Source organism: Centropristis striata, chromosome 23 (assembly GCF_030273125.1).
Source record: "Centropristis striata isolate RG_2023a ecotype Rhode Island chromosome 23, C.striata_1.0, whole genome shotgun sequence".
Taxonomy (NCBI): Eukaryota; Metazoa; Chordata; class Actinopteri; order Perciformes; family Serranidae; genus Centropristis; species Centropristis striata.
The window spans coordinates 24,570,175-24,692,070 of NC_081539.1; the positions used below are offsets into that span (position 1 = coordinate 24,570,175).

A 121,896-nucleotide genomic window follows, 5' to 3' on the forward strand; every position below is an offset into this window, starting at 1 on the left:
TGATGATGAACAGATGAGCCTGTCATCAGGTACAAAAGAGACAAAACAGCGCTGAGTCTTCCCTGTCGAGCCATTCCATCGCAGGTTTCCCAGTAACATCCTCTGGGAAGAATGGTTGTTGTTTGTGGTGTGCAAAACACACACATTAGAGAAAAAAGCACAAACCACGAGTAAACATTATTCCGATTTTTAAGTGTTTTCATGTGCCCAAAAATATCCTTTTTTCAGGAGCTGGAAGCCAAATGATATGTTTGCACTGCATCATTATGTTGCAATTCCTCACAGTGGTAGGTTGAATTGCACTCTCACACTCTTGGGGGATTTCTGTGTGCGTGTGTGTCCCATGTCCTCACTATGTCACACCTCTGCTCTCTCATTAAACCTCTCTGCTCTCCTCTGTCCCGTGGGAACACAATGGCAGCCTATTGTTCTAGACATGGCTTTTAAAATGGAAACAATTTGTTTTTTATACAGGCCGGGGCAGTGCGGCTCGGTTTCCCTGACTAGGCAGGCAGCTGTGTTTTCTGAATCTGACGGCTCGATTGTGTGTGTGTGTGTGTGTGTGTGTCCAAAAGCCTTGGCGTGCTGATGATTTAAAAACGATCAGGTTGAGAGGGCTCATTATTCCACGCTCTCCCAGTTCTATGTTAGGGAGTTGCGTATAAACAATGTCTGTTCCGATGTTTGTCTGTTAACACTTCTCCGCAGGATGATGGCTAGAATGAACACTGTCTCAGTCTGGTACTGTCTTCTCTGTATGCATCGCACCCAGCCTCTGTTTAGTGGTCGGAAGCCAATATCCCATCTTCCACTGACAGAGGTTCACCATCAAGATTTTTTTTTTTTTTCAACCTCTCTCTCCCTCTCTGTGTTTTTATCCACCTTTCCACTCGCATGAGGCTGCACCACAGCTTAATGCCAGGATTATACCTCCCTTCTGCCAACTCCCAGTCGTTCCCACCGTTGGACCAGCCACACCCTGCAGGACACTTCACAGCCTTTCAAATACATCACTGCACAGTGTCAAGACAGAGTGCAGAAATTATTTAGGTATAATAAGCCGTGTTTCCACTAGGGGGAAAAGTGGCCACCGGGAAAGTCTTAGGCTTAGGCCACACCCTCTCAAAAGTCCGCTGTCTCCATTACAAGTTAGCCCCCAGAGGGATTTAGAGACTCTGGAGGTGACGTATGGTTTTAGCCATCGCTAACTGTGCACAAAGTCAGCAGCTGAAAGCAGCATGGCTAATTATGCACAGAGTCTCCGCTGATCATAAACATAGTAATTGTGAATTAACGGCATCGCTAACTGTGCAACTGAGTGTCTGGTGCTTGTTGTAAACAAACAGATCACTAAGTGAACACCTCCAGTAGCAGCAGCACATACACACTGTACTGCTACAGAGCTAACTGTAGCTAACTGCCGCTAACGGAGGCTCTTCTTAGGCTGTTAAGAAGAGTAAGAAGGAGTCGCTGGATTTGTCTCCAGTCGCTTTCTTGAAAAATAGTCGCTAAGGGAGTCTGAAAAGTCGCTAAATTTAGCAACAAAGTCGCTAAGTTGGGAACACTGCTTTGCCGGCTTTTACAAATGGCGTGTGTTGTTGTGGCGTCAAGTGCTACGTCACATCCTGCTTAGTGATCTATCCAATCAGTAACCAGGCTGTTTTCAGGGGAGAAAAATAACCCTGCTCTTCCACAGGGACGAAAAAAGTCCAGACAAAAGCCGCTGCTCTTATTCAAATTAGGGGCATTTCGGCGAGTGAGACCCGCCTCATTCCGGGTATTGCCCAGTAGTGGAAACAGCCCTATATATAACATTTCTGCATTAAAATGTCTGCATATGCCCATTAATCAGCCTTTGTCAGTTGTTATCAGCCTCGTATGATTGAGCACCTTGTAGAATGTGCTGCTATCTGCCCCTTTAATTGCTAGTTGCAGTTTGGTTAGGTTTAGGCATCAAAATTATGTGTTTAGGTTTAGGAAAGCAATACTGTGGACAGTTTAGGGGGAAATGGTATGTGGTTAGGTGTAATAAAATCATGAAATGGTTTAAATAGCTCATGTTACTGAACCCAAACATGTCTGGACACTTACATGATACAAATATAACTTTATAGAAGTAACTTTTTCCCCTCACACATTTACTTTTTCATGGTACACAAGCCCCAGGCCTCTGGGTTTAAGGAGCAACTAACAGCCCCAGCCTACATCCTAGAACAGACACTGTTGCTCCTTATACTACGTCACTTCCTCCTTCGCTACTGTCACTGGATCCCAGCCCTACACAAGATAAATTATCTAACACTTTAAAATCTAAAGATTTTTTTTATCTTGGTAAGAAACAAATAATTTGCAGTGCACTCTGCTCGGGCCAGTTCATTACTGCTTGCAGCTTTAATTTATCTTGTTTTAAGAGATCATTTCTTATTTTAAGTGTTCAACATGCTTATTTCTAGATTTAATAATCTCAATTTAAGAAATATTGTCAAGTGAAATTATCTGTCCATGCAGCAAGATCATTTCCCTCAAATTTAGTGTTTTTATCTTGTTTTTAGACACACCTTTATGTGATATAAAGCTCTTATTTTGACCCAAGCATGCATTAGCCATGGGGTAGCATTTGTGCACAGTATGTATAGGGGTATGTGTAATCTAGTACACACATATCAACACATACTTATTTGCATAGACTTGTTAATGAAGTTGAATTTATTGTGTAACTAATCCTTACCCTTTGTGTAACCCTGACTTATCTGTGATTTACAGTAAGTCCTCATTCTAAAGTGTTTTTTCAACATACATCTATCGACTTAAATAGCTCAGGAACCTGCCTCTGACATTCCTGCCTCCCCTCAGAATACAAGTTCAAGCTCACAGCTTTAAAAAATGACATTTGAAAAAATGGCCAGTAACTTGTCTTTCTAGAAACAATGCCCCCTAGTACCAAGGGTGCCACAAGATTTGTTCATTTCTTTAGTGTCTCATTGCAACATTTACATTCATTATGTTTTTGTATCACATTTTCAAAACATGTGAAAACTGAAGAAATTAGCCACAAACACATATGTTAAATATGCCGGAATGAACAAGGAAACAACAAGAAGGAAACGTTATGCAAATGCAATATTTAAGTTAAGTATAAGAGATTTAGAGAGCTAAATAATACACAGCATGATGTCATGTGTGTTTTTGTCTTTGAAAAACGAAATTTACATTAAACAAAATGGAAGAAATATGAAATGTAATAAAAAATATAAAATAAAAAATAAAAATGTATTCAACTCAAGTCAAGTCAAGTTAAAATGTATTTCTATAGCGCATTTACAGACGGCTAAGCCGCACCAAAGTGCTTCACATAAAAGTGCATAAAGTGCAATAAAATACAGAATTGACAAAGGTAAAAGAAACAAAAAACTTGTTATACTTGTTACTTTGTCATTCATGGTTTATTTCAAGTTTGAAATTAATCTGCAAACCTGCACAGCAACATAGCATAAAACTAATGACTTCATTAAGAAATATACATCTAATTAAGAATACAATATTATAATTATAATTTTAATAAGTTTTCTCCCTTGAGAACCAGTTGGCAGTGAGGTCTGGAGCTTACTGGGACATTGCTGTTGAGTGGATATTCAAAGGAAAGCTGTCTATTTGACCTGACACCACTAGATATCAGGCCAGACGTATGACCAAAATATGAAATATGTGAATCCCCACAGTTTTATTGTTGCTTTAACTATACATACATAACCATTAGTCCTATTCCCCAAACAGCCCTTTAATAAAGTGAGGCCAGGTCAACTGTCCTCACTCTCCCAGATTCCCCTCTTCTTCCTATCACTGTGAGAAGAAATACAACAACATACCCTCGCATGCACACTGTAATTTCTTCCAACCACGATTTCTGAGTCTCTTAGTCACTGCCACCATGCTGTCTTTCTGCTCCCAACAGGCCACTGCTGGAGAAACTCAACTCTAGATCTGGATGGAACAAGTGCCTCCCCCCCCTCCCCCTCCTCTCATCCCTTCCACACTGATTCCTATAGCTCAACCTGAGCTCAATGAGTCTTGGCGAAAGCTGCAGTCTTGGAACAACATCCCCACCCCCCCTCCTCTCTCTGTCTTCCCTTTCTCCTTTCCTATGAAGCTGTGGAAAGAGCAAATCATAGCCAGTCTATCCACATTTGTGGATTCCTAAGATGAGGAGTCCTCATCCATCACCGTCTGGGAGGGGCTCATTGTCATCGTGCATTGTCTTTCCTGTTGCGTTGTGGTTCACAGTAAATTATGCCGCCGTTCATCAGTCAGCAAACATCACATCAGAGTCTTAAATCAGACACAACAGCCACCATCCCTCAACAACTCTGCTGTATAAATCATCACAGTTGGGTTCCTCTTTGGAGAGGAAACAAGAGAGACATTAACGGTAAAGGAAATCCATTTAAGTATCTTGTTAGTCAAGAATATGAAAACAGGCATGATCGAAATCTTTTTTTATCTTGAACAACCATCACATCTTTCTACCTCTCTACTTCAAGACAAGAAATCCAAACATTCTTTTTTTTCCACATTAAGATGACTTTTCTTCCATTCACCTGGACGATTCCAGAGCTCCTTAAGTGCCACTGAACTCTCCAGGATTCAATAACTGTCTGGCACTCACTGTGACCTAATTCTAAAAAGGCCCCGAGGATCCCAGCGACCGCCGTCAAACACTGCTGTTTTCATTGAACGCATTTCTAAGAAAACTGTGTGTTGAACAGCCCATGACTTAGAAATAAGTCATTTTAATGCTCTACAATAAAGATGACTGCTACTTTGTATGGCCATGAATCTCGAATTTAGATGTTGGTCGATGCAGAACGCAATAAACAGTAGCAACAGACAAAAAAATAAGAAATCAGGCCATTTTGGCAGTTTGAACCAGACTGTATAAAGATGGACAACATGTCTCCACTGCTTCCTACTGCCAAAACAAAGCCAAAATGTTGTCTGGAGCATTTGGAGTCAGACTCAATGTGGTAGAACTACAAAAACTTAACATTGTCAGCTAAATATAAGTATGTTGGCATTTTAATTGTGATAATTTTAGTTGGGCAACAACAGCATTTAGTCACTAGCATGGTTGTGGACAAATGGGATATTTGTAGATCTGAAAAGTGAAGCCAATGTGAAAGTACCTTAAATCTGCATTGTTTCAAATGGCCAGCAAAGGGGACTTCATTGGGGGCAAAAAGAAAGCCAATTGTATAGAAGTCTATGAGAAAATGACCATACTTCTCTCTTGTTTGATAACCTCAACATTTTCAAAATTAATGAATGGTCTCAATTGCTAGTTTCATCACTTCTCAATACAGCATGGTGGTAATTTATCATTCATGATGTCTGGTCCCATTCAGAGTAAAATAGATGATAAGCAGCTATGCTTTAGGGCATGTCTTTCTTGTAAAGTCACAACTCGTGTTTTCATCTTCAGAAGAAACTTTGACCCATTCACAGTGCTTCCTGTTCATGAATGTTAACATTTTGGTCGCCTGAAAATATCATGTTCAGCTTTCAGTTGTACTAGAACTAAATCTAATAAGTCCGCTGTTGATTTTGAATTCCAGATGCACCTTGCAACCAAGCTAGCGAGCTAGCACTCCTTATCCTCATCTGGTCACTTTTAGCTCCAAGAAACCAAGAAAGAATTGACGGCCAAAATACCAAACTGGAGGCAAAACCATAGTCCACAAATGTGGGTGATGTCACGGTGGTTACATCTACTTCGTTTACAGTAAATGCAGTAGATTCAGAAAAATACAGTTATAAATACATGCACTTTTGAAAGAAGCACAGAAAAATCAAATTATTGGAAAGTTACTGGTGGCCCTGGACTAGCTTGTGGCTATCTGTACTTTTCCACATCAATAGAAGAATTGGCAAGCATTGAGCACTCACCATCAGGCTACTGCACTCAGCTGTAACCAGAGTCCATAAAGGAGAGAACCTGAGTAAATGTACCAGTGTCAACCTCGTGTAAAATGTCTGACCGAGATCTCTCAGTCTCCGTCCGCAGAAACGCTGGAAGTTATTTGGCGTATAATGATCTATATGATATCGGACGGGGCGAAATCTGGTACGGAGCAAGAAGAAAAACATTGAGCCAGATTCCTGCCATTTAATATCCCATTAAAGGGTAATTTGGCATGAAACCCCTGGCATGTGTGATGGAATTCTACTGCTCCTTGTGTTCAATGAAATTCCCCACAGGCTCTGGACTGTAGGTGTGTGTGCATGTGGGTGTTTGTACTGGATGTGTGTGTGTGCATGTGCTTGTATGAGGCCTGTGAATGGTACATGAGTGTGTGCATGTGTGCGTATGTGTGTGTGTGTGTGTGTGAGTCCTTTCAAGCCTGCAGAAGTGTAGTTTTCCATTGGGGTAAATCTACACTCTCCATCTCCTGCCACGTCTGACTGCCCTCTGTAGTCACAGATAACACTGTGGGCTCAGGCTGCGGCCACAATGGCCAACTGGCCCATTAATGGACTTTTAGCCAATGGGATGATGGTTGCCAGGCACGCCACTTTTGCTTTGACCAATCCCAATCATTTTACAGGCAGGGATCCGTCGAAAGAATGTGCCAAGAGACACTGTTTGAGCTCTTTCTTTCAAGTTCAAATTCTTTTCCTCCCTACTGACTGAAAATTACTGGACGTTTTGTCTTTGTCAAAAGTGCGGGGGACAGAGCTTAAATCTGATTTATTCCGTCTTGTTTTTCTCCGTTTTACTGATAAAAGTACAGATTAATGTGAAATCTGCTACTCACGGAAACATTTTTCTCCTATTATAAAAACACAATAAAACTATTTGTAAAAGAGGAATGCGTTCACTACAAAAATATCTGGAATGTGCAGCCACAGGAGAAAAAACTACAGAGGAAATGATGCAAACCCGAGCTTAAAATTATTTCTCTCTCTGCCTCCCTCTTTCATTTGCTCTGTCTGCGTCGGCGAGATCAGATGTGGAATTAAAATTTCATTTTCTCGACTTTTCTTTGTTGCGTTTGTTCAACTGGGCGATGGGATCGGAGGGCCCCAGCAGGTGTTCGATCCCATGAGTCAACACCGCCTCGGAGAACTTTCCATGTGTGGATTCAAAAGCTTCTCTTGCATGTAACAGAGTAACACTTCTGTTAAAGTGCCAGAGCCCGAGAAATCCAAGAGGGACACGTCAGCGCCAAGAAATTATATTAACCATAGAGATAAAATAGTTACTCTCTATTAAAAACAGCAGGCCAGCCAGGTGAATTAATCCTTTTTTGGGATTTCTCTTATTAAAATGTGGTAGAGAGGGAGTTATAAGTCTCACTTGGTCTATCCATCTCTTTCTTTCTTTCCCCATCTGTGACTCCCAGCAGGTGCCTCGATGTGAAAAAGGCCTGATGTTCGTTCAGGTCACAGGGTTTCAAGTTTTTCGATCAGGAGGATTGTAACCGTCGCAGCCCTTGATGCATTTCATCCAAACCCCACACACACCCCCGCCCTCCTTCACGCTCACATAATATGAAACACATTTGTCCAGAAGAGGAGCTTTGAATGAAACACAATAAAATCTGCTCTTCCCCGCACAAAGCCCCCGTCCTCCGTCACTCCATCACCTACACCTTCACATCCACCCCTCCCCGTCCTGTCGGTGCTCAATAGAAAGTGAAAACAGCACTATTGGTTGCGAAGTCTGCCTGAACAAAGAGCCAGTGTTCTGAGCTGAAGAAGAACTTGGACAGATCTGACCTTGATTGTTCACAGCTTAGACGAGTTGCGAGCTGAAGCGTTGTGAAAGAGTTGTGTGATTAGCAAGGTCCTGACACTACATTCACAGTTAGACAATATGAGCTGCAATTACATCACTGTAAAACATTTAAAGCTGGTTTAACTTAAAAAACACACGTTTTCCTGCAAAAACAACAACTGTGTTACAAACAAGACACATAACAAGTTTCTAGTGGGGGAAGTATATTTACCAAGTATTGTCATTTGGAACTACTATACTGCCCTACAAAGCCTAACTGCATGCAGTAACTACATTTTTGGTTAAATGTCTGTTTTATCTTGCGACAAAGTTTTAGATTTCAATTTTGCTTTATTTCAGAGAAATAATGACATAAAAACCACAAAATCCAACTTAAAACCAAGCAGTAATTGCACTTACCACAGTCTGCTTTGGATATATATACTAATTTAAACATAAAAATAATAGAAATTATAAGTTTATTTGAAAGGGGAATTATTATCTAGATAGGGATGAAGTGATTAAGTCTAAAATGTGCAAATCTTTGAATAGAGTGCTGCTCTGAATTGCAGCAGTGCAGAATAAACAGATTAAGATGATAGATAAGAGATAAAATCTGCCAATAAACACATATTGAATATTTATAACATTGACGTCTGATGTCTGGTTTGCATTTAATTCTTCTCATCAAAATGCTCTATGAAAGTAAAAGTAGTTGTTATTGTGATTTTTTTTTTAAATATATATGCTTTACTTGAAAGAATAAAATGAAATTTAAAGAGTCAAAACTTTTGCTTGTTTTTGTTGTGTTAACAATAGTGAGTTATATTTGATTAGATCAGAGTTATGGAAGATTAAATGATCCATCCTCACTAACTACATCCTAGCCTTTCTTACTTTCAGGTGTACATAAACTACATGTTATGAAAGACAAAAATGTGATATTATCAGTTATGTTACTGGTATCCACAATGAGAAGCAGGTAATTATTGTGATCAGCTGAAAAAATCTCTGTCTTGCATCCTTAAATAAAACATATTAACATTACATTAATGATAATCGATACATTTGTTTTATTAAATGCTTATGTATTTTACAGTGATTATATCCATTTATACCTGTCTACATTATTCTTTCAAGTTGTGCCATATTTTTCTTTACCCTGAAGTTAGTTGAAAGATTTGCAGTCTAGCTTAAAATGAACTGCTCTGCAACAAAGATTCCCTAAATAAAAACATGTGTTGGTAATAAGGTCCGTAAGGCGGCATATTTTTAAGGATTTCCTTCCAATAGGTGTGAAAACCCAGAAGCAGAACATATTGTGCAAAAACACACATCTCAGCAAAAGGGGACAATAAAGCTGTAGCTTTGACTAAACCAAAGAAAAACTTCATCTGGCTTTATCTCTCAGGAATGTGTTTTTCATTCTGCAGAAAAATTAATGACAGAAATCGAGTAATATGAGGCCGAACACGAGAAGAGCAGTAAAGTAAACGACAAGTGACCTATATTAAGAGATTTGACTTTATTTACCATGACCTAACTTTTTTTTCTCTTTTACTTTTCTTTTTCACTTTGTCCAAAAAAAGAAATGTATGTTTTTACGTTTTTTTCTGCCGACACGCACTAGCACACAGCCCGTTTGCCTTGCCCCTGCTCTCTCAGCGGGACCTCATGGCAGGATCAAAGGAATGCCAAACAGTAGTCTGAAAGTGAGCATGTTCCACATGGCCTTGTTGTGTCTGGCCTGCTAAAGCCTGGTCAGAGGAGCTGGCTGGGGGGAATTCCTTCTCTGCTCGGCTGAAGCAAGTGACAGACAGCCAGTGTTCTTGTGTGAGAGTGTGAAGTGACAGTACATGTGCTGCTCTGCTGTGGATGTGAATGTGTGATATGTTGGACACACTGGGCCTCCCTTTAATCTAACACAACAGCTATTTTTAAAGTCTTCTCTGCATCTCCCTTTCAGCACACTGCAAAAAGGGGGTGTCTAAAAACAAGATAAAAACACTAAATCTGAGGGAAAACGCTTAAAATAAGGAATTAACTTTTAAAACAAGATAAATTACACTGTAAACAATTGTCTTGTAAATTAACAAGATTTAGTGTTTTTATCTTGTTTTTAGACACACCTTTTTTGCAGTGCAGCTTTTCCTTTCTCTCTAGAAGACCTTCCTTGCTCTGGGTAAAAAGACTCTGAGGCACCTGCAGGTCTGCGGACTGTTTCACTGTTTACTTTCTGAGGTGAGGTAGGGGAAAATGCCCCTTTTGCTTTTGCTCTTTGCTTCCTCTAAAGTCAGCCAAAGCTGAAAAGTTTTTTTCTATCTTGGTAAGAAACAAATAATTGTCAGTGCACTCTGCTCAGCTTTAATTTATCTTGTTTTAAGAGTTAATTTCTTATTTTAAGCATTCAACTTGCTTATTTCTAGATATAATAATCTTGATTTCAGAAATCACCAAGATCATTTCCCTCAGATTTAGTGTCTTTATCTTGTTTTAAGACACCCCTGTTTTGCAGTGTGGGCCTCCCTTTAATCTAATACAACAGTTATTTTTAAAGTCTTCTCTGCATCTCCCTTTCAGTAGTCATATTCGGCACCACCATATCAAATGTAGAGAGGTGGAAGGAAGCAGCAGGCAGAAGCAGTGTGATACAGACAGAGGTCGACAGTTGGAAATAATGGACCAGCTGCGGGAATTAAAACAAAATGTGCAGATGGAGGGGACGAAAAAAGAACAAAAGTGAAGGATGTCGTGTGTGCGAGGGAGACTCTTGAAGGGAAAGAATGCAAGAAATGTGGCTCCTTACCAGCCCGATAAACAAAGTTCGCCTCAGCCTCAGAGGAGGACGGTGAGAGCAGCTCGTCGTCGTACTCGTTGGAGCTGAAGGAGCCGGAGTGGTTCCTCTTGCGAGCGTCCATGACGGCGTTGGCCACCATGACGTGGCGCAGCGAGTCGTTCAGGTAGCGGTGCAGCAGGCTGCTCTTGTACTTGGGTGGAGACACGTAGTCCTCGGCCAGTGAGGCGGCCGAGCGCAGCCCCGCTCCCATGCTCATGCTCATACCCATACCCATTCCCATTCCCATACCCATGGCCATGCCCACCATGGAGGAGCCCTCCTTCTTGATCACACTCTGGTACATGGGCTTGTTGAGCTCCTCGGGGCCGCTCTGTGTCCTCTGAGGGTTGTCCCCGTCTGCACCATCAAGGGGAAAAAAAGGAATCATTTAGATGCAATAGAGAAACACATTTGCCAAAGCAAAGAGCATTTTTTAAAACAAATTTTACTCATTCACACTTTCTTTTCTTGCATGTATTTTCCTACTTTTATCCTTCTGTGCCTTTTTTTGTCCACATAATATTATATCAATATGTGTTTTCATAAAATGTACATGCTTAGTGAGCTATTCCTGAAATTCAAGATGTTTAAAAAACATTTGATTTGCATGTATATGTCAAGTGATGTGCAACTCTTTTAAGACAGGGATATTTTTGTTATTGATAACTGTATTTTCTTAATAGTTAAAAGCAGTTTGTATTGACAACAACTTTATTTATATTATCACCTATATATAAAGTACAAATTCCATTCAAATTGTAAAGTGTGCATTTGTCAATTGCACATTGATTAACTCTCCATAAGATCATAATAATGACATGTACAGTTTATCTATTATGGAAGCCAATGGGAGCCCATTCACCTCCATTGTATTTAAAACACAGCATGTGTATATAGTCCAAACTCTATAAAAGTTTTAAAATGCTCATTATTGCACTGATTAACTGTCCATAAGCTCATAATGATATGTACAGTTAATTAGTTAAGTAACACAATAAAGCAAATAGAGGCCATTGACACCCATTGTATTTGTAAAACAGCACCAATGCTGCATATGCTTTATATATTTTTAAAATGCTCATTATCGTGCACTGCCAGTACATTATGGTAAACCAGTTCTCAAATAACTATGAAGTCATCCAATCAGCATCTGTGCACATTGCAATCACACACATTTTCAAATGTGTCTCCAGTTTAAATCTAACTAACTTCTGTGCGTTGCATGTTCGTCCCCACTGACTCACAGTCTGGTTATTCTGAGCTAATCTTGAATCTAAATTCCAGGGCAGGGAGATTTCAACCTGGCGCTCCTGCCCTCCTGTTGGCACCGCCTCAAGAGCAGAAAGCCCAGCCGAGATTTAAGACGCATTACCAAACCATAACGGATGGTAGCCTATTTCCTCTCCATCAAGACCACATTGCCCCTCTATTCCCCTGCAGAAATAAATAATTTCCAGGGCGCACTGCGGACGAAGAGATTGAATTAAAGCAAGGGTCTCCACCTGATGAAAGAAACGGGGGGAGGAAGATAAAACACCGTGCTGAAAAACCAGATATCCTCTGGCAGGAGGGAAATCAGGGAGAAGTTCACTGGAGATACTGTCCCTGCCAAGACTGTAATTTTGTAATTTGGGCAGGTTGGACTTTTGATTCAGTCTGGGCCAAATTAAAATTATAGCTCCCACATATCAGAAACACATGGAGGTAGCAGGCTCTCCTTCTCCTGTGCAGTCTGAGGTAGATTTCAGCGAGTGCTTCAGCATCTCTGAAACCACACAAGTAATAATAAATCTAATCCCATAATAGTGTCCTCTTATCTTTAATCCTGCCACGTTTTTAAACACTTTAACACGGACATGACAGCGCGTCCGCACCGACCCCATGCACAAAACAACATTTTCTCTCCTGGAGTTGCTACAAAACAAGTTGGACCATTTCAGGACAGTAAGAGGAATGTACGCCAAATCAGTGGGGTCAGGTCTGGCCCCATAAATAGCCTCTGGAACAAAAGCATAGGCTTAAAAACATAATGGAGGGCTTTTTAGTGCATGGGTCAGAAGTGGGAGCAGGCTGCGGATAGCTTCATAACCATAATGTGACAGGGAGAAGAGTCAGGGAGATATACAGAGCCTCCGGTGGTACAGTGGCCTGTGGCGGACACAATGCAAACACCATGCACACATTCCTGTTCCAGCCACACGCTCAGCCTCTCCTCCTCAAAAATTTAATTAGAGATCACTGACACCACAGCGCTCTTCCTTTCTCTTCATTCTCTCACTGCATGAGCATGTATGTTTTATATTTTTTTTCTGTGTCCCGACCATGTTTTCAGTGCTGTCAGCGAGTAGAAAGAGGCAGTTGCTGTAAATACACGGAGCTACTCATTTTCAATTGTAGGCTGGGAGACAGAGGTTGGCTCAGCGGGGTGTCTTAATGACAGCGTGTCGCAGCCCGCCGGCCTCGGCGTCTCTCGGCTGGGTCGCACACTCGCCATTTATATACACCCAGAACATGGCTCTGCATAGCATCAGCTCGCTTTAGGTCCGGCCATTTGGCTTCCCTTCATGTCATAATGTTAGATTTGAAATTTAGGGGGCACATAAAGAATGATGTAAGGAGATTTTCCCGGTCACTGTGTACAAAGAGCATCAGGTTCACACCAGGGGATGTGTCCTTATAACTCAAGTCCATTTTCATGTGATATCATTAATCACTTTGATGGATGGAGCATTTACACGAATGGAAAGCATTTCCACCATGCTTCTGAAATGTGTAGCTACGTTAAATCCTGCCAATCAAACAAATGAAATGATTCTGGTTCAGATGGAGATGATTAAAAGATATATAGAGATATAACAGAACTAAAGAATTACCCCAAACTTTCAATAATAATTAACCCTTAGAGACCCACCATACATGCAAATTTGTCTTTTTTTAGGGAGGATCAGGGGGAGATAGCAGGTCAACAGTAGATGCAACATAGAAGTGGTTTACATCATCAGAAAGCTGGGAACCAGAAGATTAATTTGAGATGAAGCAACTTTTTCTTTGCCATAAATCTGCAATAAACATTGTGTTTTGGTGAGGTGCCAATCCAGATGTTAGAAGATTAGGATTTAAGTATACTGTATATGATGACTATTCCCGTGCTCAATTATGTCTCATAAGTTGTTTCAGCCATTTTTATGTTGATACCATTTGTTACAGAGGAATTTAGTTCTTTTTAAGCACTCAAGAACTGATAAAAACAATCAAACAGACATATCTCCAGCCGATATATCCAACATTTTGCATCAAAACTATCTAGATTGATAAATAACATGGCACGTAAGAGAAGAAAACATATATTTTTGGGTGAACTGTCCCTTTAATGCAGCGTTTGCTTTCATTTACCTTAAGTTTCAGCAGAAGAGGACTAAAGAATTACCTCAAACTTCCTAGCAAGCAACTTAAGAGGTCGAGGGTCAGTGAATAGATCAGGTGACTAACACTGTTGTTGTGATGTATTTTTAGAGGAAGTAATAAAAGGTCATGTGCATTGCTAAATTAACTATTAGGCCTCTATGAAAACTATTTTTCTCACATGCCTCAATGTTGAACAGAGAATCTGAAACAGATTCACTACTTGATGTATTGAAGTAAACATCTCATTTATTGTTTTTGTTGTATGCTCACGACTTCCAAACACATGTTTTTGCTAAAAACCTTCCTATTTGAAACACTTCCTGCATTGCCATGTCATGCTGTGAATCCAGACCAGTGGATGGATGTTTTGATATAGTTTTGTTGCCGTTAATCATTATCAGGTTCTTTGTTCACTGTGGAGGCATGCAGAAAACAATGAGAATCAAGGTAACATGAGGTAAGAAACTGATGAAAAATGCTCCCTTTAAAGGGCTAGTGCAATAATTTAAAAGACAGAAAGCTGGAGGACTCAAAAGATACTAGACGAATGGTCAAAATGTGTGCAGCAGGGTCTCAGATTTTTAAATTTAGACTGGATCAGGAGCACAAGAGCCCTCCTTGTCTCCTATAGCTCCAAAAAAATGTGCACTTAGTGAAACGACGCACTCGCCCTGTATTTTATAGTGAACCTGGGGCCTCTGAGCCAGTGAGGGTCTGGGGCCAGAGGGCAGTTAGTAGTCAAGCCGCGATACGGGCGGTGTGAGAATTCTCCTGATTTAATTTGGAAGCTGGAAGAGAGAAGAAAGTGCTGGCGTACCGTCTGAGCAGCTGTCCTCGCTGCTGACGCTCAGCCTCTCGGCGTTGCCCTGGACATATTTGTTGTAGAGTTTGATCCGGAGTGCCCAGCTCAGGTCTGGCTGCCTCACCGTGTTCTTCAGTCGCCTCCTGGCATTAGCAAACCAGTTGGAGACCTGAGAGAAAGAAAGAGAAATAGAAAGGAAGTTGGACGACACAGCAAATAGAAACATATGTTATTGTTTGGATTCCAAACACCTCCACATCCATAGCAAAACAAAGACTTGACTGTAAAAACCTCTGCTCTCTGCCTGCCATCAGTCTCATTCAGAAAAAGCGAGAGGCAAAAGACAGAACCAGAGTCGGGTTGCAGAACAGCTTTAAGAAACATCCCAGACGCTCCAGAGAGACACCCCAGCATGCATCTTTTCTGTATCAACGCCATGCAGAAACATTTAACACCCTCCAAACGCCCGACGGCCAGCGAACGCAACGTTTCATTAACAAATGTTCCGACCGAGATCTACGTCCCCGTGCTTATTCTGGAATCGCACTGCCGCCCTGCAATAATACATTTTTTCCAACACTGTCTTCAAGATGCAATAAAAGAGACACTTGAGCCGGCGCTCTTCCTTTCACTGGGAAGGGAGACCATTAGATGTTATACTAGAATAACTTTTCATGCTCAATAGACTTCAAGCGGCTTATGAAGGGGCTGGGACAGGGGCCTTATGCTAGAGTACTTATTTTTCTGATCCCCTCTTCCAGTATCGTGTTTCTCGTTAACTAAGACCATCCCACATCCCTTTGTCTCGAGCCCAGCGCTGTGGCACTCCAGGGGGAAAGGCGGCATCTAGTACATGTGGCTTGGCCTGGAGGGGAGGCGAGGTGAGGCGTGGGACGGCTCGCTAATGAGGACTGGAGGAAAGATGGCTGTCAATGGGGTGAGAGAAGAGAGAAGGGATGGCACGCCTGCTCAGATGACACCCAGAGAGATTAAAAAAAGGGGGAACCCAGCAGCCAAAGCAGGCTCCTTCATGCGTGGCCTGTCTGTACTGTGTGTACCGTAGAGGAGACGGCATGCAGGCATTTCAACATGATGGAGAGATGGAACCGGCGTCTGTTTAACTTTAAAGGCATAATTTACAACATTTAGATGGAAAAGAGGGGCTGTTTTGCTAAAACATGACAGATTTAGTTGTTTTAAACACCTGGTGCCAGGTGGGTGTTTCCAGGGGAAAATGCACAGGAAGTGATGCGTTCTACATTACTGGCAGCGATGGTTTGTTTGGACTAAACAGTGGAAGAACTGGGTAGTTCGTAGGCTCAGTGAATGGATGGGCAAAGACAAGAATGCCACTGTGGGCTACAACTAACAATTATTTTCATATTGAAGCATTTGTTGATGATTTTTTCCTGGAACCCATTAACTGTTTAATCTTTAAAAACACTCATCATGTTCTCAGAACTGAAGGTAATGTGTTTAAAATGCTTGTTTTGTCAGATCATTAGTCCAAAACCACAACATTTTTTCAGATTTTTATGCCATTTATGTTTGCATATTTGATATTTTTAGCATATTTTTCCATTTGAGAAACAGAATATTAACATTTTACTGGATAAATGATTTAAAGGGGATGTATCATGCTCATTTTCAGATTCAAAATTGTATTTTGGGTCCCTACAAGACCATGTTTAAATGCTTTAAAGTGAAAAAAAACAACACATTTTTTTTCTCATACTGTGAGTCTGAATACACCTATATTAACCCTTTCTGTCAAGTGTTCAAGCTCTCAATTCATAGAGAATTTCTGTAAGGTGATATCACAACTACGCTGTTATACTATATAGGTAGAAAGTGCTGCTACAGTTCTGTTACAATCATTCCCCGGCTGCAATGATGGTGTAGAGCTAGCCAATCAGAGCAGACTTGACTTTTTCGGGACGGGAGCTTAAAGAGACAGGTGCTGAAATGTTGCTTTTATCAAGTATATTCAGACAGACAATATGGGAAAAAAATAGTGTTTTTTGAACAATAAAGCATGTAAACATATTAGAAACCAAAATAACAAGCCTGATATGTCAATTAGTAGACTCACTGTCTCTGCAAAATAGATATAATTAACAGAAAATCAAAAGATGATAAAAACAATGCAATTAATGTACCTACAGAAGAAGAAGAACCTCCTTCATGTTGGAAAATGTGGTGAAAATAATTCCCTCCCTGTCATCACCCTCACCCACTGACCTCTGACACCACTGCTGGTATTTGGGTGTCAGCTTTGCGTGTGTGAGTGTGTGTGTGTTCGCAGCACAGCATCCCGGTGTCCAATACAAAGCATTCCTCTGCACTCTGCTCGCCCTCACCAAAACAAACAGCTCCATCAGGCTCCCAAAATGAGAACCAGATTAAGCATCGTGGCCGGCGGCCCGAAAAAGCCGCCGCAGACTTTGTGAGGCCGTATCAGTGACCTTGTCAGCCAGATGATACTGTACATACACAGCTGCAAGTGCCAGACACAAAACACACTCATATTCACCACTGGGTTTTCCTCTCAGTGGGCAGCTTGTCAGATGCTAAAGTCAGGTCGTCCACTGTACTCTTGTATTATCAGTAGAGGGTGCAATAGCATATAAGAAAGCTGCATTAATAACTACAGTACACTACACCTAGGGCTGGGCGATATGGACCAAAAGTCATATCCCAATATATATATTTTTTTATCACAAAGTGAGAGCAAATGTTCAGTCAAAGTTTAAAACGACATGTCACAAGTAGTTTTATTGAAACCGTTTATTTAAGTGAATATAAATACTGTATAACAACAGGAGTACCTTTTTAAGAAGATAATACACTTTTTCTGTCATTAATAAATCACACTGTCACAATCACTTCATGGAAAGAGGTAAAAAAAATATTTTATTCTAACTTTATGGGCGACTGTGTATCACTTTCTTTTTCAAATTCTAATTCCAATGTCTGAATAGTCTCAACAAATTAAGTTTCCCAATCTTTGAAAACCTTTATTATTGGTTAATATTGACCTGTAAAAAGGTATATCCATTGGTCTCAACGTATATGTTGTATATTGTTAATATGATATATATATAATGCAGAAAACAATGCATGGGTGAATTTGAGATGGTGCCATTGTGCTATTTATTTATTTTTTATTTGATTATTTGATTCTTTATTTATTATTATTCTTTATTATTTAATTCGTCTGCAATTGACTGATAATGAACACACGGTACTAACATCAACATATGCACATAACTACAACTGAACATACTGAACATACATCAGTGGTCCTAAAATGACAACAATATTAATATTTTATTTCTGGAACAATATATCATCCAACCATGCCTAATGCTAACTGAAGCATTTGGAAGAAAGTAGAAATAACATTAAGCAGCGCTGCACGAGAGCTGTAAAATAAACAGCTCAAGATGTGAAAACACTTTCTACTCACAGCCTTATCATTCCAAATGCAAGTTTCATATCCAGCTTCAGATCAGATTAGACTGAAACTCAAACACAGAATTCAAATGTTCCCTTATTGATCACTCACATGAATGTAAAAGAAATACTTCGCTTTTCTCCTCTTTCTGTATCAGCTTATAAGCAAGTGGTAAAGAGCAAAAAGTAGACTCACCTGCACCAGGGTCATTTGTGAGCCGAGGGCCAGCAGGATTTTCTCCGTCTTGGTGGGGTAGGGGTTGTCTCTGTGCTTGTAGAGCCACTGCTTGAGCGGCCGCGCCATGTCCTGCAGGGCCTGGCGCTTGTGTCGCACTTTCCCGCCGCTGGGACGACCCCTGTGGAGGAGCAGGCAGAACAATGTCAGATTATTACAAGATATTATAGAAGTGCACACAGAAAACCTAGAGCAGTGGTTCTCAACCTTTTTTCAGTGATGTTCCCCCTGTGAAATATTTTTTCAGCCAAGTACCCCCTAACCAGGGCAAAGCATTTTTGGTTGAAAAAAAAAAGCCTTAAAAACAGAGTTCTGTGCCATCAGAGTCTGATTTATTAAACTTATTTATTAAACTCATTTAAAAAACATTTTAAATGTTAATAATTCATGACTAAACTTATTGCAAATATTTCTCATCACTAAAATGTAGTGATTCAAACTAATGTAGTAAAAACAGTGAGCATATAACCATTTAAAACTATAACTGCTACGCTTCAACCACGACTCCATCTTTGAGTTTTCAAGTGATTGACAGGTGATGCCAGGTGGCATATGACAGGTTGGGTCCAACCATCCTGGTATGGGGGACACTCTGGGTTTTTAGGATCAGGAAATTGAATAGCCTGCTGAATATAAAATTAATTTTATGAACTTATACTCATATATTCCTAAAATATTTATTAAATAATTATTTTTAAAGGATTTCTGCATGGATGCTACTTTTTAAATGTATATTTAAAATCTCATGTACCCCCTGGAGTGCCTTCACGTACCCCCAGGGGTACGCATACCCCCATTTGAGAACCACTGGCCTAGATAATGCATGTATTTTGTGAATTGTTTGATCTTCTCTGTCCAGCATTTTTAATTTTTTTATAGATGACTTTTTAAATGTATAATCTGCCAACAAAAATAATCTGTTTTTTTACATGATTTGACATTCTGCATTGATCAGTAACATCATGTGTTCATTATATCAGGATTAAATGTTGGTAAACAGTCGAGATTTTAATTTCTCCTTTCACAAATTAAATAGAAATGTGGTTTGAAAGCCATAAAAGAGAAACAGGATTATGTTGTTTATCCAAGTGAACCAAACAATGTTGTGCAACTGCAAGTGGAGTCCAGCATGTTGTCTGAATTCGTTAGCCATGACACATAAAGTGAACACTCCATACAGTGTGCAATTTTCTCACCCAAAGCACTGCAATTAAACTGAGAGAGGTGGGATTAAAAGAGAGAGACATAGAGACAAAGCAAAAGAGAGAGAGTGAAGCAGAGAGAGAGAGAGATACACGGCCACTCGTAGTTTATTTTTCATTGCCCACAAACCGCCAACACGTTGCAATGAAACAAACAAAAACATTTCACTCAGGCGCACATTTTTTTTTGTTGCCAGATTGACATTTCACACTCAGGAGAAGTGGATCAAGAACAATGTAGCCGAGTCACAGCCAAGCCATCACACAAGGGACTGACTAAAAACTGAAATTATACTTCTGGTTTTCCTTTACAGAAAACACCATGACACATGTCCACAGGATGCTATAAAAACATCACAGCAGGAGTCTAAAATAAGAGATTAGATGTATATATAGTTCCAAATCAGAAACTCAGAGGTGAAAACAGCCTTTGGCAGCTCTTATACAGTGGTGGGACAAGGATTTTATATATATGGGATTTTTGAGATTGATACAGATTACTGACATAAACACTGACATGTCTGTGATTGGCAGATAACATCGTGTGAGAGATATATCGTTTAGGCTCTAGTTACAAGTACAAAACTATTGGCATGAAAATATATATCAAGTACCCAAATTAAAAATACTTGCAGAATGGTGCATTCAGAATCCTGCTGGTGTATAATATTGATGCATTACTTTAATGTTGTCGCTGTAAAAGGTGGGGCTAATTTCGATTAATGTATATACTGCTAGGTAATTTATCTTTGATAATATATCATCATTTATTAGTTGATTACATTTTTATTGTTTTGTAGTAATCTAAATTTGGAAAGAAAGTAGTAACTAGAGCCTGACAGATATATCAGTTGACTGATTCAATATTAGCCAATATTGGTTAATCAGTGGCATACTGGTATGGTGTTTGTTAGTTAATTAGTTAGTTATTTTAAATGTATTTTCTTTATTTAAATGCTCAGCAATTGACTGATCCTGAACATATCGGACTGATGTTTAATTAGCTATTAATTTAATTTCTGTTCATTTTTTTATTTTCTCAGTTTTCATTCCTAGAAGTGGTTGACAATGCAATGCAATGCATGTATAATTCTAACAATGTATAATAATGGTAAATATTATTTTATAAAGCAGCCAGCAGAGTCATATTCATGCATAGTCCACATTAAAAAAAGTCTATTTTCATTATGCTCATAAAAACTATCATCTGCAATCGATGAATTTTTCCCTCTTAAATCAGTCTCAAAAATTCCAAATCCCACAGTTGGCTGGGCTGTACTAGTAACTGAGGCTATCAAATAAATGTAGTGGAGTACAAAGTGCAATATTTGTCTCCAAAATATAATGGAGTAGAAGTATACATAGCATGAAATACTCAAGTAAAGTGCTTAAAAACTGTCCTTGAGTACAGTAACTGAGTAAATGTAGCTGAACTGCTCTTATAAGACTTCTGTGGTGATATTATACAAGATAAAACACCACAAAATACCATAAAATTACTATAAATACTTTATCGGTGCATACAGATCCCGAGAGTCCCTAAAGGTAAATTAACATTTTTCATTGAAGTCCCTCTAAAGCAGCCTGATGGTCTCCTGCTCTGTGGAGGACTCAGTCTCACCTTCCTCCAGGTTTTCTGAACCTGTAGATGTCAGTATGGTGCTGTGCTCCGCTGCTTCTCCCTTTATCTCACCAAAAAGCTCCACTGACTGCAGATGTAACATATTTCAGTCTAACCTCAAGTCTGCCTGAGGTTCATGTTCTACAAATATTTTCCTTGTAATCTAGATCAGTATGAACATCCGAAAGGACATTTTACTCCGTGTTCTGAACTTTGGTTCAAACACACACCTCTGTTTAATAATTTAAAGTTCCTCACGAGCACTGATGCTTCCCTTTAGGGTGACACCTTACAGTCGCATAAGTTCACTAATATTCTTTCTTATTATTGAGAGTTACTCCTTAAGAAAGCTTCTGAAGGTCACTGCTGCTATCACATGTACCCAATAAACATGCAAATAATTCAAACAGGATTACAAGATGTTTTCTTACACCTGCTCCCAGTCATGTAAGGAGAAAACAAAATAAAATATATGTTTAAAAAAACATTCAGTCCTTATGTGATTGACTAGACCACACAGAGAGTTGAAGGGCGAATTTATTTATTGGAAACAGACGGAGACCTCTATAAGACACGCTACCGAACACGGCTGACCTAGTTATTAATTTTAAGATTAGCTGTGAACATCAACACCTAAATTAGGAACAGATTGGGAAATATTAATTCCTTGATCCATCAGATCCTGTTGCATTAGAGCCACGTGAGAAAAGTTATGGCCTGCATTATTTAAAGTTGTGTTTGAGTCTTGAGATGTGAAGCATAAGCAGTAACAGTTTTAGACCTATAAAAGAGCTTCCATGTGGGAGTTTTATCCGAGCGTAAATGTCAGATTTTTGTGCGTAAATGCGCAAATTACGCACGTCTACAGAAACGGTTTTATCAATCCGAAATTGAATTAATAGTTATGTATTATAACTAAATCAAGCACATCACCGGTGTAGTTGTATAGGAATTTGACCCAAGAAGCCCTATCTGAGCTTGTCTTAACTTTGCGCACAAGTTGGAGAGACAACAGAACCGTCATTGTTGTCCACTCTCTAATTTATGCTGAGTGGAATAGAGGTATTCCTCATCCAGTTAATCCACATGTTAATAAAAGCCACACAAGCGTTAACAGAGAGCTCCACATACCCGCTCCGCCTGTGTCGGATGGCCTGGTTGTCTCTGATGGTCTGGTTGCTGGAGAGGAGGTCTGGATGTTGCCCGTCGATCACTTCTAGATAATTTCTGCTGCTCATTTCCACCTCTTTCGCCTTCTCCTCAAACAGGACCTGGCTGCTCAGCTTGTTAAACACGATGGTGTTCATCTTTGGCCAGATATTCCCCTCGATTTCTCTGATGCGCAAAAATTAAAAAGGAAAAAAAAAAAGAAATCTCCTCGGATTTGTCACAGTGTCCCCGTGTCTCTCCTGTGGAAAGAGTGTGGATATCTTATAAAAGCAATCTGCGGTGACTTAAAAATAAACTACCATGTAGTTTTAAACTCAAATATAACATTTAGTCGGTGCAAAAATCCTTTAATATGAGCAAAAATCATCTCCAGAAAAGCACCTAATATTTCTCCTGGAAAAAGCGCATTTCTAGGAGAAATTCTAATGTGACACCTTCACTCTGGTGTGTGTGATTAGGTTGCCCTCCACTATGTGCCTGCTCATGCAAATACAGTGAATAAACCAGCCTGCAGACTCTTCTTGAGCTGAGGCGGACCGTGCGTAACTGCGCTGTTGTGATGCGTCATTATAAGGTCGCTCTTTGTAAACATTTAGCTCTGATAATCTAATCCATAACAAAGGATTACTTTAAAGCCTAAAAAACTCTAAATAATTGCACTTAGTTAGGTGTGCACCTCAAAAGGGAGCAAAGAATAAAAAGTGAAGGTGCTTAAAATGATCCTCAGTGCAGACAGCAGGTCCATTATAGTAATAGAAGTAATTTACTTTTTACTCGTGCAATAAAAACCCCATTAACAAGATTGTTTATTCTCAGCTTGAAACTGTTTTTTTTTCCTAAGAACACGTGTCAAAATTCCACTCAATTCTATTTAATACAGTTTCACTTCATTTTCTCCAAAAAACTAGGGAGAACATATAATTTACTACAGTAAATCTACAGTACAGGCTCGGTGGTTTCGGTTGTAAAAACTTTATCCTTTTTTTTAATTTAATTTTATGTGTTTTAGAATTCCAGCTGAAGCATCCTAAATATTTCTGCCCTGCCTCTTCTGCACTGCGGTCTACAAACCCTGAATGGTTTATTTTGGTTGGTGCTCTCCCTTATTTAATGCAAAACAAACAGCCGTGCACGCTCCACAAATGTGTTTTTTCTTTACTTTTATTCTGTCATTTCTCTGTAGAGGCTGAATATTGGCTCTGTCACGGGCAAAGACGCACCGTGATGTGGTGCCTTCTGCACCCTGCTGCCACAGATGTACTCTACAGGACCAGGTAGTGATAAAATCAACAAAAACATAATAAAACTAGAATTAAAATCTACATTAAGTATTATATTTCGGAGTTTATACAATTTAAAGCCACGAAGCACTAATAACACAATAAAAAGCATGTAAACTCTGTCCATTCAAAGTTAGATAAACTGTCTTTTGATGCGTTTATTCCTCACTCCATCCCTCATTCCAAACCTTTAACATCCTGGGTGCCTTTATAAAGCTGAGCCTGCATAAGCATCAGTGTGTGTCGCTCAGTTACCTGTCCCGGGCCCCTCCTGCGTCTCTCTGCTGTGTAGAACAATAATCCTGTTTCCAGTCGCCCATTCCCTGCTCACATGTTCCCGTCCTGAGATCCTGAGCTCAAACCACACGGACCGCCGTCTCCTCCTCCGCTTTATCCAGCGGCCTGCGCCGCGCCGCCCGGGACTCTGAATATGTCACCCTGCTCATGTTTCCTAGTACACAGCCCGAGCCTGCGAACATACTGTGGATGGTTTAGGCCGGTTCTGGGGCCGAGGCCAGCAGCGGGGGGAGAGGGAGGGAGGCATCACGCTGCAAAAAGTTAGTCAAAAATGTTACTTTTCTTGAAACCAATGTATCCAGCTGACATGGGAAACTTCTCCTCCTCACAGAGCTGATGCTGGCTGCAGGGTTCTCTGGAAAAAAGATTACATTTTCTTAAAAATATATAATTTTCAAGTCAAGGAACCACATTCTTTTTTTGTACTCATTTTTTATTGGTTTTCACAGGTATATGTATGTATCAATACAAACAACAGAGAATATCTTCTGAAAGCATAACCTTTGAATTTACCCTCCCACCCCCACCCCTCTACATGGGCATCGAATAACAATTACAACAGTTCACAAACAATTACACAGACAAGACCATTAGTTTTTCTTTAGTAAAAAATCTTTACCTCTAGTAATTCCATTGCACCAGGTCTGCATCGTCCTTAGTTTGGCGCCATTTGTCCTTGCAGAGGAAAGTTCAAGAAAAAGAATGTCCAGAAACATATGCAGCCAGTGTTCAAGCGATAAATTGTGGGGAGGGAGCCAAACCTGTACAACCAAGGATTTAGAGGAAAGTCGTTCAATACTTAAACAAAGTGATTTGGTGGAAGTGACATTTTTTACAGCCCCTGCACTGTGCATGAAGACTGAGTTAAACCTATTACCAACTGTCTGCTGCAGGCAGACTTTACAGTGCAGTAAGCCTGTTTGGATGCTTGTAAAGACTGTATCATGTTCCTTCACTGCTAAATTACACCTTGGTTCTTAATTGTCCAGAGTTTAGTGTTTTAGTCTTATTTTAACCCCGTTGGTTTTTAGGAGACCTTAGGTGCACTGGTGAACTCAGGGAGCAGGGGGTGGGTGCCCAACATTTGAAAAACAACAACAACAACACATCAAAAGTGTGCTTTTCGATGCCCGTATGGTAGATAAAACATGATGAAGGGTATGTAGGGTGTAGGGTGCCCTTCCAGTGGGGAAAAACAATGCAGGGTACCCTTTCATCCATCTATAAAGCAAGAGGCATCTCTCTCTCTCTCTGTGTGTATGTGTGTGTGTGTGTGTGTGTGTCTAGGGCATATCTCTCTGACCGTTAGTCAGACTGACCTCAGATTTCGTATGTGTCTTGCACATGGCTCGAAGGTGTGCATCCTCAATTTTGAAGATTTTGAATTAATTTTTCAAAATATCATTATTTACGTAGGACGTGTTGCGACATTGCACTGTTTCTGATCGGACGCCTTTTAGGGGAGCTCCACCCCTTTGACTCTCGATTTCCACCCTGACTCATCTCATCTGTAAGTCTATTTAGCCTACCTATCTTTAGAGTTTTAAAGTGCGCTACAAGGTTCAATTTTCCAATAATATTCAAATAGTTTCCAGCGAATATCAATGTTCAATGAGTATCTGCTGGATGGTGTGGTACCTTATGAAAAGTAATGTTTTATGGAGTTGCAGACGTTGTTGTGGTCTGCATGTAATGTGCAAATTCTGCTATTCGCGATTAGCATGCTAAGCGGAGATTTAGCTTTCTTCACTTATTATGTTGCATCTCCCACTATACAAAATCATACTTCCTACAGGCACTGCACGAGTTAGACAAAAAAAATGTAACACGGTGCCCCCCAGGATGCCCTTACAGTAGAGAAAATGCAAAGAATTGGATGCAATTCCCCTTTCGGATGCCCTTCCAGTGAAGTAAATGTAATGCAGTGCCCTTAAGGGTACCCTTTCATTAGACAAAACATGATGAAGTGCTCTTTAGGATACTCATCCAGTAGAAAAAATGGGATTCACTGCCGTCCAGGGAACCTTCACAGTGGAGGACACGCAATGCAGATCCCTCTAGGATGCCCTTACAGATGAGAAAATGTGAAGAATTGGATGCAATTCCCCTTTCGGATGCCCTTCCAGTGAAGTAAATGTAATGCAGTGCCCTCTAGGGTGGCCTTAAACATGACGCAGGCTATCCAGCATGCTAAAAAAAACTTCCTGTGCACTGCTGCCTCAGACAGCTTGAGTCTGCCACTGCTAAGGAGTAACTTCCCTTGTATGCCATACCTGAATAAGGCTGCCCATCTTCTTTTTATAGAGCATCTTCTTCCACAAGCTTCCTGAAGTCAATATCAGTTCTCTTGCTGCAACTGTAATTATTCCATCAGAATCAAACCAAACACAATCCAAGCTGCTTTTAGAATCATTGAGAAAAAGAGAGATTCTTACTGTATATAGCCATGCCACTGCTGATTACTCCTGATGCACCCTCTCATTGACTTCCATTATAAAAGCTGTCACATTATGTGCTCATGAGTCATAGCTTCTGAGCTCCTCAGCTGTGTGTTCCTTTGGGGTTTATCCAAGGTAGTGATTCGAAGGACGTGACTAAGCAGCAAGAGCCATATGAAGGGTTAGGGATCCGTGTAATTATTGTTTATTTGTGCTTATTTTCATTTAACAGGGGAAGTTCACTTTTACTAACAGCTTGTGCAAACATGCTATGAATGACCCAGTCATGTAATCACTTTAATTAAGGTTGGGGACGGTTTATTTGCCCAGGTTATACACAATATGTAAGTTTTCCTTCTCGCCTGAAGTGAACTTCTGTTACCTCCCGTGACCTTGTGACTGTTATTTAAACCTCTGGGTCAGAACAAGCGTCCCTAGGGATGGGAAATATGGACGTGTCACTAGCATCTATTTAATCTTAATCCACCTCCAAAGCCTCTGCTTTGGCTCACTATATCTTTGTTGAGACTGCTGCCTGTTGTCCAGTGTGGGCGTCCAAATGGATTCAACAGGTAGGAGCACAGCATTAATCATGATGTCCTGGTTCATAGGCTTGGTGGCAGCCACTCTGCAGGCATTCCCTCTACACAGCTCTGTTTCATATCCAGCTGGAGTTCCTGAATTACACTGGCATCTGCTTTCTTTGTCCTCTAATCTTTGTAGCTCTTCTGGTCACTTGGAACTGACCAATAATGGTTTTTGAAGCCTGGCACCAATACCAATATACCAATATTTTTAGTCTGAAGTTGCAGACAGCTGAGACATTGCACAGATATTGGCAATTGTTGTGCTCAAAGGATACAGGAGCTGGGAAATTATTTCTTGTAATGGTTCACATGATACCTGACTCTCTCTTGTACCTGTTACAGGGAAGTGGACCTTTAACCCATACCTCAAACCCAACAGGAAGTCCGCCATCTTGGTTTGAATATCGCACTTTCATCGCTTTGGGCCATTTCCAGGTCACATACTTTAACGAACTCCTCCTACAGATTTTATCCAATTGACTTCAAACTTGGTCAGTACCATCACAAGGCCTTTGGGATCCAAAGTTGTATAAATCTTTACCGACAGTCACTCTATGTGGGCGTGGCATGGCGGCAAAATATGGCGTCTCGCCATAACACACGAGACTGTATAACTTGACCATACATTGTCCAATCTGTCCCAAATTTCACACACGTGATTAGGGTCCAGCCCGGAACACACCCACGTGTCAATATTGACACACAGTCATAGCGCCCCCTGCTGGCAACAGCAAGTAACATCTTTTACGCCTAGCCCCAGCAGTAGGTTTCACGTAGAAACACGAAATTTGGTACACACGTGTTTCATGTGGAGACGCACCAAAAAGCCTCTTGGACCCATACCTAAAACCCTACAGGAAGTCCGCCATCTTCATTTGAATATCGCACTTGTCATCGTTTTTGGCCATTTCCAGGTCACATACTTTAACGAACTCCTCCTACAGATTTTATCCAATTCTCTTCAAACTTGGTCAGCACCATCACAAAGCCTTTGGGATCAAAAGTTGTATAAATCTTTACCGACGGTCACACTATGTGGGCGTGGCATGGCGGCAAAATATGGCGTCTCGCCATGAAACACAAGACTGTATAACTTGACCATACATTGTCCAATCTGTCCCAAATTTCTCACACATGATGAGGGGCCAGCCCTGGACACACCCACGTGTCAATATTGACACACAGTCATAGCGCCCCCAGCTGGCTACAGCAAGTATTATGTTTTACACATACCCCGAGCACAGTGGTAGGAGACACGCCATTTGGGACGCATAGGGACTCCCCCGACGTGCCCTACCCCGACGTGCCCTCCTCCGACGGCTCCACTCTGCGAGGGCCCGTTCAGTACTGCTTGTTGTAAAGTTGAATCCATAAAAATACAAAAGGGTGAAACCTCCTTTATATCATTACAAATATAGCTTACAGTCTGATCTCTTGTTATAGGAGCACTTCACTAATTTAACACATAAAAGTCAGTTGCCTTGTTATAAAGACTAGCTACAATTCAGCTTGTGTTAACAGTCGTGTTATGTTGTCTGTGGCCCTAATGAGAATTTCCCTGTTTTAATTGACTGTTTTTTTACTGTTTTCAATTGTGTCTTGCTGTTTTTAATGTTTATGTAAAGCACTTTGTGTTGAATTGTGCTATACAAATAAACTTGCCTTGCCATGCCTAATGAGAATAATGATGACGTCATCGGGGTTATCTTATCTCAGACTTGAATCTATCGACTATCTTATTGCATTATAGGAGGAGAGGAATCCAGTGTTCTTGCATGTAACCCTGGTCACAGCAGCGTACATCCATGTACTGCTGGGTTTATGAACTCATTCCTGTGGCGGCCTATTAATATGTGGCTTAAGAAACTTGGTAAAGTGCAAGGCTAATTGGTAATCTGCTATAGCTGGGAAGCTAACACACCAGTAAGCCTGTCACTTACTTGAATCAGTTCAAATCAAAATGTAAATTCAGTTAGTCTGGTAGAATCTCTGCTAGAATAAGACAGCCTGATGGCTGTAGGAGAGAAGGATCTTTTGAATCTTTCCGTCCTGCAACGGAGAGAAAGGAGCCGTCCACTGCTGTTTTTTTTGGTCCATAAAGGTTTTGTGTAGTAGATGATCTGGGTATTTCAAGAGATCTGAGCTTCAAGAAGAAAAAGAGGTGGCTCTGCCCCTTTTTGTAGAGAGCGTCTGTGTTTAGGGACCAGTCCAACTTATTATCCAGGTATACACCTAGATACTTAGAACTTGGCACCACCTCCATGTCCACCCCACAGGTATTCACTGCCTGTGGAAATCTATGATCATTTCCTTAGTCTTTGAGGTGTTCAGTAGGAGATAGTTCTTGTGACTCCAGTCACTGAAGGCTTTTATCAGATCCCTATATTCAGATTCCTGTCCATTCCTGATACACGCCACAATAGCAGTGTCGTCCGAGTACTTCTGGATGTGGCAGGACTCAGAGTTGTATTTGAAGTCCGCTGTGTACAGTGTGAACACGAATGGAGCCAGAACAGTGCCTTGTGGAGCCCCTGTGCTGCTCATTAGCTAAACTTTAATTTAGCTCGTAGAGAGAGAGCATTTTCTCTGCACTTGGCTGTCAAAAATGATTACTATTGGTCAAAATGGTACATATTTTTATGTCAAAGTTTTACACAACACAAACAATTTGTGTGTATTTACCTTTTAAATGAACCTGATGATTGTGGTAATTAAATTGAAATGTAAATGCTGGTGTGACCAGGCCATAAAGTCAGGATATCTTGGCCTCTGCTCATTTTTAACATTGTTTTTTAATTCAACATCTGCTTTTTCTCAGTCTCTGTATTAGTCTTAGAGTACCTCTTCAATAAAGGTTTAATTTCCAACATATCCATATAGTGATTTTTGCCAGTATATAACATTCTGTATTCCAACATCTGGAGCTTTGTTTTCATACAATGCCGGGAAGGAAACCTCAGTTTAACGTCACCCTACCGCCTCCATCCAAGACAATTTTATTTAAATGCTACAGGCCTACGTCAGTGTAACTTTGGGAGTACGTAGCTCTGTTCTTACATCTAATGTCTTTACATGTTTTATACACATATGCCACTCAGTCTTGTATTGTTTTATTTCAGTTCTACTGGAGTTCATTTGTATGCTGGTTTGGTCTGGCCTGCCAGAGGGGCGGTTGTAGTGAAAGTTTTATTTCCTTGCACTCATAACATTTGTTTTCTCCTTAAACTTCCAATTTGACTCTGATCCCTTTACAGAAAACACACCACTTACGGAGCAAATCAAATGTTTCTGCTTTTTAATAAATAAAATATTGCAGTAAAAAGGCAGCAGAAGGTCAACACTGAACGGCGTCAAATGGAAGACTTGTGTCTCTTTTTTTGATAGTGGATGTAAAATGTAAAAGCAGACTGCCATTATACATCTAGATCCAGCAGGCAACACCCTGTTTTTGCCTTGGGGTACTTCATCATTCAATGTGTATTAAAGGATCTGGCTATGAAAGGTGGCTATTACTTGAAATCAGTGTTAGCTCAATGTCAACACCTTACGCCATTACAATCCAAATTATTTTTTAAAACCCCAGTCTCTGCACCCATAATCTGCCCCTCATTTAAGATGATGTTTTCACTCCAGACTTGGACTTAATTTCGGCGTGTAAACCAAGTTGGAATTACATACTGTAGCGCTCCGACTACTTGTAAAGCCACAGACATATTTGTTCAATAGTTTGCCAGCTTTGGTGGAAAATGTGACTGAGGAGAAAATTTGCAGGTTGTTTAAAATGACCCAATTACTGTTTTTAGAGGGGGTTTTAAACATTTGGGACACTAATCAGCCAGTTGAAATGCTGTGTGCTGTCTGTCCATGTCTACTGAAAGTAATCAAGAGTCAAAACCAAGTGCCATTAGAAGTCACTGGAAATGCTCCTTGAAATTACAGTGGGGAATAATTGCAACTTAGAACACCCAATCCTCTTCAAACCCTCCCATCCTTTGTTGTCTGTCTAACTATGGCTTTCCAGGAATACATAAATGGTACTACATGGGCCAGTGGCGGACTCAGGGGGGGGACCCGTGGTTTAAAAAGCGTGCTAAAGTGCCCTCTAGAGTGTTGAGGAAGTGCCTTATTAGGGGGAAATGCGAAAGAGGCGTTGCTTTCACGTGGCGTCGCTATAACGAACAGCTACATCGAGTGGTACTAAAATCTGCAATGGATAATGAAGCAAAAGTTCCGTTGCAATAGGGAGAAAAAGAATCCCAGTGAAGAAAAGGATCTGCAGTGATACAAACATGTCACATAAGGATAACAAAGATTCTATAATACAGTATCACCCTGCTGTGAAATATGTTATGTGAGCTTTTTTGCTCTCATTTAGCTCTCAAAGTGCACAAGATTGATGCATTTTACTTAAAAATGTACAAATTTTCTGCCCGGACCCCTAGATCAGGGATGGGCAACTGGAGGCCCGGGGCCCGCGTACGGCCCGCACACTCACTTGAGGGGCCCTCAGTACAACTACATGCATTTGAGCATGAAATCTTAAAAGTGCAGTGTAAAAATGCACAAAATTACTTCTTGCATTAATGTTGGTCTGCTGTTCTTGCAGTAAAAAAAAGAAATCACAGTAAGTGTTTATTTTTTATTTGCTTCAAACCTTTTGTATTCCTATTTATACTGTTAAACATGCATTTGAGCATGAAATATGTTAAGTTACTGCACTGTAAACATATTTAAAATTGCAGTTTCATCATATCTGGTTAAGTGCACAGTCCTATATGTGGCCCTGTGGTAGTGTTGATGAAAAATTGTGGCCCCCTCCAGCATTTAAGTTGCCCATCCCTGATCTAAATGGTTCGGTTTGATGGTTTTAGTTGTCAGTACCATATTATTCATTACCTTGATCTGGATCTTCCTTTAACTTAATGCTAATCATAGTCAAATATGAGGACTATTTCATCATACATGATGCATCAGAGCTTTTACTGGTGGGGCCCCATGTTGTGCAGAATGTGCCCTTTTTATTTTTCGCCTCTGCCCTTCAAACTGTCTGAGTCCGCCACTGACATGGGCACATACTACTTCACAGGGAGGAGATCCAGTTCAGTATCCAGTGTACATGGAGGTGATGGATACATCTGTCAGAGAACATGCTTTCATTGTGAACCGGACCCTCTGATTTTCTTGCACTGGCGATCCAAGTTGAATTAAGTCAGACAAAGCGTGCTCTTTGTGCACCGAAGCCTTGCCAGAACTACTCACTCATGCTAGAATAACAAAGAGGCATATTTGACGTGCTCGTTTATAATGCCAGTGTGAAAACTTCAGCGAAATGTTTCAGTTATTTGAGTGTCATCGTCTCTATAATTCTGGTCTACTATCTTTGGTTGAGTGTCCAGGTATTTCTCTTTGTGAGCAGACAGTTGCAGAGCTCTGAAGTATTTGGGAGTGCTTGGGCAGGCTGACAGACAGCAGTGAGCTAGACTGGAACACGGTGTTATTTATGCACCGCGCAGAGGGAAAGGACATTTATTAATGTCAGAGTTAAAGCAGGACTTTAAAAAACACTGGCGTTGCGGGGTCAAATTTAAGAGAACGCCACATAAAAAGGATAGAACACCACCCGAAGCTGAAAAATACATTTTGAACATTTGCCTAATTGGCCACTTTTACAAATATTACTCTTAATTCTGTGAAGAAACTCAAGCCGGCGGCATCTACCACAGTTTTGTACTTTGTGCTCATGTCTCAAAGTGCGCAATCAGTTACAGATTTAAATAGGATGTTCTATAATGCCTTGCTGATGATTTGTTGATTTGGTGCTATTCCCCTCAGTTGCATGTCTTCCCCTCAGGTCCAGAGTTGTGATAGCTTGATGAAAAGATTGTGATGAAAACTCTGGGATAATATAATTTTTGGTGGCTTGCCATACGGAGCTCTCAGGTTGGTTCATGATCCAGTGAGGGAAACCTGGCCGGGGCTTATGGTTCACAGCTGTGCAGCTGGAAGCGTGTGCCAACTCATCACTGTCTGCTGTGTGAGGAACTTGGCATTTTTGAGCATCTTTACTAGACATTATCCTTTGTCTGCAGATGACTATAACTGCCTGTTGGCTATCGGTGTCCTCTCCTTTCCAGGTTGATGTAAGTGCAAGAAGGAAAGGTCCAGAAAGGCTGCAGGTCATGCAGAAACTCCTGTGAACACAAAGCTGAAAAGTACTCTGAACATCATCACATGTCACATTACAAAGAAAGCTGCGGAGTGAGAAAGACAGTAAATCAGCATACATAAAATAACTGCAAACATGTTGCTTGGTAAAAGAAAAAAGAAAAAAAGAAGAAGATGCAGTTACCTTTTGAAGCCAATCAGTGTGATTTTATTAAAGCTCGAGTCATACCTTCCAAGTTTCATCAAATCAGCAGTGGTGTCTAAGATTTCACAATTTCCTCAATTTCAAGGTCAGGTACAGAACAAAAAGCTATGATCTGTTAATGTGGTTGACAGGCATATCCTGAACCTCAGGCCCCCCTCTCTCCGCCTTATACTGAAAACAACAGGCAGACATCAGATCCGGTGAGTAGAGACTGTTTCATTAGAAATGCTTAGATGTTGAGTGGCGTAACAGTTCAGGATGAGCCAGGATGACTAATCTAACAAGAGCCTCCTCCAATCTGCTCGGCCTCTTTTATTCAGGGGAGAAGAATGTCAGTTTAGGCCCCGTTTACATGAGGAGGCTTGCGGGTAAAAACAACAAAATATTTTATTGGAAGTGCCTTTCGTTTAGATGGTGACATCGTTTTTGGGTCTTAAAAACGCAAAAATCTGAAACCACCCTCCAGAGTGTAAAACTGAAATCCGCTCTGCCGTAGCGTGTCCGTCTACACTGACAAGACACAAAACTCTGCTCAGATCTGCTCACGTCACGTACGAGCTTACGTCACATACATGCTCCAGTACAGGCAAATAAACAAACATGTGGGATTATTTCCATGCGTCGGACCTTCAAGCTGCTCTGGCAGCTCTAATAAACTTACAGGAGTCTTTCCACCAAATATTGATCAGTATTACTGAACAGAGAAGGATCTGTAATTACCTCTATCACATTTAGGATGCACCAATTGGTCGGAGGCGAGCCAGGCGGCTTTGAACGAGACCTGGGAGATCTAGTGGATGGTGGAGAACTTTGTGGAAGGAGCAGCTGATGAAAATGCATGGCGTGAAAACTTCCACTTGTGCGACCGGCTAATGTGGCTGGCTAATGTCTTGTCATACATGCCGGCGAAAATCCTATTCCAATCACATTATCTGGGTGTCCTAATCGGAGTTGGAGAACTCCGACATCAGTATGACTAACATGTTTACATGCACTTCAGTTGTCCAGTTATAGTCAGATTAAGACAATAATTCGTTGTGACTGATTAATTTAGCTTGAAATGTCAATCATTAACTCACAGTCCTGAAAGTAAAAATCTTGAAGATTTTCATTAAAATTAATTGATAACTTGCTTCAGTTTAGACACATTCTAGATCACAACACATCTCTACAACCCTCTACAACCCTCCATGCAGCAGGCTGTTGTAAGGATGCAGCCACGACCTGATTGGCTCAAACATTACAGATTCTGAGTACAGAGCTCCTGTAGCTTCTCACCATGCTGGATGTTTTTCAAGGTATTGTACCGTGGTTGGAAGTGACAGCATTGTGACAACACTGCTCTGACTGTAGAATGAGAGTAAGTTGTTTCCAATAATTTTTACAACTTTCCAACAGAGATAAACACATCCACTTGAACAGAAATTGTGCTGAGGTGTGAAAGTAGCTAGGGTTTGAGACATTGAGATTTGAGTGACAGCCCTGCCATTTATGGGATGGTTGATGCTAGAATGGATGGTCCAGAGGGGTACTTCTTATCCCCTGACCAATAGTAACTAACTAACCATAACCACTTCTCCCTCTAAACCAGGGGTCGGCAACCTTTACTAAACCTTATTTTGAGCCTCTCAATGAAGATGTAACAGCCTACCAGTCTAAATCAGCCTACCAATATTACTAATAAGTAATAATGAGCATTTATTAATATGATTTTGTCAGAATGTAACAAGGAGCCAAGTGTAAATGAGGCTGGACACCAAAGAAATATCTCAGGAGATTTAGAATCGAAAGCTTGTCTAGCTAGAGAAACTCAAAACTCGACTTAAAGTTGGCAAAATGTAGATGTTAAAGTGCCGGGCTGTTGAAGTTTTAATATCGTTTATAGGGAAAACAGAAATAACTGTTCATGTCGTATGATTTTTTTTTAATCACAGCCACAGGGAGCCACTTCAGATACCTAGCCCTGCTCTAGACTTTCCTTTCTCGATTTTTGGAATTCCAGTATTTGTGTCTCAATTGTGGCCATTCAATGGGACATTTTAAGCACAAAAATATTCTTTGCCAGGACGTGAAATAACTCCAAAAGAAAAAAAAAATGTATTTGAGCAGACAAAAATCTACCCTGTTCTCAATAAATCATTCGCAAGTTTTGCTAGTACTCACAAGAGCAGCCAATAATAAACCCTGTGAGTCAGTTTTACTAAGTTGCTCTCTGAACTCCCCACAGAGTCTCTCTTACTCCGTCAAATCAGACACATCAACACTCACTGAGAGAAGTTGTTATTATGTGCTTATGCACAGCACCAGCAAACACACAAATGAGCACAGAAGGGATGTTTGTTTTGCAAGTCAATTATTCTTGGCAGTATAGTTTGTCTGAACAAAATATATTTTTTGTGCATGAAAAAAAAATCATTTTTTGAGCATGTAACACAGGAAAAGCACGAGCCTGATGCTTGTAATGACCAAAAGCCACAGCTGTCATGACCAATGACGATATTTTTAATATTTTTGAGACCTTTTTTGGAGACATTACTCTTGCAGCCTTGAAATCTGACCCAGACGCTGTGGTATTTGCCCACACATTTCTCTGTTTATTTATTGTCATACCAGCTTGTTATTTACACTTTATGGAAGGGAATGTCAGGATTCATTAGTGCAATGAAAGCCCTTTTTAAGAAAGTCTTTAAAAACCACTGAGAACTGCACAGGGATCACAGGACAGCTCTTTAACCTCCTGAGGAGTGTAAAATTGGGAGATTTTGAGAAAGAAGGAAACAGATGCAGAGAGGCAGCAAACAGCGTGTGAGCCCGACACGCGAGGCTCCCTCCAACAGACCTGGTGGTGTGAGCATGCTGTAATGATATAAAAGCTAATTTACAGATTGAGAACAGAAGCCGTGTTCACCCCCTCGTCCTCGCTGCTGCTCTCTGTTTGGATGGAGCTCTGAGAGGCCGTTGTGTATGCGCATGTTTTTAATGGCAACATCGCAAGCAAACCACGCTGCTGCTGCCGCTGCTGCGCAACAGTTTGTGATTTTATATTAAAAACGGTCCTTAGACACTGAAGGGGACGGAAAGCCACTTCTAATATTTGGAAGGAACTTTTACTGTTCATTAGTTTCTTTTATAAAATATTGCTGCAGAACGCTTGAGGAGATGTGGGATCTTTAAAAAACTTCAAAAGGGCTGTTCCATTTTAAAACAATTGGGCTAATATCACAATACACAGCACGTCTCTGAAGCCTGATTGTAAAAATATGCGATATATATATTTATTACTGTCCACCCAAAATGCAGACAGACAGTTTTCCCGACTGTAAAAAGGGCATTTCCACACATAAGTCTTGTGTAATGTGCAATAAAGCCTTCGAATGCGGTCGCATCCATCACCCTGACCTATGGGAAACCTCTGCTAGAGTCTGGACAGGGTGAAGGTCAGGCCGATGGTGAGACAAACAGTTGAGATCCAGGGGTGTGGCAGATCCCAGGGCCCACACTTTACCTCAAAACAGGAGCAACAACATCAGGGATATCCCTCCACTATTTCCATCCCTTCCTTGAAGTGATGAGAAGCATCAGATCTTGAATGGTGACCAGAAAGGCCAGAACCGGACGTAATTGCTGCCTGTGCTGAGGCGTGGAGGCATAACCTCTCATTTCTCATGAATAATGTCCCTGTGTTGGAAGGACAGCCAAAAAAAGTGGCAGTTTCTGTTCTCAAAGGGTTTGTGGCTTGACTAATACTCTCAACTGTGGCTTTATGACCAATGGGCTAGAGGGCCAGGCTCCTGAAACCAACTAACTACTTCCTCTCCTCGTCTAGGTCTAACATCAGGTTCAGAACGGATATTAAAGCTCTGGTTCTTTGGAACAAGTATTATAAATTATAAGAAGCCAATGTGCAGAGTTCTACAGAACAGTTTATTTTTTGTCAAATTAAGTTACTGTAGAAAAACAACAGTAACCCTGAATGACTAGAGCAGGGGTAGACAACCTGCGGCTCTGGAGCCACATGAGGCTCTTCAGGCTGTGTGCAGTGGCTCCATGTGGCTGGGACAAAAAAATTATACCATATGAAATGTCTTTTCAATTCTTTACATTTTAATTTTCATTGATTGTTGGTGTAGGCACAAAGCAATTTGTATTCTCCAATTATAAAGATGTGTTGCTTATATACGGCATTCAATTTTATGTTATTTTTACATTTTAGTCAACTAAAAAGTTCAGCATTGCTTAAGAAAGTCCTCAGCTCAGCATCGTAACCTCCAAATTTTCGGTTTCCCTTCGATTCCAAATCTCCTGAGATATTTCTTCAGTGTTCAGCCTCTCATTTGCACCTGGGTCCTGGCAGCATTCTGACAAAATCATACTAATAAATGCTCATTATGACCTATTAGTATTATGGGTAGGTTCATTTAGACTAAGTAGGCTGTTTCATTTTCATAGTAATGCTCAAAATAAGGTATGCAGCTCCATTAAGATATTTTTCTCTTTTTTTTGGCCAACAATGGCTCTTCGGTTAATAAAGGTTGCCGACCAACCTTCCTTATGTGACGAAAGTTAAATACCACACGTTAGTTTACTTGAGTACGATTTAGTTAAAATAACTCAATGTTGACTTTGGTTTCACACAGTGTCCTCATGCACGTTTCGTATAATTTCATTCAAAAAGTAATGCACAGGAATTTGTAGATATTCCACAAAATTTTGATTGGTGGTGAGGCAACATAATATTAAAAGCAACGTAGGTCTCCTGCTGGGTGTGTAGGAGGGGTCATGGATGGGTCAAATCAGCTCTAATAAGAAAATAACTCTTAAGATAAGATAAATTATGTGACACTTCTAAATTTAAAGTTTTTTTTATCTTGGTAAGAAACAAATTATCAGTGCACTCTGCTCGGGCCAGCTGCTTGCAGCTTTAATTTATCTTGTTTTAAGAGTTAATTTCTTATTTTAAGCTTACAACATGTTTATTTCTAGATTTAATCATCTTAATTTAAGAAATCTTGTCAAGTGAAATTATCTGTCCATGCAGCAAGATCATTTCACTCAGATTTAGTGTTTTTATCTTGTTTTTTTGCAGTGTGGGTGTTGTGTCAGCAACAGGTTAAAAATGATGATATCAAACAATCATACAAACCCCTTCATGAGAATATGTTGGTTTGTTTGACCCACTAATCCACCCCAGCCACCTTAATATGTGGACTTTTTGGTTCTTAATACTACGTCACCTGAATTCCTTCTTTGATCTTGTCAAATAACTGCGGACACTAGAGGTTGTTGCCTAACAATTAAAACAAATGGAGTGTAATAAGCTGCTTGTAAAATGACTTATGGGGTCGTTTTGTTAGGGGTCAATTTTTTAAGAGATGTTACTTGCCGTATAGTTTTACTTTAAAGAGAGCAAGTCTAGCTGCTGTTGATGCTGAACTATTCCTTTAAATATAAAAGGAGAACTAAACGGAAAAGAAGCTCAAATTAAGAGACATTACAGAGCTAAATATAAAAGCATGTTTAAAGAGAAACAGCATGAGAAAAGGAAACTTTAAGCAGCCGCACCAGAAGAAAACAATGTTTCCCTCTTTGTTTGTTGAAGTGACTAAATGTTTTTCCTTTAAACAGTATCAGTTTTGACACCGGGATGGTTGCAGAGGTTATAATGCTCGCGGCATGGAATTAAAGAGCCATTAATCATTGTGAGTTTATTTGCTCTGAACGGTTTGGAGTCGGTGGCTTCCTTCAGTTTAGATTTTTTGAAGGAAGTTGCTTCTTCAGAGTAATAAGTTCACTCATCTACTCTCCTCCATCCGTGCTCTTCCCCTGACCCCGCTAACAGCTGCTAGCGTTTAAACTTCAAAGAGTGATGAAGATTTTCAACCACATATTTTCAATGTTTTGCTAATTTTCTATTTTAGCACGTGGCTGATATTAATGATGAAAGTCCCATGAGATTTTGTGGCAGCCTCTGTGGTTGAGTGCGGAGCATCTAAGCTAACTGGGAGCAGGACAGTGGGATCAGAGAGACAGAGCGGCTGACAGACATGTGAGAGGACAGCAGTAGTGGAGGCCAGCAGCCTTTTACTCAAACCTGCTGTGCAAAAGACTGTCAAGCCTGACTTGGCCTGTTTATAATAAACAAGAACAGAAGACAAAAGAATCAGACGAGACCGGATTAGCTGAAATGAGGTGCACACACACGCCACTACTATTGCAGTGTACAGTACAGAAAAAGAAATAGCCTTTAACCCTTTGGAGTTTGGGGCTATTTTGTTTGTTTTTGACTCTTTTTCATTCTGCCTGTATATGCAACTTAAATAATGATTACCATGCCATGCTGGCATCATCTTTTTCAGCACAACCTCACCTGATTATTATTTTGTCATTTTGACAGAAAAAAAATACAAATACAAAAAACACACAGAGACACACATAAAAAACACAAGAAACACACAAAAACACACCAAAAAATTACAAAAAAACCATTGTGAACACAGAACACACACATAATATGAAGAATACGTAAGAATACACAGATAAAAAACCCACAAAAATACACCAAAAAATGACAAAAAAAACCTCACAGAACACACACATAAAAACCACAAAAAACACACACTAAAATTCCAAAAAATGACAAAAAACACACACAAAATTCCAAAAAAACACACAAAAAATAGACCAAAATCACACAAAAAACAGTAAACATAAAAGATTGCATTAAAAATGTTGAAACGCACACTAAAAAATCAGAAAAATCTCTGCAAAAAAAGGAAAATCATGTTACACTCGGTCATGGTGATTTTAACTATTGCTGAAAAAGAGTTGATGCACTAAATTGGACATGGAAACTTCTGGAAAAGCCAAAACTTGCTGACAGCAGGGCTCCATGCTGCTCCATTTTTACATCATGAAGAAGTTATGCTCCGGGGCTTTTGTGGACTCCAGAGGGTTAAAAAAATTATCCAAAAACAAAAATATTACAACTTGTAGGAAAAAACTGAGCAATTTGCTCCATTTTCCCAACTTGGTGTTGACTAAATGCCATGTAAGTGCTCTGGTACAGTGACGATTCCAACTGGCAAAATATCTACAACATTTTAGTTTTTACTGACAAAAATAATGAGCTTGTTTGTTCAGTATATTTTATTATTTATCATAAACATCCCTACAAATTCTGAACTTTCTGTAAATAAATTGTTAATAATGTGGAAAATCCTGATTCATTCTTCTACATAATATCTGTGTTGGAGACAGGACACATTATTGTCCTTCTAATTGTTATAGATATGTCTTATCCACTTATGATAGCAGTGCTTGAATTTATGTGTTCATATTATCATGTGGTATTTATAGAGAACATTATGCAGACTCCCCGTGGTCCATGCAAGTTATTGTGTTTGTCTGAATGTCTCATTGCGAGTACAGAAGTGTTCAGACTGTGTAAGAGGTTGAGCAACCCGAGCAGATGTGGATCTTGTTTAGATATTGTGGTCTCGTGTGGATTACTTAAGGAATGTTACTGCAGAGAACGCCGAGTGTTTCACGCTGAACAACGTATGGGGTATTTGGCGTAAGATCAAACACGAAGAAGAAGCGTTTATTTTTATCTCAGACAGAGAGAGAAGAGAGCTTCCTAAAATGTTTGTATGAACTCCTGATGAGGTAGCTGATGTAAACACCGAGCTCGGGTTAAAAGTTTGTCACTAGAACGGATGCAGCAGCGCAAATAAATACTCGCTCATCAATCAAGATAAAACATTTTATTTGAAAGCTTTCTCAGATCAGTTGATATTCAAAACACTTGTGGCGCTTATATTTGTAACACTTTTCTTAAACATTTTACTTTAAGCTATTTTCACACACATTTCAAACAAACTCCGAAGTTTGTGTCCGACAAGACAGAAGCTAAGGTAGATTTTTGTACATTACTGTTAATAAAATAACAGGGCCTTCCTATTAGCCAGGGCCAGCAGTCGGATGTTGCGCACACAGCCAGCAGCAGCTTCCTGGAGTGTCTCATCTTCAGAGCCCATGATGTAGATAAGGGGCTGTGGGAACACAAAGGACAGAGGTTACAGCCAGCAGCAGGAACAGAAACGTGAGGTCAATGCAGAAGTGCTTTAAACCTGTATTCTTTCTAATGACCAGCAGGGGGCGACTCCACTGGCTGCAAGAAGAAGTCAATTTCTATTAGTGGGGCTGCATAGCTAATCTATTGTTCATTTTGTGATAAAAGCACCAAATTTAGTACATATATAGCTTAATATATTTAGAAAAAGACTGGCTATTGGGCCATCGCATATTCGCAATCTGATGACCATGCATCCAGCTGTTACAAGTAGATAGGACCTGGGCCGCCTCCAAGCTACTGTTTACATGTTTTTAACACCACAAATATTAATTACATAAAAGTTCAAGTGAAAATATATTTTATGAAAGTGTAAAACAATAAAAAATCAAATGCAACTAAATGTTGAGATTGCCTCTGCATGTTACAGTAATAAATGGAACCTCTTGGCATTCTGATGTTCCACCCGCGTTACATTGGTCTCATCGGCCAGCCGGCGGGCTCACGGGGCTGTAACGGGCTTAATTTTCATATCATATATATTTTATGAAACGAGAAGGTCTAAGGAATCCATTACTAAAAAGCATGCCAGGATATCATATCCGGAAGTTGATATGATAAGGCTACAAAGTGAAAACAGTGGTTGAAGTGTATTAAGGCAACATTTACGTTATTTTGAAGATGCTTTAAGTTCTGATCCTTGCATGTGAGAGTGGCAATAGAGTGAACCATAGAGGTACAGGGTTTTTAAAAATAGGCATTACCATTTGGTTCCTTCTTATGGACTATTGAGATTTGAATGGAAATATCTTGGGATAAAAGATTCTAGCCTCTAGTATCTTCCAGCCTCACTCTGCACAGCTGCACCCTCTTTCAAATATGGCCGCTTCTGTCTCCAAAAAACAAGACAGCGACAGCCAAATGTCCTACTCAAGCTTTAAATTGGTAGTCCACAAACCAATGGGTGATGTCACGGTGGCTAAATCCACTCCTTTTACACAGTCTATGGTATTAATACACCTTAAATCCCACATCTAGTCCCCAAATAGGAAGCTTCTGTCATGTCAGGAGCAGTCACTGCATGGCCTACAAACACACACAGGCTTTTCTGTGACAATGTTAAGCTGCACGTGCCCTCTCTGTGTGTGAGCATGTGTGTATTCAGTGTGTGTGTCCCACTCTACCCTTCCAAACCATGCCTCAGCAAAGGGCTTACAGCTGCGAGCACACATGCTTCTGTAAGTTTGTTCAGATGAAAGTCATGCAGGGCAGGCTCGACATTAAAAACCTGAGCATGAACCACACCACTTGACAGCCTTTCCGCCGCTCCAAAGGTCAGATTATATCCGACTATTAGTGGCTTGTGTAATGGATCTCGTTAGATCTTATTGCAGAACAAGGTTTTGTGCTCTCCAGAAATCTCTAGCTTTAGAAGTTTATTTTTTGGTTACATAAAACTGAACATTTAAAGGATTTTCGTCTGTTCAAAGAGTTGCGTATCATGCAGAAATGAGCAAAAAGGAACACAGTGGATAGATGGAATACCACTGAGTGGCATGTGTTTTGGAAGGGGGAGCTTTTTCTTATTTTATCTGCAGCAAAATCACTACATTATGTTTGTGGGCGGCTGTGGGGTTGAGTCAAAATAAAAGTAAATGTAAGCATAAATACTCTGGTGCAATGGATGAATCTAAATCTGTTCAATGTGTGCTCCTTGGTAAAATCACAATGGTGTGCCACTGAGGTTTCCGAAGCCACACTTGTAATTATTTCGGATCGTCTTGTTTACATCCATAATGAACCAACGGCAACATTACATCCCTCAACTAAGCACTTAAGGACTCCCTGCTCCTAAACATAATGAAGCTTTGATAAATACAGTAACTGCTGAGACGTCTGAGGCACTTTTAAGCCCCATATATCAAGGTTTTATTCTCCACTGAATGAAAAAGGAAAGATTTCTTTTACAAAGATCACGCTGCAGCAGGCTTACAAGTGCTGTTTGGACACCATCGGGATTGTTTCCCTGGTTTCAGTGCAGCAATGTCACATCCCTGTTGAGGACAATATCTAGACTGTCGCTGACAAAGGACACGATCCAAGAACTAAGCCTTTAAAAACCTACATCCAGCCACTGATTGAGATTTAGTTTAAGGCAGCAGAATGATTCCAAAAGATTCTGGCTAATCTCCATTTTCTGAATTCCTCTCCTCTTGCCGTCCTTTTATTCAAAACTCTCCCATCCTGTTGAGTGCTGGCTCCACAAATCAACATAGGAAGTGATGGGATTCCTTTGTCTGATTCACATAAATGTAATGTCCCTCTCAGCTTGTACAATCATTTTCAGTCAAATTAGAGATACAAAATATGGATTTTTTTTTTCAGCCAGTGCAATAACCAATAGTCGCATGCTTTTCATGGCCGATTCTGATAAGAAAAATGATAATTACACTACAGGCCAAAAGTTTGTAAGCAAGATCAAATTTGTACAAAAAAGATCATAGTTTCATTGCTATACTTTGCAACAAAATAAACATGATTATTATATAAAGAGTCACTTATCAGAACACATTTAAACTATAATTTGCGGGTTTTTGGGTTTTTCTTGCTTAGACTTCTCCTCGTCTGGCTTTAACAACAGCATGGCATATATGAGGCATTTGTTTATATTTATAGGCAAACTCTCAAAAGCCAAAGAGCTGAAGTGAATAATGCAAACTGTTTGTTAATTTAATTTTTTATTTTTTTTTACTTTTCCACTGAAGTTGTGACTCTTGCAAATCTTCTCACCCCTAAAACTAAGCCCTTCTTTTCTTTTCTTAACATTTATTCAGCAATGGTCTGATAACATCAATGTATCCCTAAAGGTCAATTGAGGAAAATGGTTCAATTCAATGAAACTAGAGTAAATATATCCAAAAATCCAAAGAATTCATACTGTTTAAAAAAAAAAGTCATTGTGAACAGAAAATTGAAGATTTTTGACCTGTATTGTCCTTACAATTGAATTAAAAAAAAAATCATAACCTGTAGTTTATGCACACATGTTGTTAAGGACGGCTATAATGTAGTGTGAAAAGATGGATCATTTAATATACGGTCGCCCATAAAGTTGGAATAAAATATTTGTTTTACCTCTTTCCATGAGATGATTGTGGAAATGTGATATAATCTTGACAGATAAGTGTATATCTTCTCAAAACTGTATTCATCACTCTCTTCCAAACATATCACAATGACAATGGAACAACAATTAACAGAGGATTTTTGTCAGAAAACAAAATTTTCCATCTATAAGGACGACCTTGTATTCCACAGCTCTGACCGAACCAAATCTAAGTGACATCACTATTGTTAACACAACAAAAACAAAGAACAGCTCTGACTCTTCCTATGTCTCTAGAGAGACATGTTTGGCTCTCTCTATACACTTTATCTGTCAATAATAAATCACATTGTCACAATAATTTCATGGAAAGAGGTTAAAAATATTTTATTCCAACTTTATGGGCGACCGTGTATAAAGAAAATTGGATACAGCGTTGAAGGCAGGGCCCTGTCCATTTCTATGAAATTTGCTCAGTGGTGCATGAAGCCAAAAATGTTTGACTTGCATGCTCTTACATATCTACAGAGAAAACCCACTGGAGATTTCCACTGGCCAAGCCGGCTACTTCCAATTTAGCACAAGCTAATTTGAATTGGGAAAACTAATCTTACGGCTTTACTAGACTTATTGGACCAAATAAATCAAATTTTAAAAGTGAAACAAGTCATTTTGCAGCAGTTGTTATTACATTCTACAGTCTCTCTCCCAGGATAAGTCTATGGAGGCTTGCTCAGCATGCTGCACTTGTTCTACTTCTTTTGTGTATGTACTGGTAGATCACAAACCAACTTATGATGCATACTAAGGTGCATACTACTGTATTGGAGTGTGTCGATGCTGCACTTATCACTGACTGCAATTTGGGTTGGTATTTATCCACCATTTCATTCATTTTGTGTGTAGACTTTGCCCAAACTACCAGTTCAAGAGTGCTCAGAGCAAACCTGAGGCAGTTCCCTTTCAGTTACTCAGTAAAAAAATTCTGTAGATTTTACAGTGAAAAACTGCTAAATCATGACAGTAAAAGACTGTAAAATGATAAATGGGTTAATTCAGTTTCAGCAAAAATAAAACACTGTTAATATATATTACAGTTCTTAACCCATAAGAACCCATGGTGACACTCGTGTAACAAACACTTTCAATCTTCTAGAATCTCCCATATTCAGCTTTATGCTTCACCTTAACTCATTAAATCCCTAAGCGACGTATAGTCAACACCCTGGTGTGGTGGTCATGTGACTTTGACAAGAAGTGACTTCTCCAAAATGTGGCTGTGACTGGAAACAGAAATGTGAAAAAGTAGCTAATTTTTAAAAAGCTTATTTTTTGTTTAAACCAATTTAACAATTCTAATCCGTTAATAGGGTGTCCTGTATTGCATTTAACTTGTTCTGAGCAAATTTCCTGAACAAATTAAAGTCACAATGATATATGTTATGGAGATGCAAACAAAAAGGCACATGGTTATTTGTTTTTATTTATTATTGATTTATTATTATTATTATTATGCTACTTAAAAAACAAATCTGAAAAATAATTTATTGTTAAACAGCACTATTAATGTCACAATTTTGATAAATGTTGTGAAGATGCAAAGAAAAAAGCAAATTTGTGTCTCTGTAAGCAGAAAATGTGTCTATTTAAAAAAAAAAAAAGGAAATATATATATATATATTTATATATAATATATAAACATAATTACCATAAAAAAATCACAGATCTTTGACATTTAGGGGTAGTATTTTTTTTAAAACTTCATAAATGTGTTCTATGTGGTCCACTTGGTCTGTGATATATCCCCCATAACTTTCCTTTAAGGATAACTGGGTCTGGGTTCTTATGGGTTAAAATACATTACTCCACTGTAAAATACACTGGCACCATGTGTATAACAAAAATATACCATAATATATATACAAGCACCACTGTCATTTTTGCATTTTTCTTTAGTAAAAAATACTTTTTCTGATGTTAAATGTTTTAAACACCAACTAACAAATATATACTGTAATATTTAATGGTAAAATCTTTCATTTATGCCGCATTTATAAAGTATTTTCTTGTCAATTATATGGCAAAAGAGCGTTTCTTTTGATAGAAACCACAGCTGCCGGGGTTTTTTTACCGTAAAAACAACTTTTTCTTTTTTTTTTACAGTGTAATGTATCAGAGCAGAGCTGACCCTGACCCCTCTCCATGTTACATACTAACTTAAAACACAGCTCTGCACATTTGTGTGGTTAGAAAACAGCCAAGGAAGCTGAGAGAAGACATTCCCAGGATTGTCAGCACAAAGATAAACAGTAAAATAAAAACAGATGAAAGATGAGGTGAGCCAGCTTGTGTGTACAAGCACAAAGGGCTGTGAACCCACAGTTTATGTCCAGTCGAGAACTGAGGAACTAATATCCTTCCTCCTGATTATAATCACATCATTTTGTGGAAAAGGCACACAGCAGTCCAAGATGTCAGCTCCTCTCAATGCACCAGTGTGGAGGAGTATATGTGAAAGCCTGCCCCCGGGTTTTATATGATTTTTAAATAGCATCCAAAACACCTCCAAAAGCAAACTTACATCCACAGGCTCCAGAAAACATGCAGCTCACTAAACAAGTCTCTTTTGTGAAAAGAGAGGATGCCTGGGAAGTGCCAGAGGCAGCGTTTTTGCCAACCTCATAGCATGTTATTCAGACGTCGCCAAATAAGTTCTCCCGAAGCGCACAGCTAGGCTAAGATAAGCGTGTCTCTCTTTGCTGCCTTTCTCTCTAGCTTGCTCTTTCCCTCCCAGCTGGGATCTCCAGGAATATAATACTCCACTTGTTAGATATTGCCTGGCTGAGGTAATATGAACACTTGCCCCACGTTTGAAACTGAATCGTGAGTTTTTGAGGTTTTCTGCACTTCAGAGAGCTTCAGTGAGTCCTGACCTCCAAGAAGGGAGCTGGGGAACACGCTCCCCCCTGGCTGAGGGGGAGGGGGAGGCATGCAGCTTGGGAGGGCTCTACATATTGTTGCATGTGTACACACGCACACCTTATCGCACATGAAGGTGTCATGGTGTTAAGTGCGCTCTGTTGGAGCGCGTCGGCCTGCAGGAGTTCAGGTTTGAATTCCCCTGTGCCGGGTCTGACAGCCATTATGGCTCCATCAACCCCCCTCTATCCCAGCATTCCCATGTTTTAGACTCCACTGTGGAGGCAAACAGCACAAACAGACAGCAGTGTTTAGCTGGGCTGAGGGGAAGCTGGTGAGGGAAGTCAAGGTAAACAACATTCCCTGCAGCCTCCAGTGAGCCAGAGACTGCTAAGCTGCTTTTTCTGTGTCTCTAAAGAGGAAGAGGAAAAGAAGGGAGGGCTGCTTTCAAATCAATGACTTTAAGGGGAAAGCTTCGGTCTGGACCATAGAAATAGAACAAGGATAGAACGGACATTCCCATTCAAGTCAACATAGCAGAATGGTCACAGAGGCAGCTGATTTTACGTCCAGCTCCCTTTGAACTCAGGCCGTTGTATCGCCTAACTTCCAAGACTTGGAAGTCATCAAACATGAGCCAAACAGCAGGCTAGAGGATCCCAAATTATCTCAATATCATCTATCAAAATCTTTTTTTTCCACTTTCTTTATTGTACTCTAGGGTTGTCAAAAGTATCGATACTCAAAAAAGTATCGATACTAAAATGTAGTAGCCGGATACGATACTCATTTTCAAAAGTATCGAAGTTTACATAAATTTTGGTGACCGAAAAGTGTTATTTTCTCTCTTGAAGTCCCAGAATGAAGCAGAGAAAAGTCGACCTGCAACCAAACAGTAACACACACAGCCGAAAATATTGTTCTAATTGTTATTGTTTATTGTATTAATTTATTTTTTGCACTACCTCACACCTGAAGCTTGTTATCATAGTTGCAGTTTCTTTTTGCACAACTGTTTTTATTATAAATATATAACCTGTGGTTCTGTTCATTTTTTACATGTTGCATTTTATCGGTATCGAGTTGAAAATTTTAGTATTGTGACAACCCTACTGTACACATGTTCATATACAGAGCATTTGATACAGAGGTTGGAGAAATTCTAATTAGAATTTCCCTCGTTGTTATTTTTAATATTTGAATGATATTTACATTTTTAATTTAATTTAGCCTATTTATATTTACTATGTTACTAACACTGTATAGACCTGCTCATGCATTGCAGATGCCTCAATCAGCATGTGGTTGGTAGACTAATCGATGAGTGTTAGGGCTGGATGATATATCGATATAAAAGAGATATTGATATATTTTTAAAAGTGTTATGGAATTAGACCGTATAGTTGAAAAAAAGTCTTTATACATAAATACTGCCCTTACAAGGGTTTGTCATATTTAGTTTTTTTGTAATGTTCATTATTCTCTTCTCATATAAAAACATTTATTTTAGAAAAAGATTGGCCTATTTTATTTCATAGGCTATTTTTATTTGAGATTTTTTTTATTTAAATGTGCACTTTATGGAGCTTTGATTTTTTTTAAAAGGTACTCCTGTTGTTATACAGTATTTATGTTCACTTAAATAAACAGTTTTAATAAAACTACTTGTGACATGTCATACTTGACTTTGACTGACTGATATATATCGTATATCTATATTCATCTTAAATATATCGGGATATGACATTTGGTCCATATCGCCCAGCCCTAATTAGTGTAAGTTTAATCTTCCGTTCAGTCAGTTGTAAGAAACATCCCTACAAAAAACAAAAACTAGGTCCGTCTCTGTCTGAGAATCTGCTGACACACTTTAGGCCCCTACTGACATGTGCAACAATGGTCTTTTAGTTTTGTACCAGCCGACAGTGCAATGTCCCTTCTATTTTTATTCTATTTCTATGGTCTGAACCTTAGGTCTGTGCAACCTGAACAACATGGCCTGGCATTTCTGGTCCAGGCGTGAGGGAGAGAGGCTTAAGTCAAAGTGTCTCAGACATTACACTCCATGGATCTCAAAAACATGGTAGTCATAACAGAGCTGCAGCACACAGCGCCTGTATCATCTGTGCACCACACCCACAACCTGAAGTCATGTTACACGCAAACCAACACAAACTCTAGACGTAAACCTGTGATGCTCTGCTTGCTTTTTATTCCTTCCCTCACATTTGGTGTAATTTTGGCCCCCCCACAGCCTCACTGTGCCCTTTCAGTCTGGCCATGTACAAGAGAAAAAATATAACAATCACTAACCGTGCTGGGACAGGAGTTTGCTAAAGGCAACGAAAGTGCAAACGTTTTTCTCATTTACATGAACTAAAGCCTAAAATACATACCAGGACCTGGCAAAAGCTACATTCTTGAATACCTTTGGTTGAAAATTACCAGCAATTACCATCCGCATTTTGCAATTTTCATCAATTTACTTCACAAAGCCTTTCTTATGAAAGAGCCTCTTTAATACAAATAGCTGGCTGAAGCTGTCTACAAGGATTTATGGTCTGAGCAAACAATCCCCATTCCTTTTGGAAGCGATGTAAAGCGCTGGGGAAAGGCATGTTGATTTTGTACATGACACAAAATGAAGCACATCCGTATAAAACTGCGAGATACCAAGAGTGGATGTCAAATCAAACGGCGAGGGTGATTCATCAGTGAGGCGAGAATTCTCTTTTCCCTCGTGCGTATTTCCTGTGAGAGCAAGCACCTAAACTGCTTTCCTTGAACAAGTTCCGATCTAAGAGGGCGGCAGGAGAATATGTTGACTTAATTTAGGCAACAGAGGAACTTGTGAGTGACAGCAGGTGGTGTCCAAAACAAATCAAAGAGGTTAAATACTCAAAGTACTTTCACTAGGGAAGTTGAATGATTCTGGACAAAATCTGAAGGCTTTGAAAAGGGTAATTTTACACAATGGGGGACTTAACAATATGAAAATGTGAAACACTTTCCTGCAAATATGTTGCATCAAAATGATTACAGTACCAGTGGGTGATGTCACAATGCCGATGTCCACTATTTGTATTAGGGATGGGCAATGATTTTTGAATATTTGAATACACTGCAAAAAAAGGTGTGTCTAAAAACAAGATAAAAACACTAAATCTGAGGAAATGATCTTGCTGCATGGACAGATAATTTCACTTGACAAGATTTCTTAAATTAAGATTGTTAAATCTAGAAATAAGCATTTCTTTTTTATCTTGGTAAGAAACAAATAATTGTCAGTTCACTCTGCTCGGGCCAGTTCATCGCAGCTTGCAGCTTTAATTTATCTTGTTTTAAGAGTTAATTTCTTATTTTAAGCGTACAACATGCTTATTTCTAGATTTTATCATCTTTTTTAATTTAAGAAATCTTGTCAAGTGAAATTATCTGTCCATGCAGCAAGATCATTTCCCTCAGATTTAGTGTTTTTATCTTCTTTTTAGACACATCATTTTAGCAGTGTAGTCATTAACTCCAAAAAAATCGAATGGTTCCTGTGACGATGGTTTTGTCTTTTTAAAAAAAGCCATTGTTTTCCCTCGTTCTTCAATCTTGGAATAACTGGCGAATATCGAATAGCACTTTTGCTTGGAATGCCCATCCCTAATTTGTATACAGCCTAAGGTTATGACTACAGAGCCTCTGTATTGTTGACGCAGCTCCTAAAAAATCAACCTCGTTCCGAAAGAAAATGACATCGCTATCTCACAATTCACATTCTGTGTTAAAAACGGAAATAGTTGACACAATCGTGTCGTTTCAGCCATATCGTTTCACATTCATGTATGACATGTGCAATAGACTTTATTTTTACTGTAAAACATGTGCAATAAGCTTTTTCTCTGTGTGACATGTGCAATAGGTTTTTCCTTTGCCATGTGTTTCTGTTTACAGTCCCTTACTTTTGTGATTTGTGTGATGTCCTTTTTTTGTTCGTTTGTTTGTTTGATGGGCGCATGCCTTGTTTGGTTATTTATTTAATACTTATCTTTTTTGCACTGACGGGAGAGCTGTACCTCAATTTTGTTGTGCTAACATATTTTTTTAGACTACCGTGCAATGACAATAAAGACTCTATTCTCGAAAGTAACTCAAAACAATTTAAAAAATATATACTGATATGCAAATAAATTGGGACCAAAAAACAACCCTATGATATATAAAGGCCTTAAGACAGGTCACTAATGTGTTTTCCAGTGTGAAATACTTTCTTTTCAATGCTTGATTTCCCCTGCGAATCTTAAGGGACCGGTCCATACACCATTTAGTGTTCTAGAGAGGAAAGTTGCTTTCTAAACCAACTTTGGAGTCTGAGAGACCTTTGCTCATTCGAAATCGTATACTACACGTGGGTGAACATGTTTTGAAAGCTCCTCAGTGGTACAGAAAAGTTCTTTGAAATATGGTTGCAATAATAAAAGAAGCAGTCCAGAATTTTACACGGGGCTATAAATTAGACGCAGGGCGCTGTATCAATCCTCGATAAAGCCTCTCCAACCGATTCAGAACTATTGGGGATATTGTTTTAACACATTCTCTCTACCTGTATATCATGAGGCAGAACGTTACAGTGCACACTGAATCGAGGGATTGACAAGCTCTCATACTGTAATGTTTCCTCCGGGGTCAGGCAGGTAAGTATCGGCCTCCCTCCCAGACTGGCTGAGACTGAGGCCAGACTGAACAATGAGGCTGCCTGTGTTGTGTTTCCATGTCTGAGATTAAGAACAAATACAATGCTGGTGCAGTTACGTGGCCTTTGGTAATTAAGCTCTTTAAAAGTCCAAAAATACATTATGGAGTAGTGTTGCAACTCTTAACTGGTACATTAATAAGGGCAAACACAGAGACAGATTAAAAAGGGTGGTATGTCTTGCATTTGCACACACTCACGCCCATACACACACACACACACACACACACACACACACACACACACACACAGTCACACTAGAATTTCAAATATAGACACACACACACATTGAGAGCAAAAAAAGAGGGCATGTCCAGTTTTTGTCGTGGCTCAAACTACAAAAAGCATTCAGCTTAACGACTTTTGCAAATTGGACATAACTCTTTCGGAACACCCAATGTTCAGTCCAGCTACCAATTATGGCGAGTGTTGAACCACATACACTGTTACAGCAGATCAAGCTAAAGTACACCATTTAATGAACATGGGAAAAAAAGATCTGGCTGCAATGGCATAACCACTTCATAATTTATATCGCAGTTGTTATTTAGGGGGGAAAAAGGATTTAAACTCACTGCGGCCACAAAACGATTTCTCATGTGAAAGTCCTGCTATGTGTAACATGATTGAATTAGAAAATAAGATAGTAATGTTTTTCCAAAAATGCTGAAATATGGTTACATGATCATCTGTGACAAGACATCAATTACAGCGTAATCTTAACATAAAATCTCTACATCTCTGTCAGAGACAAACATAAACAGTCTCTGGAGCTGAGCATGGAAACAGCCCGACAGGCTCAAATGTTAGACAAAACAATGCTTGTTTCTTTTTGGACGAGCGCTACACAACTGCAATGATGAAGAAAGCTGGCGGATGTAGCTTTACAGAGTTGGAAAAAAAACAACATTGTTCTTTTTTAGCCTTGAACAGCTCTGACCCCACTCTTTGGCCTGGACCATATCACTGCTGCATTCTACCCTGATGTCCAGGAACAGCCCTTAGCAACAGTTACCCCCAGCTACAGCCCTTTGACTTGGGCTGTAATGGCATCTAGGGTCTACCGGAGAAATGGCACTGCGCACACACTGAGCTGTTTGCTTTTCTGAATTCCCATGACGGCTAGAAAGTGGAGTCATGTTTCCGCCGCCGAATAAAACCCACTTTGTTTCTGCTCCATCGGTCAAAGGCTCTGAAAATAGTCACAGCTTTTCAAAGTTTATTACTCAGTGTTTTTCACACATCGCTAAAACAAGGGTGATGGGAGGCCAAAGCACATTTTCCTCAATGTAATTATGCCAGATTTAGTCTCAAAAGCACCAAATAAACTAGAAAAATAACTACTTTGTAAATTAGCTACAAAAAGGCAGAAATAAGAAGTCATAAATCCAGCTTTAACAGCACTAAAACTGACCTTGACCACCCCTTTCTCATGCATGGTGATGCAATTGTTGGGGTCCTTGGACAGCTGGTACAGGGCCAGGGCTGTGCTCTGGTGAACCGCCTTGTCTTTTGACTTGAGGTAACGCACCAGGGGGGCCACGGCTCCAGCATCGCCAAAGGACGCCCTGTTGCTGCCCCACATGCAGCAGTGGCCGATGGCCTCAGCCAGGTGGCGACGGAGCCTGTCATCAGTCTGTGGAGAGGAGAACAGGATGCTATTGGTCCTCAGAGACCGGTCTTTACAATGTAGAGAATAACAAGCTGCACTACAGCTCTGCAAGAGACTCTTGGCAAAATCGAATGTTCTTCTCATTAGCTGGGTTTATGCTGCGTGCAGGAGGAAAAGGCCAACTAAAATCCATTGTAAAGACACTTATTTGTGTATTGACAGTAACTGCAGTGTTGTTGAATAGTAAAACCTTGTTGTTTGTCTCCAGCAGTGAGGTGTACTTACTGTGTTCGTCAACTTGGCCAGCAGTGGGACTACCCCGTGATCAGTAAGGACTGCCAGATTCTCCTTGTCTTTGGCTATTTTGGCGATGGCAGCGCAAATGCTTGCCAGCACCTCGTTGTTTGTTGACTTCAGCAAATTAACAATCAGTTCCAATCCACCGACAAGGGAGCGCACCATTTCCCCTGCATCCTATAGTCAAAGAGTCTGTTATTAGCTGGTGCTCTGTCAAAATGAACAAGGAGGATGATGAAGAGGAAGGCAGCGTAATGATGAGGAAAGAGGAGAGGGAGCAGGGGCATTTGAGCGAAGCAGACAAAACAAAAAGGACACAGAATAAGTACAAACAAAGTATTTTCATCAGGCAACAATCAAAGTCCCATCAGTGGAAACCAACTGGTAGAACGTCTTTATCTGTGTAAAACAGATGCTTTCAAAAACTAGAATTGCATTCTGAGAGTGCAGATCTCCACCAAGGCTAATATTGCATTAATGTAGGGCTTGGCAATATATCGATATAATTCCAATATCGTCATTTGAGACTTGATATTATCTTGATTTTTGATATTATGATATGATAATATTCATGGATGTACAAAAAGAACTGGATACAGCTTTGGAGGCATCAATCAAAGTACAATCAGTGCAAACCAATTGGTAGAACTATCTTTATCTGTGCAAAACAGATGCTTTCAAAAACTAGAATTGCATTCTGAGAGGGCAGACGTCCACCAGGCCAATGGTGCATTCACGTAGGACTAGGGCTGCAACTAACGTTTATTTAAATAATCGATTAATATGTCGATTATTTCGTTTTTTGGTCAATAAAATGTTGAAAAATATCAATCTGTGTTTCCCAAACCACAAGATGACGTCCTCAAATCTCGTTTTGTCCACAAACCAAAGAGATATTCAGTTTATTGTCATAAAGGAACAAAGAAACCAGAAATATTCACATTGAAGAAGCTGAAATTAGAGAATGTGGACTTACTGTCTTTAAAAAACTGCTCAAACGAATTATTCGATTATATAAATAGTTGACGGTTAATTTAATAATCGATTATTGTTCGATTGTTCAATGTGACCTAGTTTTTTTTGTTAAATGTCATATGATCTGATCAGGACGGCACGATCATAGACCCCAGAGGGTTAAAGCCCGGCTTTCTTCCTGGGGGCCAGGTGACATGGCATAATAGTTATCTTTGCCTTGTTTTACTACAGTACAAGTGATGTAATTTCCTAAATTTCCTGTTTTCACTCTTCAATTATTTGCCTTTTACCTCTTATCACTACCATGAGTAGATTTTCTACTCTGTAATCCTGCTGACAAACAGATAAACACCACAAGACTTCTGTGGCAGAGGTATAACAACACTGACTCTCTTAGTAGAACTGTGTTACAGATCTGGGCAAACAACCAATACGTTTGACATCTTTATCAACATCTCCTACTGTCACCCTAACTTGTCATAATGAAGACACACATAGAATTTAGAGCTTAGCGGCGACATTTAAAACTTCTGCCTCAGACCGACACACATTGTAGACTTAAGGCTTCATGGTTTTTGTTGATGGCACCAGCTGGTACCACAGGACTCCCAGCCACTTATGGGGCAATGCCTACCAAACCAACAGGCTGGTAGGGAGTGCTGAAAGAACCACAGCGGAAGAGCTGGCAGAGACACTGGCTTCAGTATGGCTTGGCACATCAGGCCGCTGTTTAAAATCAAAATTCACTATATCGCCAGCCCCGGGAGAATACATCAAGGTGGCCGAGTCTGTAATGTTCAGTGCTTTGAAAATAGAACAGAAATTTTCCCATAGGCATACAATTACGGATGACTACATGCAAATCACAAAGCACGCTTAATCTGAGTCCATTTCAACATCAATCTACATGTCCAGAGCTGATGCATGGCACAGCACTGTGGAGGACAGTAATGACAGCATTCATTATGTGCACTGTATAATTGTTCTTTAAATTTAGGGATTTCATCAAATTCAGCACTGACAAAAAGCAGTACATGATTTACAGTTTTAGCTCCTTCAGGAGAACTGGATGCACTGCTGTGTTCTCTAACAGGGAGCTCACAGCGGAGATCAGGCCAGGGTGCGGTGTATGGGCCCTGTGATGCCGTGCCAGAGGATGAGCCATGTGTGCAGTGCAGGGTAAGGAGGGGGGTGCCGGGGCCAGGAGCTGACCCCCCGACACACAGGAAGCCCTTCCTCAGGAATACTGATGACGGCTGGCCGGGAGTCCCTGCGACAGAGGAAGCTCTCTCAAGCCACCAGCTGCGATAGACTAGCCAGAATCTCTTTCATGGCCTGGACGGGCCCCCAGATCTGAAAACCGCAACATTATGAGGCTGCACACGGAAAGGCCTTTCTCGCTATCCTCTCGCTCCCCTCCTCTTACCCAGGATGAAATGAAATAGAAAACACATTATCTGCTGTGCGTGATCCCAAGCCGAGGGGAGCGAGCCAAGCGGAGTGGCAGAAGTGTGCCCTGACCCCTTCTCTGGAGCAATCAGGCTTCTACATGGCTATAATGTAGAGGAAAAATAAATCAAGCATCTAAATGTGCTTCTGCGTCCAGGCAAATTAATGATACACCCCATTACGTGTGACTGGGAGGGTTCTACTTCCTTGATTGGAGAAAAAGATAATTGAATGATTCACTACTAAGTCTTTACAGTACTTATATGAGAGTTTAAGTTGTGGAGCGGGGTCTGTCTGTGGAGGGGCAGCAGTACTGTATAGAGCATCGAGCAGATGCATTTATACCGCGGCTCTCTCATAAATCCACTATGGAATTGCTAACACAAACCACATGGGGTTTTTATCTAAATAACGACTGCAGCGAAGCAGCTGTATCAGGTTCCTCCACTCGATGGGCCGAGAGCACTATTTAGCTCTTGTCATTGCCCCTGTCCCAGAAAAATTACCCAAAAAGCATGTTCATGAATTTCCCTCAAAATTGGCACACTGACGTCCAGACAAACATTGTCAAACTTTGTTAGCGCTCAATAGTGGGTCCGCAGTCCCCCTCTCGCTACATATGGTTGCCATGCATCATTTTCGCTACACTTCTGGGCCAGAGAAATTCCAAGCAGAAAAAAATGGCTTCACCCCCAAGACACCTGTCTGGGCCCAATATATCTGTTTAAACTTAACCAGATTGTCCCACTGACAAGCTGTTTACCTTAATCACAGCGATAATCTAATAGAACAATATTACGTTTGTAGTTGGAAATGATACAAGTGCTCTGGGGATCAAAGACCTGTTAATGTGTAACTGAAATTAGAGTTGATTGACAACACTGATGTGTAAGACGACTAGGCTAAAGGCCTGTGACGATGGCATAAAGGAGCTCATCATGTTTTAAAAAAAATACTCCACTGATGACAGCATTATTCTCATATGACAGGCAAAAAAACATGCTCCAATGTAGGAAAACTGGAGCATTCTGCATGTCTGTCCCACTGACTTGTAACCACCCATGCACCAAGGTTATTATAGGTAACGAAAACTAACAAAATAACGAAAACTCGAATTGAAAAAACATTTTCGTTAACTGAAATAAAAATAAAAATGAGAGTTTTAAAAAAAAACGACAACAAACCGAAACTGTATTGTGTGGCTACAAAACTAACTAAAACTAACTAAACTTATAGTGAAAATATCCTTAGTTTTTGTCTTTGTCAACTTTTTTCATACATAATCCAGTGTTTCTATTTCTCCACCGCTGAGTGTGTATTCCTGCTTCCAGAAGAAGCACGAAATAAATTACCATAATGACACCATATTGGCTGTAAAGAGCAACTTCTCAGCTTTCAGAAAACATTGGAATTTTTCCGATAGCGCAAACTGTTTAGTTATTATGATAAAAATGTCGCCGGCGCAACACTCTTTAAACTTTGGATGTTGTGCTTTCACTGTTTTCAAGTGAAAGTCTTCAATTCAACCATGAAAATCACATTTTTTGGTTGATATGAAATGTATTTATTAAGCTCCAACTAAATAGCTGCTGGTTAGTGAACATGCAGGAACACATGGTAAATATGTTTACTGAGACTGTGATGTCTACATTCTAACCAAAATGCAAATCACCCAGAACTGTAAGAGTTAATAACCTTATTGGGGCTAAGATGGATAAACCAAAGGAAATAAAGGCAAACTGTATTATGAGCTCTTTGAATCTGGCACCCAACACATAATCCATTACAAAAAAACTAAAACTAATAAAAACTAAACTAAAACTAAGCATTTTCAAAAAATAAAAAATAAACTAAAACTAGCAAACTCACTCTAAAACTAATTAAAACTAACTGAATTTGAAAACAAAAATACACAACGAAATGAAACTAATGAAAAATCTAAAACTATTATAACCTTGCCATGGACACAAAAGTCTTATACATATTTTACATATGCAATAGTATTCCCAGATACATACAATAAGTGGAGTTTCCCTTAAAAAAAATGTGTATCTTGTTTATTCCATGCACAGTTATATCTAAGATTCTATAGGTAGTACTTGCGGCCATGTTGTGGATTTCTTTGCAAGGCATTTTTGCAGTGTTTTCATTAGAGAAGTGGGTTCACAGTCTGTCTGGTACCTTATGTTCTATGTGTGGATTGTTTGTCTCTGTAACTAGTAGCATGTTGAGGGAAGATTTTCAGCTGGGAAATCAGAAGCCATGCCACAGGATATTACTCAGTCTCTCTCCCTGCCTGCTTCCCAATTCACCATCCCCAGTGTGCCAAGGAGGCTTCTCTGCTTTATATTAGCCCGAGGTTCATGTAAGCCCCCTCTGACACAACTTTGCCCCTGCTAACCTCCCAGCAGCAGCAGGTTGGAGGGAGAGCTTAGCAGACAAGCATGGTGATATAAGCAGGCTTCTGTTTTTTGAGTGGGATAACCCTTAATTCTGAAACGACACGAACTCTGCAGACCTCTTTGATTTAAAGGCAATCTCTGTGCCTTTGGTGTGCTTCATTCGCACAGATGCAGGACAGAGGCTGAAGATAAATGTACTTCACTGTAGGCCCCGTTTACACGAGGACGCTTGCAGGTAAAAACGATAAAATATTTTATCGGAAGTGCCTTTTGTTTAGACGGTGACGGCGTTTTTGGGGCTTGTAGAACCTGATAATGTAATAAATTCCCGATAATGTAATAAAGTGCATTTCCCAATAATATAATACACTTTTTTACCAATAATGTAATAAAGTATAACATTAATGGGAGGTGATTACATTATCAGGTTAGCCTTCATTTCGCAAGTCCTGATAATGTAATAATTACAGTATTGTAATAATTTAACAGCAGACCACCCATTACTTGAGTTCAAGTGGTGATACTGTGTAGGCAACGCTAGCTCAAGAGCTCTAGCGCCACCAACAGGTCAAAATTAAATGTTTATTAACTTTTGACCCGTTCATCCGTTTTTCACAAACGAGGTATCCATGACACACGAATGCATTCAACAGCTTCTTGAAATCTAAAGGTGCTTGGTGTTATACTTTATTACGTTATTGGTAAAAAAGTGTATTACATTATTGGGAAATGCACTTTATTACATTATCGGGAAGTTATTACATTATCAGATTTTATTACATTTTCAATGGACTCAAGTGCAGATTTTTATTACATTATCGGGAAATTATTACATTATCAGGTTCTACAGGGCTTAAAAACGCAAAAATCTGAAACCACCCTCCAGAGTGTAAAACTGTAATCTGATCCGCCGTAGCGTGTCCGTCTACACTGCCAAGACGCAAAACTCTGCTCAGATCTGCTCACGTCACGTACGCGTTTATGTCACATACATGCTCCAGTACAGGGAAATAAACAAACATGTGGGATTATTTCCATGCGTTGGACCTTCAAGCTGCTCTGGCAGCTCTAATAAATACAGGAGTCTTTCCACCAAATGTACAGGATATGTACAGATAGTATAAACCCTGGATTCCACTGGATGCGTAACGGCTGCAGATCCGTCGTCGGAGCCGTTACGCACCCATTATAATCAATGTGTGAGATTCCACCGGCTCCAGATCCGCTGCGTAATGAGTCCGACAACGCATGGCCATCCGATAGCCCTCGCAACACTTGTGCAGAGCTTCTATTTTTGTCGGACGACGGAGCACGACGCATAAATTCAGCACAGAACAGATCGTTCGGGACAGGAAGTCGTGCACAGACACAAAATAAAACATCCGGTATATTTTCAAAATAAAATACTTCGGGTTCACGGCAGATCGTATTTCATAACTTGAAGACCTGAAATCAACAGGTTAGAGGTTTTCACTCGTCTTTTCACCCCACTGACACCGCTCACTCCGGTGCTTGTTGTAAACAAATAGAGATCACTAAGGGCCGACCGGCCGACCTCGTTAGCGCTCGTTAAGACGGAGTCGCTGGATTTGTCTCCAGTCATTAACGAGGAGATGTTGATTATCTTCCAGTTATATCAATTGATTAGGCGTGAATTTGCGAGATCTCGTGCGTCCTCGGGACTCTGCTGTCCGCAACAGCTCCGACACAGACAGATCCGGTGGGTGTTGACGGACTGCGTAGATACGCAGCCGTTGCGGACGGACCCCTTTCGGAGTCGTTACACATCCAGTGGAATCCCGGCGTTAGTGAACAGAGAAGGATCTGTAATTACCTCTATCACATTTAGAATGCACCAATTGGTCGGAGGCGAGCCAGACGGCTTTGGACCAAACGACAGTTCTGACCAATGCTTGTTAGTAATTGGAAGAAAACTATAAAGAGATTATGATGAGAAAATTGTGGCATTTGGATGCAATTTCAATCACTTTAGCTCAAATAAGAAATAAAGTAATAAGAAAAATAGCCCGTCTGCAATGAAGTACATTAGTAGTTGACGTCCCCTCTCTACCCATCACTTCCCTTAAAAAGTGTGAGGGGTTAATTATGAATCTGACGCCTACGTTCAGACCGTCATCATGTAAACGTAGCCATAGTTTACCTTTGCATTCTTAATGCACGGACAAAGGGCCCATGCAGCACTGGACTGAACATCTGCACTGGGGTTTTTCAATAAGGACCACACCAGGCGGACTCCATCAAGCTGGTCAATGATTCTGTAGAGAGAGAAAGAAAGTAGTGTGAGCAGGGAGGGAAAAAAAGAAAGTGCAACATTATGACCTCATTTGGATTTTTCATTAAGCATAATTTTCTGCTTGAAAGAATTTAAGAGTGTGACTTATTTGATCATGTTTATTCCTCAGATATCTGGCAGTATCATTCTGGCCAGCAGCAGACTCAACACAACTACAGCCAAGTAGGATCAAAGCATCGATCGATTTCAGCATCGGCTTTCCAGCACTTCAGTCCGTCTCAGTTCCTCTCCAGGCCTGAAACCCACCCACTGTCTGCTCACTTAAATCACTCTCCGTGGAAAAGCTCAGGGCCGGAGGTTAACGCACATACATCTGTGTATAGAGCTTCATACATGGACTTAAAAATAGAAACTGAGACAAACTTACACTTTATGTTGGTGACTTGTTTTTCAAGCAGAGCCAAAAAGAGGACCTCTTTCCAAATCAAACAGAGCCAGAGACAGGTCGCTCTATATTTCATAGAGTCTGAGTGAAGTTTACTTAGGCATGAACTGTATTTCATGTCGTATACATGACTGTAGTCAAAACTGCAGTCAGGGTCTGGGAACCTAAAGAATTACGCCACAGTGCACCCGTTGTCTGGTATAAATAACATGTAACGTGTTCCCCATGTGTGCTTCCACCAACAAGGCCGACATTGAATGCTGTCATAATTACTTAAACACTCCCTAATCACAGTATCTCCGTGACTGGCAACGAGCGAACACTCATCAGGGACGTCCCCTGCGCCATCTGTCTTCCGTTTGCACATAAATCAGTCTACAGGGATCATAACATCAGATTCCAGTCTGCAGGGCCTCTTAAATCCGGACCGAAAACAAAAGTGAAGCGTCATATCATCCGCCAAAACAGCTCCGTCTTCCCATGAAGCAGGTATGAAACAGATTAGCAATGAAGTCGCAGCTGACAGTGATGGATTAGAGGAGGAGACCACAAACCCTGGAGGCATTAAACAACGTGTGTTCACTCTTGTAGCTACACAGGATTCATTGGAGGAAGTGCTATGTCATTAACCGCACACTGCCTACTGGTTGAGAATGAAAACAAACATTTCATGGAAAACTTGAAAGTGATCTGTGCTTGTTTTGGGTTTGCAGTAGTTATGGATGACCTGCATTAGAATGATGATGAGAGAATGATTGCGCTGATCAACAGAAAGTTGTATTAGAGAAAAAAGTTTCTGTTGATAAAATGAAGTCATGTTAACTGACAAAACTGTTGTAGCTAGAGCTCAACCGATATAATATATTACATGGCGGCCGATATAGCGAAAGCTGGAATGATAATCAATCTTTTCTATGTGCACTGATCGGACTATACAAATGTAAGATTGCTGCTTTCCTAAACAAATAACTGTATTAAAAGTAGTTAATTTTCATTATTGTTTAATCTGTCGATTATTTAAACGATTAATCCATTAGTTGTTTGGTCAATAAAATGTTGAAAAATATCAATCAGTGTTTCTCAAACCAAAGAAGACGTCCTCAAATCTCTTGTCCACAAACCAAAACGATATTCAGTTTATTGTCATAAAGGAACAAAGAAAGAAATATTCACATTAAAGAAGCTGAAATCAGAGAATTTGGGCTTATTGTCTTTAAAAAACTGCTCAAACCAATTATTCGATTATCAAAATAGTTGACGATTAATTTAATAATCGATTATTGTTCGATTAATCGAATAATTGTTGCAGCTCTAATTAAAAATATTATTTTACATTACACATACAATGTATTGTATTATCAACCAATGGTAAATAAACATAATCTTTGTATGTTCAGTATGAGTCAATTGCTAACTATTTAAATAAAGAATAAATTAAAAAATTAAAGCATCTTTTTCTGCATTATAGGTTGCATAAAAAGGGGTTTGGGGTTTTCTATTGGTCAATTGACACATCAGTTGGCTCTAGTTGTAGCTAATTGTGTGGTATCATTCATACATCATAATCATATTTGTTAGCTAGCCAAACACCATCTAATCACTGGAAATCTGAAAAACTGTGTCAGGCTGGAGCAGGAAACAATCAAATATGAGTTAGGTTAACTGCTCAGCAAACTACTGTACACATACATGTCCTAAAATAAGCCATCACCACAAAACACACACACAACATACAAGCGGCTGTTGAAATAAGAACTTTCTGTTTACCTCTAAGTGTGAAGGCTGAAAAATGACACGCTCTGGCCTAAAAATACATAACGTGAGAAAACATTGGAGAACATGATGAACCAGCGTAAAACACTTCTCCTCTTGTGTGAAGTTTACCACAGTCAGTGGCTTTATTTTGACATGCTTCACTTTTTATTGAACCCCTTGGTTTTTTCCTCCAAACAATGTAATAGGCTCACATGGTAGCATTAACAGCTAACTAACAATGTAAACTCAGACATTAAGTTGTATTTGTGTCCAGTGCTAATTAAGAAGGGTCTTGTAGTCCATAACAGCCTTGTAAAAGCAATGAGACACAGATGGAAGTTCCACAATATTGTGCAGTATTGAGGGTGAGGTTAAATGAACAGAGAACAAAGACTGCTCACGACTGTGGTTCACTGTGTTTTCCCAGCCATGTAGTCTTGGACAGGGTAGGCCTTTAGGTATGTTCGTCTGACCAGCTCAAGTCCTGACTGTGACCACAAAGCTATAGTAAAGCACTGGGGATTACACCACAACCATATTTATCACAGCAGGTACAATAAACAAAGCTTTTAAAATCTATCATTAAGCTGGGGATGAAAGAGAAAAGTACCTGCATAATTACAAATTAAAAGAGCATAGATTTCTTTAAGCATCAGCCCATGACAGGTTAATGATACTGTGTTTGGATCTTGGAATTGGTGCTATTCCCTTCTCATAACATATGACATAAATACACAGCCAAGAATATGTGTTTGGAGGTGATTCAGTAATGACAGTGAGCAAGCCACTAATGACATTTTAAGAGACACCTCACACGGGGCTGTTTGCCTTGTGTAAACTGTACTCTAAATGTCAAAAACCATGTTAGCTGGTTGGATGCCCTGGAAGAGACGGAGACTTACGCCATGTTATCCAGATCTGTCGCACAGGCGCCCACTGCCTTGGTTACATTCACAAGCAGAGCCTAGAATGACACAAATACAGGGTACATGCATGAATCAATACACTGTAAGAGCATGTATCTAGGTGTATACCTGGATAATAAGTTGGACTGGTCCCTAAACACAGAGGCTCTCTACAAAAAGTGGCAGAGCTGCCTCTTTTTCTTCTTGAAGCTCAGATCTCTGGACATCTGTAGTAAGATGCTGCAGATGTTTTATCAGTCTGTGGTGGTAGTGTGTTGTTTTATGCTGCAGTCTGCTGGGGAGGCAGCATCAGACACAGAGATGAAGGCGGTTGGACAGACTGGTCTAAAGAGCTGGTTCTGTGGTTGGAGCCAGTTTGGACACACTGGAGGAGGTGGTGGAGAGATGACCTGTCAACATGTTTGAGGCCATCCTGAAATACCCAGATCATCTGCTATTCAAAACCTTTATGGACCAAAAAAACCTCCTCTCTGGCTCAGTTAGTCTGGTTAGAATGAGGCAGCCTGATGGCTGTAGGTGAGAAGGATCTTTTGAATCTCTCCGTCCTGCAACGGAGAGATTCAAAAGATCTGCAATTGAATTTACCCATGGGGATAAATAAAGTCATTTTGATTTGATTTGATTTGATTTGATTTGATTTGATATGATTTGAAATAGAAAATTCAACATACCTGGTTTGTTCCAGTGAGCAGGTTAACTAGCGACTTTATGCCTCCACACTGGCGAATGGTGGCCTTGTTGGCAGGTATCATTGCGAATTCTCCCAGGGCTCCCACTACATTTACTAGAACTTCTTCAGGCTGATCAGTCAGCAGGCCAACCAGTGTCTCCAGGGCTCTATACTCCTGAAACCTGTCAATGTTGGAGAAGAGGGGCAGGCTAAATAGAGATCAGTGAAAAGGAGAAGGCAAACAGTCTACAGCCGTGTTAGTGGTTCTGAGGCACAGTGGGGCTTTGAGCTAAATGCTAAAGTCAGCAGCTTACATGCTGATGTTAAGCAGTTGTGGTTACCAAGTTCACCAACTTAGTTTAGTGTGCTATTGTGCTGGCATTTGCTAATTATCAATAAACACATAGCACAGCTGGGGCTGATGTTTCTTCTGGTGGTTGGTCATAAACCAAAGTATTGCACAAACTGATGATGGAGCTTGGGAAAATGTTCATAGGTTAATACAAGTCATCAAAAGTGGGAAATTAATTCAAATTTCATGGCAATCCAACCAATCGCTGTGGAGGCAGTTCACTCAAAACCACAAATGTTGAAATGGTGGTGCTATATGAAAAGTCAAGGGATGACCTCATTTTTAGGAAAGATCACAATGAATGTCTCGACCACATGTAGTCAAAACTTTGAATGTGGTGCTTGATGAAAAGTCATTATGATTCTTCCTCTGGGGACCACAAATGTATGAACAACTATTATGGCAATCAATCAATCCAATAATTGTTTAAATATTTTAGTCTCGACCATAGACCGTATATAAAGATGGACAGCGTGACAACTCCCTACAAGTGAGACAATACATCTCGTTCTTCCTCTGGTGGCCTGCTGCCAAATAGGTGAGAAATCCTGCCCCTCTATAGGGCTGTTTCCACTACAGCCCAATACCCGGAATGAGGTGGGTCTCACTTGCCAAAATGCCCCTAATTTGAATATGAGCCATCCGGAGCGGACTTTTGTCGGGACTTTTTCGTCCCTGTAGAAGAGCAGGGCCTTTTTTCTCCCCTGAAAACAGCCTGGTCACTGATTGGATAGATCGATAAGCAGGATGTGAGGTAGTACTCTACATGACAACAACACACACCATTTGTAAAAGCCGTCGAAGGACTGTTGCCAACTTAGCGACTTTGTTGCTATATTTAGCGACTTTTCAGACCCCCCTAGCGACTATTTTTCAAGAAAGCGACCGGAGACAAATCCAGTGACTTTTTATGGTGTTATCTTCTTAACAAGCTGCGGGGCCAGCAGCTCATTAAGAAGAGTAAGAATGAGTCGAAGTAGCACAGTCCTCCTGCAGCATTCTCTCCCAGCTGCAGAACCGGAGGGGATTTTTACCCCTTAGTGTCCAGTCTGCAAATTGCTAATACAAACTGCTAAAACAGTCAGCTCCATAGCAGTACAGTGTGTATGTGCTGCTGCAGGAGGTGTTCACTTCGTGGTCTCTGTTTGTTTACAACAAGCACCAGACACTCTGTGCATAGTTAGCGATGCCGGTTAATTCACAATCACTACGTTTATGATCAGCGGAGATGCTGTGCATAATTAGCCATGCTGCTTTGTTTATGATCAGCTGCTGACGTTGTGCACAGTTAGCGACGGCGGCCACAGTTGAGTCTCCCATGTTTAATCTGTTGCATATGTGACATCAAGGTCGAAACTCTCACTAAGCGATAACGCGACGGTCGAAAACCATATGTCACCTCCGGTATCTCATATATCCCTCTGGGGGCTAACTTGTAATGGTGACATGCAGATTGAGCGGACTTTTGAGAGGGTGTGGCCTGAGACTCTCCCGGTGGCCACTTTTCCCCCTAGTCAAAACACGGCTATTGTTAGTTGATGAAACATGAGCCAAACTAAAATCTCGAAGTAGAGGTCTAATACATTTCTACCAAAGATGGTTTATTTCAATTTAGCTAATTATTACCACACTGATACATGTTTAAGTGTTTTTTGTTTTTTTTAAATTGGTGGGTGAAAGCATGATATTATAGCATTGAATAACTAACTAACATCAATCACTGCTGACTGCACAGACTCTGGTTGCAAATGCTTCAGTCAGGGTCTGAGTGAGCTGAGCTGATACTAGAAGGTGGAGTTAAAACACTGCAGACCACTGACTGGTCAGACAGAATTGTCACTGATGTAACCTGGCAAAATCCTGCACAAATCTGTGATTTTTTAAATAGCAAAGCCACCGTCATTAGCGGCCACAATTTTATATTCACCCAGATTTTACACGACAGCCCACAACGATACGCCATATAATTGACAAAGTGCAGGCAGTCCTCTGTTTGGTTGGCAAATAAAGGATTCATTGAGTATTGTAACAAAGATGAGCGGGTACAAAAGCACTCTGTACTATCTGCAGTGGAAAATGAAATAGAGAAAAGGACCCAAAAGCAAGCGAGTCGAGTTAAGCCCAACCATGCAGTTGGAAATGGGGCACAAGTGACAAGTAGCAACTACTGTGCCCTAAGCCACATGGGCATAGATCTCTTACTGTAACCCAGCAGGCAGTACAGGCAGTTTTCCCACGGCTTGCTCACAGTTGTCCCTTGTACGTATTTTGCATAACCAAAGCTTTGCTGCGGCTTGGAAACTCTCCCTCCCTCTTTTGCTGTGATTTTTCCTTGTTTGCCAATGCTATAGAGTGGTAAACTACAGTAAACATTTAAAGGGGATATAATGTGGTTGCAAAAAACCTCAACAAACCTCTGATGTACAGTTAACTTCTACGACTGTTTTTATTCACAGTTACGGTTGCTGGCATCACGGTCCGTAAGCTATTGTAGAGGGCCAAGGTCATTTGGTTTTGGTCAGGGTCCACCGACACACGGCCTATTCTTGCAAGTGAAAACACTGCTAATGAACATAGGAGCTGCCAAAGTTAACTTCAATGAAATTCACCATCAAGAAAAATAATGGTTTCCCTATGCCATCACTGAAGTGTCATCTGTAGTTGTCTGCAGTAGAATTATCTTGTAATCGCAGACATAACTTTTGATAAATGAACGGTAAAGCATGTCTATTTTTGTGAAGCCAATCCCAGCTGAAGTAATTACGTGATGGCAAGAGAAACATTACACAAGGCTGCCTGAAGCGGCTTCTACTGCAAACACAAGAGGAAGCTTATTAAAGCCTGTCAGAAGACACAGGAACCACAGTGGAGCTTCTGTGCAGCAGATTTCTATGATTGATTGTGTGACTTTTCCTTTTCTCATTCTTCTACGCTAGTCATTCAACTAAGTGTGGAAAGCTTGAATGCTGCCTTTTATACCAACTGGTGTTTTAAGGAAGGTCCAAAACTTTTCATGGACCCAAAGATGCTTCGCAGTGACCAAGAGAGAGGGAAAGTCACTCATTCTAACCAAGGTTATTATAGTTAACAAAAAACAAAATATCAAAAACTAGAATTGAAAAAACATTTTTGTTAACTGAAATAAAAATAAAAATGAGAGAAAAAAAGATAACTAATTCAAACTGTGTTGTGTGGTTACAAAACTAACTAAAATTAAAGTGAAAATGTCCTTCGTTTTTGTCTTTGTCAACTTTTTTTCATACATAAACCTTCCATTTCATCTATCTGGCTTTATGACTTAGTAAACTTATTGGGGCTGAGATGGATGAGAAAAACGAAATAAAGGAAACATTCATTGTGACTTTTTTGAATCTGGCATCCAACAACTACCCCATTACAAAAAACCCTAAAACTAATACTAAAACTAATAAAAACTAAACTAAAACTAAGCATTTTTTTAAAAAAAATGGAAACTAATTAAAGCAAACTCACTCTAAAAACTCATTAAAGCTAGCTGAATTTGAAAACAAAAAATCACAACGAAATTAAAACTAAAACTAATGAAAAATCCAAAACTATTATAACCTTGGTTCTAACTTGGATTGGACAGACAGATTGATCTATTTTATTTGAAAGGAAACAGGAGAGCAGTGAATAACTTGGGTGAGCAGAGAACTTTTCTGAGGTAATGAGACATTTGAAAGGGCAATTATGGTGTGCTCATCATAGGGCTGGAACAGAGGTAAGATGGTGGGGTAGTCAGTAATTGGAAGCGAACCCCACAATCTTGACCCCAAACATTACTGAGCTGGCAAATACAAGCTGAGACTTGGCAGTTGTGACTTTCCATTGCAAAGTTATTCCCTTACTCTTTTGTTAAGGCTTTTTAACAGCATTTTTGTGTGTCCATAACACCTCAGTATACAGGCTCAAGGGACCACATATCGATGTGTCCATAAATCTGCACAAAGTTATGTTTCCAAGCAGGACTTTTACAAAGGCATTTTCATGTAAGCTTGGCCCAGGTATAGCCCTCTCTGTTATATTGGAAGTCCTACAAAAAGCATACACTTATGTGGTCTTTAAACAAACACATTTAGGTTATGAATGTAATTATATTTCGGGGCATCAATCATCTCTCATTTTGATGCATCATTAATCAGGAAAATGGCTAACACATGCTGCTACTTGTCTTGAGTGGAGGTCCCCCGACCTCTATACTGTCCAGACCACGCAAATCATCAGTCACATAAAAGAAAATATCATGTTGTTTGCAATGGGCCACAAGGTCTGTTTCATTTGAACATGCACTTATTGAAAAAAGAGAAAAAAATCCACTCTGCCTTTCATTATTGCTGTAGCAAAAATATATTCTAAAATGATTTTCATTTCAGTACACCACTCAGCCTATGATTGATTCTGAAACGAGCGCATGCCCCTAAAACCCTGTTACCATTAGCAGCCTTTCCTTTTTGACAGTAATGACTCGGTCACTTCATTCCAAGCTTTTGCCTGACCTAGACATTTTAAGTGATTCAAATAAGCCCGAGGGTATGAAAAAAACAGATCCACTTACACATTCAAGTGCGCATTAAAAACATTTGCTGTGCATCATGCTGGTTTCCTCCTGAGGAGGAGGAGGCCAAATTTCACCTTAATTCACACCCAACGGCCCACATCGACCAAAAACAAAATAACACACACAGGAAAAGAAACCACAAAATGAGAACTCTATTCATATTATGGCACTTTCACCTTTGTGACATGTTAAATTTAGAGTGAAGGCAACCACAGTGTTTTTCAGTGTTTGTAAATGAAGTGTCACTAAATGTGGTTTACATGTGATTAATGGCATCATTATAATTATTTCTATTATTGTTATTATCAGTAGTAATATAAGTGTTTTACATAGCAACAGTGTGACAAGTCATTATGTATGGCAGAGAGCCTGTACTGGCAGTAAGTGTATTAAGCTGCCACATTACTCATGGCCAGCGTAGTTAACTTGTTTTATCATCTCGCCAAGCTGCAGTCAGTAGAGCTCCCAATCTGTGTCATTTAGCTGCTTTTTTTTCTAAGAAAAACTTATTAAAAAGCTGGATTTTGTACCATGAAAACTGAACTGTCTGTCAATAGAAAGAACTGTTCGGCAAAGGCCAAAATTTAGAACTCATTGTTTATTTAAGAAAGATTACAAATGTGAAAAATATGTTAAGTATAATTTGCCTAAAAGTCAGAGAACACTCTGTGCATAGTTATTTAGCAGTTAGATAATGCTGGGTTAACCTGCAGGAATGTTTAGTTTGTTGTTATAAAATCTATTTCCGGTAAAACATTACAGTATGTAAACATCTGACATTAGGCAGATATAAATATTCCACTATGCAATGTGGTTGTGATGATGACCTTCATAACAGACAATGGCATCATTTATTTATTTTAGGTTAGATTTGTTTGTCTTTTTCTGATTGGCACTGCTTTTTGTTTTATATTCTCAGTGCTTCATCTGTATGTGTGTGATTCTGAGGTTTTCTTTTGGTACTAAGATCTAACACTTTTTCACTATACACAAAAGGCCTATAATTCTGCTCACTTCTCCTTTGCTGAGATAATCCATCCACCTAAAAGGTGTGGCACATCAAGATGCTGATTAGACAGCATGATTAAGGGTGTTTCCACTTCAGCACAATACCCGGAATGAGGCAAATCCAGCGACTTGTTCTGGTGTTATTGGAGACTTTTGGAGACTCCTTCTTACTCTTCTTAACAAGCCGTGGGGTCGGTGGCTTATTAACAAGAGTAAGAACAAAGCGGCACAGTCCTCCTGCAGCAGTCTCTCCCAGTTGCAGCTGGAGCCGGAGGGGATGTTAACCTCTTAGCGCCCAGTCTGCAAATTGCTAATAGGCTAACAGTTAGCTCTGTAGCAGTACTGTGTGTGGGTGCTGCTGCTGCAGGAGGTGTTCACTTAGCGATCTCTGTTAGCACAGTTAGCGATGCCGTTTAATTCATGATCACTATGTTTATGATCAGCGGAGACGCTGTGCATAATTAGCCATGCTGCTTTGTTTATGATCAGCTGCTGACGTTGTGCACAGTTAGCGACGGCGGCAACAGTTGCGTCTCCCGTGTTTAATCGGTCGAGACGATCTAAAACCATACATCACCTCTCGTAAAGTCTCGTAAATCCCTCTAGGGGCCTTTAAGTATTGGAGACACGCGGAATGAACGGACTTTTTAGAGGGCGTGGCCTCAGACTTTCCCGGTGGCCACTCAATTATTACACGCTGCCATATACGCCAATCCAGAGCATCCCAAACATGCTCAATGGGTGACATGTCTGGTGAGTATGCAGGCCATGCAAGAACTGGAATGTTTTCAGCTTTCAGGAATTGCATACAGATCCTTGCAACTTAGGGCTGTGCATCGACATGAGGTGATGGTCGTGGATGAATGGCACAACAATGGGCCTCAGGATCTCATCACGGTATCTCTGTGCATTCAAAATGCCATCAATAAAATGTACCTGTGTTCATTATCTGTAATATATGCCAGCCCATACCATAAACCCAACGCCAACATGGGCCACAATATTCACAACGCTGACATCAGCAAACCTCTCACCCGCATGAGGCCATACATGCTGTCTGCCATCTGCCCGGTACAGTGAAAACTGAGACTCATCAGTGAAGAGAACACTTCTGACGACAGCATCAAGGATGAGCATTTGCCCTCTCAAGTCGCTTACGACTACGAACTGCAGTCAGGTCAAGACCCCAGTGGGGACCACAAGCATGGAGATGAGATTCTCTGAGATGGTGTCTGGCAGAAATTCTATGGTTACGCAAACCAATTTGTTGGGCTCGGCTGGTAGAGTGGGTTACCCACCGATCGGAGGGTTGGTGGTTCTATCCCTGACGGTGGCAGCCCACATGTCGAAGTATCCTTGAGCAAGATACTGAACCCCAAACCCTGATGCTGCGTTCATCGGTGTGAGAATGAATTCCCAATGGTGGCAGGTGGTACCGTTTAGGGTAGCCTTTGCCACCAGTATGAATGTGTGTGTGAACGGGGTAATGAGCGCAGTCTGTAGTGCAAAGCGCTTTAAGTTGTCGCAATGCGACTAGAAAAGCGCTATGTAAGTACAGGTCCATTAACCATTTACCAATTGCTGGGTGGCTGAGGAGGTCCTGAGGACAGTTGGATGTACTGCAAAATTATTGGAAAGGACTTTTGAGATGGCTTATGGTAGAGAAATGAACATTCAATTCATGGGCAACAGCTCTGGTGGACATTCCTGCAGTCAGCATGCCAATTGCAGGCCCACTCAAAGCTTCTGTGGCATTGTGTTGTGTGATAAAACTGAAGAATTTAGAGTGGCCATTTATTGTGACCAGCCCAATAAATGATGTGCTAGGTGTCAGGGTGATGGATTATCCCAGCAAAGGAGAAGTGTTTAGTCTTAGATCTTTGTTAGATCCATATAAAATTGGAGCAAATAGAAATGTGTTGTTGACAGTTTGAAATAAAGATTGATTATAAAACAAAGAAATCATGCAAGATCTATGTTCGCTGTGAAGAAAAAACAAAAAGTTCATCATGCTTTTTGTCAGAACAGAAGACAGAAGAGACAGTAGATTTGAAGTTATGCGTCTACAACCAACAAGGAGGTTCTCAGGTAGTGACGTGTTAATTACAGTTCAGTGTTTCTGAAAAATGTGTGATACTGTTTTTCACACAAAAGTATGTTGAAAAATAGTACACGTATTGAGTATGTAAAGCATAGTTAGCCATTTTGGACGCAGTGAATGTGTCTGAATAATTCGTAGTTAATGTAAATTACCAGACAAAAATATTTTTTTAGTATAGACTAATAGCCATGCCACTATATTTAATAATTCAATAATAAATTATATTTCCTTTGATGCTGTGGGTTAAACAGACAGCGATCTGTCCATCTTGCTTTAAAGGAATGTTATTGTCATGCTCCTGCTCCTGTAAAGGAATCCTCTCTTAACTCGATGTGGCAGCAGACACTCAGTTCCAGTTGGGAGGACTTAACTTAGACTTTAAATGTAGGATATCATTCTGTCAGTCATGATATATGAAGTGAAGAAAGATCCTTGTGAGTGCTACTGCTCTTTTTTCTTGTTATTTATAGAATTCCACTGTAATTTCAACGATGCGGCATTTCTGAGTCAGAAGAAAAGAATCTTCACATAATCTCACCTCAGTGAAAAGCCTCAAACTTCATAAAATATCATAAAAATGATTAAAGGACAATGTCTTATCAGTTTCTTGGCTAAACCGGAGATAATCGGTTCTGATTTGATTAATGTGTTGAGAAGGTATTGAATTACTGCATGTGGGCTATATATTATGTCCCCTGCCTCACAGTGAATAAGAAAATAAATACAGCTAAATCATTCATTCAAGGGAGCGCTAGTAAAAATGTTTGGGGCTGCCAGGGCACGGTCTCCGGGCATTATTTATTTTAGAGGGAAAATTACTGACTTAAAAATCATCTGACACTGAAGTACAAGTCAAAAACCATTCCAGAAATGTCACTGCTGAAGGAACCAGACTAAATGACATTTAAATAAACCTCTGCCTTACATGACAAATGATTAAAGGCTCTGTCAGCCTGCGTCTTCTGACATTAGAAAATCACAGTCTCGGGGCTGATTCTTTCAGTCTGCCTGCATTTGGTTCAATACTAACAGGACTAACACATTACTGAAGTCTATAAAATCAGCACATTGACTTGAGCCTTTGTTAACAGTGGGAAAGACTGAATTCTAGCAGCAAATAGTCACATAAAAGATCAGAGCTAATAGAAACCGTACAAAAACTTTACATTTTACGCAAAGTAATCACTTCAACCAGAAACAATGGTTAAGAAAAGGCAGATATGACAGCATATGAGTGGAAAAAGTGACACAGCTAGTCATAAATGCATAAGAGCCTCCCATAAAAGTAACATATGTGCTGATGGCATGACGGCCATAATGCACGCAAGTCAGATGAACTCCTTATTGGTTCTGTTTTCACATACTGTAACCCTGCTGTTAACCACATCATCTCAGGAAACATATTTTCCAGGTTATGGGCACATGTGGGTGAAACGTCTAATTACTATTAATCCCCTTTTACACTGAAGCTCATTAGATTGTTGTTTTTATGAACGATGATTAATTTATCAAAGTCAAACTAGTCTGTGACAACTAATTACAAACACATAGTTATACATCCCAAAAGATATGGCTACAATGCATTTCTGTATCTCTGGTATGTTAAGTGTGTGTGTTAATGTGCGTGTTAATGAGAGGTAATAAGGTGAAACCCTGAGTCCTGGGCATACTTAGCCACATTCTCCATACTGATGGAACACTTCCAGATGGCTCCGGTGGCTGCAGCCAGGAGCTGCTTGTTGTTGGCCTTGCTCAACAGTGAAACCAGCGGCTGCAGACCTTTGTACTTACGGACCAGATCACGAGTCAGTTTGTCCTCTGCACACTGCAAGGCAAAACAGAGGGTCAACATGATAATAGATGAAGATGTCTAGAGACAAAGTCTAAGAAAAACGGTTTTACTCTGTCTCCTTTTCTCTTACTCTGTTCATTTTTTCATAGACCATCCATCAACAGTTACCTTAAAGATTGCACTGGCACAGTGCATCTGTAGCTCATCATTGTCACTGCTTAGGTTTTTGACCAAATCCTTGATCATGCCTTCAGTCTGAATGGCAACCCTGTAGCTTTCCTGTAGTGAAACAACAATTAACAGTCCATATGAACAACATTAATCTATAATGTCACATGACATATGACAAAATTAGTTTATGATTTATTTTTATTTTCATACAGTAATGTATGGTGATGTTGTATGTTGTATTGTTGAATGTGTGTGTGTGTGTGTGTGTGTGTATATATATATATATATATATATATATGCATGTACGTATTATAATCCAATGGATTAACTCTACTCTACAACTTCATAACTTAGTTATATCACTGGCGCATGAAGTATTTTCCTGAAAATCTCAGAATGATTCATTTTCATGCTCTTCTTTGAGTTTGATCTACAGACTTTTTTATGGCTTATTATTCAACTTTTGTTGAACGGCTCATGTATTTATTTATTTTGTGCTTTGTTTGTGTTGATTTTTTGTGTTGCCATAACTGTGCTTATATTATATTGACATGTTGAGGACCCCCACAAAAACAAGATGGTGCATCTCAAGGGGTTATTCAAAATAATGAATTTTGAGAAGAAAACAAACAAACAAATGTACTAGTACTATTTTTAATGGTTTGTTTTCAGTGCTATATGGCAAGTATCATACTTTTATCTTTATTTTCTATCCTCACTGGGCCCATATTATGGAAAGTGAGATCCCCATGTCTTTTTTATCATAAAACAAGTAATTCCTTCACTCATTCATTATCATATGACTTGGGGTTGGAGCCAATCACAGCTGACATTGGGTAAGAAGCGGTATACACCCGGGACAGGTCTCCATACTATCACAGGGCTGACACAACCATTCACACAACCATTCACACACTCATTCACACCTACGGGCAATTCAGAGTCATCAGTTAAACCCAAGGTGCATGTGTTTGAACTGTGGGAGGAAGCCGGAGGAGCAGGAGAGAACCCACGCTGACACGGGAGAAAACGTATGCCATGTGCTATATAAATACTGTGAAAGTATCAAAATGCTCACTCCACAGAGAAATGCGCACCACCTATATTCATAAACGTTCTCCCTCTCACCTCTGAGGCACACTCCTGCAGAGTGCCCACCACAGGAATAAGCATGTTCTCATGTGGAGACTTGAGGAGGCGTCCCAGCAGAGGAATGCCCCCGGCCTTACGGATGGCCTCCTTGTTCTTGGTACTCTTGCTGCAGCTCCACAGGGCCAGAGCGCCACAGCGAGCCACCTCTACATCTTTCTCCTGGTTTGCAGTCAGGTTGGCTAAATTAGGGACACAGTCCAGCAGCTTTACCTGAGCAGAAAGACAAGGGACCCAGACTTACATGTGGATAAACACAAACATAAAAATGTGTGCAAACAAACAGCTAGACCACACGTGTTTAAGTAGAAAACTTCCAGACACACATTGACACAAACTCGGTGAACTTGACATAAATTCAAGGACTCTGAAAAGTTTGCTCGTAGGATTGGAGTGATAATGGATGGCTCCAGATGGGAATAGCAAGTTGCTGGCTGTGATTAAGGGTGTAATTAAAATTCTATTACCACTGGGTCTGCAAGGATGAAAAAGCCAGAGATGCTAGGAGTGGAAAACTGTCAGCATAGATGTTGATGTTAGGCCTGAAAAGCCCAGTGTGACGGTTTATGGCCATCATTCAGTGTTCTAATCCATAGTTCCTGGCCAGTGAGACAGAGCAGGCAAAGCTATTACACACAGCACAGTTCAAAGGTGGTCTTATAGCATAGCGTGAAATTAATCTGCCTCCGTGAGTGACTTGCACATGAGAACATCCGATTTGGGACTGAGGAAAATATACAAGCCATGGAGGCTTTAATCACAGGTCCCTCTGTCAACAAACATGAATGCAGGTCAGAGGATGTCGGGGACATTCTATCTGTTGTACCACAGCACCCACGCTGCTGCTTTCAAAGGCCGGGTGGAAAAGCATAGATGGGCCGCTATCTGGCAAGGGCATACCGTGTGAAAAGGACACGACTGGGTGATTAATTTGCTGTGTATCAAAACGTAGTTCAGCAAAATCTGGATATGTGTTTAACACTTTAAACTAAATAGCAATGGTAATATGTGGCTCACATCGCAATAAGGCACCGTGCTGTTTTTCTAATGTTTCCAAGGTGTCTGAGGTTTAGTGTAAAAAAAGTTTGTACTAAATTACAAACTAGCTGACACTTAAAAACAGAACATGTTTTATGGAAAATCTGCCACCATAAGATGTAACCTTTTCAGGCATTACCATGGAAACCCATTTCTGATAGTGAAAGGAAAAAATAAGATGAAAAACTAATTGGTAACTTAATTTACTGACAAACTTCTCATAATGCTGATGAGTATAATTATATTATTATATTATTATATATATATGGTAACACTTTAGATTAGGGAACACATATTCAACATTAATTAGTTGCTTATTAGCACCCAAATAAGTTCAATATTGGCTCATAATTTGTCATTATTTAGTAGTTATGAATCGTGAATAATGCCTTTTTCTGCATGGCCTTATTATACAACCAGTAAGCCATTAACTAAGAGTTTTCCCTCAATAACCTCAGAATTATTGCTTATTAGTAGTAAGTAAGGAAGTTGTTATATATGAGTTATGATCTTAATATGCTTTACTTTGTATGGACTTTATAAGTCTCTACATAGCGGTGAACGAAACCACGGAAACGGCAAATAGCCACCTTCTCCAGACCTTTACGGTCACCCATGAAGTTGGAATAAAATATTTTTTACGTCTTTCCATGAAATGATTGTGACAATGTAATTTATTCTTGACAGATAAAGTGTATATCTTCTATAAACTTTATTGCTTCATCTCTTCCAAACATATCACAATAACAATGAAACCACAATTAACAGTGGATTGTGTCCGAAAACAAAATCATTCCAACTTTATGGTCGACCCTGGAATTTTATTTCCTGTGCTTATGCTTACCAGTTTTTTGATTCCACCATATTGCCTGACGGTTCTTCTTGCTCTGCGGAATCTGGCCACATTAGCAATGGTCTCAGCAGCTAAGGCCTTGAGGTCCTTGTCTGGTGAGTCCAGAATCTTCACAATGCTCTGGAGCCCTCCCATGTCAACAATGGCCCGACGAATTTGCACATTGTGACTTATCTTTCTCAGGATTTTCAGAGATCCAATCTAAAAACACACACAGACAATAAACGTTCACACTCTGCAAGACATTTTTAAAATTATAGGTTTGTTTTATGGAAAAGAAACTGCTGTGTCTAAGCCAACATGAGGCCTGCATCTGTGTTAAGAGTACCTAAAGTAATATCTAGTAGGCAAACATTCACCCACATTATACTAAAAATAGATAGAACAAAAAGCTGTAAATAAAATCAGGTTAAAAAGCACCCACAAGTCATTAGGCACACTGGAGAATAATTGCTACCCCGTGTCTTTCAAGGCACGATCTCTACCCTGCACTAGTGTTTCTGTAACTAAAACACAGGCTGGCACACACGGCCGACTCTGTTTATGCCTGTAGGCCATCCAGGTCCAGCTTTGGCACAGCTACTCACTTTGCATTTGACTTCATCTGTATCCAGCAAGTTAATGAGGACTTCAAGGCCACCTACGTCCCGGATGGCCAGTTGGCACGTCTCCTGCATCAAATTAAAGTCCATCATGGCACACAGAGTGAGCACAGTGGCCGTCTGGTCGCCTCCCTGAAATAATAATGCCAAGCATGAATGAATGAAAAGGGGAGACAAAAAGGAAGAGAGGAGAAAATGAAACATCAAGCAGACATTTGGAAAAGGGAGGAGGATACAAACCCTCCTTGTCCCTCTGTTGTTTCACCCCATAATACCACTCCTGCTGGGGTTGTTTTGTTTATACCGCAGCTTGGTAAGTGTTTAGCTTTGTGGTGGTAAACACTGATGGAAAGAAATTATCTGCTAACAGTGCACTGAGCAGTGAACAGTGCCAAGACCAGAAACCATTAGACAAGGCCCCTATGATGCAAAAGAACACTAATAGTGCTGAAACCCTGAAACTAATGATGAGTTAGCATTTCAAAAGCAGAACATGTTTTGACAGTTGCTACATACACACATATCATTTTAGACCTGAACCCTAGAGATTTAGTAGCTACAACACTACTAGGTCAACAAGTGCTTTGAGGAAGGAAATCTGCTCTTCAATTTAGATGCAAGCTCCTGAACACACGTGGCAGAAAACTGATTGTGTTTTATTGCCACTTCACAGAAAAATACACAATACAAGTTATTACTTTTCATCGATCAGGGCTGTGCTGTGCAGGAGAATCTTCATGCTCACACTCAACACTGCACTGCAAAAAAGGTGTGTCTAAAAGCAAGATAAAAACACTAAATCTGAGGGAAATTATCTTGCTGCATGGACAGATAATTTCACTTGACAAGATTTCGTGAATTAAGATTGTTAAATCTAAAAAATAAGCATGTTGAATGCTTAAAATAACAAATTAACTCTTAAATCAAGATAAATTAAAGCTGCAAGCAGCGATGAACTGGCCCGAGCAGAGTGCACTGACAATTATTTGGTTGTTTACCAAGATAAAAAAAACTTTATATTTAGAAGTGTTAAATAATTTATCTTGTTTTAAGAGTTAATTTCTTATTTTAAGCATTCAACATGCTTATTTCTAGATTTAAGAATCTTAACTGAAGACATCTTAACAAGTGAAATTATCTGTCAATGCAGCAAGATCATTTCCCTCAGATTAAATGTTTTTATCTTGTTTTTAGACACACCCTTTTTGCAGTGTGTTTGTCCTGGGAGAGAGCTTCAATACAGACTGTAAAGCCCACTGAGGCAAGTTTGTGATTTTGGGTAAAACTGACATCACTTAACATTTAAAATTTCGCCTCACTGGTCAAATCCCAACCCATGTGGCAGTGGCAGAACCTTATACTATTTTCCTTACTTTTCTCTCCTAAATTTAGTGTCCAAATCCTTGTTTTCTTTCATCAGATTCCCGTCGCAATGCATAAATCCACATAATGTCCTAGCTGTGGATGCATGTTGACAGCATTATGGCACTTAAAATACCAGTCTTAGGGTTGGGGCTTTGAGATGGTTAAAATACCGTCCAGGCAGGCAGCGATGGTGTTTTTATATTACCATATTTAGTCGGTATCATATGCAGCTGCATAACAAACTTTGCTGGCATGCAATGGTTTTGATCATGAGAATGGGAAGGAATCGGTAGTCAGATAAAACAGAAGCTTGTGGCATGAAAATGCAAGTTAGCTGCTATAATACTAGACCTGCTACATGGCTTTGATATGTGACACTGAAACGCTAGCCCCAAAATCTCCTGGCAAGTGAACAATCAAATATTATTCAATTTTTGCAGTAGTTTGAATGTGCCACAGATAGAATTCTCATCCAGTGGGTTCAAGGCCGCCTCTACCGTTCCAAGACTTTATTACTTGCACACTTCGCAAACAATCTGAGACGTCAGGAGGACCATCCTAAATAGATTATTTCAACCAAACATAAGAATGTAACATGTCTTGCTATCAGCTAGCCATATGAGTAGAAAATAGCCCTTCACTATATAGAAGGCTGAAGCGGTAATCTGTTTCATGCAGCTGTTGGAGGGGCCGGCTCATCAGTGTAGGCCTATACCGGAGTCTCAAGTGGTGTTTGATCATATCTCCCTCACAAAGCAGTGCTCTGACACAGCAGGATAACGGCCACATGTGTTCTCCATATCATGATGCTAGCCTAAATGTGAACCATTTGCCCATTAACAGCAGTGGATCTACGGCTTCCTTTGTCTCCTCCACTCTCACTCTTCAAAGGATTCGGCAGGCGAGGTTCGTACCTTGTAAAAACAACAAAAAAGCTATGTTTAGGAGTGATAGCTGGGAGAACAGAAAACAGATCATGTGCTTTCATTTTTGTTAGCTTTGGTCTTGAAGTATTGTCGACATTCTTTAAAACATTGACAACATCTGACAATTTTTTATGGTGAAAGATCTTTGACTCTCTGAGCATGATAGGGGCAGATGCTTGAAGTGGAACCCATTCATTCGACCTGTGAACAAGAAGCTCAAAAAGTAAAGTAGTTTCATATTTTTGCACTGTCTTGGCAGTGATATATGAACTTGAGATAGATTGTTTGCCATGATCTACTGTATTAACTTTTCAGCAATCAATATCTAATACTAATTCTGAGTTTATACAACCTGTGATGGGTTTTATTAAGTTCTTCAAAATCCAAATTAAATCTTTATGTCTGCTTCATAAACTCAAGTGAACTTCCACTACTTAAGACATTTGCTACTGCTTACGGCTAGAGCTGGGCGACATATCTATGTAGAAGATATATTTTTAAATGTGATATGGAATTAGACCATATCACATATATCGATATAGTTTTTTCTTTCTTAATATATAAATGCTGCACTTACGAGGGTTTGTCATATTTAGTTATTTTGTAATGCTCATTATTCTTTCCTCATATAAATATATTTATTTCAGAAAAAGATTGGCCTATTTTATTTCATAGGCTATTTTTATCTAATATATTTTTTTTATTTAAATGTGCACTTATGGAGCTTTGATATGGGAAAAAAAAGCTACTCCTGTTGTTATACAGTTTTTATGTTCACTTAAATAAACGGTTTCAATAAAAGTACTTGTGACTTTAACTGAACATTTGCTCTCACTTTGTGATAAAAATATCGGGATATATATATTGTATATATCAATAATCAGCCTAAATATATTGGGATATGACTTTTGGTCCATATCGGCCAGCCCTACTCATGGCAGTAAATCTCCCCCAATGGAAAAGTGAGAGTCCACAGCCACACAAGCAGCTCTATGAGGCTCTACTTAAGCAAAGCAGTGATTTGAGATAAATGCTATCATATAAAAAAACAATAGCTTTTCTGTAATACTGCTGACAAACAGACAAACCAAACCAATAGCATAACATCCTTGGTGGAGGTAATAAAGTATAGGGCAGATTGACTTTGGCCTGGTGATGGAGCTACATGAAAAGTCAGGGGATCATTAAAGTCAGTGGGAATTACCCTGTGGGGATCATGAATGTCCAGCTTTATACCAAGTATGATAGCAATCCATCCAAAAGTTGTTTGAGACATTCTTAGGGGTCTTGTTCACGAGCGACGGCAAAATGGAACGGAAGATGGATAGACGATTTGGTGCGGTGTCAGCAGTGTTGTGGTGAAAAGGGAGCCGAGCAAGAAGGCAAAGCACTCGATTTATCATCTATGTTTCTACCCTCACGGTCATGGTCATGAGCTTTGGATAGTGGCTGAAAGAAAGAGATTGCAGATACAATGAGTGGAAATGAGGCTCCTCCAGAGAGTGGCTTGGCTCAGCCTTAGAAAGATAGTGAAGAGCTCAGACATCCAGACGGAGCTTGGAGTAAAGCTGCTGGGAGGGAACCAGTCAGTGGATCACCAAAGTCATTAGGACTCATCCTCCGGAAACCTTAAATGACTTTACAAAAAAATGTTGCCAATCCATTCAGTAGTTGTCAAGCTATTTCCCTGGAAAAGTGAAAACGCTGAGCTGTTAATGGTGCTAGAGGACGAGAATATCCAAAGTCATAGGAATTTATCGTATAGGGACCTTGAATATTTTGCTGCAATCTCTCCAATAGCTGTCAAGATATTTCACTTAAACCACAAATGTCAACAGACAGACAGTAGATCAAAGCCTGCTCTGGGGACTGCAATCATCTGCATAAAATGGGAATGGCAACCTATCCAATAGTTATTGAGATAAGTAAGTCTCTACCTAAGTCAGACAAAAACACAAATTGACCTTGTCTATATAAAAAACGAAACTAACGACGGCTTGTTAAGAAGAGCCGCTGTTAGCAGCAGTTAGCTACAGTTAGCTCTGTAGCAGTACAGTGTGTATGTGCTGCTGCTGCAGGAGGTGTTCACTTAGCAATCTCTGTTTGTTTACAACAAACACATCAGACACTCTGTGCATAGTTAGCGATGCCGTTAATTCACAATAACTATGTTTATGATCAGCGGAGACTCTGTGCATAATTAGCCATGCTGCTGCTGACGTTGTGCACACTCTAGGGGCTAACTTGTAATGGAGACACGCAGAGTGAGCGGACTTTTGACAGGGTGTGGCCTGAGACTTCCCGCTAGTCGAAACACGGCTAATAACACATCCCATTCAGATGATTCATTGGAGTACCACTTTGGAATTTGCAGCAGGCTTTTTAGGCGGATAATAATCATTAATCAGCAAGTGAATGGCAGCTAAACTGGTCATGATGAAAGATAGTTGTATAAATGCGTTATTGCCTTGTCTGACAAATTCCATTCATGAGTTGAACTCAGTATCAGCCACTTAAAGATGCTTTACGCATTTTGTTTCTTCCTTCACTGCAGGTGTCTCGGCCTGAGCTACTAAATAGCTGATGCCTTCCCACTACTGAATAGAGGTCTTATTCTCGTCTGGTTCCTCTGGAGCAGCAGACTGGATTCTGCAGACACAGACTGCCCTGCCTGGGCCACTCCAGGCCTATAAATCACCGCACTAAGTATGTAGGAGCGGGGATGGGCTTATTAGGGCTGTCAATGATACCCTGTTGACCTCAGGCTCTTGATACTGTTTTGTTGTATATATTTTGTGCATGAGTGTGTGCTTGGCTTCTTGCCAGCAGAGGGAAAACGTGCGTATTGAGTATAAGTGCTCAGATACATAAGAGCGTATGTCTGCAATGCTGGACTGGTGACAGGTGGACTCGGGCCACTGCCAGCACTTCATAGAGCTCAGGGTAAGAGGGAAGTAGCGTCTTGGCAGAGTTTGCGCTACAGAGGATGCATGAGGTTTCATACTTCTCTGCAGTCTACAGCAGACTGAGAGGGAAGGCTGCTAATGACAAGAACAAACCCAATCTCCTGCTCTATTATGGGAAAGGTACTGTAGGGCTAGAATGAATGATTACTGGTTGTTTCTTGCTTCATATTTGACATAGGATCTCCTTTAACATAAAACTTGATCACTTAATAGGCCTTTCTGTCATAAAATAAGTGCAGTGCACGCTGAACAAACGTCTAGTCGGGCCTTTGAATTGAAAATGAAATGATGCAATTATTCGTGTAAGTACAGTCTCCACATTAGACATGTTGTAAATGCATTACAGCCACTAAAAATTAAATGTTTTAATTGAGCGCTGTAGTTATTGAAACAAGCATCAGAAATGCTTAACTACTTAGAACGTAATTAGTAACAAATTCACTTCTGTTGAGAAAATGAGCTGATACTGGCTCTTGTACACTGGAGACAGGATTAGTTTTAGTGGAGCAATTAGTAGAATGGTTCTCCTGAGAGAAGAGCAGGGCAGTAGTACTGAGGCTGCCCAGCAGAGGGGGAGCAACCTTAATGAGGGATGAACACAATACCATGTGTGTCCAAACCCAGCTCAGCCTCTTAATCTACAGGTTTTTTTACATTTAAGCAGTGGTGGGATATAACTAAGTAAATTCACTCAAATTCTCTACTTGAGATACTTGTTCTTTACTTGAGTATTTCCATTTGATGTAACTTTATATACTTCCTCTCACAGGCAAATAATGTTCTTTTTACTCCACTGCATTTGTCTTACAGTTTTCCTTACTTCCTATCCAGTTAAAACCACATATCTCCAGATGTGTTGGTTTTGAATGTTCGTGATTAACTGAAGGATGAAGTGTTCCTTTATGTTTTGAGGAAATTCTCCCACTTCTAAAGCTAAATAAACTCTTAAAAAAGCCTCTTGGATCAGCTGGAAAATGCAGTGTCACAAAGCTGAAAACAGGCCTGGTTTTCTGACACCATGAAACATTAGCACAACTTTAAACATTTGCAGTAGCAAAATGCAAAACACACATTCATGCTTACTTTAAGTTGCAAAAACGTACATTTTGATAGTTAAAGTAAGCAGGAATGTGTGTTTTGCATTTTATTGCTGCAGATATTTTAGGTTGATGATTGTATTTATTAAATAATTTCACTTCAGCAAGGTTCTCAATGTAGGACTTACTTGTAGTAGAGTACTTTTACAATGTGGTAGTATTGCTTTTATTGAAGGACCTGAATATTTCCTCCACCACTGTATTTAAGGTAAACTAATGCAATGCAAAGGTTGTACAAATAGTGACTTTTTAAAAGCAGAAATATTTATTGTGACTGTTCAGAAGTCAATTTGTTAGTTTCAATCAAATCTGAACAGTTAAAAAAAGAAAAGAACTTCTGAATATTGCAGAGAGAAAATTATGAAAATGTTTACAACCCTCAATATTGGAATGTTTATCAGTTAACCAGTAACATATTGTGTATCAGACACAATATTTACATCTGTGAGAATATGAGGATTGTTTTATGTTTAGTTATGTTTGGAAAGCCACAGGCCAACCTAACTGATAGCAGCTGGAGAATTGTGTCCTTATTCAAACTGAGACAAAATACTCAAATAACATTTTGTGGCTCAACTCATCATGAAGTTATTCAGTCCTGACTAGTAAAACAGCTCTTTAGTCATCTTTAGTTGCTTAGTTTGTCTTTTTTGTTTTTACAGTCTGTACATATAACTAGATATTTAGATAATAAGGCCTATAAAAACATGCTAAAAGTATGAAAAAAAAATCAGCTTATACTGTGTCATTGATGCATTACAGACTGGAATAAGGAATAAAAAATCCATGTCAGTATGTTACAGACATACACACACATATAAACACATGCTTGCTAGGCAGACTAAAATCTGCATGGTGGGTTTAATGAGAGACCATGTAACCATTTTACAGGCACAGATCTCCAGTCATACAAGTATAAAAACAAACACATCGCACCCTAGGCAAATACTCATACATAAATATAATTAAAACACAAAACAGAACATCCATGTGTCGCTTTATGAAAGTGTTAAACTTCCTCGAGTACAAACGGCTGTCTATAGTGCAGGGGAAAGGGGGGGGGGGAAGATCTCCTCCTAAAATAAAACAGATATTTAACTTGGCTCATGCTAAGTTTCAGCGTCTGATGGTAATGATATTATAAAATGACTACTGGACAAACCCCATAAATAACTGTGCTGTGTGGTTTCCAGACAGATAGAAAGCTGGGACATGTTGGTTAGTGCAGCGCTGCATCTTGTTGAACACACACACAAACCTAAAGCTCATGCCACAACCCTGCTGAAAAGTACAAAATATACAAACCAGTGAGGGTTTTTTTTTTTTATCTGAATTTGCCTCTTTCATATCATTTACATCTTCTGTTTTTCCTTTCTGGAAAGGAGTAACAACCTACTTTCAGAGTGGGAATTTCCTTCCATTATATTCTATTTTGCTAAGCTAAAAATATCAAGAGTTGAACTTTACAGCAGTGTTTTCTATAAAAGATTTACTGGGGAGCACTGTGAACCATCTTACTTCAGTCACAGAACACAAATCTGTTAGTTATATCAAGAAATCCCTTACTGTAAAAATATGTAATGTATACCATTATTACACATTGAAATAACAATTGAATTTGAGCCACATTTAAGGTATTTTTACAGTTAAAGAAAAGGGGCCAGGTTTGCAACATGCTGTAAAACAGATTGCTGCTGAAATAAAGTAAACACAGTCTGTTTTAATATAATCTTTCTGAATGATAGAGTCCAGATAAATAGATGGACCGCTGAGTGAGGTAGGGTAATCTCTGAAGTCAAGTGGTCGGAGGTATTCCCAGCCAGTCTGGGTCAGTGGCGTTTCTTTTCCTTCCATGTTTTGACACATTAATATTCACCATATGCCCTGTCAGACCTATCACGGGCGCGCTTCATTTTTATGCTTCTGCGGTGTGGGCAAACAGTGCGTACAGCTGCTGCCGTCAGACAGCTCTTTCCCCTGTGCCTTGGCTCACATGTGCAACCAAACAGGCCTGTGTCAGAAACCAGGAATCCACCAGCCGAGCCAACCACTTCAATAAGCATCTTCCTACAAAGCGCCGCTTAAAATATATGTACGTGATTTAATCTGACATCCTCTTTTTTACTGAGTGGCACCTTGATATGATTGAGGTGAAACAGACAGGTGGGATTATTTGATTGGAAAATGTACTTTCATGATAGCACACTGTAAAAAAGGTGTGTCTACAAACAAGATAAAAAAGCTAAATCTGAGGGAAATGATCTAGATAAATTATCTACCTCTTCTAAATCTAAAGTTTTTTTTTATCTTGATAAGAGTTAATTTCTTATTTTAACCCTTAATAGGGCACTCTTTGAAATACTTGCATATTCTAAATTTCAACCCTAGAGAATATTGGAGGATATTACATACTGCCAGAATGTGGACTGTGGACTGTGGAATGTACCATACTAATCTATGAGATTTAAAGTGGTGAATCTGCAAGAAAAATATATATTTTTTAATATTACTATTATTATTTTTATTTTTATTCATACTTGACCCTAATATGCCGTCATAGTCAAGTTCTCCTCATACAAGTCATTGAAGAATAACTGTTTGTACGACTGTTTCTTGCAGATTTTTTTCAACATTTTTCATTTTTACATTGGAGGTCCAGGTCAATAAAGCTAATATTATTATATTATTATCATACTGATTGGTCAGATGTCATGGTGTCACTGTCTGTGACGTAGCTGGATCTTTGCCGATTAGCTGGAAGAAATCCATGTGGTTCTACGACCAAACAGAGAGACATGGGGACCCCATTTTGATATCCACTGAAGTTACCAAATATAGTTCTTCGCCCGATAAAGGGTTAAGCGTACAACATGCTTATTTCTAGATTTAATAATCTTAATTTTAAGAAATCTTGTCAAGTGAAATTATCTGTCCATGTAGCAAGATCATTTCCCTCAGATTTAGTGTTTTTATCTTGTTTTTAGATACACCTTTTTTGCAGTGCAGCTATCCTCTCGCACCGCCATGACTAAATATTACTTTCCATGCTTTGCAATTCTGAAGAGGTTTTTGAAAATTGAATAGTGATTCAGGACAGCATCAAAATTCTTGAACAGATGACAGGAAAAGAGCATGGACTTTACTGTTTCCTGTCAGTTGTGGCCTGCCTTAGCCTGCAGCGCTACAGCTCTCTGTACAAATCACTATTTTGGGTCGAAATCCATCAAAGGAAGGAAACAGTGGTGTGTAAGGTAACATACCTTGAGGTACTTGACCAGTTTCTGGATCTGCCAGTACTCTGATGGCAGGTCTGTGTTACTCTCTGGACGGCGCTCTGGCTGCTCCTCCTCCTCCTCACTCTCAGATGAACTCTCACTGAAAGCGTCCGCTGGCATGGATCCTGCTGGAGTCTTACTGAAGAAAAAAAGAGCAGATAACAGTGACCACAGATAACAATCAAAGGTGTTGGATAGTGTAACAACTAGACAATGCACAGCCAGACAAAGGGATGGAATATAATATCGTGAAATCTCTTTTTCCGGTGTTTTAAATTGAAAAACAGCATGGTCATCCCACACAAGGAGACCCATTAAGGATTTTGAAATTCAAGTGTCAAGTTTGAACTTCCTCAGAATCTCAGCAGCAGGAGAATAAAGATTGGAATAATGTCATGGGAGGACTGGAGTCGTCATCATCATATACAAAGACTCTTGCTCGGCGATTGATGCAAACAGAAATGCAGATGGCTTTTTAAAGTTGCTCGGCCACTTGGATAACCGTATCATAAAAATTGGGCACTGTGGAGCAATGAAATTTGGTACATATTCAAATGGGGCCGCTGAGAGACAGTTCCCATGTACATACAAATAGCATTTCCAGGGGAGCATATTATCAGAAGGAGCCAGCCGATATGAGGGAGTGTTTTCCAGGAAGCAACATGATAAACACCGAACCTTCACAAAGGTTCCAGGCCTACACACTACACACTGGGCGGTGTGCAGTCATCACTGTGACTGAGCGAATGCACCCTGGGGTCTTTATTGCATGTACACTAACTGATGAGCAGTGAAGAATGCTATCAGTGAACAGTGGCTAGTGTCAGTTTATGATGCTTGCAGTCTGTATATATTGGCAGATGTGAGCATGGAGACAGCTGAGGTGGAGCTGCCAAGAGCCGGAGGAAGGGAGAAAAAGACTTTACATACTGTACAGTCACTTCTTGTTCACATCAATGGCTAATACCCATTTTTTTCTTAGATGTACATATACGTGTATGTGTATGTATATGTATATGTAAATGTATGTGTGGGTGTGTGTGGGTGTTTATTTATGTGTGTTTGTGTATTTGTAAAAAGATGTATGTACGGTATTTGTCTGTACATGTATATACTGTATCAGGGGTCTCAAACTCAAATTACATGGGGGCCGCTGGAGGCAGTATCAAAATGACCAAAAAAAAGACACAAATTACTAAAAAATTACACAAAATGTCCAAAAAGACACAAAATTACTTAAAAAAGACACAAAATGACGAAAAAAAGACACAAAATTGTTTTAAAAAAAGACACAAAATGACCAAAAAGACACAAAATTACTCAAAAAAGACACACAATTATTAAAAAGAGTAAATTAAAGGACCTTCCACACACAACACAGTGAAGTTCCATTCACTTCCATTTGAGACCTGAGACATGCTGTATATATTTATATGTATATAGGTGTATATGTGTATATGTATGTTTATGTATATGTATGTTTGTGTGTGCATGTGTGTGAGACAGAGAGATAAAGAGAGAGAGACATAGAGACAGAGAGAGAGAGAGACAGAGAGAGAAAAAGAAATATTTTCCTTGTTTTGTTGTACTTTCATTTAGTGTTTTGTTTGCATTGAATTGTTTAGCAACTTGTATCGAAGGTGCTATGAATAAATAAATGAATGAACTAATACATTTCACCACTGGTAAAGCAGTATTTTACAGAAGCCCTGAAAGGCAAGTGAGAATAAAAATTATTGTGATCCATTTTCTGTCCAAGTCTGATCCTTTTTTCTCCTGTGTTTTTGATTTAAGAACGGGTGAAAAAGGGATTTGCCAAAAAGTTCCTTGTGAAACGGAAAGTTTTGCCAAGATATTTTTTCTAAATACTTCTTCTCATCAGACAGATGAAAAAGATGTTTTTGGCCGTGGAAATTTTTTTGTCAGGGTGTTAGTTATGTTGTTTGTTGTTGTAATACTCATGCTTGGCCACAAACGGCTTAAGTAAACAGGACTAAAAGCATTTATTAGGACTTATTAGGACTTTCAGAAAACAGACACAAGAATGTTTTTTCTCACTTGCCTTTCAGGGCTTCCATATATATTTTTGATCTTTTTTAACAAGCTACTTATATATATTTATAGATTGTGACAAACTTCTGTGGGACACTTACATTTTCTGGGAGGACAGGCGTCCAGGTAGAGAGGACACAGAGAATTCTGCTTTCATCTTGCTCTTGGCTCCCGTTCCCAACTTTCTCTTCTGTATTTCACCAGACTTCCCCTCTCCAGAGCTCTTACTGGCTTTCTTTTCCTCTGCTTTACTATAATGATGTGAAATAAGAGTCATTATGCCTGCTTCTATTTTGAAAATGGTTATTTTTCTAACATAATCATTATTTAACAATTCGAGACAAGGGTTCAGCGGGCATTTTTTTTCCTTTTTAGCAATTGAGATACTTTTATCTTCAGCCAGTTTTTCCTCAAATGGGTATAGTTATCACAAGGTACAGCTGCAACAGCTCAGCTCTTGCTAGATCTATTTATCAATCAAAGACCATATGTGACAGATCTTTCAGGGATTTTTCTAAGACTTTTTCCCAACATTTCTGTCTGTAATTGAGCAGAAAGGGTTTCCACACTGTGAACGTACCCATTAACTCAGATCATTGTGTAATCAGGAATATTTGCACTTGCCCTGAAATTTATAAGCCATATTACCATCTCTTTATAATGTGTGACTGCTGGCAGACACTCTGAGCACATTTGACGGAGACTAGGCATCACTGCTCATCTCCTGAGCAAGAGGGATCCCCACCACGCACACTACGTGGTAGCTTCAAGATATTTCAGGACACATCTTATGAGAGGAATTATCACATACCCGCACGGAGACATGAGACCAAGATTCTTCCATCTCGGACATGGTTCATATTTCTTCTCGCCGCCTGCCTTGTTCAGCGTATGCTGTTGCCTCCACTTCTCATGCACATTCTTTTCCTGTTGCTCGTAAGACCTCTGGGGTTGGCCTTGTTCCCCCGCATCAACCGATTCCACATGCTGGATCTTTTGTGTTGATGGAAGTTCTTGAACTGCTAAATCCTGTTGGTGAGTGGAAAAAGACAAAGAGTGGAGAGTGAGGGAAAAAAAAAACCCTCTTTCAATAGGCACTAAAAATTCTAGTGGTGAGATATACCAAAAGTGTTCTAAAATTGCATGTACTGGGGTTTGTTTATTTCGCAGAATAAAGGTGACCTATTATGCTTAATTTTAGGTTGATACTTGTATTTTTGGCTTCTACTAGAAAATATTTACAGGGCCCCATTCCAAAAAAAGAGTGTGTGGATGAAGCATTACTCATTTAGTAGTTAAAATGGTGTTACATTTTATGATTTAGGGACTGTCTTGTTAGCTAGCTAGCTTGTTGAATGTAATCATGCTTTCATGCTACACTGGTTATGAAAATGAGCCAAACAAAGTTGTCACATCATTTGACAACAGCAATGGCTTTCCTCAGTTAGTTAGCTAGCTAACATGCTAGCATAGAGAATAGGATCTAGGCCAGGCGGCAACCTCCGTGTCTGAGCATGGAGGCAAACCAGGAAGTGCCTTAAGCTGCATTCTACCGAAAATTCCAGCAGGGGGTGCAAAAAAATCTCTCCATTCATTTCAGTGCAAAATGAGAAAACTTCTCACTTGATTTATTACATCAGAAATGTTTTTCAGGACAACACTATAGTCTCAATCACTAGTAAAACATCTTCTTTAAAACAATTTGATGTTAATAGTTCATATAATGGTCCCATTTAGAAGAAAATAGAAGATAAAGAATCATATGATTTGGGGCATGGCTACCTTTGATTGACAGGTAACTAACAAGGCAACCCGTCATCAGGAGAGAAGCAGAACAATGTGTATCCACGGCAACGTGTCAATAAAGTTATGTGTAACAGGTAACATTATATAGATATAAAAAAGGACGGTTTGGTCTCATAACTTTGACCCTTTCACTGTATTTTCACTTAATGACAGTTTATTTGAACGTTTTGTTCAGTAAAAATGTCTTGTTCAGCGTTTGGTTGGACTAACAGACACTCCAAGGAGTCGCTGGTCAGTTTTCTGAGGTCAGTAACGAACATTTTGTTTTTGTTTTTTGCTAGCCAAAACTAACATCCCAGTTAATGCTCCAGTTAATGCTAACATTAGTCAGTCAGGTTGAGGTGTAGAGAGGCTGTAGTCAGTGATCAGATCCCTCTCGCTCCTCCACAGTCCAGATATGTTCTGCTCCCCGTATCAGAAAAAAGATGGCGATGCAAGATGGCGACAAGTGTAACGCTGAACTCAATGCATCCAACGGGCCACAAACCAATGAGTGACATCACGGTCACTACGTCCATTATTTATATACAGTCTATGATCTGGGCAAGAAGTACTAGCCAGTCACACCACAGTAGTTCCTGTCAATCACGGTACAAATGGGCGGGACCAGGCAGAACAATGCTTTCCCACTTACAGCCAATCATTATGTACTTTATGACGTGTACGTCATCAGTAAACACTGGACCCCAACCCAACAGGTAGGCCAAGCACAGATCTGGTCTGCCCTATCTGCACTGTCATATTAGCTGGGTAATTACTGCAACGACACTTTCTAGCAATATATAGTACCTTTGTGACATCACAAGCTCACAGAAGTCCTGATGTCTTAGTTAAAGGTACAGTTTCGAATACGGGCTGTGTTCATTTCTCTATGGATTGAGATTTTGGATACTTTCACAGTATTTATATGCACCTAGACCTGCTTTATGATAAAGAGATGGACATCTCACTTTTACCAGTATGGGACCTCAAAAACAAAATAGTCATTCTGATGTTCACTTGTGCTTCTTGTGAAAAATAACCATTTTCCGTCAACCATCTTCATTTTTCAAGACATATTATATATTCATGTCTTGCAATGTGTTGGCCATTTCCCTCCAAGAAGAGGCATATAAAAACTACAGAGCAGTATCAGTGACACATGAAAAACATCAAATTCACATAAAAGCCCTTTCTCAATAATATGCAGACCTGCAAAAAAATTCAGTCTTTATTGAGCACTGAAATAAAATAACACTTTCCCTGTGTTTTACACAGAAGAGGTCTCCCTCTGTTAATTGGCTGAACAATATCAAAAACCTTATTGTTTCTGTTCATTCCTCCACCTAAACCTTGCAGCTTGGCACAGACAAAGTAACGCCTTTGTGTCACTGTTATTCAGTTATGTTTTTTTTCTTTTGAAGGTCTTTATACCAAACTTTACAACCTATACACGAATGCCAATAAGACACATATGAATGGTTTGCAGGCAGGAGAATTTTTAATCACAGACACCTGCTCTGCAGAAAAAGCTCAGACTGTCATTGGTTGTTAGGGGCTCAACATTTTAAGGGCAGGGAAAAAGAATTAAGATGTATTTCTATGGCTTGTGTTCACGCACATGCTGGAGCCAAGCATGCCCAATCACTTTTCCAAAGGCTTGTTTTTCATAAAACACAAAGTGACCTGCTATTGGAAACATACAAGTCAATTCACCCAACCACAGAGCCACAGTCGGACTTTATTAGGCTAACCAAGCTTCTTTAATTCTATTATATGTGAAATGGACAAAGTCCATGCGCCTACACAGAAGGGAAAACTCTACATTCCTTGACATGCCACACTCAAAAGTCCTATTACAGGTGCCTCTCTGCATCTGAAAACACTACAGGCCTGGAGACAAATGCTGCGTTAAGCAGGACTGACGCCTGCAGTTCTCAACTTTTTATAGCAGGTGACATTCAATCATTAGCACTTTTCTTATTTCTATATTTGACTACTAAAGCCTAAGCCCCAACTATTTACATGTGTTTGGGGTAGACTTGTTTCTAATTACTTGATCCATACTGATGGAAAATCAGCAGGGCAGCAAATCTGAAGCCATTGGCCATAAAACATCTGTCAGTGGGGAGATTCAAGCCGTCTCTACTGACTGATTATGACAGTGAGACAGTCTATATTAATTTCAGGATGTGAATAACGAAAACAAATCTACAACCCAGGGAGTTTTTGCTCTTCACTGAGCGTCTTGTGCATGCAAATACACTGCATGTCCAATTTCCAATCACGCTGTGATGTCAAAACGAATCCACAACAGCGAACAGAGGAGGCGAGTCTGCTTCCTCCCTGTGTTGCAGCCCTCGTCTCCTTTGGCTGCCTCTGCTCATTTGATTGAGGCTGTCTAATCTAATATAGCTGTTAAAAACGACCTGCTTCCTCACTTTGGCAACGAGCAGATATGTTTGGAGATTAGGTGTTGTTATCTTTGGCTATCACCTTCCAAGTTTGGGCTCTCTGCTTTGCAATCAGGGAACTGAGCCTGAGCTATGTGAGATTGTGTTTCTGACAGACACCACTGCTATTGCTCTCTCAAATTAAAACTGGAATGGATCATGTCCACAAGAATGACTGCAATTACTTAATATCTCCGACGCAGGATGTATACTGCAACATTTGATTGCTGTCGTCAGCAATCAATCAAATGAATTTCAAAGCGATGTGTTTTTGAGTCGACCCCATCATATGAAGGTGATTAGCTCAAATAGAGGGAGAGAGAAAATATTCAGCAGTGAGAGTGAAACAAATGTTACAGGACACGGCGAGGCGCATATCAAAGGAGTTTAAGAATCCAGAAGAAAAAGACCTTGACAATGATTTGTGCCTCCGCAAACTGGTTCACAGCAATTTTTACTGCGGCTGTCCATCATTTTTAGATTGTTCAGACTCAAAGCATCACTCTTCACACAGGACTCGTAAAACATAAAAGCCTGAATGTCTTTTTTTACACGCTTCAGCCTGGCACTACTCATTGGTTTATTAAAGTCTTCACTAACCCCATTCCAGCTTACTTTACGATAGACCAATATCAACTCCACAGATAGAATGGAAGTGCTGTTTGCAAAATAGTTTATTCATAAAGAACTACTGGTGTGTTTACACCAAACTGTAATTGTGGCGCGATTACAGACAAAGTCACTGCAAAGACACAAAAGGCTGCAAATGTGTGAGATATTCATGTGATGCAGTGCCACAAAAGTCTATTCAATGAGATTCTCCTGACATCACTGACAAAAAAAGACAACTGACCAATATTGCAGTCCTTACTGCTAGCGTGGCTTTAATGGCTGTTAATGGCAACGTACAGCAATGTACAGCAGTGACTGCAGAAATAAATCCTAGTAGGGCTGCAACTAATGATTATTTTCATTATTGATTAATCTGTCGATTATTTAAACGATTAATCGATTAGTTGTTTGGTCATTAAAATGTTGAAAAATATCAATCAGTGTTTCCCAAACCACAAGATGACGTCCTCAAATCTCTTGTTTTGTCCACAAACCAAATAGATATTCAGTTTATTGTCATAAAGGAACAAAGAAACCAGAAATATTCACATTGAAGAAGCTGAAATCAGAGAATTTGGACTTGTCTTAAAAAAAACTGCTCAAACCAATTATTAAACAATTCGACTATCAAAATAGTTGACAATTAATTTAATAATCAATTATTGTTCGATTAATCAATTAAGTGTTGCAGCTCTAAATCCTAGCATGGAATATTTTTGTTTTGTAAAATAACTTATCTCGTCTTTTATCCTCAAAGGCTTTTCACATGCAGAAAAGTTCAGTGAAATCCTCTGTTATTAAAAAAAAAAGCATTGGGAAAAATCCACCTCCTTGTCAATACTTGTTGACATCTATGAATTATACACGGTAGCTCATAAAGTTGGATTAAAACACTTTTTACCTCTCCATGAAATGATTGTGACAAGGTGATTTATTATTGGTGGATAAAGTTTATATCTTCAAACCTTTATTTATCAATCTCTTCCAAACATATCGCATCGAAAATAAAAACAGAATTAACACAGGATTGTGTCTGAAAACAAAATTATTCCAACTTTATGGGCAACTGTGTATTACTTAAACTGTTGTACTTTTGAATCTTTCTGTGAAAGCAAGATTTGCACTTACACTTTCATGTTCATCATTTACAATTTAACTTACTGTAAAACAAAAAACAAACAAAAACAAAACTATATTTCATGAATTTTCAAGATAAAAGATCGATACAAAGCAGGTAGTGAGCAATAAATGGTGTTTCAAAGCTTTGATGAGGCCACATTTTCCAACACACATCATTGTGAGTGAGAAAAAAAAGATCATATTTTTAAATGATTAACAGATTTTTGCATGCAGCTGGAATCTATTATTGAGGCGATTTGTTATGTCGTCAAATTACTAAAGCAGGAAATAGCACTACTGAATAAATCACGCGTATTTCAATGTCTGGAAATGAGCATGTGTGTCTGTGTGTGTGTTTGTGTGTGTGTGTGTGTGTGTGTGTGTGAGTGTGTGTGTTGAGGGGGTGGGTGGTGATGAGGCTGTTTTGATGTTGGAACACGGAGGAGGTCGCTTTCAGAAATTTTTCAACACAGTGACAACCAGACACTAGCTCACTGGCGTGGAACAGTACAGACACTGATTACACAATCCAAACTCTGTTTACGTTTATGAGTCACACAGCATCAGGGATCAAATCAGAGGTTTAGAGAGAAGGACCTTGTTCATGGGACAAAGAGGCATTTCAACACCCACACATTTTTGCATAGAGAGCGAAAATTCAAGGCTACAATAAGGAGGTCTTAATGTGTTGATGATAATTACATCTGCCTGTGTTCCACTGTACCTGCTTGTTTATGTTCTCAGCAAAATGTGCAGATCTGCTCTTCAGAAGTGTTACCAGGTCTTTGTACACATCACTTGTTCGCTCGTAGCCGCTCTCCTCCCCCTCCTGTTTTATGCCCTGTGAAAACAAAGTGAAAAACAGCTTCATTAATTCCTAAAACCACAATTATAATGTGACCCACATGTCCGCTGGAATAGCTGAGGTTAGAAGGCTCAGATTATCTCCAGGCAGCCTCACAGAGGAAGTGTAAAACCATGTAAACCGCTAAATTAGGTTTAAGACACTCCTGCTCTTTGAGGTTTCATTTGCATCAATGACACCGATTCAGTTTAGGGTTGTAGTTTTTCACCTTGGTCGAACTATTTCCAGGTGAAGAAACAGAGGCAGGAAACCTATGGCTTGTCAGCAATGTCAGCGAAAGAGTGAAAGGTGCTGTTGCATGCAAAATCCTCTTAGAAATGATTGCAAACACATTCAGAGAGGTTCCTGCAGTTTTGAAAGTATGTGAAAACTCTCTACGCAATAGTACACACTTGGGGGAACACTTCAAAGCCAGATATCTCCTTGCTTTTAGTTATAGTTCATATATCAAAACATGGGCCTGTTTTACTCATATACTACAAACATGACATAATAGACTTTTGTTCTTGTCCAAGGGGGCTGTATGGGGTAATTATTAATAATCAGTGTTTTACCTACAGTAAATGGTGGTCAGAACGCTGTTGGGAAAGGGGGCAACAGGAAGGTATATGTTAGCCATTTAAAAAAATTATTTCAGTGTACGCTGCATTAATAACAGGGTTTCCTCTACATGTAATTGATTGTGGCGCACCGCCACAGCAAAATAAAAGCTGCCACACCTTCAGAATAATGTTGTTGTTTTTTTTTTTACCTTGTTTTTATGTTGTTTTATGTTTGGATTAATGTAAATGATTGTATGAAATGTGATTTTGGCTAAAAACATGTTGTTTTTCATGAAATGTGACGCTATGCTGCAAATACCATTATTTTGAAAAACCAACACCGGAGTCACCACCTGACTGTCTGGCTGTGACGCGTGAAAGACGAAGAGAGTAGAGACAACAGTCCGATGTGGAGGGAGAGATAAGGGTGAAAGAAAGGTACTAGGTTAAATTTGATACAGTTTTGTTCAAACCAGTGAAAACAAGCCTAATATATCGATGGATTAGGCTACAGAAAAAATCCTGAGTTGGTTAATACAGGATACACATTATTTCCATCATTATTTCAGAGAGATTCTTATTTTTATTATATTTTTGTACCATTGACACTTGTTAAAGACAGACTAATTTAGGCCCAATAAAGTGAGTGAAGTGTGTAAAGTAGAAAGAGATTTATTTTGTTGTAAATTAATTTTAACTGTAAAACTGTTTTAAATAGTCATAATTTCACAATACAAATTCATGTTGTCGTCCCCCCTCTTCCACTCGGGCAGACCTCCCCCACGGTTTAAAAAAATCCTGGCGGAAACCCTGAATAATAATTAACTTTTTTATCACGCAGCCACCTTTAAAGTCACCAAGCTCCTTTGAAAGAAAACATTGATTTTACCTCATAGAACACAGTATTTGCTAGTCTACTGCTGCATTGTTCGTTTAGTTTGTTTGTTGTATTGTGTGACTTTTATGAATCCAAACTAACCCTTTAAACCCCCAAAGTCACACAATAACACAAACAAACTAACCAACTGAGGCAAAAGTAGATCAACAACTCTAGTGTTGTGCAAGGTAAAATTACTGTGTTTGTCAAATGTGTGTAGTGGTTTTGAAGAGAGCTTTTTAAGTGGCTAAAATATACGTTTTGAACAGCCACTGTCCACAGCAGTATATTTCTAAGCTCCTGACTGCTTCTCCAAACTGGAGGCATACCGACCGCCCACTACTGTAGTTAATACACTGACTGTGAATAAACACCTCATTCAACCCCTCCCTCCCTTTAAAAGCCAGGTATGTCATTTTTTTGACCAGACAAATTTGAGGTATATTTATGAACATACTTGAAAACATTGAGTTTTAGTTTGAGCTTGTCATCTGATCATAAGTATAAACATAGGCCTGTTTACTTATAACATGAATTATGTTATTAATGCTATTACTAAGAGTTATTAAGACTTTTAAGAAGATCAGAAATCATTTGTAACTGTGTTGTTCTAGTGATACTCATTGTATTGTGAAATTGTATAACTTTATGGTGATCTGTTCTTAATGACTGCACATTCTCAGTGTCTGCTGATGTTGGATGCAGTATACCACTCTACATTGCTCTGCATTTTATCTCTGGGTGTGGTTATCTTGTAGACCACTGTACTTTGTTTAAATATCCCTTCCAGCTGGAACGATGTACAGAAGGACTTACAAATGTCAGAAGTGATTACTCTTGGTGAACCTGAGTCTGGAACTTAACACTCTTGGTGAATGCTTTTGCTACTAAATGTATTGTTTTTCATTTTATTCAGCTAGTTTTGGAAGCACAGCACTGTTTACGTATCTTTACTTCATAGTTGTCTTAGTCTGTTCATGTTGTTAGGGCCCGACTGACTCAGTCAGTGAGGGACCTACTGTATCCATAAGGATTATTTTTCTTACTTGTTTTTCTTATTTTATCACTTTGGAGGAAAAAATGAGGTGCTTGGGCTACTCGAAAACTAACGAAATTTGTCAGAACAGCCTCAAGGAGTGTATGATGCTTCACTGTGAGAATTATAACTTTTGACTGGGGGGCGTGGCCTTGGCGCCACAGCCAAATTCATTATAACGCCATGACATAAGAACCTGCTGTTACTACACTACACGTGTTAAAATCTTTTCCAAACTTCTCAGGTTTGATACAAATGACGGCCTGAAGATATCTGCAGGATCATTTTGAATCATAGTCATAGCGCCTCCTGCTGGCAACAGGAAGTGACACAATACCAAAAGTAAGAACTAAAACCCACGGTGAGGCGTCGTTTTCTTACTGTGGTCCACGTTTGTGGAACAGCCTCCCTGAAAACCTGAGTTTGTTTCTATGTTTCGTTATCTTTTTATAATTATTATTTTCTCCTTTTTTTTAATGTAAAGCGCTTTGTGTTGCATCTCTCTTTTATGAAAAGTGCTATACAAATAAAGTCTGATTGGTTTTATACTGTGGTGTCCTGCTCTGTACCATCTGAACAGATCCACCTCAATTCAGGTCAGCCGACTCCATGATGCTAGATCGTGAAACTTTTGTCTTTTTATTGCATGCTGTTGCTGTGGTGACCATCCACGCCGTGAAACAGGAACGATTCACAAGGGTCCATGCCTGAACACATCCCTATCTCAACATGCAGTCAAAGTCATAGCTCCCCCTACTGACAACAGGAAATCAGCCTCATACTACAAACTTCCTCTGATTTACATGACATTTTAAATATCTAAAATCTCTGCAGTGCCTGCCGGCGATCGGCCAGCTCCCCGACGCACGTTGGGTGCGAGGGCCCGTTCACTGCTGCTTGCAGCCCTAGTTTGATTTGTAGCTGTAACCATGTTTTTATGACCTCTTGGCCAAGTCTCACTTTAATCTCAACAAAATATTTACCTGGTTAAACAAAGTATGAACAATAACTTCTTCACCTGCCTGGGTAAGTTTAGGGCTAGGGAAAGGACCAAAAGACCAAAAGATTTTTAAGCCAAAGCTTGTAACAGGGAGTAGAACTGTAAGGCCAAAATACACTTTTGAGGCTTCATTTGAAAAGTTACATCTTGTAGTTTCTATAGCTGTTAAAGCATGTAACTAAAACATAGCTGAAACTACATCAGTTTAAAGAAACAAAAAGATTTATGTTCAGATCCTGAACATGAATATATTTTGTTTGCAGTGTTTCCCCTACCATTATTTTAGGGGGGTGCCCCGATTTTCACGATATAAAGTTCTACTGCGTTGTGTCAGCAGAGTGTCTGTAACCCGCCAGGCACTCATTCCCCCGACCCCCCCACCTCTACGTCCTCCTCCGAGACGTGCGCGCACATTCACACACTTACACACACACACACACACACACGCACTGAATATACCAAGCTGGTTTATCAAGGTCCAAACACATGGTTGCATACGCCGCTTGGTAGCTGCGAGCTAACATTAGCTTACAATTAATGTTGCTTTAATCACAAAAAGTTTAACTGTGAATAACAATCTGAATTATTTCCTGTCGCTTTGCAGCTTTCAGAATAAGAGTACAGTGTGTTAACAGAATCCATCACAGAATTTACAAGACTGTCAAAATAAGATGCCTTAAATAAAACATAGAAGAACCCCTATTCTCTATTTACAATAATTAATAAAACATGCAATCATTAAGATCAGTGTATATGATGGAATAGTGGTATCAGAATGTGTGAGAGGCCACCAAATTTGGGCTTTTTATTGAAAAAACTAATTATCCGGGGGGCATAAAGATTCTTTGTCACGGTATATCCCAACTGTGAAAAATGTGGTGAAAAATGTTGTTTTGATGCATTTAAGTTAAAATGTACAATTTTACATGCATGTCGGAAAATATGCCCCCCCCCCCCCCCCCATTGTACTTTTGTACATAGGAGCATTGTACTTTTTGATAAGTATTGAATATGATGCTGGTTGTAACTTTTCAGATGTGTGGCTACTTCAGTAATTTGTCTTGCTGAATTGCTTCCCAATAATAAATGCTGTGATATAGTATATAAGTATGGAATTGATACCATAGATTGCTCATGGGTTACTGAGATAATTTAACTTAACTGACAACTGTGCGCTGTGATTTGGCTATAAGGTTGGTATTGTAACAGTTGTTGGTGAGGAGGAAACACACAGTAACTAAATTTGGTAAGGTCTATATCTCACTCAAATTTATGATTCAAGAACATATGATTCAAGCCCAGAAAAAATATTTTCTAAATCACTGGAGCATAACATATCCAACATTCAGAGGTGAATTTGCTGCCACTTAACTGACTGTACAATGATGAATCGGCCTATCAGAAATTATTTTCCAGGAGGTAACCTCACTGAACATTTCCTCACACACAAAAAGAAAAACAATATTACTGTTGCAGCTGATGTAGTCTACAGTGCTTTATCTTTCTAGCCTTACCCCATTGAGAAAAACTCCAGCAGTGCTCCAGGTGATGTAGAGGGTCTCAGTGTCACAAGGCTCAATCACAAGGTAACAAATCTCCCCGTGCACCTGTCTCCACGGAGGGGCGCGGCAGCCATTTGAAAATATATAATCTAAAATGAAAAGGAAAAGAAAATTGGCAGTTGCAGAGAACTTTATATTATGCAGTCCAGCCTGATAACAACGAGTTTGTCTCCAAAGGACGAAGGAAAAAAATCATCACAAATGCCTGGGCTGCTAAAGAGGATGACATATTACTCCAAGGAGCACAGGTCTGAGACTTGAGCCCAGGGTTGAGCTATGGTTTCACTTGCAATATAAATCATCCTCTTAACCTCTTTAACTCTGCTAGGACGCCATCATCCTCAAGCTAACATTACTGTCTTTGAGAGGTTGTAGTAGGCTCAGTTTAAAAGCTAAAATTGCAATTCTTAAAGAAATCTAAAAAAAATGTAAATAGTTTTTGTGACCAATCACAGCATGGATTTTTCTATGGTTTCATCAAGTTCTTGGTGTCTTAATGTGGTATTTTGAAGGGATTTTTTTTTTTACCATGACTATCAATAGGCTTCTTACTGGTTTTAACAGACGACAGCACATTACTCCGATTTTAACTTCTCTTCACTGGCTCCCTGTTAGTTTTAGAATTGATTTTAAGATTTTACTGATTACTTTTAAAGCACGTCAGGGGCTGGCTCCAAGTTACATTTCAGAGATATTGACACCTTATGAGCCGGCCCGCAGCCTTTGGTCCTCATTGGGTCCCTTCTGGCTGCTCCAAAGTCCAGGCTCTAAATTAAAGGTGATAGGGCGTTTACCATCAGGGCCCCTCGACTCTGGAACGCCCTGCCTGAGGACCTAAGGCTCGCTGAATCACTGAATTCTTTTAAGTCACTTCTCAAAACAGATTTTACAGACTTGCATTCATGTGATGTTGGTCTTTCTAATTTGTGTGGTATGTGTATATGTATGCGTCTATATGTGTGTATGTGTATATGTATGTGTGTATGTATATATTTTATTTATTTTTTTATTTCTATTCCTTCTTCATTATTGGTTTCTTATTGTTGCAGGAGTTTTATCCATGTTTGTTCTGTCAAAGGACTTTGTGAACGCTGTTTTTAAAGGTGCTAAATAAAGGTATTATTATTATTATTATTATAATTCTCAAGTGGTCAAAAATGGTTAAATTATCCACCAAATCTTTGTAAACATTGGCATCAACTCAAGAATTGCTCCAACAACTTATGAGGCATAATTGAGTTGGGAATGGCCTTCTATACTTCCATTACAGTCCTCTTTAGGCCCTGAAACATGCTAAACATTTGAAAAGGTGCCTAATCAAAAAGCAATTTTTATGACAGATTTATGACTAGAAAAAATTGAAAACTGTGACACATGGTGCATCTCAATTTAACCTTCAGGTCCCCAGCTTTCAGATGATGTCTACCACTGCCATGTGGCTTCTACTGTTAACCTGCTATCTCCCCCTAAAGACCAAAAAAGACAAAAACAGATCTACGGCCAGGAGGGGTTAGTGGTGTTCATATTTAAAGGCTGCTTGTGAGTGTGTTTCATCGACCGTGTCAATTCAACATGAGAAATGGGTGCATAGACTGCTTTTACCACTTAGAGTGCACATGCTTTGTAAGACTATGATAAATACACTGCAATGCAGCAAAAAACATGTACTGACTAACGACTTGGTAAACTGGAATCTGACAGATATAATGACTTCCATGTCTTTTGTGGCGGCAGAACACAGACTTTTTATGCTTTGGAATATCCAGCATTAGTGTTAATAGCAATTGCTTTGCTTGCAACCCAGTGAAATGTGGAGATAATTCAAACCTGATGTGTATCGAACTGACTTCAACACCCTCTTTTCCCCTTCACTGCAGAGATGTTTCAACAACTCCACTTCATTCTGCACCGCGGAAGGGTCCAGCATGACTTGTCTGTGATGAAAATGTAGCAAAACAAAACAAAACAAACATTCAATTCATCTCATTCATTCATGGTTCCTTTTCTAAACCCACTGCCTAGTCCAATCAAAAACAACCACATGTTGCAGGGAAACGGGTTAGGACTGAGTGAAAGAGGATAGGCGTGGAGGATGGAAAGATAATCAGACTGAAGGCTGAGAGATAGGCTTGTGCCGACTGGCGAATGGGTCGCACATTGACAATTTTAGGGTTTATCAAAGATTGTTTTTTACTATACAGATAGGTATATACAGTAAGGTGATATTAGTCACTATCACTAACAATAATCTCTAGAATCTACACCAGGGAGGGCAACTTAAATGCTGGAGGGGCAACAATTTTTCATTAACACCACCACAGGGCCACATATAGGACCGTGCACTTAACCAGATATGATGAAACTGCAATTTTAAATATGTTTACAGTGCAGTAACTTAACATATTTCATGCTCAAATGCATGTATAACAGTATAAATAGTAATACAAAATGTTTGAAGCAAATGAAAAATAACCACTTACTGTGATTTTTTTTTTTCAGTGCAAGAACAGCAGACCAACATTCATTGCAAGAAGTAATTTTGTGCATTTTTACACTGCACTTTTAAGATTTCATGCTCAAATGCATGTAGTTGTACTAAGGGCCACTTCAAGTGAAGGAGCGGGCCGTATGCGGCCCCCGGGCCTCCAGTTGCCCATCCCTGACCTACACCCTTCTGTGCATTAGTTACATAGTTAACATTATGGATATGATATGGAATGTAATATCAAAGATACAACCCCAATTCCAAAGTAGTTGCAACGCTGTGTCAAATTCAGATTGAGTATACATATTTACAAAAAACAAAAGTTTCCCAGTCCAAGCATGACAGCAGATTCACACTGCTGTAAATCTTGAACTGGAGCACCAAGATACAGTATGTCAATACTTGCATGACCTGTAACCTAGCTGAAGCATATGTCCCGGCTCCGATCAACAAGTAATTCTGCTCCTCTGTTCTAATCAGAACTAGTCTTTATTTTCTGTCTCTGTCTGTCTGTCTGCTTATGTGTGTGAGCTCAGAACAGACAGAGCAGAAAAAAGTGTTGGCAGGAACCACAGACTGATAGAAAGACTCACAGGGTGCATATTTTATGAGAATCAGAACACTTACGTATATCCTATTAAATTACAACATTTTTGGATTTGGGGTTGTAAGATAATAATGTTCAACTGATCTGTGATATTGTCAAACCAAATACAGACACACATAATTTTAAAAGTGGGCCTGCTTATATAGAGAGAATAGGCCACTATTATTACTACTACTACTACTACTACTACTAAGAATGTCACTAATGATGTGTAGAAATGCGTAAGAGATAGAAGAGGAACTTACCCAGCTACCTCTTGGAGGCACTTGCTGAGGAGCTGGTTATCAATATTTTGGAGCAAGAGGAACAGTTTAACCTTGACCTCTGAGTCCTCGCCTTCATCTTTCACTTCTTCTTTCTCCTGGACGCTGGTAGAGCTGGGACCAAGAATCTTCACCACGGGGTCTCTATTTTCTAAACAAAAAAATGATTCAGAGTAGGGCTGCACAATTAATCAAATTTTAATTGTGATCATGATTTTGGCCGCCACAATTTAATTAACCTGATCGTCAGTGATATTTCCATTTTAAAATGGCATATCTAATCAAACACTTTCTACACCAACCACCAGGGGGCAGGGCCATTTTTCTCCCGTGAAAAAAACCTGGTTGCTGATTGGATCGCTAAGCAGGATGGGACGTAGTACTCGACGCTACAACAACACACGCCATTTGTAAAAGCCGAAGAAGCAGTGTTGCCAACTTAGTGACTTTGTTGCTATATTTAGTGACTTTTCAGACCCCCTTAGCGACAATTTTTCGAAAAAGCTACTGCCGACAAATCCAGCAACTTTTTCTGGTGTTATTGGAGACTTTTGGAGACTCCTTCTTAGTAAGAACGAGTCGAAGCGGCACAGTCCTCCTGCAGCAGTCTCTCCCAGCTGCAGAGCCGGAGGGGATCTTAACCCCTTAGCGTCCAGTCTGCAAACTGCTAATAGGCTAACAGTTAGCTCTGTAGCAGTACAGTGTATATGTGCTGCTGCTACAGGAGGTATTCTTTTATCGAGCACACACTAAAAACTGTTACTATTGTTTGTTTAAAAGTAATGCAATAGAAATACAGATGTTTTCCCTAACATGACGAATAATCATTATTAATAACCGTGATTACAATATTGATCAAAATAATCATGATTATCATTTTGGCCATAATCGTGCAGCCCTAATTCAGAGGCTGATCTCAATGTTTCCAAAAATGTGAGTGGGGTTAATTTTGAGTTACAAAAGGCATCACATGTACTGTATTTTTTCCAAACACATTCCTTTTCACAAACCTATCCAACATCTTCTGTCTGAAAATGTTTTTTTTCCATATTCATCATGTATTCTTCTCAGACAAATACATATTACCTTATCTGTTTTTGGCAGTGGCCCTAAAGTAAATACATATCTGTAAAGAATTACCAATGGCAGCATAATTGGACTGTTGTAGAGAAAAACTAGGAGGACAAACAAATTAAGTCTGTGGGTTATGGAGGTATGCGGGTGGCTGGACTACTTAGAATGCAAATCAGATTCAAATCTCATCCTGTGGTCATCATGCTTACCTTCTAGACATGCTTGAACCTCCTCCAGCTTCTTATCATCTGCCAGATGAACAAGTTTAGAGAGCTGGCTGAAGCTGCGTACATAAACAGTAGGAGGGGAGAGCTGCAACAATGGATGCCCTTCACCGTCTTTCTCATTGGACTTTACATCTGAGTCACTGAGGAGAAAAAATACTTTAAAACTTCAGTTTTATCTTTATCATGACTTTTGTATTAGATTATAAATGTCAAAACACTTAACGAAGATCAGAATCTCTAGCTTTGTTTTTGTACTTCTCCGCTTTCAAGCTATGAGATACAAAGTCTACTGCACATTGAAAGTGGACCAGAACTTCTGATGAAATAAAATGGAATGTGCTCAGTCTAACTGAAGCTGAAAAACAAATTAATTATAGCCTACTGCTTTGAGTATAGCCAAGGTAAAATACATTTGGACACCATGGTGACAGCATATCCTGCACAGACACGTAATACTGAGAGCACTGGCCAACCAGCTGCCTGCCTCATGATTAGACCAACCTGATGTCATAGTCTGTTTTGAAATCAGATGCCACTAAAGTGGTACTCCACTGGAGAGGCTCCTCAAACACATGCTCTGCCTCCTGTGGGTGTTGGGAGCTGAACTGCTCCACAAAGCTCAGGATTTCTTTCAACAAGGACTCATTCATTGGCGTCAACTCAAGTTTGCCAGTACCAGAGCTGGCCGTGGTCCACTGGGCTGCCCTCGTCAGTGATACCCCCATAGCAGCAGCTGGATATTCTGAAACTAGAAATAAAAACAGAAACACACTTATATAAATAGTGTGTGGCTCATAAGGATATTGCATTCTTTACTCCACTCAAACTCACATTTTTTCCGTATCAAATTTGAGACCCATATAGAGATATAAAGTAAAGGCCATGTAAGATTTCTAAGACATTTGTATGATATATTTCAGAGTTGAAACTATTAGTCAATGAATTGATTCATATCAAATTTATAAGCAACTACTTGATTGACTGATTGCTACTCAACTGTGATGATTTGCTAGTTGGACTGTTGGATCTGAAGTAGAGCTGCAATAATTATTCGATTAATCAAACAATAATTTATTATTAAATTCATTGTCAACTTTTTTGATAATCAAATAATTGGTTGGAGCAGTTTTTTAAAGACAAAAGTCCAAATTCTCTGATTTCAGCTTCTTCAATGTGAATATTTCTGGTTTATTTGTTCCTTTATGACAAGAAAGAAAGAAAGAAAGAAAGAAGAGCCATTGTTGGAATGGAGCCTATTTTGAGCCTCACAATGAAGATAAAAGCCTACTAAGTCTAAATTAGATTACCAACATTACTGATAGGTCATAATGAACACAATGAACATCAATCTCTCTCCACAAAAAGGGGCGGAGCCGCCTCTTTTTCTTCTTGAAGCTCAGATCTCTGGACATCTGTAGTAAGATGCTGCAGATGTTTTATCAGTCTGTGGTGGTAGTGTGTTGTTTTATGCTGCAGTCTGCTGGGGAGGCAGCATCACACACAGAGATGTAAGGTGGTTGGACAGACTGGTTAAAAAAGCTGGTTCTGTGGTTGGAGCCATGTTGGACACACTGGAGGAGGTGGTGGACAGATGACCTGTCAACATGTTTGAGGGCATCCTGAAATACCCAGATCATCTGCTACACAAAACCTTTATGGACCAAAAAAACAGCAGTGGACGGCTCTTCTCTCTCTCTGTTGCAGGACGGAGAGATACAAAAGATCCTTCTCTCCTACAGCCATCAGGCTGTCTCATTCTAACAGAGATTCTACCAGACTAACTGATTTTTTTTATTTTGATTTGATCATTAATATGATGTTGTCAGAATACAACAAGGACTAAAATGCAAATGTGTCACTAAAAGCTAGCCTAGCTAGAGAAAACTCAAAACTCAGCTTGAAGTTGGAAAAATTTAGAGGTCAGTTAGTTGACTAAAAAAACTGTTATTTGTAAGGATATGATGTGTTTGGTGCTACTGTAAGGTGTTACAGTATTTTCTGTAGCGTTAACATTATTTAACCATATCTCCATATGATATGCAGTTTAAATATTTGCACACGTGGTGTTACTTACTGTTTGTCAAGTCCTTCGTTGTAAAAAACAAACACTGACTAGCGTTCACGAGGCTAACTCACGCTGCAACATAACGTTACGTTAGTTTACGCTAGTTCTGTTAAAAAGCTGATGAAACAGTATTTAGCTAACGTTAACCCAACTACAACCGTTTATCGCTTCTCGTCGTCAGTAAAACACACGTTGCATGTTTATACCATCATTTGTTATATCTACACAGATATGTAATGTACACTTACCGTATGTTTATGTGTATGTAAAGGTATTTCAAGTTTGTTTTCCAGTTCAAACTTTTATCGTCGGTTTCCTGTCATAGGTTTCCATGGAGACCACACGCTTACTCCGCTGGCCCCCTTCAGTTGCTATGATACAGCTAAACAGTACGGAACGCGAGTTGGGTCAAACGTCACCAAACCCAAAGTTGAACTAATAAAAACCACAGGCGCTGGACTTGAGAAATCATTCATCTAACTTTCTTAGTGTCTCATACCTATTCAGCAAAAAAAGATGATCTTTCTTATTTTACTCATTATAACAAATCTGTTGAATTTGTAACCGATTAATTACATTCTCTCTTGTAAGTTCTTTATACACAAACACAGATTTCTCAAAGCTAAGCCAAAGTTTAAGGTGTTTCTACTTGAATTCAACTATCTTCTGAAGTCTCTCAGAATTGTAAAAGACAAAAAAATGAACTATTCTTCAACATTATGACAGCCTAATGAATGTATAACCTTACTTTCTAATAATTATAAGATTTTTTTAAATCATTATCAATGAATGCAGACTTTATGTAGGCCTACTGAGTATTCTCTGCGTGACCAATGTATGTACCTCTTTTTCTTTTTTATTATTTTTATTATTTTTTTACTACTATTTCTCCTTATTAGTTCTTTGTTTCATGACATTTGTTTCCCAAAAAACAACAACAAAAAAACACAGGCGCTCTTTAATACAGAGGGGGATAATTTAACATGAGCACATTGTAATGTAATCCAGTGCCACCTTAGAGAAATGTTTTTAAAAACGCCGCCATAATTATGCTGTTCTGTTACTTCATTAAGATTATTTGGACATGCAAAGATTTTATTACACATTTCACATGTTCATAAAATAGGCTATGTGTAGTCAAAAAGAAGGTGGCATACACACAAGAGGGCAAGAGGGTGATAATCAGATTACAATTAAGAACAAGTCTTCCAAAGAGATATATAAATAATACAATTCAAAACATAAATATGCACTGACAGTGATGTACCTGTCTGAATCTACCTGTGTGAAGTCTGGGTATAAGTGTGAGACCTGCACGGTAAAATATAAAGTCAAATGTTGTCATAACAATAAATTCCCTGTATGCTTTCCTTTTAGAGTGTCCACATGACCACATATTTGAGAGCCTATTTCCTCTCTCACTACTGGTTTGGCAGTGTCCTGCAGACAAACATTGGCAAGTGAAAACAGTCTATTTGGGTGGATACTCTCTGTTTAGACTCAGCAAACAGGTTCACTCAGTTCAAAGTTAATAAAGCAATAAACACAGACATATGCTAAGATACAAAGCTACATAGGATATGAAATGTGAAAAATGTAGACATTGCATTTTTGAATGTGTAAATCTGTAAAACCTCTTTTATTTCTTCCACATGTTAAATAAATGTTAGGTTTTCCCACCTATCAACTGCATCAGTGGATAGAGACATCTACTTCATGGTGACAAATAATGGATGTCTCCCCTGGCCTTCACCTGCAAAATGACACTCATAAAGACACAATGAGGATGAGACTCAAAATGAAAGATATATAAAACTATGAGTCTGTTTCCTCCTCAGGAACCCATACAAAGTCATTGTACATTTACTAAACACACATCAAGATGAATAGACCAGTCACCATATAGATGTAATATAAAGCTTCCATACTTGATTCTTTAAGTCCTTAGTTCAAAATTCAAATAATAAAGCCTAAGGTCTCGCCAGTGACAGGGCAGATAGCCAATTATAATTTAGAATGATGCATGATGGGAAAGAGACCCAAAGCAACAATGAATCAGAACGACTACAAAAAGGGGCAGAACAACCACAGACCAAAAACAACTACAAGAAGACAACAATAAAAAGACATAAAACCCAAAGAGATCCTTAAAGACACAAAACAAAATAAAGGCCAAACACCTTAGTCTGTGTGTCTTGGTTATGGGGCCTTTAGCATGTCAGGGCCCATTGACTCATAATGGGCCTCACACTGTGGTAGGCAGCATGCTCAGATACATGATTCATAAATGGGGTGTTGCAGATTTTCAGTCAATGTGATTAAACTCTTTCCCTCTCAAATTAATGTGTGTCCTTATTGTTTGGCAGTTGCCCATCCATGATGTCCTGAGACCGACTGAGAGAAGGGCTATCTCACGGCCAATGAAACCGCTGATTTCCTCCATCAGCCAGGAGCACCAATGGCACAGAGACCTATCCCTTTCAGCCTGGCGTGCGTGGCGGCACAGCAGGTGGAACTACTTTGTCTCCTAAAGCGTTGGGGCGAGTTGGACTGAGCCTGCATGTAAATCAATCACCAGGATCCCCCAGGGGTGGAGGAGAAGTAGTAGCTCATCTCTAGTATCAAGAGAGATCACTGTGGATGCTGTTGTTGTTAGAAGAGTGGATTTATGAGTTTGCCTCCCCCTCCAGGTATTTTATTTGGAACAGGGGAAAAGCAGTCTAAATTAAGAAGCATTGAGGATCTGCAACGGGGTTCTGGGGTCTGAAGGCAATGGAGCTCAGACACAGTGGTGAGTGAACTCAGACAGAGCTGACGTAAAGTGTGTGTCTGTGTTTTGAAGCAGTAAAACAAAGAGAAGAAGGATGAGAGACTAAAAAGAAAAAAAAGGAAAGGAAAGTAGTATATACAAGGGTTTAATACATCTAACCCAAGGTCTCATTAGCGAGCCTAATTGCTGTTCGTTAAAGGGATTAAATGAAACGCTCTCCCCATCCTGGGTCTTTTACTAAGTAAAACAAATATGCCCCGAGCCCAGAAGCACCTGCTCCCTCTTAGATGTTCTTTGACTCAAACTTAATACAGCATAATAAACACAACTGCTCTGCATGCTTTTTCTCCGATGCTTGACTTCAGTCGCTGATTGAACTGCATGGAAACACACTGATGACACACTCGGAAAGGTACTGCGGCCCGGCTTCTTTACACATGGACATCATGATTGCATCCGTTCACAGTGTGTCCAACCTGCACAACACTCCATTAACACTCAGATTAAACATACACAAAAGCCGTGCGTGAGTAACAAGAGTGATGATGAGGAGGTGCTTCGACTACTGTTCCTGCTCCTGGTTTGAAAGGAGCTGGAGAGCGTATCTCCTGTGTTTTTCCCCCCCTGCTTCCAGGCATGGATTCACATCCTCCAAAGAGCTCTGATGTTTTTACAGGCTTCGTGTCAAGTCCAGTTCAGCGCGCCTCATGGCTGTGTGGTCAGAGCAGGAAAGAAAATGGTGACACTGGTCATTGTAATGGGCACCTGTGAGATGTGTCGCACTAATCCATGTGAGGTTCCAAAATAGAAAACAGTAAAAGGGACTCTAACAAGAGGCCGCGACCACATCCCCTTCTTGTAAAAAGCTCCAGAATCCTGCATGTCATTTCCCATAATCCTCTGTGTTTTTAGGCATGGAAAAGAAGGGACAAGTGCTTTTAAATGGGTTTCGGCACGGGTGAGTCGTGATGGACAAGAAGCTTGAAGACCCGTCGTATAACTTTCTTCCATGGAACAGTTTATGGCACACAGAACAGACTCTGGGTCATTGCGAACAACTTTATCTTTGTCTTTCCTTTTTTTTATTTGGACAGACAATGATGACATCATACAGCCGTTTGAAGTAATTGTCTGGTTTATTGACTGTTTAAACAGGCCTCAGTACAAGAGGCCAATGGAAACTCAAACTGTTAAAGAGTGATAACGGAAGCAAAGACAGAAGTGCCAAAGAAAACTGAACACAATTATTCTAATTCACGCCATAGATGGATTATGAGACTAAGGGCCCGTGGACACAAACATGAAAAGGACCCACCATATGTCCTACATATGGGCAAGAAACACAGACTTTGTAGTTGTTCTTCCTTTTTGTTTGTTTGTTTTGTCTTGTCTTTTTGTGGTCTTATTCTGTGTCCATCCATCCATTCTTCCATTTTCCTCCGCTTATCCAGGGCCGGGTCGCGGGGGCAGCAGGATAAGCAGGGCATTCCAGACGTCCCTCTCCCCAGACACATCGTCCAGCTTTTTTGTAGTCGTTTTGAATTTCTTTGTAGTTCCTTTGTGTCTCTCTGTGATAATTTTGCCCACCTTTCTTTTATTGTTGCTTTGAGTCTCTTTGTAGTCATTTTCCATCTTTGTAGTTGTTTTGTGACTACTTGTGGTTGTCTTGAACCCTTTCATAATTGTTGTGAGTCTCTTTTAGCTGTTTTATGTATCTTGGTGGTCGCTTTGAGTCTATTTGTAGTTGTTTTGTGTCTCTTTGTAGCAATTTTGAGTATATTTGTAGCTGTTTTGTGTCTCTTTGTAGCAATTTTGAGTATATTAGTAGTTGTTTTGTTTCTCTTTGAAGCAATTTTGAGTGTATTTGTAGTTATTTTGTGTCTTTTTGTGGTTGTTTTGCCCCCTTTCATAGTTAGTGTGAGTTTCTTTGCAGTTGTTTTGTGTTTCTTTGTGATAATATTATGTATCTTTGTAGTAATTTTAATGGAATGGAAGTTATGGAAACCTGATTCCACAAAAGTTGTAAGCGACTCAACTCAAAAGTAGATACAATACAGTACAAAAACAGAATATTTAATGTTTTTGTCATTTTTATGTGTCTCTTTGTAGTCTTGCATTGAGTTTTGCAACTATTTGTAGTTGTTTTGTGTCTCTCTTTATGTTCATTTTCAGTCTCTTTGTAGTTGTTTTGTGGATCTTTGAAGTCACATTGAGTCTCTGTAGTTTTTTGTGTCTCTCTGTAGTTGCCTCCTTTGTGTTCATTTTGAGTCTTTGTAGTTGCTTTGTGCCTTAAATGGTACACAACTTGAAGAATACCTCCACATTACCCCACTATTGTGTTGTGTTACCAATCAAAATAAAGACACATCAAGTTACCACCAAAAAAGATTTTTAATAAAATGTTTAAAATTGTCCTAAAAGTTGGATGCAAAATGTCCAGTACATGAAAATTAATCAAAATCTGTTCTAAATGAGTCTTGGTAAACAAAACATGATACTGTTGAGAATATATTTTTTTGCAACAATATCATTGCTTGAGCTTCTTATGGACATAAACCTGCAATTGTGGTTTTGAAATTCTGTGTACAGTATGTATTTCAAGTGGTGATCACTTAGTGCCAGTGCTTTCTTTGGAGTGGATGGACGCATGTCAAATATAGAAGGAACTGAAGATTTATGGCCATAGGGCTTCTGGGTAAAACCAATGACAAAGTCTACATCTTCATGACTTAAAACACATTTTGTTTATTTTGGTTGCATTTCTGCAAGGCGACAGTTGGCTCCTACTGGGAAATCATCGAGGCACTTTACAAGAGCTTTCATGTATTTCCAGAAAAGCTGAATGAGCACATGTGACCACAAAACATCATATCATCATGAACTCGAATATTCCCAGCACCTCTGAATGGCTGACACAATGTTTTCTTAAAGACTGCAGGTTTTCATTTAATATATATAGAGAGAGAAAATAGAAAAAGGAAATTATGAAGCCATGTTAACAACATGGATGTCATGGGAAGATTTAACACAGGGCTGTGTGCTGTTTCAATACAGATTACATGCAACTTTTACAAGTACAGGATATTAACACCAATAAATTTCACCTTGGAGAGCGCCGTTTGTGTCTCGTGTGAAACCAAAAGTCAACGTCATTTGAAGAAACGCCACTCAACCTCATTATGTCACACTTTTACGTAACCAATATAACTGTGTCACTGTTGTTGTTCTGTTAGTGACACTGTCCTCATAGCTCCTTTTGGCATTCACATGCATTTATTTTACTTTTTAAAGCATCTTGTGTGTGTGTGTGTGTGTGTGTGTGTTCCAAGGTTATCATAGTTAACAAAAACTTACGAAATAATGAAAACTAGAATGAAAAAACGTTAACTAGTAGAAGAGTTTTTAAAAAAACGATAACATACTGAAACTGTATTGTGTGGTTACAAAACAAACTAAAACTAACTAAAAGTATAGTGAAAATGTCCTTAGTTTTCGTCTTTGTCAACTTTTTTCATACGTAAACCTTTTTAGCTGATATGAAATCTATTTAATCTATCTGGTTTTGTCACTTATTAAACTTATTGGGACTGAGATGGATCAGACAAAGGAAATAAAGGAAACTTTTATTGTGACTTTTTTTTAAAATCTCACACCCAATAAAAATTACCCCATTACAAAAAAAAACTAATAAAAACTAAACTAAAACTATGCATTTTCCAAAAAATAAAAACTAATCAAAACTAGCAAACTCACTCTAAAAACAAATGAAAACTAACTGAATTTGAAAACAAAAAATCACAACGAAATTAAAACTATAACTAATGAAAAATCCAAAACTATTATAACCTTGGTGTGTTCTTTTACCAACAAAGTGAGGACATTCGGCCGGTCCTCACTTCTTTAAAGGCTTGTTTGAGAGTTCAGGCTTTGTTTTACGGTTGAGGTTACAATTAGGTTTATGTTGGGGTTAGGGTTGGGCATTTAGTTGTGATGGTGAGGGTTAGGTTAATGGTTAGGGTAAGGGGCAGGGAATTCATTATGTGTGTGTGTGTGTGTGTGTGTGTGTGTGTGTGTGTGTGTGTGTGAGAGCATTTTGATCACAGTATTTATAGAGGCTGTAAATATTATATATATTTATATATATATTTTTCACAATATGGGACTCTCTGCAGGACATGGCCACAACATTAGGAGCCACTTTAGTTGATACTGCAGGTAAGTTGTGCAAATCCACCTGTGAAAATGGCTTTTCCTGGTCAGAATAGCAACACTCCAGGTTCAGGTCTGTTCAGGGACATTTGCTGCATGCCATTTCTCCTCTTTCTTCCCCCATTTCCTGTCACCTCTCTACTGTCCACTATCAAAATAAAAGCAATAATGCCTGAACAATTACTTAAAAAAGCAAAAGCCTTTTGTCTGGTTCATGTGAGGATATGTTGGCCCCACCTTGACCTGTTTACTAGATGAAGGCCTTTCAGTACCCTTGAGCTGGCAAAACGGGTTCTGCTCGACTGATTGTGTTGCCTCTGCTCCCCCTTGTCCTCGCCTGGAGATAGCAGCTGGTTCTACTCTTTCACGACGTTCAGCACGCTTAAATAAAAACACAGATCTTCCCTCTTCGTTCTTTCCTCCTTCTCCCTTCACCTCCGCGCTCCTCTGTCTCCCTCGCTTCATCTCTTACAGTGTAATTATTATTTTGAAAGTGCGGTCTGAGAGGCCGTCCACGTTTGGCACTGCCTCACTCGCTAATGTTCGGAGAGCTCTAATACAGTTTGACTTTTGCTGTATAACCTCTCCAGGAAGACATCAGGGGCCCTTTGTTCCTTCCCTCCCCTGTGTCAGGATGAAGGGAGAGCTGAGGTAGCAGTTGAAAACAGGAGAGGAGAGAGTGGGCAAAGCAAGACGTAATAAGGAGCAAAAGTAGGGAGGGGAGAGGAATGAGTGGTCAGCCTGTTTTTGGAAAGGGAGTGAAGAAGAACACGTGGATGAAAAGAGTGGACTGAGATGAAGATAGATGTTGAGTGGAGGATGGAAATGGAAAAGGCGAGGATGGGAAGAGAGGGTGAGAACAGACGAAGAGGGCGACTTGTTAAGTGTAGTGAGAGGTGAGTGACAGAAGAGGCTGGTCCCCTGTCCTCCCATCACCAGAGAGGAGGTGCTGCTGGAGACCTCCATGTTGGTGCAGCTCCAGGGTTGGCGCCGCCAGGCCAATCAGAAAAAGAAAGCAAGAGAGAGAGGAATATTGCTCATTGGAAATAATGAGACATCCATGTGAAAGGCACGAAAAGAAAAAGAGCCTCTCCTGTGAACAGACAAATGTAATTTAGAGAGGACTTTGCCTGGAGACAACTCTGTTGTTCATCACATCATTTATTTTGAGCACAGAACAGTACACCTCTGTCACTGCTTTGTGTAGTCTCGGTTAGCCTTTTGTTATTCTGAAGCAATCCAATTAAAGTAGGTTTTAACTCTCATTTCTTCCCCTTTTGGTATTATATTATAGTAGAAGTGGGACAGTTTGGATGATGTTCATTACACTGTAATTGCATCATTTACATTCTGTAATAAAATTATGATCTAAATCTTATGACCTAAATTTTACTTTTTTTTTTTTTACATTTTGTACCAGGCTTTAAACATGTTTATTTCTGCTATGAAGTTGGCCACTTTAACATGGGGCTCTATGAGGACGGACACCCTTTTAGAGCCAGCCTCAAGTGGCCAGTTGAGGAATTGCAGTTTTTGGAACTTCTGCATTGACTTCACTGTTGAGTCCTGGATGCTTGGAGCAGGTCAATCACATTGCTTGGAGGAAAAGAAAAAAATTAAATACACTTAAAGACAACTTTCATGTCTGTATGATAGCTTAGCATAAAGACTGGATGCAACTAAATGGAAATGGTAAGTTTGGCTTTGTCCAAAGTAAAAAAAATATGCCTACTAAAGGCCTAGTCTACATGTACATAGGTGGGTTTTTTTTTTTTGCCATTTTTGACATCCTTTTTCTGTTCTTAAACAAACAAAAAATCCTATCCACCAAAAGAAACCACTTTTGCAGTTCTACAGCACGTCTCAGTGAGCACAGAGCTGGTATGTGGATGGAAAATGTACTGTTTTTTGTGTCAAATGTGAACATTTCAGTATGGGAGCCACCATAAAACCTCTCTGTAGTTGAGTTGTAGTTTCTGCATGCTGAATTCCTTAACATGCCTGGCCATTAGTGCCCTGGTGTGGTTAGATTCTAGAAGGAAATATCTCTCACTTTGACTGACATTCTTAAGATTAGGATCCCAGTCTCCCCAGCCTTACTTCTGCTTAATGACGACTCTTCTTTAAATCTGTCCCTGCAGCATAAACGTATTCCATGGGCCGCTCTCACAGCAGCCAAGAAGATGCTGGCCCTTAGGTGGGAACTGCCACATTCCTTGGCTTGGTAGCAGTGGGCCAATTCATTTCTTGAACTTGTTCTGATGGAGTGGTCTGTTGCCCATACGCACGGGGCCAGCCATAGGACTCTGCAGGCCTGGGAGGCAGCACACAAGTTAGTTAAAGAAAGGGTGCAGCACGGCCGACCTTGATCTTTCTATTATATTTTTATATGGGGAGAGATCCTGGGTGGGAGGTTCATAGGGAGTCGCCTTGGGTGGGGGGTGGCGGGGTGGTATAAGGGTTTTAATATTGTTGTCTTCCTGAGAATGTACAAGAGACGTTGTTTCTGTTTACACTGCTATGTGGGGGAAAAAGTATATATGATGTGAATATTTATTGTATATTTTTCAATAAAAAAATGTATCACAAAAAAAAACATGCCTGGCCGTCACATGTGCCTAAGCCAACCCTGTACTGTAATTACCAGGCAGGCACAGCAGCAGGAGGGTGAGTTCAGCACCAGCTGAATGCCAGTGTGGTCTGCAGTGTCGCTGTAAATAACTGACAGCTATAACCAGTCTTTGGTTGACCTGAGTCATGTATGGAGAGATGACATAGACCTTGACAGCAGATATAAAACCTCATGTTTGTTTAGTTTCTCTCTAGCTGACCGTGTTACAGCACAGGAAGAGTGTTTTACAGGGAAACAAAAAAATGTACTGGCAAACAGTAAAACGCACTCAACCTAAAATAGCCAAGGTGCTCTAGAGTAATTAATCAGTGTCAGATATGTACTAATGCAAGTCTGCTGCGTGACACATTTGTTTCGTTTGAGCTTGTGCCAAGGAGTTGATTTCAAGATGATTCTATTTTGTTCATTCACTTAATTATATTTTTTATTAAATTTGTTTCCAGTACGATCAGTAGATAAAAGTCCTATTTTAGCTCTATTTATACCCGACACCATATTTCCAGGACCATTAAAAGCCTTGTATAACTCAACATTTTGGCTGACACATCCACTTTCAGGCCTTTAGCAGCGGTCCGGGGGAGTCATTGCACAAGTAACAGAGTATAATCCAACAGGCATAGTTTAAGAATCAGGTAATCGCTATCACTCGCCTATTGTTCCCAAACAGTAGCCTCTCCAGCGCTCAAAGAGAAGGACAGCTGCACTTAGGGAGTATCCCACTGGCCACTTTGAAGCTTAAGAATTCTGGAAATGCAATATGTTTCTGAACAAGTTTTCAACAAGCGAAAAGGCAGTCAAAGTCGGTGCTGTTCCAATGTTAACAATGTAGTCTAATCACAAAGCTCCGAGGACTAATCAGTCTGTCTGTGGCCTGCGTGTGAGCTCCACTGCTGCTCCGCTGCACAATCTGAGAGAGGGCTTGAGTTCAGCCCGGCGGCGGGAGCCTCTCTGGAGGGCTGCAGTGTGGTCAGAGTGCCAGGCAGCCAGACTTTGGACTGTGGGCATTTCCTCCTTTCAGATGGCTTCAGTTAAAGGGGCGCTCCATTCTCTCAACCTCTGGCTGGCTCTGCACCAGCCCCTGTGGAGCATCACTCATTAGCGCCTGTTGTCTGCAGCCAAAACCTCAACTGCTCCCTAAGCCGCTGCAGCACCACTCCCCGCCATCAACACCTGCTAACACATGACACACAGGCTCCGGCTGACTGCTGGGAAGAACTCCCTTCTGCTCTGGATTTGGACTAACAAGGCCCTCAGCATCTCTTTCTTTTCCCGACGCCTTGCTTGTCAGATGTCCCTCCTCGGCTGCCATTTCTCTTTTGACCTCATGCTGCGTTTCCTCAAAAACGCCTCAAAGTTCCGAAAGTCATCACACTTGAGCGTAAAACTAACTGTTATTAGTTTGGCAAAGGTGATCCGTTTTATGGGTTGTTTGTTTTAGGGCCCATGTCACATGGTTTCTTTCATGTGAGTCACGATCACTTTGACATTTTAACGTGTTGTGTGGAACAGATCTGTCCTCTGTCCCCCATGTCTGGCCTAGACAGGGCCTGGTAGCCCAGTCTCCTGTCTACTCAACACATAATATATTGGCAAAGCCAAAGCCCGGTTCCTCACAGGACCTATGGCTCTCTATTGGAAATTACATCACCTCATAAAGGGACGTGACCCATTACAAAATCTTGCTGCTTCTTGTTTTTCTTCCTTTGCAGAGAAGTCTCTCTCACGACTTTCATTTGGTCCCATTTACTCCGCTCAGCCTTGATTTTGTTTGTTTTTAATTCTTCCCTTGGATCACGTGAGTCCTCATCATACCTCCTAGGTGGGCAGGCAGGCCATCCAGGCTGGGGAAGTCCTTGATTAGAAACAGCACACACTGAGTGCTCTTCTTCATACCAAGCCATATTGAAAAAAGAGAGGATGACAACGTGTCAAAACATGTTGTTAGAAGCGTGTAGGTTCAGGGGCCTTAACATTTAGACTCTGGGAACAAGCTGAGCGACACGTGTGATTGTCATGATCAAGGTTCGGCCTTGTGTTGATACAGAGATGCCAAGAGCTCCTAACATGTCACCATGTTTCCCAGAACATGGCAATAACAACGGGACGTCTACATGCCTGTTACAAGGTCTTTGCAGCAGCGTGAACCCACATCAGTGAGAACGTATACATTCTATCAACCTCTAGGGTTTCATGGGAGCGCTTGTTACATTTATGAACACGGCTCGTTAAGTGTACCGCTGTTTTCTTAAATGCAGAGATTCATAATGTGATGATATGTAGCCTTGTGGAACTACAGTATGTGAAATTAAACATTCACATTTCTATGGGGAATCCAGCATTTTCCTGCTATTAGTTCACATATGTGGTCAAGACCACACATGAAGGCCTCTGTCTGGTTATTGTGCAAAAGCCATAAAGGCTGCACACCTGCACAGATGACCAAATATTAGATAGTCTACATAATAAATACTTCTTTAAAATTTATATCACTAATCGGCAGCCATTTGCACAGGACAAAGTAGAGGAGGTGATTCTATGCAGCTGCAACTTACAATAGAAGGGTGAAAACCAACACACCACAATACGTCCACCAGTTGGTACACTGTACACACTTTTGGGAAATTGTCAACTGCATGTGAGGGTTATTGTTTTGATTTTTTTATTTTATTTTGAATTTTTATTTTTATTTTTATTTTTTTTATTTTCCCCAGAAATTAGAAATCAATACAACCGCAGTGCTTTTTTTGGAAGGCTGTTTTAGCGTTGTGCGTTTGTTGCACAAAAAAACAGAGTCACCTTGTTACCTTGTCAAAAATTGCTTTTTGCATAAAGTTACCACATTCCTGGTTTACTGCATAACATACATGCTCTATTGTTTTTCTGGTTTGAATGTATGTTGTGTTTAAAATAAATGGCAAAGTGACATAATGATTGGTGTTTGGTTTTTTTAACTGTTTTTTACAGCTATATTTGACTTAGTCCACTCAACATATCATAATTGTATATTCTTACCAGTAGCAGCTCAGAACCAGATAATTTACTGCATTTTATAAAGTGATGAAATTAATATTGAGCAGAATTTAGTCCGGATCTTGGTCTGGCCCGCCACAACCTTCGCAGTAACTAATGTGGCCCCTTGGGAAAATTAATTAAGAGTAAAGGCTCAGTCATGACAGAAAATTGCAGAAAGTCTATGCATTATTGTAAAATTAGAAGTGCTAAAAGCTTGGTGATGTTGTGAGCACTCTGGTCTGGTTGGTGAACTGCTGTAGCTGGTAAGCTAGTGGCTAATGCA

At 39.7% G+C, this 121,896-nt stretch overlaps 2 protein-coding genes across 3 annotated transcripts in view; both read right to left on the reverse strand.

The window, feature by feature from the left end:
- mkxa (mohawk homeobox a) overlaps positions 1-22,830 on the reverse strand; it is a 33,523-nt gene extending 10,693 nt beyond the window's left edge. Inside the window, exons 1-4 of the mRNA XM_059327165.1 lie at positions 22,460-22,830; positions 18,467-18,626; positions 14,830-14,983; positions 10,578-10,964 (exon numbers count right to left, since the gene is read on the reverse strand). Coding sequence (XP_059183148.1) covers positions 10,578-10,964; positions 14,830-14,983; positions 18,467-18,626; positions 22,460-22,635 — 877 coding nt within the window. The 5' untranslated portion in view covers positions 22,636-22,830. The remainder of the gene's footprint in view (positions 1-10,577; positions 10,965-14,829; positions 14,984-18,466; positions 18,627-22,459) is intronic.
- An 18,388-nt stretch (positions 22,831-41,218) lies between these two features.
- Positions 41,219-109,322, reverse strand: odad2 (outer dynein arm docking complex subunit 2). Of its 2 annotated transcripts, none has more exons than XM_059326474.1 (21): positions 109,239-109,322; positions 107,427-107,673; positions 106,908-107,065; positions 105,607-105,775; positions 104,097-104,203; positions 102,222-102,358; positions 97,112-97,228; positions 91,230-91,447; positions 90,520-90,669; positions 88,352-88,505; positions 78,723-78,869; positions 78,127-78,336; positions 76,224-76,457; positions 75,093-75,203; positions 74,803-74,957; positions 65,094-65,274; positions 64,399-64,460; positions 61,204-61,318; positions 54,205-54,393; positions 53,722-53,943; positions 41,219-41,521 (listed from the first exon to the last, which is right to left on the reverse strand). In XM_059326474.1, the coding sequence occupies exons 2-21, from the start codon at positions 107,648-107,650 to the stop codon at positions 41,405-41,407; spliced, it is 3,177 nt and encodes a 1,058-aa protein (XP_059182457.1). In that variant the 5' UTR covers positions 107,651-107,673; positions 109,239-109,322; the 3' UTR covers positions 41,219-41,404. The 2 variants fall into 2 exon arrangements, with proteins under 2 accessions (XP_059182457.1, XP_059182458.1); XM_059326475.1 differs by lacking the exon at positions 109,239-109,322 and adding an exon at positions 109,000-109,013.
- Between the last annotated feature and the right edge of the window lie 12,574 nt (positions 109,323-121,896).

Excerpts from the sequence above, each read along its gene's own strand:
- odad2 (XM_059326474.1), bottom strand. The coding sequence starts at position 107,650 with ATGGGGGTATCACTGACGAGGGCAGCCCAGTGGACCACGGCCAGCTCT. Across the intron at positions 90,670-91,229 it reads GGTCTCATGTCTCCGTGCGG|TAAAGCAGAGGAAAAGAAAG; the intron begins GTATGTGATAAT and ends ACATCATTATAG. Across the intron at positions 54,394-61,203 it reads CGTGCATTAAGAATGCAAAG|GATGCAGGGGAAATGGTGCG; the intron begins GTAAACTATGGC and ends CTTTGACTATAG.